General features: G+C 47.4%; 2 protein-coding genes across 3 annotated transcripts; both read right to left on the bottom strand.

The window, feature by feature from the left end:
• Positions 1-41,798: 41,798 nt before the first annotated feature.
• Positions 41,799-56,809, bottom strand: LOC120400106 (protein FAM71C-like). 2 transcript variants are annotated; one of them, XR_005595540.1, is made up of 8 exons: positions 56,609-56,809; positions 54,146-54,303; positions 52,364-52,542; positions 50,632-50,896; positions 50,060-50,328; positions 47,936-48,006; positions 45,264-45,436; positions 41,800-42,694 (listed from the first exon to the last, which is right to left on the bottom strand). XR_005595540.1 is itself a non-coding variant. In XM_039528482.1 (7 exons), the coding sequence occupies exons 2-7, from the start codon at positions 54,287-54,289 to the stop codon at positions 42,687-42,689; spliced, it is 936 nt and encodes a 311-aa protein (XP_039384416.1). In that variant the 5' UTR covers positions 54,290-54,303; positions 56,609-56,809; the 3' UTR covers positions 41,799-42,686. The 2 variants fall into 2 exon arrangements, 1 of the variants encoding a protein (XP_039384416.1); XM_039528482.1 differs by lacking the exon at positions 45,264-45,436 and having other exon boundaries at positions 41,799-42,694.
• A 21,298-nt stretch (positions 56,810-78,107) lies between these two features.
• On the bottom strand, positions 78,108-115,098 carry PNOC (prepronociceptin). Its single transcript, XM_039528484.1, has 3 exons — positions 115,061-115,098; positions 100,222-100,364; positions 78,108-79,045 (listed from the first exon to the last, which is right to left on the bottom strand). Exons 2-3 carry the CDS (start codon positions 100,345-100,347, stop codon positions 78,479-78,481), a joined length of 693 nt encoding a protein of 230 aa, XP_039384418.1. The 5' UTR covers positions 100,348-100,364; positions 115,061-115,098; the 3' UTR covers positions 78,108-78,478.
• Positions 115,099-121,498: the final 6,400 nt, after the last annotated feature.

Genomic DNA, 121,498 nt, shown 5'->3' with positions numbered 1-121,498 from the left:
TTACACTTCAGTCCCTCCACTGTGATTCTTACTCAGATGATCACCATAAAGAGCTAGCAGTTTGAGATCCACTGGCTTAGTCTAATGTGAGAAATGTGGATTATGAAAGCAGACAAGGTGCTGAACTGTTCTATACAGGTGACCTTTGAAGGAAAACTGCAGTGATTTGTCATAATAGGTGTTATTAAGCTCCATGGAGGTGTTATATTTGACTAAATACTGTAAAGGAATCACATTCCAAAAGAGATTTCAGACATTGTGGTTGCTCTGCCTCAAAAGTACCATTTAGAGAAAGGGGTTGATGATAGTCAGTTGGGGCTGCCATTTTCATGGTGAAGAATTGTGCTTCCCAGCAGCCAGAGTGCTACTTGAACCTTGACAGGACATAGTTCAAAATTGGGACGTTCTAAAATATATTCTATTTATTTTAAAATGTTTCAGTTGATTTAATGGTTGGTTTTAACCAACTTCTTGTATTAATCAAAAACAATGTAAAACCCCCACAAATCTTCGAAACAGTCTAATTTCCAGGTATTTTTACTTGACTTGAATTTGCTGAATCCTAACCTGCCAATGCACCTTTCGGTTTATTAATAATTGGTCTTTACTGTATTTCAAAAAGAGAACAGGAGTACTTGTGGCACCTTAGAGACTAACAAGTTTATTTCAGCATATGCTTTCGTGGGCTACAGCTCACTTCTTTGGATGCATAGAATGGAACACACAGACAGAAGACATTTATACATACTGCTCTTGCAGTGCTTGTGTGAGTACTCCCAGGGACCTCAGCACTGCAGTGGGACGACTCACATGAGAAAGGGCTGTGGAATTGGATACATAGCTCTTAATTACAGTGGTTAAACTATCGTTTGGGTTACATTGCAGTTTCCCCTTAAGGCTGACACCTGTGCCCATTGATAAAATTATGAAAGAAAACCTCTTGTCTCCCAGTTTGAACTCTTGATGTTGGATGCTGCTTACTTGCATGCAAGTGCTACTGTGTTTTTTGCACTCGAGTTATGGAAGGATAAAGTAAAACTGACTAGAACCATTGCCTGCAATTCAAATTGAAGTCTTTTTTTGAGGCCCAAAAAGTTCAGATTCTGATTTTATTAGTAGTTTTTCATTCCCAGTTCTGGAACCAGAGAAATGCCTCATCTCTTATTCCTGGCTCAGCTCTTTAAGGTTTTCATCCCTCATTACTGTAGTATCTGAGCACCTCATAATCTTTAATGTATTTTTTCTCACAACACCTCTGTGAGGTGGGGTAGTGCTAGTGTTCCTATTTTATAGGTAAGGAGTTGAGATACAGGAAGTGGAGAGGTCCAGAAATCTTATTAGAGAGCCTATTTTATGACCTTTTCAGAACAATTTGCAGACTTAAAATAAAGCCATCTTAGCAGTTTACTGATTGTAGTCTCCTCTCTCTCTCCAGCCCTGAGATTGGAGGAATAGGACACAACTCACCCTGCCCACCCTTCGCTCGCTTTCTCTGGGACTGTTGGGCCCTTCTCTTGCTTAGGACCCTGCAATTCATATGGTCAATCTGGGTCACTCAGGAAATTAAAATAAGCATCCAGCCTCATGGGTGCTGATCAAACCAATCCTATGAGCTTCTTTAAGGTTCACCCCTCAATAACTGGCATTGTAGCATTGAACAATCCGGAGTCCTCAACCCAAACATTTGTATGGGTTATATATATATATATATGTTTATTTCAAGGATAATTTTTTTTGCTGACAGAAGATTGGGTTTTAAAAAAAATAACATTTTGCTTTTGTTAAATGTGATTTTTAAAAAAAGTGTAAATGACTTTGGAATAAGCAGTCACCTACAGAAGCATATGGTATACAGTATACCCTCGCTAAGCGGCACAAACTCTTAGGACAGAGAGGAATGCAGAGTTTATCTGCTATTGCCATGGTATCACAGGCGTGTGTGGGATGGGAGGAAGGTAGGCAGGAGAGAAGTATTACACCACTAACACACACTGAATACTGTCCACTGGCTTTTTTCCCCTATCTTGCAGCACCTTTGTTTATCCACATAGCCATCTTGCAATGCCTGATTCCAAAATGAAGAGCACTTAATAATAATAAAAAGATCTTATATAGGAATATATTATATCAGTGTTTTTTAAAAGATTTGAAAGGGAATGAGGGATTCTTACACTTTATTTTGAGGGCTTTTGCGGTACAGATTTAACTGGACAAAATAGTTCTTAACAATATGGTGGTTGTTTTATATGTCGGTGTTTTTTTGTTGGAACAGCTGGTGCAGGTATTTTTTAATTTTATTTTTTACACTTTTTTAGTTTGTTGGCAGAAATGACACAGCAAGATTTTTAAAGGTTTTTGTTTTTTTTCTTCACTTTTCTCAGCCTAATTTTCTAACTTGCTTCCAACCACACTTAGTAGAATCTACTTTTCCTTCTGTCACTCTTGTATATGCATAGACTCCATGCTTCAGAGCCCTTCTAACCTTAAGCAAGTCCCCCTCAACCTCCAAACATTAGGTAGCCCTGACCTGTGAATTCAGCTAAGAAACACCTCCCATATGCCCCTGTTTGGTCTAATTGTCTTTTTGTGCATGTATATGTATGTACATAGGAACCTTTCTGCTAGGCATTAACTGGAGTGTGTCCAGCCTACACGTTGTGACCCTTCATTGTTGATGGGAGATTGGACCTCTAAAAGAAGCAAAGCAGTTGTGTTGTGTGAAGTTCAGCACCTGGTGACCCCCCCCCCCGTCACTCTACACCCCATTGGATTAAAGTAATGGGAAGTCTTCAGGTAGATACACCTTACCCTAGCTTTGTGTAATTTGGTTCTTTGTGGAGTTATGGGATATGAGAAAGTGTGGAAACGATGGGACATTTGTTGCCAATAGCTGCTCTTTGCCATGCTATTCAGCTTAACGGGGATATGCTGTATCAGTGAATTTCTGTCTCATTGGAGCTTTCTTCAGCTGTCTTCCAAGTATTATTTTTATTGTAATAAAATAAAAATGTGAAATGTAATTTTTACAGCAGCAATATAAAATATATTTTATAAGAAATAAAATGAAAAGTTGCCTGATATCAGACTGTGTCCTTTTTTCTTCCTTCTGTATGAGAACAGGTAAAGCAAGAGAACACTGCAGACTGGACGTGGGTAGCTATTACATGTTTCACTGTTTGGCCTGATGCTCATGCCCCAAAGCGCTGAAGGGAACATTTTTTTTCAGCGTGATTTATCCTAACTTGAGACCACTTTTGCTTGGCTAAAAAGTCTTGTTCTTTTATACATTGTATTAACCTAGTTTTTAAAGCAGACAAGAGAATGGAATGGCAGCTGCATTGCATCCATTACGTACAGCAGGGGTGGGGAACCTACGGCCTGTGGTAAGTCTTCGCGCCGTGGGCTGGAAGCCCCGAGCCTCAGCGCCTCTCTGCAGGGCTGGAGCCACGAGCGCCGTCTCACTCTGCTGCGGGGGGGGGGAAGCGAGGGTTGCCAGGCCTCACTCTGCTGCGGGGGGGGAGCGAGGGCTGCCAGGCTGTTAAAAGTCCAGTCGGCTCTGCACAAGTTCCAGAAGCAACCAGCAAGTCCCGGAAGCAGTCAGCACGTCTCTGCGGCCTGGGAAGCTCCGTGTGTTGCCCCCGCCTCCAGCGCCAGGTCCGCAGAGCTGCCTGGTCACGCCGGCCACTTCTGGGAGCAGTGTGGAGCCGGGGCAGGCAGGGAGCCTGCCTTAGCCCTGCTGTGCCGCTGCCCGGGGTCCACCTGAGGTAAGTGCCGCCTGGCCGGAGCCTGCACCCTGAGCTCCCTGCCCCAGGTGGGAACCACCTCCCACACTCTAACTCCCTTCCAGACCCCACACCCCCACCGGCACCCCAACCCCTCAGCCGTGAGCCCGCTCCCACATTCCAACCCTTCGACCCCAGCCCGGAGCCCGCTTCTGCACACCAAGCACCTCACCCCCAGCCCTGTCCCAGAGCCCACACCCCCAGCTGGAGTCCTCACCCCCTCCCGCACCCCAACACCCTGCCCTAGCCTGGAGTCTCCTCCCATACCCTGAACCCCTGATCTCTGGCCCCACCCCAGAATCCAGGGGAAGCCCCGAGCCTCTGTACCCCCCTGCGGGTCTGGAGCTGAGAGTGCCAGCTCACACCCCTGTGGGGGGAAGCCCTGAGCCTCTGCACTCTTCCCTCCCCCCCCCCCCCCGGGCTGTGTGGGGCTTGTGACTGATTTTTTTCTATGGGTCAATGGCCCCTGATAGAAAAAATGTTCCCCACCCCTGACGTACAGGTTCAAGGCAACTTTACAGTTTCCTTTGGAAAAAAATAGATCAGAGTGAACTTTCTACGTTGTAAACAACCCTAAGAACATAAGAGCAGCTGTACTGGGTCAGGCCAATGGTCCGACTAGCCCAGTATCACGTCTTCTGACAGTGGCCAATGCCAGGTGTTTCAGAGGGAATGTACAGAACAGGGAATCCTCAAGTGATCCATCCCCTGTCATCCATTCCCAGCTTCTGGCAAACAGGCTAGGGCCACCATCCCTGCCCATCAATAGCCATTGATGGACCCGATCTTCCATGAACGTACCTAGTTCTTTTTTGAACCTTGTTACAGTCTTGGCCTCAGGGCCATCCCTAGGAGGCTGCAGGGCCCGGGACATTAGAAACTCTGTGCCTATGTGGCAGGGGTGCTCCACCTGGCTCAGCCCAGGCCTTGCCCACACTCCACCCCTTCCCCCAAGGCCCTACCCTCACCCCGCCTCTTCCCGCCACTGCCCCACCCAGTTCCACCCTCTCCCCTGAGCACGCTGCGCCCTCGCTCCTCCCACCTCCCCGCCAGCACCTCCTGACACTGCGAAATGCCTGATCCACCGGAGGCGGTAGGTGCTGAGAGGGAGGGGGAGGCCCTGATGGGCGAGGCCCACCGGCAGGCAGGAGGCACTAGGATTAGGGGGCGGTTCTGGTAGGGGGGCTCCTCGACCCGCCTGCCATTCGCCTCACCCCATTTGTCCGCCCACCTCCTACGTCACCTCCCTGCCTGTGGGACCCCCCAAAGTGCGGGGCCTGAGGCAGTCACCCCGATTCACCGTACCCACGGGACGTCTCTGCTTGGCCTTCACAACATCCTTCAGCAAAGAGTTCCACAGAGGTTCAAGGCAACTTTACAGTTTCCTTTGGGGAAAAATTAGATCTGGCTGAACTTTCTACATTATAAACACACCCTCTGCTTTACCACCCATTTTTTTGCTTTGGTTCTGCTTGGTACCCATTTTGCCAGCTGGCTTGAATGGAATCACAAAAGCAGGTCAAGCAGTTTTTCTCAAAACCCTACACTGAGTGAGCAGCTCAGCCAGGAGTGAAGGATTCAGTCTTGCTAACTCCCCATTTTTATTTCTACCCCCCGTTGCCTTTCATGAGAAGCGGATCCTGTCAAAGCAGTGGGGGCACTAAAGTGGTCAGAATTTAATGGCAGAGACCATCTTTGTTATGTGTTAATACAGCACTTAGCAAAACAGGCTGCTGGGCACTACAATAACACCATTCATGATGATGAACCCATCTGTAATTTGGCTATTTCATCCTTATCTGCCCCCATCTCTTTTATGTGGATCCTGGCTTGAGTAATAGTTCATACTGAATAAAAACTGTGGGGGGTGGGAAGGGCTATTCTCCCTTCTGCAAGTGAAGAGAGGTGAGAGGCTCCACTGGGTCCAGGGGACATCATTGTGCTGTCTCTGCAACATACTCCTCCCCGCAGTCCCACAAAAGCCCTTTTCTGGGTACACTAAGGGCAATGGACTTCACACAAATCTGCATAAGGTAGGCAAGAGCAACAGGGCTGGCCTTACCATGAGGCGAACTGAGGCGGCCGCCTCAGGTGCCAGACTGGGGCGGCGGGGGGGTGCCACTAGGACTCAAAGTGTAGAAAATTGTCTGCTGCTGGTGCATATGTATTGTCTCTGCTCTAGATGCACAGAGATGGTGGGGTGCTGTCCTGGAGGAAGGAGGGCACAAGAGACACAACAGGCAGGCAGGAGAAATGGTGAGAGGGAATAACAGAAAGCAGCAGGAGCTGCAGGGAGAGAGAGGAGAAGGAGCCTCTTATGTACCTCTCCAGCACCCCTAGGAGCCTGGACTGATTAACACCAGCTCCTCAGGGAGCTTCCTGTTTCCTGGTGCTTCCCTGAACCCACTTGAGGGGAACAGGCAGTCAACTGAAGTAGTAGGAACCAATTAAGCCCTTAAGACGCTGATATCTTCCCTCACTCAGGCTCTGCTACCAGCCTGCTTATTTGTCGCCTTCAATTGAATGTTGAGAGCCACTATAGCTGGCACAGAACAGCAGTCATGAGTGAAAGAAGAAAACGCCCCTCTGGGGCAGCATTCAGAAGAAGAAAGAAAGCAAAGGAAGCTTTTCTATCTAAGCAGGAAGGAGCTCTCCTGAGATACATAGACACAAATGTCCACGGTGAAACTTCCGGCCCCAGTGAGGATGTGAGTGGTGAGGAGATGCCTGATCTTCTAGTTAGTCCGAGTGCAGGTGACCTGGCAGCTGCTGCAGCATCCATATCTCCATCTCAAATGGATGTAACCATGCACATTCCTGAAGAAAAGTGTAGATCAGAGAAGAGTGTGGTGGAGGCACAAGAAACAGCTGCTGCTGAGTCTAGGTCAGGCCTGCACAACATGCGGCCCACGTGGGCTCACTGTGTGGCCCGTGTGGGGTGAGTAGGCAAGCGGCGGGTGAGGGAGGGGGGCTGAGGAGGCGAGCAGGCAGGCAGAGGCGGAGGGTGAGTAGGTGAGCCGGGGGTGTGTGGGGGGCTGAGGAGGGGAGCAGGCAGGCAGTGGCGGGGGGCTGAGGAGGGGAGCGGGGGTGGGGGGGCTGAAGAGGTGAGCTGGCGGCGGGGAAGGGGGGGCTGCGGAGGCGAGCAGGAGTGAGTAGGAGAGCTGGGGTAGGGGGGGCTGAGAGGGGGCGGCTCTAGGGATTTTGCTGCCCCAAGCACGGCAGGCGGGCTGCCTCTGGCGGTTTGCCTGTGGCGGGTCCGCTGGTCCTGCGGCTTCGGCGGACCTCCCGCGGGCGAGCCACTGAAGGCAGCCTGCCTGCCGCCCTCACGGCGCCGGCAGACTGCCCCCTGCGGCTTGCCGCCCCAAGCACACGCTTGGCGTGCTGGGGCCTGGAGCCGCCCCGGGGCTGAGGAGGCGAGCGGGGGGGCAGGTGAGCCGGCGGTGGGGGAGGGGGGCTGAGGAGGCGAGCGGGCAGGTAGTGGCGGGGAGGGAGGGGGGCTGATGAGGCAAGTGGTGAGTTGGTGGCTGACCTGTTCTACTGATGTGGTCTGGCTCCCATCCCCTCTCCAAGGGTTGCAGCTGTCTGGAGATGCTGCCTTCCTCAGTCACACCTCATTCATTCAACAGGGAAATTGATTACAAAGTGGGAGGAAGATCTTATTCTACTTCTAGCAAAAAGACATTTTTTTTTACCTTATTTATACTACCTTAGGGGCCCGCTATAACATATTACCAAGGTTCAATGATGTTGGTCCATCGTTTTCGAAGAAGACCTTGACATCTAGCAGGTTGTAAGCTGTCCACAGTGCGTCCGCAGGTGGCTGGCAAGGCCAATACGGGCACGGAATGTTCTGCCACATGTCGGGCAGACATGCGTGGGCACCACTGTTACAGCATTTGCAGCTCTGGCTTTACGGAGTGCTCGCTTCTCTTGTGCTATGGTTATCCTTCTGGCTTCAGATGTCTGGCAGCCTTGGTGGATCAGCATACGCCATGTCAATCGATCTTGTGCCAGGGTTTCCCAGGAGGTGATGTCGATATCCAGGGACTTAAGAGAGGCTTTCAGCGTGTCTTTGTATCGCTTCTTTTGTCCCCCGTGCGATCGCTTTCCTTGAGACAGCTCACCATAGAAGAGCTGTTTGGGGATGCGGTAGTCTGGCATCCTTACAACATGGCCTGCCCAGCGTGTCTGGGCTTTCATGAGCAGAGTGTAAACTGACGGCAGGCCTGCTCTGGAGAGGACTTCTGTATCTGGCACCTTATCCTGCCACCGAATCCTCAGAAGTCTGCTGAGGCAAGTCATATGGAAGTGATTAGCCCAACACCAAGAGCCCACCATCACAGTGAAGGGACAAAAGCTGCAAGCAATGGACCAATTTACATACCTTGGCAGCACCCTTTCTCGCGCAGTGACAATTGACATCGAGGTCAATTGCAGAATCGCCAAGGCAAGTTCTGCATTTGGCAGACTGCTGACCAACATGTGGGACCGCCGTGGAATAAGCCTTGCTACAAAGCTTAAAGTCTACCGAGCAGTAGTGCTAACTACCCTGATGTATGCCAGTGAGACTTGGACTGTATACAGGAGGCACGCTAGGCAGCTGAACCAAGGTTCAATACTGCTGTTTCAGTGGGGTGGCCCTGGGGAAGGAGGGTTTGTTTCTGCAGGGTGGGCGGCACTGGGGGGGCGTTCCATGGGGCGGGCGGTGTTGGGAGGGTGTTGTGTTTGGGGGGGGCTGGGCAGTGCTGCAGGGGGGTTCGGCGGGGCTGGGAGGGGTTCGGCCCTCAGCAGTTTTCTTTGGAGTAATATGGCCCTCGCCGCTTTACGAGTTGTGCAGGCCTGGTCTAGATGATCCAGCACTGTGGACCCACTTGAGCAGTAGCCTGAGGGACTTCCTTGTACTGCCTGGGCCATAGCAAGTGAAAAACTTCATGCTCCCCAAAGACGATGAAAATAGAAGTTTCCATCCAACACATTCCTGGCGTGAAATCCCCAATGGTGACAAAGTGGAGAGGCCATGGCTTAGGTACTCAAAACCCCAGAATGCTGCACACTGTTTTTGTTGCAAACTCTTCCAGTCTAATGTTCCAGCCCTGCCGTTCATACCATCCCTGAGCCCCTTTTTGGCAAAACTGGTTATTTGTCCCGTTTGCTCTTGCCAGCTGATCATCAGATGACAAGAGCAAATGGGACCAGTTTGCCAAAAAAGTTGGGACATCTGGGGCAGCGCTTAAAAAGGGGGACTGTCCTGGCCAAAATGGGATGTATGGTCACCCTAGGCTGCAGTAAGATTCGCCCAGGGAGCCCAGGCGGCTGTGGATAGCCCCGGACCCTCCACCTGTCCTGAGCGGGGGCCAGGGGGCCTGAGAAGTAGATAATTTAAGAAGCAGATAATGGAAGATGGGAGGGTTGACCTTTCCATACTCAACTAGAGATGATAAGTAAGGTAGATACAGGTCATGAAGGACCTTGAAAGGAAGGACAAGTAGCTTACATTTTATATGATACATAAAGAGGGAGCCAGTGGAGGGATGCAAAGAGAGGTGTTGCATGACCAAAGTGATGGGCTAGGAAAGTCATCTTTACACAGCATTCTGAATGGATATGAGTGGACAAGATTGCATTTTAAAAGTCCAGAGAGAAGGTCATTGCAGTAATCGAGACATGAGGTGGATGAGAGTTTTAGCTGTGTGGATGGATAGGAAAGGCCATAGCTTCGAGATGCTATGCAGAAAGAATCTGTAATTCTTAAATATTGCCTAAAAGTAAGGACCTAGAGCAGTGGTTTTCAAACTTTTTGAGCTGAGGCCCTGCTTTGAGGTACTATTTTTGATTGCACCTCCCCAATAGCTGGCCCTCCCCCTTTGGGCTTTTACGGTGGGGGAAGGCCTGTGTAATGATCGGGGGGGTGGGTGGAGCCAACGCTGGGCATGGAGGCATTGACACTGACCCACATGCTGGATGGTTCACTTAGGTGAGTCAAGGGGTGGAGGTGGCGCTCCCTTCCCAAGCTCCACCATGCAGGGCTGAAGCCAAAGACCAAGCCCCGCTGCACAGGGCTGAAGCCTGAGCTGCCTGGTGTCGCTGCTCACCCCCACTCAAATGTTCTTTTGCCCCCCTAAGGGGGCACACCCAACAGTTTGAAAATCTCTGACCTAGAAAGAGAGGTCCGAGTCAAAGACGACACCCAGGTTACAGGTCTGAGTGACAAGTGCAGGATGGTGGTTTTGAGAAACGAAGTAGTGGGTAGGAGATTTAGAATGCCTGAAATAATCTGCTAATGACAAATATAATCCCTTTTTGTCTATAGCGTTATAGAGTTTAAGGCCAGAAGAGATCACCAGAACATCTAGCCTGCCTGAAAAAATGTGTACTATTGAGCAATCTTTCATACTTGATTTGACCATTCTAACCGGGGTTGAGGATCCATCTTTCTCCAGTGCCTGTGTGCTGACAAATCTTTCCCCCTGCACATGAAGCTATCCCAGAATTCAAAGAGTATCCAAGAGTTCAAACTTGTACTCCATCACATGGAAAAAAATCACAAGAGACCAGAATAAGTTTTGTGCAGGCTCAAAGTCTGCAAAACAGTGAGGCTTTTTAGTTATAGTCACTCTAATATTTAGCCATCTATTGAGCCAAGATTAGGGTTGCCAATTTTGGTTGGGTGTATTCCTGGAGAGATAATCACATGACATAATATTTAATTAAAGATTAATCTTTAATTCTTGGTGATTCCAGGCCAATCCTGGAGGTTTGGCAACCCTAGCATTTTACCAAGAGTTTGATACCCAAGGTATATTTTCTTCTAGAATTGTACAATATCTACATACATTGTATTAATAGAAGTGTTGTAAGCAAGACACGATAAATAATTCTTCCGCTCTACTCCATGCTGATTAGGCCTCAACTGGAGTATTGTGTCCAGTTCTGGGCACCATATTTCAGGAAAGATATGGACACATTGGAGAAAGTCCAGAGAAGAGCAACAAAAATGATTAAAGGTGTAGCAAACATGACCCATGAGGAAAGACTGAAAAAAATTGGGTTTGCTTAGGCTGGAGAAAAGAAGACTGAGAGGATAAGTTTTCAAGTACAAAAAAGGTTGTTACAAGGAGCAGGGAGAAAAATTGTTCTTCTTAACCTCTGAGGATAGGACAAGAAGCAATGGGCTTAAATTGCAGGAAGGGAGGTTTAGGTTGGACATTAGGAAAAACTTCCTAACTGTTAGGGTAGTTAAGCACTGGAATAAATTTCCTAGGAAGGTTGTGGAAGATTGGAGATTTTTAAGAGTGGGTTAGACAAGCTCCTGTCAGGGATGGTCTAGCTAATCCTTAGTCCTACATGAGTGCAGGGGACTGGACCAGATGATCTCTTGAGGTCCCTTCCTGTCCTATGATTGGAGCATAAATTGGTCATTATATTTCCCCCTCCTCAACCCACATTCTTTAGGAAAAATTAATAACCCAGTTCCCTATTCCTACACTTCATTGTACTAATGAGTGCTTTGTATAAGCAGCTCATTAATTCTGAACTCACTGACCAAAAATACAACAGATTCAAACATTAGCTCCCTTCTGCTCTGTGCTGTTTTAATAGCAGGTAGAGCAAGGGGGCTTTCTGTTTGAAAGTATTAAAAATATAGAAAGGAGTAAAAAGAAAACCTAGCAAATTCCTCTTCACAAGCATCTTTGCCAGGGGAATAAATTTCTTCTCAGAATATTGGGAGTAAAGGTGTGAATTACAAATTATAACCAACAGATCTGGGCAATGGGGAAAGTAAAATGGAAGACATGCTATATGAGTAAGAGAAGGCAAGCTAGTAGGAACTTTAAATTTGGCACAAACCATTTTCCAAGAAGATAGTGATTCATAGAGTTTAAGGCCAGAATGGAACATTAGATCATCCAGTCTGAACTCTTGTATATCACAGGCTACTAAATTTCACCTACTTATCCCTGTATTGAACCTAATAACGTGTGTTTAGCTACAGCATCTGGTCCAAAAAGCCTCCAGTCTTGATCTGAAGACATCAAGAGATGGCCAATCCATCACTTCCCTGGGTAGTTAGTTTCAATGGTTAATCACCCTCACTATTACAATCTTGTGCATAATTTCTAACTCGAAGTTGTATGACTTTAGCTTCTAGCCATTGGTTCTGTTTGCCTTTCTCCACTAGATTAGACAGCCCTTTAGTACCCAGTATCTTCTCCCAGTAAAGTTATTTCTCCATCATTTTGATAAGCTAAAGAGATCGAGCTCTTTAAGTCTCTCACTGTAAAACACTTTCTCCAGCCCTCGAATCATTTTTGTGGTTCTTTTCTGCACCCTGACCAATTTTCCTACACCCTTTAAAAAATGTAGACATTAGAACGCTTCACACACTTCCAGTCTTGGTCTCACCAATGCTGTATATGGCAATAAAATCACCTTATTACTTCCCTCTTTATACAGCCATGGATCATAGCATCATAGAATCACTCTTCTCGTCTGCAGACTAAATAACCCCAGTTCCCTCAGCGTCTCCTCATAAGTCATGTGCCCCAGCTCCCTGATCATTTTCGTTGCCCTCCACTGGACTCTCTCCAATTTGTCCACATGCCCTCTGTAGTGGGTGGGAACAAAACTGGACACAATACTCCAGGTGTGGCCTCACCAGTGTTGAATAGAGGGAAATAATCACTTCTCTTGATCTGCTGGCATGGCTCCTACTAATACAGCCCAATATGCCGTTGGCCACCTTGGCAACAAGGGCACACTGCTGACTCATATCCAGCTTCTTGTCCACTGTAATCCCCAGGTCCTTTTCTGCAGAACTGCTGCTTAGCCAGTCGGTCCCCAGCCTGTAGCGGTGCATGGGATTCTTCCTTCCTAAGTGCAGGACTCTGCACTTGTCTTTGTTGAACCTCATCAGATTTCATTTGGCCCAATCCTCAAATTTCTCTAGGTCACTCTGGACCCTCCAGAGTGACCTTCCCTACCCTCCAGCATATCAACTTCTCCCCCCCAGCTTAGTGTCCTCTGTGAACTTGCTGAGGGTGCAATTAATCCCATCATCGAGATCATTAATGAAGATGTTGAATAAAACTGGCCCCAGGACTGACCCCTGGGGCACTCCACTTCATACCGGCTGCCAACTTGACATCGAGCCATTGATCACTACCCATTGAGTCCGACAATCTAGACAGCTTTCTATCCACTTTATAGTCCATTTATCCAATCCGTACTTCTTTAACTTGGTTGTATAGTTAATAATGCCCTCTCTAAATGAACGAATGAGCCAGAATATGCAAAGCACTGGTGGTGACACTTTAACCTTCTAACATTACCAATCTCATTTAAGCCTCTATGTATTCTTACACTCTGAGTAGTTTTGCCATGACACCACTAGATAGTGCTATCCACCAAGGTTTTCATCTTTACTGCTTATTCATCATGCCCTTTTCAAACCACCAGAAGGCAGTGCCAGTTCTTCAAAGACACCTAGTAGAATCAAACGCAAACATAGCCGCCAAGTTTTGTTCAACTCCATGGGTCACACTGATTGCAAAAAATATTAGTGAACTTGCATATTTTCAAATAATTTACATGACTTGCAACTTGCAATAGAAGTTTATTGTCAAGACACCCTTTGACCCTTCCTCTAGTAGTGGTGAGTGTAGGACATGGAACTGTGCAAAATACAGGCTAGATGTCTAGGGATGCTGAGGTATCTGAATGGGGGAGTGCTGGTAGGAGTCTGGAATTGCCTGGTTAGATGAGTACTGGAGGTCTGGGATGCCTGAGTGCTGCCTAAGAGTAGCAGTGGTGTCTGGGTGGGTGCTGTCAGTGTAGGGGGGTTCTGGGATGTCTGGGAGTGCTGGGTTAGGTGGGTGAATGCTGCCTGGGAGGGGAGCTGAAATCTGTCTGTGGGCTGGTAGCTAGGGTGTCTCTGGAAGGCAGGGGAATGGGATGTGACAGGGCCTCTCTGGATGATTCCTGATGTCAGATTTGTGTCCATTTATTCTATTGTGTAGAGACTGTCCGGTTTGGCCAATGTACATGGCAGAGGGGCATTGCTGGCACACCATGGCATATATCACATTGGTAGATGTGCAGGTGAATGAGCCCCTGATGGTATGGCTGATGTGGTTAGGTCCTATGATGGTGTCCCTTGAATAGATAAGTGGACAGAGTTGGCAGCGGGGTTTGTTGCAGGGTTTGGTTCCTGGTTTGGTGTTTTTGTTGTGTGGTTGCGGGTGAGTATTTGCTCCAGATTGGGGGGCTGTCTGTAAGCAAGGACTGGCCTGTTCCTCAAGGTCTGTGAGAGTGAGGGATCATCCTTCAGGATAGGTTGTAGCAGGAGCGGCGCCAGAGTTTCTGGTGCCCTAGGCAGGATTCAGGGGGCGGCATTTTGTGCGCTCCTCACAGGGCGCGCGGGAGCTTCCGGTTCTGCTCCCATCGCGCCGCCGAAGAAGGACCCTCCGCCAAAATGCCACAGGCGACAGTAGCAGTCACTGAGCTGCTCAATTGCCTGCTGCTGTTTACTACGGCACGTCGGCAGAAGGTCCTTCTTCAGCGGCGTGACGGGAGCGGAACCAGAAGCTCTCGTGCGCCCCGTGGGGAGCGCACAAAATGCCGCCCCCCGAATGCTGGCCCCCTAAGCGACCGCCTAGGGTTGCCTAATGGAAGCGCCAGCCCTGGGTTGTAGATCCTTGGTGATGCCCTGGACAGGTTTTAGTTGGGGGCTGTAGGTGACAAATCTGATATCAGGAATCATAACATTCAAAAACCAGTAGGAGAACACTTCAGTCTCCCTGGTCACTCAACAACAGAGCTAAAAGTGGCAATTCAACAAAAAAACCCTCCAAAAACAGACTCCAACGTGAAACTGCAGAACTGGAATTAATTTGCAAACTGGACACCATCAGATTAGGCCTGAATAAAGACTAGGAGTGATTAAGTCATTACACAACCTAAACCTAATTTCCCCAATACTAGTTTCCCCCTACTATTACTCACACCTTCTCTTGTCAACTGTCTGAAATGGGCCACTCTCATTACCACTTCGAAAGTTATTTTTCCTCCCTTGGTATACTGCTGTCAATTGAATTGTCTCGTTAGACTAACCTCACACTTGCTAAGGCAAATCACATCTTTTCCTGTATTTATACCTGTTCCTGTATTTTCCACCCCATGCATCTGATGAAATGGGTTCTTGCCCACGAAAGCTTATGCCCAAATAAATGTGTTAGTCTCCAAGGTGCCACAAGGACTCCCCATTGTTTTTGCTGATACAGACTAACGCGTTTACCACTCTGAAACCTGTGTGGTAGAGGTATCCTTGGGAGCAGAGTGTTGGTCTGTCTGGGAGCAGGGGCACCATTTGGGATGGCAGAACTTCATACCTGCAGTCTGCTCACAGCCCACACCCTAGCCCCAGATGGAGCTCGTAACTGCAACACAGCTTGAGTGTGATATGTGATGAGTAAGGCTACTATTATGGCATGGAGATCATGGAAATCACACAATCCGTGACTTCCAGCGACCTCTGTGACATTTTATGCCCCGGTGCTGGAGCTGTCAGAAGGCAGCCCTGCAGCTCTCAGCCATAGCTCCTAGCTGCCGGGTAGCAGGGGAACCCTGGAGTCCCCAACACCTGTGGGTGGTGGGGGTCCTCCAGAGCTCTCACTTGCCACAGGTGGTGGGGCTCCCAGCAGCTGTCCAACTGTGGTGGGGCTCCCTGCAGCTGCCTTGCCGCAGCGGGTAGCGGGGGGGGGGGACCCCAGAGCTCCCAGCTGCTGTGGGGGAACAAGGTGACCCCAGAGCCCCGAGCTGCTGTTGGTGTTGGACCCTCCTCCCTCCCTATTTTGTCTGGGATATTTTTAGTAAAAATCAGACAGGTCACGGGCTTCCGTGAATTTTTGTTTATTGCCCATGACCTGTCTGATTTTTACTAAAAATATCCGTGACAAAATCTGCGCCTTAGTGATGAATCATAGAATCATAGAATATCAGGGTTGGAAGAGACCTCAGGAGGTATCTAGTCCAACCCCCTGCTCAAAGCAGGACCAACCCCACTAAATCAGACCAGCCAGGGCTTTGTCAAGCCTGGCCTTAAAACCCTCTAAGGATGGAGATTCCACCACCTCGCTACGTAACCCATTCCAGTGCTTCACCACCCTCCTACTGAAATAGTTTTTCCTAATATCCAACCTAGACCTCCCCCACTGCTACTTGAGACCATTGCTCCTTGTTCTGTTATCTGCCACCACTGAGAACAGCCGAGCTCCATCCTCTTTGGAACTCCCCTTCAGGTAGTTGAAGGCTGCTATCAAATCCCCCCTCAGTCTTCTCTTCTGCAGACTAAATAAGCCCAGTTCCCTCAGCCTCTCCTCGAAGCCACGTGCACCAACCCCCTAATCATTTTTATTGCCCTCCGCTGGACTCTCTGCAATTTGGCAACATCCTTTCTATAGTGGGGGGGCCCAAAACTGGATGCAATACTCCAGATGGGGAGACTGCAGAGGGTCGTATTGAAGGGGGAACTGTCAGGTTGGAGGGGGGTTACCAGTGGAGTTCCTCAAGGTTCGGTTTTGGGTCCGATTTTATTCAATCTATTTATTGCTGACCTGGGAACCAAGAGTAGGAGTGGGCTGATAAAGTTTGCGGATGACACCAAGTTGGGAGGTATTGCCAATTCGGAAAAGGATCGGGATATCCTCCAGGGAGATTTGGATGACCTTGTAAACTGGAGTATTATTAACAGGATGAAATTCAATAGTGAGAAGTGTAAGGTTATGCATTTAGGGATGACTAACAAGAATTTTAGTTATAAGCTGGGGACGCACCAGTTGGAAGTAACGGAGGAGGAGAAGGACCTAGGAGTCCTGGTTGATCGTAGGATGACTATGAGTAGGCAATGTGATGTGGCCGTTAAAAAAGCTAATGCGGTCTTGGGATGCATTAGGCGAGGTATTTCTAGTAGGGATAAGGAGGTGCTAGTCCCGTTATATAAGGCATTGGTAAGACCTCATTTGGAGTATTGTGTGCAGTTTTGGTCTCCCATGTTTAAGAAGGATGAAATCAAACTGGAACGGGTACAAAGAAGGGCCACTAGAATGATCCGAGGAATGGAAGGCCTGTCGTATGAAAGGAGACTTGAGGAGCTCGGTTTGTTTTCCTTAACCAAAAGAAGGATAAGAGGAGATATGATTGCACTCTTTAAATATATCAGAGGATAAATACCAGGAAGGAGAGGAATTATTTCAGCTCAGTGCTAATGTGGACACGAGGACAAACGGATATAAATTGTCAGTCAGGAAATTCAGGCTTGAAATTAGACGAAGGTTTCTAACCATCAGGGGAATGCAATACTGGAACAGCCTACCGAGGGAAACAGTGGGGGCGAAGGACCTCCATGACTTTAAGATTAAGCTAGATAAGTTTATGGAGGAGATGGTATGATAGGATAACGGGCTTAGTCAATAGGTCAATTAAGTGCCACACTGAAGTAAATAGTACAGTGGGTCAATGATGTGATATAACCTTTTTCAAGAGGGTATGGCTGGAGAGTCTTGCCCGCATGCTCGGGGTTCAGCTGACCGCCATATTTGGGGTCGGGAAGGAATTTTCCTCCAGGGAAGATTGGCAGTGGCCCTGGAGGTTTTTCGCCTTCCTCCGAAGCATGGGGCAGGGGTCGCTTGCTAAAGGAGGGGGGTGGAGCGGCTTATGTGGCCTGCATCTTGCAGGAGGTCAGACTAGATGATCATAATGGTCCCTTCTGATCTTGAATTCTATGATTCTATGATTCTATGAGATGTGGCCGAGTGCCGAGTTGTCATGAATAGTTAGTAAAGGGTTAAAGCATAGTACCTGGTGGGCACCTGACCTGAGGACCAATCAGGGAAGAGAATTTGAAACTCCTAGGAGGGAACTTTTCCCTCTGTTTGGGGGGGGTGTTGTCTTTGGCCGTTTGGAATTACAAGAGTCCAGATGTTTTAATCAAGTCTACCAGCTTCCACCTTTCTGAACTAATTTCTTCTAGTCAAGATAGTGAGTATTAGAAAGATACTTTGTGTCCTCACCTAATAATCCTATGCTTGCAATTCTGTGTGTTTGTTATTGATTATTCTTAATTCTACCTGTATCGTTGTACTGAGAAAGAGAGAGGATTCTCTCCAGAGATTGATAAGGTTATACCCTATGAGTGTCCAGCTTGGGCTCATAGAGATTCTGTATTTTCTTTTATTCTTTAATAAATTCTTTCTTTTCTTTGGACTTGGTTAATTCCTTCTCTTGTGGAAATTCAGGGGAAGGGGAGGGAGGAAGAGACAGTTCCTCCTGGGTTTGATTCAAGCAGTTTGAATCAGGTATCTCTTTCCAGGACTAGGGAAGGGGTGGGGGGAAGTGAGTCCCTCTTTGTGTTGAGTCAAGGATTTGACTTGGTGTATATCTCTCCAAAGTGGCTAGGAGAGAGAGAGAGAGGGGAAGTGGGCTGCTTCCCTGTGTGTAGAGATTCAAGGGGTTTGAATCTGGGTTCCCCAGGGGAAGCTTGGGGGATAGGCAGTGTGTCAGACACTTTAACCTGACTGGTGGCAGCGAAGGAGACCTACCCTAGGATTTTTAGGGTGGGGGAATACATGCTGGTCCTCACTTTGAAACCCCCCAGTTTCAAGTGAGGGTGCAGACCAGGACACGAGTAGAGGGGAATAATCACTTCCCTTGATTTGCTGGCAATGCTCCTACTAATGCAGCCTGATGAGTTCTGTGCTGTTCCCAGCTTCATCTGTGGGGCAGGGAGTTTGTTTATAAACAGAGGCAGGGTGATTAAGATAACAAAAGGCTTGTCATTAAATTAAATTAAGGATTGTTAGATGATCCTGAAAGCATTGTCAGGCACTCCAGTTAAAAGATAGGAAACAAAGGGTAGGAATAAATGATGAGAATGCAGAGAGGTAAACAGTGGTGTCCCCCCAGGGGTCTGTACTGGGACGAGTGATGTTCCACATATTCATAAATGATTTGGAAAAAGGGGTTAACAGTGAGGCGGCAAAATTTGCAGATGATGCAAAATTACTTAAAATAGTTAAGTCCAAAGCTGACTACCAAGAGATTTCACAAAACTGGGTGACTGGGCAACAAAATGGCAGATGGAATTCAGTGTTGATAAATACAAAGTAATGCACATGGAAAAATATAATCCCAACTATACATACAAAATGATGGGGTCTAAATTAGCTGTAACCTGCCAAGAAAGAGATCTTGGAGTCATTGTGGATAGTTCTCTGAAAACATCTGCTCAATGTGCGGTGGCAATCAAAAAAGCGAACAGAATGTTGGGACTCATTAGGAAAGGGATAGATGATAAGATTGAAAATAGCATATTGTCTCTATATAAATCCATGGTACACCCACATATTGAATACTGTGTGTAGATTTGGTCACCCCATCTCAAAAAAGATATATTGGATTTGGAAAAGATACAGAGAAGGGCAACAGAAATGATTAGGGGGATGGAACAGCTTCCGTATGAGGAGAGATTAAAAAGACTTTGTTTGCTAGAAGCTGGGAGTGGGCGATAGCGGATGAACGTATTAGAGCTGAGTGGGTCTAATATTTCTTTAATTTTATTTCTTTTATATAGGAATTGGATGCAATGCTCCTGTTAGCTATTGCTAAGTTATCTGCCAAAAAATTGAGCTTTCAAGTGCCTCAGTAGCCCCTGGAATCATGGTTAAAGTTGCCCCTGCCCTCCCCCTTTACCAAAATCTGAAATGGCACCCCTGGCTGGGAGGCAAGGATTCTTCCTGAGGGTTGGGAGTCAGTGTGGGGGCCTGCTGGGGGAGGCTGGGGCTAGTATTGAACTCCCTCAGTTCGTGTGCTGACAAGCCAACTGGCTGTTGCTACAGCCTCCTTCCCTTCTGAGCTGTAGCAGGAAAAGCAGCCAGAGGAGAGGTAATCTGACTGTTTGAAGCCAGGCTTGATGACCTCCAGCAGTCAAAGGGGTTTCTGCTCACAGCTCAGCTGGGTGTTGCAATTCAGACTGAGCTGCAGGCAGGTGCATGACACCTGAAAGCCCTGCCGCCTAATGGGAATTATTACCAGATGCATTGTCCATTGGTGTCTATCTCACATACTTGTACTGCAGCATTTAGTGGTGTAAATAAGGGAAGAAAAAGCAGGGAGGATACTTATGCTCTTGTTTTTGTTTCAGGGAATGCTGTGTGCCCACAGATTTTCCAGAGCTGGATACTGTGACTCTGCTGGTTGGGCAAGAATCACTCAGAAACTGGAAGTGCTCATTAGCTGTTTGAAGCTATTTAGGTGATTTCCATTGTGGGCATGTAGCCTGGCAGGACACACTCAGAGAGTCACTCTTTGAGAGTGGAACCAATGGGAGCGCAAGGGTTGGAGGAGGAGTTTATAAAGAGAGGGAGCCAGACTGACAGGAGGACTCAGCTGGGAAGCAGTGCAAGGACCACCAGGGTTTGCTGTAAGTGTTAAGACTGTGTTCAAGGACTTTGACAGTTTGGATTTGGACAGAAGATTCCCTCAGCCCACTGAGGAAGAAAGGGGACTAGAATTGCTGCAGGCTTAACTAATTGCAGGCTATAGTGGTAGAGACCCAAAAGGAGTGTGAAGGAGTTGGTGGAACTATCTCTTATTTCCCAATTTTAAGGAGCTGACACCATTCCACAGCGACTGAGAGAGGTAAGTCTGCCCAGAGAAGAGTCCTAGGGGGAGCATTGCATGTACACGCAGGTAATATTTTGGATTTGAACTTGTGACAGTAACAGGTACTACTGGGGGTGGGGGGCGCATGCTTTGTAGCTTGTGTCAGCTGAGCTCATTACACATACCACTGACTCCTTGCATTCCTCCATTCACCTGCACAAGCTCCCTGTGTGCCACCTCCCATCCCCCTCTATTTTAGGGAGTCCCTGAAATTCCTCCCAAAGCCCCCTGTCAGGTTTATGTGCACCTCCCATACTAGAGTCCCTATTCTCTCTCCCCAGCGGTTCTGTGTGCCCTAATTCCCACTTCCCCCCCATTCTCTCCATTTCCCTCTTTCCTCCGGTAGCAGGGTGCCCCCCATACCCTTTTTCTCAATGGTAGGGGCTCTGTGTGCCCCTCCTTCCCCCCATGGCAGGGTCCGCCAATCTGCCTTACCACGGGTTCTGTGTGCCCACTAGCGTGTCCTCTCATTGTCTACCCCATAGGTCAAGGGATCTGTGTGTCATTCTTCCCCTCTCCCCCCCACATCCCCACCTTTCTTCCCTCCAGATTGGAAGAGAGGAGTAGACATCTGGGGCCCTCTCCTCCCCATTTGGAGCAGGCTTTGAGGAGGTAGGGCATTAAGAAGGAATGAAAGACACTTCTTTCTTTTCTCCCTCTGGCTGTCCCTGCTGGCTGAATATCCACCCCATAGGGAGAGCAATGATTTCCCCTGTTGTTTAGGATTTGAACATGTTAAACTCTAGTGGGAGGATGTGCTGGGGTGGTGTTTGCTGCAAGGTGTTAGTAGGTGCCATCAATAGATGACAGTGGCTCCATGTGTACCCCCTTTTCCCTCTTTCAATGTTCTGATTGTCCCCAAAATCAATATGATTCTGTCCATTGATGCCAAGAACATTCCCTAAAATACTGAAATTGTTTGGATGCAGTGTTCAAAAGTTATCACATCACAAACAAAGAAATGCCGTTGAGTGTAAGGCCTTGAGAGCTCCACCAGAAGCTTGTGGGGAACCATTCTCTTTCAAGAGCTGTTATGACAATACTCATATTTGCTTCAAGGGTTACAAGTAAACTGTTATGTATTCATTCACCTAGAGATTAGTAAACAATTTCCATTAAGGATTTTGTCACACTGCTTCCATCAGAGATTTAACTGTATATTTTCTACCTTCCTCACTCAAGTCACGAAAAGACTAAGCTCTGATCTGTACTAAAGCAGAGTTTCAGAAATTGGAAAGAAATATTGACATTAGCAAATTGCCTTCCCCAATCTTCCACCACATCCCAAGCTCCCTGCGTGAGAGGAGACCCAAAGAGCTTGGCTTGTTAAGCTAACCAAAAGAAAGCTGAAGAGAGAGATGATTGCTCTCTGTAAATTCATCAAAGGGATAAATATAAGGGAAGGAGAGGAGTTATTTAAGTTAAGTGCCAATGTGGACACAAGAACAAATAGATGTAAACTAGCCCATCAACAAGTTTTTAGGCTTGAAATTAGAAGAAGGCTTCTAACCATCAAAGGAGTGAAACTGTGTAACAGCCTTCCAAGGAGAGCTGTGGGGGCAAAAAACGTAACTGGCTTCAAGACTGAGCTTGATAAGATTATGGAGGGGATGGGATGATGAGACTGCCTATATTATAGCCAATCTGCGACTGCTAGCCTCAAATATTTCCAGTGGCTGGTGATGAGACACTAGATGGGGATGGCTCGGAGTTATTACAGAGAATTCTTTCCCAGGTCCCTGGCTGGTGGGTCTTGCCCACATGCTCAAGGTCTAACTGATCACCCTATGTTGGTTTGGGAAGGAATTTTCCCCGGATCAAATTGGCAGAGACCCTAGTGTTTTTTGCCTTCCCCTGCAGCAAGGGGCATGGGTCACTGGCAGGTTTAAACTAGTGTAAATGGTGGATTCTCTGAAACCTGAACTATTTAAATCATGATTTGAGGACTTCAGTAACTCAGCCTGAAGTTAGGGGTCTATTACAGGAGTGGGTGAATTAGGTTCTATGGTCTCAATGTGCTGGAGGTCAGACTAGATGATCATGATGGTCCCTTCTGACCTTAAAGTCTATGAGATGGGCAAGAACTTCTTTAGCTCCCTACATGATACACTGGTAGGGAAGCATAATTATTTCTGGTAGTGTCAGGAGCAGTACCTTCAGTTCCATTATACTGTTATGCTGGAAGGGGTTAATGGCTGTCATCTTGTCTTTGATCTATGGGAAATAACAGACTGCCATCAAAGCAGATGGTCATGCTAGTTGCCTTTCATTCAGGCTAAATAGGAGAAACAATTAAACTCTGTTATGGAATAAGACAGCTGAAACAACAGAAGCCCCCGCCCAAGGGGCTGGGCCATATGGGAAGGCCTGAGCAAGAACTTGGAGGAAATAAGAAGGGTTTCCCTTCGGACTGATTGCAAACACAAGGTCTGAGACAGGAACTGAGTGATTGCAGCTGTGTTTGTCTGTGGGTGTCAGAGGCAGAAAGCACCTGGAAAGCCAGGAGGAAAGTAAACAGAAAGCCACAGAAGCAGTTGTGAATGTGGTTCTGAGAAGGAGCACAGATGGAGCTCCTTCGGGCACAGGACTGGCTGGAAAGGCAGGCTTGGAAATTGTGAGCAAGGAAACTGCCTGCTGTTTGTTCCCGCATGAGGAAGGAGGGCCTAGTGGTTAGGGCACTATCCTAGGACTTAAGAGACCTGTATTCAAATCCCTGTTCCTCCAGACACCCTCTGTGTGACTTTGGACATGTCATTTAGCTTCTCTCTGCCTCATTTCCCCATCTGTGAAATACGGATAACAACACTACCCTACCTCCAAGGGTATTGTGAGGATAAATAGATTAAAGATTGAGGTGCTCAGACAATGCAGTAAGGGGCACCATATGAGTATGATACTGTTCTAGGAAACAGGATTCTGTATGCATTCATTGTAAACAAATCGGATTGGATCAAAGAATCATATAATCAATTTCTTTGCCTATTGGAAACAATCCAGCAAGGCCTTGAATATTGATTAACTGCTCATTCCAAGGAGCAAAAATACTTTGTGGATGTGGTAAAGTATGGTGTTCCTAAAGAGTAAAAGTGACAAGTTCCTCAGGTATCACAGAGGTTCTCATGTGTGGTCAATGGGTATTTCCCATGCATTAGAATCCAAGTCCTCACAGCCATACGCCAGACCGTACCGGAGTCCTTAGTAGAAAGAGAGTCTCGGGCTGGTCTACACTAAGGGGAAAAATCGATATAAGATACGCAACTTCAGCTACGTGAATAACGTAGCTGAAGTCGAAGTATCTTATATCGATAACTTACCCGTCCTCACGGCGCGGGATCGATGTCCGGGGCTCTCCATATCGACGCCGCCACCGCCGTTCGGGGCGGTGGAGTTCCGGAATCGATAGAAGCGCGTTCGGGGATCGATATATCGCGTCTAGATGAGACGCGATATATCGATCCCTGAAAAATCGATCGCTACCCGCCGATACGGCGGGTAGTGTAGACGTAGCCACATAAGGCCTGGTATAAGGCCTAAGGTCTGCACTAAAGTCAGGTCCTGTTGAGATAAAGCAAAGTTAGCAAGAGTCAAGCTAAGAGCAAAAGCCAGGCCCTGTTACAAAGCAGATGCCTGCTTGCAGTTTCACTGTCCAATACATGAACTTGGCAAGACCAGGGCTGGCATTGCAAAGACACAAGCACTCCTAGGCACTAAATATTCACATAAAGACATTCCAGAAGGGTAGCACCACAACACCCGATACAAGGTTATGATGTAAACACACTCCCCAAAGATAACAGGGACACACTGACCCCTCTTAAAGATAAGGTGAGGATGACAGGGTGATGGATAGAGGACGTTTTGATCGAACCAACATGTACAAAGTAAAGGGTGGTAACTAACTATGTCAGAGGGGCAATAATTAACTTGTTTGTATTGGTGTATAAAGAGGAGTCTCAGAGGGGGTGTCTTTGTCCAGCCAAGGGGGGAATGAAAAGTCTCTCCAGTCACTGAGACAAGTCCATTGTCATCGGCATACACGTGCTGGTGTAACTGTCGACATTGATCCGGGAAGCTAGGACCGTGCTTCGTCGGCAATTAACCTGGCAGAATGCCATCACTACCGAACCGAGTCTGTGGCTTTTTGGGCAGTTCAATTGAAGCCTGCTGTATGGGCAATCTGGGCAGCGTTAGTGCAGCACACAGAGAGAACACACATGCAGCCAACATTGAACATTTCTGGAGAACTCTCCGTCCCACCTCCCACACCAGTCTAGATTTCCAACCTCATGTTGCTTCCCTGAAAGACTTGTCCACGACTGTTGAGTCTGTATCACCTAGTAAATCACACTTTCCATGTTTGGATATAAAAGCTGTCTCTAGATAAGAAAAGCTTGGTAAAAATCTCTGTCATTTATGGGAAGTGTGGAGAGTCCAATGAGGTTAAGGTGGGAGAGAGAAGAGTTGAAAGAGACTGAGGACAAGACACTGAGGGATGAAACCAGGTGAGAAAAGAGAAATGAAGAGGAAAGAAACCACAATGGAAAAGGGACTAAAAGTGTGAGACAGGAGAGCCCCTGGCCTCTAAATTGGGGGCAGGGGAGGGGAGGGCAGTGATCCCATGGATCTGTGCTCTGAAGCATGCAAGAGTGGTGGATTGGGATCCCTTTTCAAGTTCCCAGAGTCCTGCTCTGCAGCAAGGGACTGAGGATCTGCATCAAAGGGTATGTCTACAGTCTACACAGCAAAAGACGACCTACCGCAGTAAGTGTCAGAGCCTGGGTCAACTGATTTGGGCTCCCCCGTGCAGACATTCCCACTCGGGCTGGAGCCTGAGCTCTGAGCCTCCCCCTTCACTGTGTTTCAGAGCCTGAGCTCCAGCCTGAGCCTGAAAGTCTACACTGCTATTTTTAGCCCCACAGTGGAAACCCTGAGCCCAAGTCAGTTGACCCAGGCTCTGAGACTTGCTGCTGCATGTTTTTTTTTCTTTGTAAACGTACCCTTAGTGATTTAATTCTAAGCAAGCTGCATTAATCTAGAGGTATAAACTCTCCCTTAGGCTTTTTCTAAGGACTCCATCTCTGTGCTGCAGAAACATGAAATGATAGTAAAATTAAACGTAAGTGTTAATAAGAAGGTGCAAAATATGCCTTCTCTTTCCTGTACTGCAGGGAACTCTCCCTAATCCAGCATCAGGATGAAAACTAACATGCACTGGCAGATTTTCTGTCTTGCTCATGTGGGCGCCTGTGACGCACTAGCGGCCAGAAGTTGGTGTGGAGTTAATTAGCTAACATCAGCGAGGAAAGGATTTACTAGTGTGACCTTGGACAGCAAGGGAGTGTGGAGAATGAGTGGTGGAAAGAACGTTTTGAATGAAAAATCATGTGTTTAATTTACACCTCATGCCCACAAGCCCAATAACTGATTTTTACAAGCTACGTGGTGGTGATGCACATCAGCAAACTTGCTCTTAAAGGCATACCGATTGGTAAGGCTGGGTATGTTACACCAATGTCCAATGTCTGCCCCTTCCCAGTGCTGTGCTCTGAATGGCAGGGAGGACTGGGAGGAATGCACAGGCTCAAACGCTTGAGAAACTGGACACAGCAGTTTGACAGTGACAAGACTGCAACTCTTGTGGTCCATAACTGTTCCTGGTGCTTCCTTCCCTCGGTGGGGTTCTCCTTTCTGTGCAGAGCTCTTCCTGAACCCACTCTGGATCGGGCTGCTCTGACAGCCCAACAAAAGTGGGAGGGGCAGGGCCCACTGTGCCTTTGTTTTTTTCCTTCCTGGGCTGGCTCTCCTGTCCCCTACCCCACTCTCCTCCTTCCAAGCATGACAGATGGAGGCCCCGGTGAGCAGCTCCTCCTTCTGGCCCAGTCTGGAACTGCACCTTCCATTTTAACTTGCCTTTTGACCAAAACACTCGCTGCACCCTTGTGTCAGACCCACTTCTCCGATCAATGTGAATATCACTATGCTCTGCATGAGTAAACCCTAATACTAACCCTAATCCTGCCATAGCCCTACACCTACCTCCTGCTTGGATGGCTCCTGCTGCTGAGGCTGGGAGTGGAGGAGTGAGGAGAGGCAGATGCTGTTGATGGTTTCTATTACGGGGCACAGACAAATGCAGAATCTGCGAAATGCAGGTTTTTGTCCCAGAATGGTGGGAATCATTGATTGGCTCCAGTAATGGTGATACTGCACATTTGGTGGGCAGGCGTTGGGGGCTGAGGGCAGGGAATGAGACAGGAAGGGAAGAAGCAGTCTGGATGGAGAGGTAGAGGAAGTGGGGAAGGATACAAATGGCAGCTCCACCACCCCAAAGGTTAAAGGGTAAGTGGAGCCTCTATCAAAAACAGCTGGCATGGAGACTCACATTTTTGTGCATACACTTAATGTTGAATTTTGAACCTGAAAATGATCGCACACAAATTGGGAATGGAAAGCTTCCTCTTGAATCAGAAAGCAGGCAGCAAACTGTTATAATTGGTTAATCTTGTGATTCTGGGGTGCCTGGCTTCATTCATTTTGAATGCTTGGAGGCTGGAGTGCCCAAGGACTGCAGGATCGAATCACACAATAGTAGTCTCCTAGGCTGAGATCATCAAAAGTAATGGGAAAAATGGAAGTTTAAGAGGCTAAATACCCTGGAGGATCTGGACCCTAGATCACACATCAAAATTGCTTTTCTCTTGTGACTATAAAAACCTAGGACTTCAAACAAATTAAAGTAAATGTACCTTCAGCAGTGACCACTCTTCCTGGATACTCATCATTCTTGCAAAAGTAACGTTAACACAAATTGACAGCATATGCCATCTAGGTTTACAACTGAATTTTAAGTGTAGAATTTTCCCCAGAACTTGTCTAGTCTTTAGAGCTCAGCGAATAGTTATTTTTACACGTTTCTTTACTAGCACTTTGGCAAATGACACTAGCAAGTTAGTTTCACTTGCAGGGACTCGCTCGCTCGCTCTCTGAGACTATTCAGAGAGCTGCCCATTAATTCATATTTGTGAAAAGATGGAAAGGGAAAGAGGGAGTTTGCGGGGGCTGGCAGGAGACAGAGATGTTCTCCATTTTTTGACCAGTTGTCCATAGAATCCTCTAGGATTGACAGGCCCTGAATTTCTAATGTAAAGGCGGACAGAAATTTAAAAAATGATTTTCAAGCCATCTTTACACCCCCAAGAAGAAGGGAAAAAGGGCAGAGGCCAATTATTTTCTCGACTGAAGGTCACCTTTAAAACATGCATGGTAGGTCCCAAGCCTCCTATGCAGAGCCCTGGAAGTCAATCGAATGAGTCAGTACACACTTCACTTCACCTTGAAATACAGTTAGTGACTGTCGGAAGCGAATGATGGCATAAAATGAACACCCATGGATTCAATCCATGCACATGGCAGATTGTGTGTGGGAATAAACAGCAGATCCCTGAGACTCCCTGGCCAGAGCCCTCACACTCTCTGAATTAAATGAGTCAGACAAGGATCTGGCTGCATTCGTCACAAATGGAATATATAGACATGGTTACTTGGTGTCAATGTTTAAGAGAAAAGGAATGCAAAGTGTGCTAGATAATAGCTCATATATAGCGCCTCTGTCCCCTCTTGCCCATCTCTGCCTGGAATTTTTAAGTCCAGGGTTCATGTATGTAGCCAAAGAGAACACAAAGATCTAACATATTCTAAGATTTGCTAGATCTGCTCATTTCTTTCTAAATCTTTTCCCACCCTCTTCTTGCAAGTCAATTTACCAGTGATTTCTGCAGGCGCTGTTTCTATTTGTAAAGGTTAGGACAGTCAATCATAGCACTGTAACTATGTCATCTGATTCCAAAAACCCAACTGCAAACCGACTCCAGAACACTGAATTAATGCTTCTTGGAACCATTCGCAAAACCCTAGGAGTTAAAAAATGTGCACATGTGACGTTTGGTCTGTTATGAATGGATGATTTTGGGAGAATCCTCATTGGCACGTGGACAGCAGGGCCGGCTCCAGGCACCAGCCGAGCAAGCTCGTGCTTGGGGCGGCAGATTCTACGGCGCAGCATTCTGTCCAATCCTAGGGCGACACGGCCACTTTTTGTGTTTTGTTTTGTTTTGTTTGGCGCTCTGGCCGCCCTGTAGGGGGCGGCGGCGCGGAGGAGGGGGGCACCCCACGCGCTCTGTCTGCCCCAGCTGGTGCCAGGTCTGTAGCAAGCCTGGCAGGGCAGCCTGCATCCTTCCCTGCCCACTGACCGGAGCAGCGCGGAGCCCTCCCAGCAGGCGGCGTAGCGAGTGCCTTGCTGAAGCCCTGGCTGCCCCCCTTCTCTCTCCCCCTGCTCCCTCCTCCTCCCCCTTCTAGCCGGGGCACGTCTGCAGCACCGGGAGTCCCCGTGCACTCTGGCTCCGGCCGCGCCGCAGGTTGTTTTTTTTGCTTTCCATTCTGGCCGCCCCGATTTTTTTTTTTTTTCTTGGGGCAGCAAAAAAGCCAGAGCCAGCCCTGGTGGACAGCTCATGAACAGAAAACTAAGGGCCATTTCTGATGAATGGATTGTACATACTTAATCAGTAATTAATCATCCATCTCTGCTTTCTGTGGTGATGTTATGGCAGTGCACTACAACCCAGCCAACAGTTCAGGGAAAAGAAGTGAATAGGAATCATATTTGAAGTGAAACTGCAGAGGGAATTGTGCTTTAATTGAGGAAAGCAACCAGTTATTAGAGTTAACTAGGATTCTTTGTTCATCAAATGCACAAACATGTAAGCAGCCTCCACTGTGGGAGGAGTCTAGACCCCCCCAGGCTGTCTAGTGTCCGCAAGTGTGTATTGCATCTATGTACTTCTGCATTTGATACCGCTGGAATATAGAGAAGCAGAATGTAATTACCCTTAACTGATATTTAGCTTGCAGGCTAGGCTTGATTGATGATTGCAAATGGTTTACAGCTCCAATGCATGACAACCATACAGCCCCCTCTCACCATGATGGGGTATTGGTTCAGTGCTGACTCAGAAGGAACAATGCCACTAGAATAGTGCAAGAATGGAATTTTCCTTCCCATGGAAAAAAATTGAGATTTTGAAAAAATTCTTGTTCCAAAACAGAACCAGGGGAAAAAAATTGAAATTTTTTACAGAAACAAAAGGGGAGGAAAATTCTGTTTTGGCAGAGCTGAAATGGCACGTTTTGGCTTGCTAGACGCCCATCTAGGGGGTAGGCAGGTTCCCTGGCAACCCACTTGGAGGGTGGGTGAGCTGCCTGGTTCCTTCACAGGCCAGCTTCCTGGCTGCGTGACTGTTCCCCTGGGGAGAGCTGAGTAGTTGACTAAGAGCCCATGAACCCAACCAGCCTCCCTCCCAGGTGAGCTGCTGGGGAGCCTGGGGAGGTGGGTGGGCCAGGAAAGCAGGCAGAATGGCCAGCCTGCCTGCTTGGTTTGGGTCAAATGTTTTGACAGAGTCAGCAGGTTCCCGTGGAATGTTTCAGTGTTGCTGAATCAACGTTTTCTGGTGGGAAAAACGATTCCATTGTAAAACTTTTGACCTGCTTTAAATGCCACTGATTGAATCATCATCATCGCCACCTCTTCCTGTGGTGCATGAGTTTGCCTTCTAAATACCAACTCACAAACCTCCCTAACTTTGTGAGATCAGATAAGGTCATTGCTCAAGGTGATGTGGAAGTCCTGCAGCTCTTTTCTGAAGTGTGTCATAGCCAGTTGTACAAATAAAACTAACACCCTTTTAGAAAATGACTAACTTCAAAGTTGGCGGCTGTTGGCCTTTTCACCCCCTGAGTCTGTAAAACATAAATTACTCCAAACTGCTTAATTTTCATGTCTCTCTCTGTTGGGCTGGCTTTATGACAGTCACTCAACCTACCAAGTGTGACTAGGAATTGCAGTTTGACAAAAGGCTGGAACGTCATTCAAAACTAAATACTTCCAGGGCTTGTTTTATGAATGCTGATGACAAGAGTTGCTGCTGGTTATGCAAAATAAACTCGTTCTGAATCATTGAGCTCTTCATTATGTTGCCAACCTGCTTGTCGGCTGCTTTATTTCCTTTCTCATTTAGGCAATGGGAAACAATTCTTTTCTTAAGACTTGTGGATTAATTTCAACTTCAGGATGATAAAAATGCTGCAGTATTAGCAGAAACATCTGCCTAATACTGTAGGCAGCCAAGCTTCCTCCACACAGATCTGCCAATGCACTGGCGTCCTCATCAGAAGCACTCCTATTGCAGTCCTGGGGACACCTGCACAGCTCTGTCACCACACCTTAGTCCTGATCTGCAGCAGCTTCCTGTTATTTCAGCCTGGCCCTCCACCAGCACTGATCTGCCGTTGTACCTCAGGCTTGAGCTGCAGCATCTCTTCACTGTAATGTCCGAGAGCTTAGTAGGATTCCAAAAGGGATTGGACGTTTCTATGTCTAATGAGAACCTCCACAGTTACATTAGATAGTGTGTGTATATGTATGTATTTATGGAATGCTTGTCTATCATATGGATTCTTGTATGTTTCTCTGAAGCCTTTGATACCAGACTAGAGGGGCCACTGATCCAGCAAGGCAATTGCTGTGTTTCTGTGTGAATAGTGCTTCTGCTTACTGAGAATTGGTGGGCAAATGTTCAACTACTCCACCTCATTGTCTGAAGTGGATCCCTTGACTCAATCTATTTACATATCTGTCTAGTTCTCATGCCTGTCACTACCATGCGTGGGCACCTTCAGTTCTTTGGTTGTGGTCTGTTGGCGGCTGTTGGCCACCTGATAGAGCTGATGGAAGAAAAGATCCGAGGACTGGAGATGCAGGTGGAAACTCTGGTTGAGTTTAGAAGGGGGTTCGAGCAGATGATGGAGCAAAGACATGAGGAGGCTGAAGGGAAAGCTCAGACTTGCAGATGGAAGCAGGGCCAAAGAATTCTGAGGGGAGACTGCTGGGTGAGGAAAGTGGACGGTGGAAGCATGTGACTAAGAGAAGCAGGCAGAAGAAAAGACGAGCCAGTGAAGGAGCAATAGAGCTCAGGAACAGGTTTGCAGAGTTGGAAAATGAAGAAGGGGCACAGCAGGCGGTCACTGAAGGTGAGAGGGCAAGGAAAAAGAGAAGAGCAGCTAGTCCTACAGGAAGAGGGGAAGAGTCAATGAAGCAACACCAAACATGAGCCCCAGGAGGATACGGGATGGGTTGCAGAGGATTGCAAGGGTGAATAGGAATCCAGAGGACTTGCAGCCAGTGGGAGCAGGGGATAGACCAGAGAATCACACTGTCACTAGGAAAAGGCAAGTCTACGTGATTGGGGACTCCTTACTGAGAACAACAGACAGGCCTGTAACTAGAGCTGATCCGGAGAACAGAAGGGTGTGCTGTCTGCCGGGTGCTAAGATACAGGATGTGGACCTGAGGCTGAAAAGGATCCTAACGGGAACGGGAAAGAATCCGTTGATTGTCCTTCATGTGGGAACGAATGATACAGCTAGATTCTCGCTGGAACGTATCAAGGGAGACTATGCCAGGCTGGAGAAGACACTTAAGGAAATCGAGGCTCAGGTGATCTTCAGTGGGATTCTGCCTGTTCCTAGAGAAGAGCAACAAAGGTGTGACAAGATTATGGCTATCAACAGATGGCTCAGGCAGTGGTGCTATAAGGAGGGCTTTGGAATGTACGGCCACTGGAAAGCATTCATGGACAGAGGACTGTTCTCTTGGGATGGACTTCACCTGAGTAAGGAGGGAAATAGACTTCTAGGATGGAGGCTGGCACAACTGATTAAGAGAGCTTTAAACTAGTTATTTGGGGGAGATGGTTGGGAGATGTCCAGGTAATCTCCACGCCGGAATTTAACATTGATAGGGAAGAAAACAAAATAAGAGAGGATACAGCCTTGGGCAGAAGAATGGATATAAGGAGGAAGGCTAGTGTAGATACCAGTCTAATAGGTGATACTGGTGGTAGAATGTCTGTGCCTAACCGAGTAAAGAATGTCAGTGAAGCCAAACGGCAAAAATTAAGATGTCTGTACACTAATGCGAGGAGCCTAGGTAACAAAATGGAGGAACTAGAGCTACTTGTGCAGGAAGTGAAACCGGATATTATAGGGATAACAGAAACATGTTGGAATAGTAGTCATGGCTGGAGTACAGGTATGTGCTGTTTAGGAAAGACAGAAATAAAGGCAAAGGTGGTGGAGTAACATTGTATGTCAATGATGAGGTAGACTGTAAAGAAATAAGAAGGGATGGAATGGATAAGACAGAGTCTGTCTGGGCAAAAATCACATTGGGAAAGAAAGCTACTAGAGCCTCCCTTGAGATAGTGCTTGGGGTGTGCTACAGACCGCCGGGATCTGATTTGGATATGGATAGAGACCTCTTTAATGTTTTTAATGAAGTAAACACTAATGGGAATTGTGTGATCATGGGAGACTTTAACTTCCCAGATATAGACTGGAGGACAAGTGTTAGTAACAATAATAGGGCTCAGATTTTTCTGGATGCGATAGCTGATAGATTTCTTCACCAAGTAGTTGAAGAACCAACAAGAGGGGATGTCATTTTAGATTTGGTTTTGGTGAGTAGTGAGGACCTCATAGAAGAAATGGTTGTAGGGGACAACCTTGGTTTGAGTGATCATGAGCTAATTCAGTTCAAACTAGATGGAAGGATAAACAAAAATAGATCTGGGACTAGGGTTTTTTATTTCAAAAGGGCTAACTTTAAAGAATGAAGGAAATTAGTTAGGGAAGTGGATTGGACTGAAGAACTTGTGGATCTAAAAGTGGAGGAGGCCTGGAATTACTTCAAGTCAAAGTTGCAGAAACTATCAGAAGCCTGCATCCCAAGAAAGGGGAAAAAAATCATAGGCAGGAATTGTAGGCCAAGCTGGATGGGCAAGCATCTCAGGGAGGTGATTAGGAAAAAGCAGAAAGCCTACAAGGAGTGGAAGATGGGAAGGATTAGCAAGGAAAGCTACCTTATTGACGTCAGAACATGTAGGGATAAAGTGAGAAAGGCCAAAAGCCATGTAGAGTTGGACCTTGCAAAGGGAATTAAAACCAATAGTAAAAGGTTCTATAGCCATATAAATAAGAAGAAAACAAAGAAAGAAGAAGTGGGACCGCTAAACACTGAGGATGGAATGGAGGTTAAGGATAATCTAGGCATGGCCCAATATCTAAACAAATACTTTGCCTCAGTCTTTAATGAGGAGCTTAGGGATAATGATAGGATGACAAATGGCAATGAGGATATGGAGGTAGATATTACCACATCCGAGGTAGAAGCCAAACTCGAACAGCTTGATGGGACAAAATCGGAGGGCCCAGATAATCTTCATCCAAGAATATTAAAGGAACTGGCACATGAAGTTGCAAGCCCATTAGCAAGAATTTTTAATGAATCAGTAAACTCAGGGGTTGTACCATATGACTGGAAAATTGCTAACATAGTTCCTATTTTTAAGAAAGGGAAAAAAAGTGATCCGAGTAACTATAGGCCTGTTAATTTGACATCTGTAGTACGTAAGGTCTTGGAAAAATTTTTGAAGGAGAAAGTAGTTAAGGACATTGAGGTCAATGGTAATTGGGACAAAATACAACATGGTTTTACAAAAGGTAGATCGTGCCAAACCAACCTGATCTCCTTCTTTGAGAAGGTAACAGATTTTTTAGACAAAGGAAACGCAGTGGATCTAATTTACCTCGATTTCAGTAAGGCATTTGACACGGTTCCACATGGGGAATTATTAGTTAAATTGGAAAAGATGGGGATCAATATGAAAATTGAAAGGTGGATAAGGAACTGGTTAAAGGGGAGACTACGACGGGTTGTACTGAAAGGTGAACTGTCAGGCTGGAAGGAGGTTACTAGTGGAGTTCCTCAGGGATCAGTTTTGGGACCAATCTTATTTAACCTTTTTATTACTGACCTTGGCACAAAAAGCGGGAATGTGCTAATAAAGTTTGCGGATGACACAAAGCTGGGAGGTATTGCTAACACAGAGAAGGACCGGGATATCATACAGGAAGATCTGGATAACCTTGTAAACTGGAGTAATAGTAATAGGATGAAATTTAATAGTAAAAAGTGCAAGGTCATGAATTTAGGGATTAATAACAAGAATTTTAGTTATAAATTGGGGACACATCAGTTGGAAGTAACAGAGGAGGAGAAGGACCTCGGAGTATTGGTTGATCACAGGATGACTATGAGCCGCCAATGTGATATGGCCGTTAAAAAAGCAAATGCAGTTTTAGGATGCATCAGGCGAGGTATTTCCAGCAAGGATAAGGAGGTGTTAGTACCATTGTACAAGGCACTGGTGAGACTTCATCTGGAATACTGTGTGCAGTTCTGGTCTCCCATGTTTAAGAAGGATGAATTCAAACTGGAACAGGTTCAGAGACAGGCTACTAGGATGATCCAAGGAATGGAAAACCTGTCTTATGAAAGGAGACTCAAAGAGCTTGGCTTGTTTAGCCTAACCAAAAGAAGGTTGAGGGGGGATATGATGGCTCTTTATAAATATATCAGAGGGATTAATATCAGGGAGGGAGAGGAATTATTTAAGTTTAGTACCAATGTGGACACCAGAACAAATGGATATAAACTGGACACTAGGAAGTTTACACTTGAAATTAGATGAAGGTTTCTAACCATTAGAGGACTGATGTTCTGGAACAGCCTTCCAAGGGGAGTAGTGGGGGCAAAAGACATATCTGGCTTTAAGACTAAGCTTGATAAGTTTATGGAGGGGATGGTATGATGGGATAGCCTAATTTTGGCAATTAATTTAGCAATTGATCTTTGATTATCAGCAGGTAAGTATGCCCAGTGGTCTGTGATGGGATGTTAGATGGGTTGGGATCTGAGTTACTACAGAGAATTCTTTCCTGGGTGCTGGCTGGTGAGTCTTGCCCACATGCTCAGGGTTTAGCTGATCGCCATATTTGGGGTCGGGAAGGAATTTTCCTCCAGGGCAGATTGGCAGAGGCCCTGGAGGTTTTTTGCCTTTCTCTGCAGCATGGGGCACGGGTCACTTGCTGGAGGATTCTCTGCAGCTTGAGGTCTTCAAACCACAATCTGAGGACTTCAATAACTCAGACATAGGTTAGGGGTTTATTATAGAAGTGGATGGGTGAGATTCTGTGGCCTGCATTGTGCAGGAGGTCAGACTAGATGATCATAATGGTCCTTTCTGACCTTAAAGTCTGTGAGTCTATGAGTCTTCATATGTAATCCTTTCATGGAGAGCTTTGCCTCAGATAGTCACTTTCATAATGCATAGCTTGACTACAGCAGGTGGAAGTGAGCTCACACCATGTGGCATGGTGTTCTACAATTTTATTTTACTCTTGTAAAAATCCCACTGGATCTTTAAAGTCTCATCCAAAAGACTCCCAGAGCCATCCTCCTGGTTATCGCTTTACCTCAGGAAGACAAAAAGCTGAGCTGACCCTGCTGGGAGTTGAATATGTGATTCCAGCAGAGATGGACCCAAGCTGGCCTAAAGTGGGTGGGGGTCAGATCCATGGTATTTGTTCATCCTGCTGTAGGGAGGAAGAATTGCCCAATGGTTGGGGTGCTAGCCAAGGACTCGGGAGCCCTGATTTCTATTACTTGCTCTGCCACAGACTTGGACAAATCACTTAGGACCATATCTGAAAAGGTCTTTAGGCATGTACGTTCACAATTTAAGTGCCACTAACATTCTCAAAACAGCTGTACAGCAACTGCCTGAGTTCCCTAGACACCTAAGCTTCCACCAGTCAGCATTTACAAAGCCACCTGGTGCTGACAATGAGCTGCTCAGAGCCCTAGCTCGAGATGAAGTTGGATTCTCAAACTAGGCAGGGGAGTGCATATCTGGCCAGCGGGATCCAATCCTGTAGGTGTGCTTTGAGCGCACCTGATATCTGTCACGAAAGACAGCTGGTGTGAGCAGATCAGGAATTTTTCAACAAAACCTTTGGGTGAATAATTTTGAATAAGTAATTCACTAGACCAGACAGAGAGAGAGTCCAATTCTATAGCCCAGTGGTTACATCACTCACCTGGGATGTGCAGCTCAGGTTCAAGTCCCTGCTCCTTTGAATATTTAATTATTTATACACAATGGAATGGCTCCAGTAGGAGAAACTGAGAGAGGTCCACTTCAGAATAGCCAGTAGCCTGGGCGTTAGGGCAGTCACTAAGGATGTGGATTCAAGTCCTTTGTCCAAATCAGGCAGAGCAGGAACTTGAATTTGGGGCTCCTATGTTAGTGCCCTAATAATCAATCTGCTGTATAGGGGTGTCTCCTGGTTTTTCTTGAGGCAGGTCTTTGTTTCAGCCAGATGAGTTTTGGCTGCTAGAGTGTGAGCTACCTAAGTGGCTGACCTGGCTAAGGTGCCTAACTACAGGAGAGGAGTCATGGCTGAACATCCGAACCAGAGTGATGTGCCTATCTCTGGGCCCTCAGCCAGGCACTGAAGCCTCCTTTCATCTCCCAGCTCCTTTCCTCTGCATTTCACTCCAGATTAGGTTAAGTGGCTCCCTGCTCGCGTGCTGGCTTCTGAGAATCTCTTCCTTAGGCACCTAACTCTCCCCAGGGATTGTATGGAGAGTCTGGGTGCCTAACTCAGGACTGAGGATTGCACTGCAATATTGTGGATATGGCTTTTCAGTACCTCAGTTCTCTACCTGTATAATGGGAATAATAGTTCTGTATTATCTCATGGAGGTGTGGGGCGGATACATTAGCTGAGGTGCTCCCCTACTATTGTAATGGTACAAGTATCTGAGGTAGAAAGCCGACAACAAAGCTCAAAACCAAAGTTCCATCAACATCTGAATCTGGGATTATGGTTTGTGGCCCATGTCTAGATTCTAGGGAGTCAAACCCGGTGTTCCCTGTGATGGGGCATACAAACGCCACGAAAGGCAGGAGAGGGTCATTGGGCTATTGGATGCCCAATCAGCCCCCTCTGTGACACCTGTGGCAGGAGTTAGGCTTCCAAGGAGACGTTAAAAGGCCCTGCTCAGTTGGAGAGAGAGGGAGACAGGGAGAGCAGACACGCAGCTCTCACTATGGAGAAGAGGGCTGACTGGGGCAAGACTGATCAGGGCTTAGCGGGGGTGAGATGTTTATTTTTTGTATTTGTTATGGACTTTGAGTACCCCAAAGGGGTAGATCTGCAAGTGACTTAGCCACAGGCCTAATTCACTGCAACCTGGAAGATGTTGGAAGCTGGGCTCTGTGTGTGTGTGTGTGTGTGGGTGTGTGGAATCAACAGGGAAGCTGAGTCTGCACACTGCACAGTGCTGCAAGGGGGCGCTGTATTATGCCTCCCCATCCCAAAAGAGAAGGTGCATTGGGTAGCAAACAATGTAATGTGGCCAACAGTAAGACCTAAGAGAATGATGCTCCCTGCCAGTCTGGTCTTGTAGCAGTTGCTTTGGGTAGAAATATTAATTGGTGGAATTTCCCTCTGGACAAATTTATGGTGCTGATGCTGATCTTGCTAATGAAATATAGTTGTATCCAGCGGAGGTTTCTTCATATTTCTTTATGCTCAATGCACTAGAAAATGTAAATGGAGCTTTGTTTCTCTGAAATTAAACTGTGATTCTCTTAACTGACTTCATCATTCCTGAGGCTATAACAGAGCCAACTGGTTGCTGGGAGGTGAAACCTGTGCTAATCTGTGTTTTACGGGTACTGGAAATGAGAGGGGAGGAAGGAAAAATAGTTTAGTTAGTAGTGTGAATAGCAGAGAATCAAGAAAAAGCAGGAGTTTGGGTTTGAACTATCCCTCTGCAGAGTTCAGGGTGTGTGTGTTTGTGCCCAGGATTTTGTTCAGGCCCATCTTTAAAGTGTTACAAGAACTTTGTATAGATAGAGAATTGAGGGATATTTGACCCTCCACCCCTTCCCCCCCAACCAACACCACCCATAAGCGTTTTGGGTATATTTGAACTATAGCCACAAGACACTGTGGTTTCTATGGAAATGCTAAAAATAGCTCTAAAGTTCTCAGCCGCTATTTGTTTGTCTCCCCGAATCCTGAGTTAACACCCTCTTCAACGTCCTCCCCATCCCGGATGCATGCTGAGGTGCAGGAGATATTGATCATGATTCAGCTCTGTGGGAAGAGTTCATCCACAACAGCCTGATATTTTTTTTTAAAAGAAGACAGGGAACTTACTAAAATGAGTCACTGCTTTGAAATACAAAAGCCATCCCCTCTTCCTCTGTAATAGCAAGTAGTTTACAATGACAATTGCCATGATGAAGAGTATACTGCATTGACAGCCCTGTAGACTGCCATCCTCAGCGCCCCACGTCCCCTGCCCTGGAAGGACCCTCTAAAGGGGTGAGAGGCATTTAATCTCCATGGGTTATTAACCTCTTGGTTCCTCTGATATTATCAATGAGGAGACCCATTAGTGTTTTTAGTGATCCAGGCCCCTGCCTGCATGAAACTGGAGTGAGATCCACTCAGCTCATTTCAGACCAGGGCCATTAAATAGTTGTGAGATGGTGACCGTTTTATTGGCTACTGACATGGGGTAGATTTGAACTAGAGACCTAATATTAAAACTCTCCCTGAGCCACTCAATGACTTTGTAATGAAATGTTCTATGGGGTGTATTAATGAGGCTCTGTTTGTCCCAGACCTGATTTCCATGGCAAAAAGAGCGATTTCTTCCACTTTTTATTATAAAGTCTGCTCCTAACTCTCCTATTCCTGTGGTATCTGAGCACCAATCTCTACTCGCGAATGACACCCTGGTTTCCATCATTGCACCCAAATAAATCACTTAACTTCACACTCATTTTTACAGATGGCAGATCACAAACAATGCTAGGTTCCAATCTATCCCCACCCCCTATAATCCCAGCCCATTTAACCATGATATTAGTGTTACCAGTTGACATGTCCCTGCTCTAAAGTGTGCAAAGACTTCAGAAGGTAATTTTATCCTAGCTGTCCTTCAGTACTATCCTGAGTCTGTGTGACAAACCACCTTCAGATGTCTTTATTCGCTTGTTACTTGTTCTCCAGCCAGCTGTAAGTGTTCTGTAATATCTTGGGAGAGAGCTGCATGGGCATTTCCCAACTCAAGCACCAGTGTTTGAAGAGCCCCTGAGGATGACATTTAGGGTTTGACACTTTCATCATATTTTTCTCCCATAACATTTTGTGTGTCAGTTTAGTTCTCATGCTAATGTAATTCATAGGTTCTGAGGCCAGAAGGGACCATTGTGATCATCTAGTCTGAGCTCCTGTATAACAGGCTATAGGACTCTCCAAAGTAATTATTAGAGCAGATCTTTTTTAAAAAACATCCAATCTTGATTTAAAAATGGTCAGTCCTGGAGAATCCATCATGACCCTTGGTAAAGTGTTTCAATGGTTAATTACTCTCACTGTTAAAAATGTACACCTTGTCTCCCGCCTGAATTTGTTGCAACCATTGGACTGTATTATACCTTTCTCTGCTAGATTGAAGAATCCATTATTAAATCTTTGTTCCCTGTATAGATACTTATAAACTCAAGTCATCTCTTAACCTTCTCTTTGAAAAACTAAATAAACCGAGCTCCTTGAGTCTCACTATGTCATATTTTCTAATCATTTAATCATTTTTGTGGCTTTTCTGTGAACCTTCTCAAATTTATCAAATCCTTCTTGAATTCTGGGCACTAGAACTGGACAAAGAGGTCACACCAGTGCCAAATACAAAGGTAAAATAACCTCTCTACTCTTCCTCAAGATTCCCCTGTTTTAAAACAAAACAAAGTATTTTTTCACACAACACAGTCATCCTGTGGAACTTGTTGTGAAGGTGAAAAGTATAATTGGGTTAAAAAAAGAATTAGATAAGTTCATGGAGGATTGGTCCATCAGGGATGCAATCCCATGCTCTGGGTGTCTGTAAACCTTCAACTACCAGAAACTGGGACTGGACAACAGGGGATGGATCACTTGAAATTGCCCGGTTCTGTTTGAAGCATCTGGCCCTGGCCACTGTCAGAAGACAGGATACTGGGCTGGATGGGCCATTGGTCTGATCCAGTGTGGCTGTGCTTATGCTTCTAAGGATTGTACTAGCACTTTTGACCACACTGTTGCACTAGTGCTCATGGTCAGCTGATTATCCACCACAATCCCCAAGTCTTTTCATAGTTCCTGCTTCCCAGGATAGTGTCCCCTATCCTGTAAGTATGGCCTGCATTATTTGTTCCTAGATATATATATTTTTAATTTAACCCTATTTAAACACAGATTGTTTGAACTCAGCTACCAAGGAACCCAAATTGCTCTGTATCAGTGACCTGTCCTCTTCATTATTTACTACTCCTGCAAATTTTGTGTCATCTGCACACTTTATCAGTGATGATTTTATGTTTTCTTACAGGTCATTAACAAAAATGTTAAATTGCACGAGGCCAAAAACTGATCCCTACCAGACCCCACTAGAAACAGACCCATTTGATGATTCCTAGTTTAAAATTACATTTGAGACTTCCCAGTTAGCCAGCTTTAATCCATTTGTGTGCCATATTAATTTTGATTAATGAATCCCTCTGTCTAGAATCCAATATGTTATTTTATTATTTGTATTATCAAGCATCTAGGAGCCCTAGTCATGGACCAAGACCCTACTGTGCCAAGTAACCAGATGTCCCGATTTTATAGGGACAGTCCCTATTTTTAGGTCTTTTTCTTATATAGGCTCCTATTACCCCCCAACCCCATCCCGATTTTTCACATTTGCTGTCTGGTCACCCTAACTGTGCCAGGTGCTGTACGAACACAGAACTAAAAGATAGACTTTCTCCCAGAGAGCTTACAATCGAAGTATAAGAAAAAAGACAACAGATAGCTGCAGACACATGTGGGAATCCAAGTGTGATGGGGTGTACAAACCCCACACTGATCAACAAGGGCTTAAGGGCTCATTTTGGGCTCAGCCAGCCCCGCCCCGCCACACCTGCAGCAAATGCTCCATCTGCCGGAGGAATTAAAAGGCAGAGAATTAGCTCAGTTGGTGAGCAGTGCTGAAGGTGAGCAGACCTGCAGCCCACAGCTCCAGCTGACCAGACCAGACCAGACCAGACCAAAAGGCTCTGATGCAGCTGCCCAAAGGGGCTATCCATGAGGAAAGGGAGGCCTGGTTCACCAAACCATTTCAAATCCCTCCTAAAAATCTATCCTGCCTATGCCAGAGTAGGGCAGGCTGGGAACCCTCTCTAGGCTATAAAATAAGAGTTACCAGAGAAGAGTCATTCTGGACCAGGCAAAGGAAAGAGCAGCAGCCTGCCCTGCAGTGAAGAACCCCAGCTTGGCGGTATGCGTCACTTTTTTCTTTCTTTCTCTTGTGGCTGATAAACTGGGATTTAGCCTTTTATCCCTCAGTACCTTGGAGGTGTTAAGCTCTTGGCTCCAGTGGGTTATGTTTAAAATAACTAAACCCTTTCCAGTAACCCTTAGGCTGTTGAACATGTTGATTTGACCATAATGGATCCTTCTGATCTTAATCTATGAATCTGTGTGAATGTGCCATAACTGAGATGGACGTTATTGCTGTATGATTGCTTGTTCCTCCTTACTCTTTGTTGCTCTACTCATTGTGTCATATCTAATGTTCGATTGTAAATTCTGCAGAGCGGGAACTGTTTTCTTTACTTGTGGGGTGGTAAAAATAGCTTATAGAGCCCCTTATCTGATGCATTCGGCTCCAGTACATGCAGATAGTAACTGCTTCTTGGGATTAAACCAGAATTCCTTATTTGTTCCCCATTATGACCAACTCTGTGAGAGTTGACCATCAGGAGCATAGCACACAATAGAAAACTGTGAAAGATAATACAACAAAAATCTAGACAGAGGCTACAGTATTTAAAATGTGTCCCTTCTGACCCTCTTGCTGATGGCTGTAATTGTCTTGTAAATATAAATTGTAAATGTCCCAGAGCAGCCTTCTCTCTAGCCTGGATGCTGGCTTTTCCAGCACGGTGTTGCTGACTGATGTTTAGAAGAATGTTTAATTTTAAAGGGTTAAAATGCATGAGAAGGAAGGACTGGATAAGTCTTTTAGGTGGTAAACTTTTCTTCCCATTCTCCATCCATTTCTCTTCTGTTTCTTTCCCTTCATTCTTATATGGAAGCAGTTTTGGATCATTCCAGCTGGGCACTGCCCTTCTACTTCCCTGCAAACAAACCAGAAGAGAAAGAGGATCAGAAAGTGTGGCAGGATAACAAATCTCAATGAGGACCTGTCAAATGAGAACTAGCTAAATTCATGAAGGTTAAGTCCATTAATGGCTATTAGCCAGGATGGGTAAGGGTGTCCCTAGCCTCTGTTTGTCAGAGGGTGGAGATGGATGGCAGGAGAGAGATCACTTGATCATTGCCTGTTAGGTTCACTCCTTCTGGGGCACCTGGCATTGGCCACTGTCAGTAGACAGGATACTGGGCTGGTTGGACCTTTGGTCTAACCCGGTACAGCGGTTCTTATGTTATGTTCTGTAAATATTGGGTACCCTTGTGCGGAGCATTGTGTGCAGGCTGAGTCTCAGCTGTGGTGGACATGGAAAAGGCCCAGATAAGGGCAGTGAAGATAGCTAGATGGAGGGAGAAGCCCTGATGGGACCTTGCATATGAGAACAAATGGCAGGAAATGATTCCTTAGACTGGAAAAGGTGACCTATCAGAGGAGACTTTAGTCGGGCAGTTCTGATTATGACAGGTCTGGTAAAACCAATCAGTTCCTGTTGTATACACTTGCCCATAATGTAACTGCAAGGGACAGTAACATAAGAGGAGATGGTCAATTTTGCATGCTCAGTTAGAAGGAGGTAAACTTAAAAACAAGAGGGAGTCCTTCACACAGGTTGATTTGCCTTATGGAAGTCACAGCCTCAGAAAGACGGAGTCAAATACGGTGGCCAGCTCTAAGGAGTCTGGGTAATAGTCAGAGCTGTAGACTTGAGGTTCAAATCCAAACCATTGGCGCAATTTACCCAGGGATGTGGTGGGTTCTCCATCATTTGCAGTTTTTAAATTAAGTCTGGATGCCTTTTAAAAAAGATACACTCTAGCTCAACCAGAAGTCATGGGCTTGGTGCAAAAATTACAGGGTGAGGTTCTCTTGACTGTGTTAAGCAAGAGGTCAGACTACTTAATCATACTTAAGGCTAAGATTATACCATGGAAGTCATGGAATCTGTGACTTCCGTGACCTCTGTGACATTTTCTGCTTCAGCCCAGGGGCAGCAGGGCTGGAGCTGTCAGCCAGGAGGGGCTCCCACAGCTCCCCGGCACCACGGGCAGTAGCAGGTGCTGGACCCCCGACCTACTCCGCAGCAGGGCTCGGCTCAGCCCCATTTTATCATAGTTACTTTTAGTAAAAGTCAGGGAAAGGTCACGGGCTTCCGTGAATTTTTGTTTATTGCCCATGACGTGTCCCTGACTTTTACTAAAAATAACTGTGATGAAAATAACCTGAATCGTAATGGTCCTTTCTGGCCATAGAGTCTATGAATCCATAAAGCCAGTTCAGTATTGACCCTAGGCAGAGTTATGAATGAATTGGGCTTGATTTATGGGTTTTCACCAAAACTATGAGAGAGATGACTCACTGGGTTTCAACACACAACCCGGCAGCTCTCACTGAGCTTTCTTTGAGATTTTTGAACTTGTTCAAACAAAACAAATTTGGAGGTGCAAGTCCCAGGGAGGAACAAAAGTGATAGAGGTCAGCATGATTCCTGCACAGGGGCTCAGACAGGAGTCTCATAGCTCCTGTGAGGCTGTTTATAGTTATATCTGCTAAGATGAGGGAAATTAAATCTCATGATTCAGGGCCCCATAGCCTGCTAGGCTCAGGAGGGAATATCTCACTTCCTCAAATGGATCTTCTGAGGATTTTGCCTTCCTACAAGGTATTGGTCCTGATCCCTAGTAGAGACAGGGTACCTAAGGGACACCTCATCTGATCTGATGTAGCTCATCGTATATCGAACACTGTGTTTAACCTTATTTTGTCCCATTTCAGTTGTTAGGATGTTGTGGCTAATCGATTCATAGACTTTAAGGCCAGAAGAGAGCATTATGATTATCTTGTCTGACCTTCTGCATAGCACAGGCGATAGAATCTCTCCCAGTGATTCCTGCAGTGGAGGGATATTGCTGTGTCCAGCGCCGTTCACTCTGATTTCAGGCTCAGAGAATGACACATGCTAGCCAGCCCTTAGTACTCTACACAGCCATGGAGAGAGCCCAGATCGTCCCACACAGCGCTGGCAGTGTGGGGGAGTGTGTGCATGTAACACCGACAGACTCTGGTCATCAGTGGGCGGGATCGAACCTGGGACCTCTGGAACTTAGTGCATGAGCCTCTATTGCATGAGCTAAAAGCGATATGACTGTTAGCTAAGGCTGTAGAGCAGACTCGTTAATCTCTTTCTAAGTGGCCTTGGTGCCACTAGATGGGACAGGACACCACACCCAGGGTGTGGGTGGGTTACTCTGAGATGGCCACAGACTGTTCAGGCATGACTCCTTTGCCTTAAGGAGCTGTGCTCACAAGTTCTGATTTCATCTTATCTAGTGCTTTTCAGCAAGCTGGGAGCTGTGATGTATGCCTTGAAGGTGGTGGTGGGTGCATATGGGATTGAGGCCCTCAGGGTCTGGATGGGGACTAGGGAAGATTGCTGGCAATGCCCCATTTCTAGTGGCAATGAATGGCTTTGGCAGAAGCCTTCCCCTGTAAGTTACCTTCTCCTCCCAGGACTAGGGTCTCTGTTCTTTCCTCTGTGCTGATGGGTCTCAGTTTCTCCATCATCCATGGTCAGCTTCAGTCTTCTCTTCCTCACTCCCCTTTCTCAGAAGTGTTTTGGAAATGGCACTAAAGAGCGTCACAATCTTAAGGCTGCTGCATCTCCCCTTCACTGCAACCAAACAAAGAGGGTGATGACAGTGCTGCCAACTCTTTCTTGGGATATCTGGTGTGTTTCCCAAAGCCCCAGCTCCTGGGGGGGTGTGAGGTAAGAATCTCAGGCTTTTGTTAAAAAAAGTTTCACAATTGCATAGAAAAGCTTGAAAATGTGACTCAAGTGCACCCCCTAAGGCTTAAATGAGACGGTAAATGAGGGGGTAAATGACTTGTTTTAAAATGTTCATGACTTTTTTGGGTCTGACTCATGATTTTTAAATGCTTGGGCTTGGCAATACAGCAGGGAAAGGGGCAAGGGAGAGACCCATTGGCAATGGAAACCAGACAGATGGATACGGGACCATGACTCTCCAGGGAAGGGGAGAGAACATCACTGATCCAGCCACCCACAGGAGCTCACAGGTGGCCACCTGGACTCCTTCAAAGGCATACGGACAGACTGCCCCAAAGATAATCAAAGGTGGGATCTTTGAGAAGTGGGGGGCCTGGACAGAGAATGAGACAGAAATTCAGTTTCTGCCAGGAGGCTAGAAGCAGGGAGACCCAGAAGTGTATCGGAGTTGGGTGAAGGGAGAAGAGGAAGTGTATTTGGGGAAAAATCTTGGGTAGGGGGTGGGGCTGGTGGGTTTTGGAAAGAATGTTGGTGCCTGTGAGCTCGATTTAGTCTAAATCCACCTACAGAAGGTCTCGCCAGACAGCTGAACACAACAAGACAGAGTGGGAGGAGGGAGATGGACTGACTCATTCATCGGTTGGCAGGAATTGTTAAGAGTTTATTACTAGTACAAAGAGGGGAAGTTTTTGTACAACACACAGCATGGTCTCTAGCATGGTCCATGCTGTCTGAACCATGCTTGGTGCACTCCAACGCAACCAGGCCCACGATGTAGAGCAGGACAAGTGTCCTTGCTTGAATACACACTTGTAAGGCTTATTAGAGAGACAAGGGGGGGTGAGGTGATACCGTTTATTGGACCAACTTCAGTTGGTGAGGGAGACAAGCTTTTGAGCTACACATAAGAACATAAGAAAGGCCGTACCGGGTCAGACCAAAGGTCCATCTAGCCCAGTATCTGTCTACCGACAGTGGCCAATGCCAGGTGCCCCAGAGGGAGTGAACCTAACAGGCAATGATCAAGTGATCTCTCTCCTGCCATCCATCTCCATCCTCTGGCAAACAGAGGCTAGGGACACCATTCTTACCCATCCTGGCTAATAGCCATTTATGGACTTAGCCACCATGAATTTATCCAGTTCTCTTTTAAACACTGTTCTAGTCCTAGCCTTCACAACCTCCTCAGGTAAGGAGTTCCACAAGTTGACTGTGCGCTGCGTGAAGAAGAACTTCCTTTTATTTGTTTTAAACCTGCTGCCTATTAATTTCATTTGGTGACCCCTAGTTCTTGTATTATGGGAATAAGTAAATAACTTTTCCTTATCCACTTTCTCAACATCACTCATGATTTTATATACCTCTATCATGTCCCCCCTTAGTCTTCTCTTTTCCAAACTGAAGAGTCCTAGCCTCTTTAATCTTTCCTCGTATGGGACCCTCTCTAAACCCCTAATCATTTTAGTTGTCCTTTTCTGAACCTTTTCTAGTGCTAGAATATCTTTTTTGAGGTGAGGAGACCACATCTGTACACAGTATTCGAGATGTGGGCGTACCATGGATTTATATAAGGGCAATAATATATTCTCAGTCTTATTCTCTATCCCCTTTTTAATGATTCCTAACATCCTGTTTGCTTTTTTGACCGCCTCTGCACACTGTGTGGACGTCTTCAGAGAACTATCCACGATGACGCCAAGATCTTTTTCCTGACTCGTTGTAGCTAAATTAGCCCCCATCATGTTGTATGTATAGTTGGGGTTATTTTTTCCAATGTGCATTACTTTACATTTATCCACATTAAATTTCATTTGCCATTTTGTTGCCTTGATCTGCAGGGCTAGAAATTGCATTGTAGACACTCAGGCTGGAGCCCAGCCTCTGAGACCCTTTCCCCTCACGGGGTTTTGGAGCCCAGGCTCCTACTTGAGCCCAAACATCTCTACCCCTGAGCCAGCTGTGGCTGTCTGCAGGTCTCTTGCTGCAGTGTAGCTGTACCCAGGGTGTCACAGCTAAGTACAAGATGGAGCGGATTGTTTAGCATAAGTAGTTAACAGCTATTGTAAGAAACCATTACATGAGTTGGCCTCAAGCCCTGCAGCCTGAAATAAAAGGAATCTCACTGTCAGGAATAGCGAAGGAGCATCACCTATAGGGGATTCAATTCTAGTGTCTCCTTGCAGGGGATGAGTGCAGGAGCGCTGGCAGTGGGGGGACCCCAGCTGGAGGGTGTGGCAGGGGGTGGTGCAGGGTGTTAATTGTTGGGGAGTGCCTAGCTTCTTCAGTCTTGACCTCTTCTAGCCGGAGATGCTGCAGGGGGGGAACTGTTGCAGTAGTTAAAGGGGATGAATATGTAAAAATGTAACAGGATCTGTTTCATACCTGAAGCCTGTGACGATGTGTTTGAATCCTTAGCTGTTGTGTCTGACAGGACAGACACAGCTGTATTTTCCCTGGAAGCAAAGAGCCCAGATTAACACAGACACTCAATCAAAAATACTTACCAGTAGGCTCTGTACTGTCACACTCACCTGGACATCCTGGTGCAGATGTGATCAGCAGCAACAGTGCGACAAGGATATCCACCCCCTCGCTACACTGTGAACTCCTGTCACTCCTGTATCACACTTTTTGGGAGATAGGGCCCAGGTCTACTTGGGACTGGCAGAGCTGTGAACAGGACCCTGTGTTGATGGGACCCTAATAAATACAGCCAAGATACAATCCAGATGCTCCTTCCCTAGGGTGACCAGACAGCAAGTGTGAAAAATCGGGATGGGGGTAATAGGAGCCCATATAAGAAAAAGCTCCAAATATTGGGACTGTCCCTATAAAATCGTGACATCTGGTCACCCTATCCTTCCCTCTGGAAGTCTTTCCCAGCCCCTGTGCACTTCAGCGGAGTGAAAGAAGAGTTGCTATTTTATCCCCAAATGTCAGCATTTATCACTTTGGGTCCCGTTCATTTCATGGTCTGCACCACCAGTCCAGACTCCGGAGCAAGACCCCAATGGCAGAAAGTGCCACCAGGAGCAGAGGCTGCAGCAGAGTAAAGATACTGCGAGCTTCCATCCACAGAGCAAAGATACTGCGAGCTCACGTCCATTGAGATGGCTTATGCTACCCAGGAAAGGGGTGTGGCTAGCTCAGCTGGGGTGTCTGTGAACTGATTCCTTCCCCACAGCAGAACCTGTCTCAGGGATACAACCAAGTAAAAGAAGCAGTTAGAGGCAAAAAAGCATCTTTTAAAAAGTGGAAGTTAAATCCTATTGAGGAAAATAGAAAGGCGCTTAAACTCTGGCAAGTGAAGTGTTCTGACCCAGTATGGCCGTTTTTATGTTCTATGGAACTGAAAGCTGCATGAACTCCAGGGGAAGTGTTTTGTGGCCTCTCCTGGAGTTGGATATGTCCCTGGATGCCGCAGCTCTTACTGGCACAGTCAGGATCCATTTGTGGGACAAGGACAAAACTAGCTTTAGTTGTGTAGGCAAGTCTGGATCCCACATTTGCCTTGACCAATGGGCATGCCAGGTTCATTTGGGGCTGCCTAAGCTTTGCCCAGTCAAGGTCTGCAGTTTGATTTGTCAGGAGCCTGAGGGCTGCAGCCAATTGAGATGAAAGTAAGCAGACTGTAGCCACTCAGATCTTCAGAGTTGTGGCCCATGGAGACTACAGGTCCCAGCATGCATTGCTTCAGGTTGATCTGAGCAAACCCTTCACAATTTTACATAATCTCCCGCCACCTTCCCTGCACCTTACATTCTTATTGCTTTTCTTACCTTCATTCATATTTCCTCCTTAGCTTGAAACATTCCCACTCCCTTTTGGCTAAGCATCCTCTGTCCTTCAGATCCTTCCTCAAAACCCACTCTTCCCTTCTCCTTGTACCCAGGGCCGGCTCCAGGCACCAGCATTCCAAGCTGGTGCTTGGGGCGGCATTCTGCAAGGGGCAGCAGTCCCTGTTGTTTTGCCCCCAAGCAGCCTGCCGAATTGCCGCCGCGGGCCGGGGTGGGGGGCAGTCCGTGTGCCTTGAGGGCAGCAGGCGCATTTCCACGGTGGCGGCAATTCGTCGGCAGCTTCTATGTTTAGCTGTCCGCGGTGGCTTCAGCTAAGCATAGAAGCTGACACCGAATTGCCTCCACCGCGGAAACGCACCTGCCGCCCTAAGGGCACATGGACTGTCCCCGCCACCCGCGGCGGCAATTCGGCACGCTGCTTGGGGCGGCAAAAACTCTAGAGCCAGCCCTGCTTGTACCCTCACCTGTTGTCCCATTTCTTTTCTTTGCTGGCTTAAGTTGGAAGCTTTTCAGGGGAAGAACTGTGTCTCATTCAATGTCTGTAAGTTTACAACACTAGGAAAGGTTCTTAGTAGTGATTTCCTGTACCAGTCAATTCTGAATTAAGTGATCCCCAGCATCTCAGGTCTGTGCCATGTGCCATCCTCTGAGAATGGTGCATGCGAGGCCCCCGAGTCAGAACCACTATGCCCCTTTGCCACCTACATACCTGGCCTGATCTACTGCCGTGCTGGAGTGCAGTGAGCTGCTGTTGGCCCTTTCTCCCAGATCCCCTTCATGCCTCACCACGTCTGACTCTGTGAGGCTCTCGTGCTCATTGGACTCCGAGCTGAGCTCCGGCTTGGTCTCTGTGCTTGGCCCTTGGGCGAGACTCACTCTGCTGCTGCTCTCACCAAGAGGACTTGCAGCATTGTCCACCTGCTCCTGTCCCTTCTCTTCTGGATCTGCATCCTCCTGAGCCTTGTTCTGGCTTCCTGGCTTTAGGGAGTTAAGTACAGTAGCAAATCAGAGACTGCAACCCTACAGCAAGACACCTGCAGCAGGAGACTAAAGTTTATGGTGTGATGGTGAGGGGAGAAAGAGCTGCAGCGGTGCAGCGTATGAGGGGCCAGAGATAATGAAGAGGCTACAGCACTATAGATTTTAGTGCGAGAGAGACAGTGGAGAAGCCATATGGGAGGGGATGATCATGGGAGGCCACTGGGGATGCTGGGATGGACACTGCAGGCAGGTTGTATTTGCATATGCTGAAGGTAAGGCTTGTGCCCACTGTGGACTCACCACCACCACCTCCTCTTCCTCCTCGCTCGCTAGGATCTGCACACTGAGGTTGTCTCTGGGCATGCAGGAACTCGGGCGCAGGTACCAGTCCGGGGGGTGATGCAGCAGGTAGATGAGTGACAGCCAGCGATCAAAGAGAAGCTCCTGCTCCCCCGGGGAGGCATAAAGCTGCAGGTAGTAGGAGCGCCCATTGATCAGCTTGAGCTTGATGCGCTGCCTGTCGGGATCGTGAACGGAGATGCGCACAAACTTCAAGGGCAGGAGCCTACAAGGAAACCCCAGTGTGAGGCCAGAGGGTGCCTCTTCGCTGAGCGCCTGCACCCACCCCTGTGTGGAGGAACTCAGACTGCAGAGGGAAGAGCCTGAGTGGAAATGCATGGGGAGTATGCTGGGCCTGTGCTTTTGGCTTAGGAAAAGACTCCAGGAGCCATTTCTCAGCCCAGCATCCACCAGTATCTGTTGGGAACAAGCTGGGCCTTTCGCCCTTAATTCTGGGAACAAGCTTTTTGCCAGAGCTTTAAACAGCAGCAGCTCCAAACAGCCAGAGAAAGCTTAGCGTGGGGGGTGTATCATCTTCCCTAGGGATAGCCTAGCTTTTTGCAGCTTCTGCTTATAGGTGAGAGGAATCCTAGAACTCTATTCCCTAGGGAGATGCTCCAGTCTCAGACAGGCAATATAGCCCTGGGAGACTCTAAAAAAAGAAGCTGGGATAACTATAGGGGATCAATCCTACTTTGGAAATGTGCGTCTCAGGGTATCCGGTACACTGGGCAATGGACAGGGAGTTAAATCACGCCAAAGCACTTTGCGCAGCAGGGAGTCTGGTGCTGGGACCACCCAGGCTAGTGTAGCAGCTGTTCTGTGCACCTCAATTTTATAAAGAGACGAGGATGCTGGCCAGGACGCCTAGGTTAGATCCCTGCTGTGTCTGAGCAGAAACAGAGTAATCTTGGCCTTCCATCTGGCCAATCCCTAGAGCTGGGGAAGAGTTCAGCTGAGTTATCCCATCTGAAGGCTGAACAGCAGACCACTCCCAGCTTGGGTAGACATACATATGCTAGCTTTGGTCGAGGGTAGCACAATGAAAATAAGTGTAGCTGCAGCGGCACAGGCTAGCCACCTAAGTACTTAAGCTTCTGGACAGAATTATACTTGGGTGGCTAGCTCATTGCCGTTACCTGCACCATTCCAGCTACCTTGCTATTTTTGGTGTGCTAGCTCAATCAATGTTAGCACACGTGTATTTTCTAGCTTGGGCGGACACCCTCTAGCTGCAGTGTGGACGTACTCATCTGGGTGAAAGCCCTGTGGTGAGACTAATCTGCAGCCTTTAGTCCAGGGTATAACGCTGTTCTCTCCCTTTCCTTTATGAGTATGTCCGCATTGCAGCTGAGAGATGGGATTCCCAGTGCGGGTAGACAAAACGGAGCTAGCTCAGCTGAAGCTCGCGCACTAGCCAGAGCCGTGTGGCTGTTGTAGTGCAGGCAGCAGCTCAGGCCCAGGGCCTCAGGCAGGCTTGGACTCGGGAGGCTAACTCCAGCTGCTGGACGTGTGCTGCAACGTCCACCCTGCTATTTTTAGGGCGCTAGCTTGAGCTGAGCTAGTGTGTGCCTGTCTACTCGCTCTGGGAATCAAACCTCCCACCCCAGGAGGCTACAGGAGAGTGAGTAGAGATCATCACCCCTACCTCCCAAAGCCAGCGTGCAAAAGGGCAGGACCTTCGTGAACTCACCTGGTGAGCACCAGCTGCTCGGTGCGGCACCCTGAGGGGACCTGGCCGTTCTGCATGGGCACTGGGCGGGCGATGAGCATTATGTTGGGCAGTGGCAGTTTGTTGTCGGTGGAGATGATGCCGATGGTGGCCTCGGTCGGATGATTATGGATGTCCACGTTCTTGCCCCTCCTAGTAATCTGTGCAAAAAGGCTGAGATGATATGGCAATAGCCACATTGCAATGCAGGGGGAGTGGATACTGTCCAATAACTTGCTCACTTCACTGCTACTTCCCCCTCAAACCTCCATCTGATTTGTTTGCTTCGCCCACTTGCTGCTTCTCATCATAACCTAGACTGTGAGCTCTTTGTGACAGGAGCTGTCATTCTCCGGCATGTCTGTACAGGGTGTGGTGTGGTGGAGCCCTCATTGGCGGCCCTGTGTACGGCACCAGTATAAATACCAGCATGTTGCGAAAGGGATTTGCACCCAGGGAGCTCTTTCAGCTCTGGGATTGGGGGCAGTAGACAAACTCTTCAGCATTTATATTAACCTTTAGGGTATCTTCCCTTCCCATTCACGGGAGCAGAAGGAGAGTGTCTGAGGCCTTTCACGTGGACTAGCAGGGGACATATTCTGCTTTAGCAGAAGACTGATAAGATCTGAGCTTCTAGTGTGATCCAGGAGGGGGCATGGGTGCATGGGAATGAACCTCCTTGCACTATTCCACCTGGCCACTCCCTCCCTCTGTAACGCTGCAGACCTGTGTGGGTCGTCTGCAGTAGGGATCAAATCTGGGAACTCAGGGTCTTAACATATGAGCTGTACTGCCTGGGCCAAAAGACCCAACTCAGCTAGTTCGCACTGTAGCAGGCTCATCAGCCCCTACGTGTGACCCGGGCCCCCACCACTACACAGGGACAGGGCCGCCCAGCGTGAATTACAGCTGCGGGAGAGATGCCTAAAACTGCCAGGGAGATGCTTCTGCTCATCTCTGGTTCCAATAGCTGTTAAATCTCTGTGCCTCTTGAACAGGCATGATGGTAATATCCCCTTTCTGCCCCATCCCCATTTTGCAGATTGGTGGTATGATGTACCCAAGGTCGAGGGCAGGGGTGGTCAACCTGTGACTCTGGAACCACGTGCGGCTCTTCAGCAGTTAATATGCGGCTCCTTGTATAGGCACCGACTCCAGGGCTGGAGCTACAGGCGCCAACTTTCCAATGTGCGGGGGGGGGGGGGGGGTGTGCTCACAGCTCAGCCCCTGGCTCTGCCACAGGCCCTGCCTCCACTCCACCCCTTCCTGCTCCCTCCCCTCAGCCTGCCATGCCATCATTCCCCCCCACTCCCTCTTCCCACAGTCTCCTGCAAGCCAGGAAACAGCTGATTGGGAGGTGTCGGGAGGGAGGGGGAGATGCTGATCCATGAGGCTGCCAGTGAGCGGGAAGCGCTGGGAGCGGGGTGGGAGGAGGGAGCTGATTGGGGAGCTACTGATGTATTATTGTGGCTCTTTGGCAATGTACATGGGTAAATTCTGGCTCCTTCTCAGGCTCAGATTGGCCACCCCTGGTCTAGGGTGTCCAGACATCCAGTGTGAAAAATCAGGACGGGAGTATGGGGGTATTAGGAGCCTATATAAGACAAAGCCCTGAATATTGGGTCTGTCCCTATAAAATCGGGACATCTGGCCACCCTACCAAGGTCTCAAAGTCAGTGGTAAAGCCAGGTGCTGGAACTAAGTACGCAGGGCTCCCAGGTCTGTGATCTAACCCTCCCACTTCAATGTCCAGTCCCCAGTTACCTGGATAAAGTTGCTTTCAAACATTGCAACAGACCGAAAGGGAGGATATTCCCCTTCACGCAGGTATCTTTGAAGGTCTTCCCTGTAGGGGATCCAGGCCATGGAAGAGACCTCACTTTCTGACTCACTGATAGTGGAGTTCATCCACACTGCAATGTCTGCAAATAAAACCCTGCAGCTTCAAGACTGGTAGCAGAAACCCAGAGGCCATGATGAGAGAAGGCAGGGGGTCCAAGGGCTTTTCTAGCTCACTTTGTGGCAGGTTCTGACACTAGCTACATACCACGCCCCCAGACAGACAAGCATGCACACGAGCAAATATGCATGTGCAAACACCCATGCAAAGAATCAAACTTTCTAACTCATACATGGTATTCTCTCACAGTCACGTGAGGGCCCCATTTTACACTTACTGGGAACACTATCATGAATTTTCTAAACAAAAAGTTGTGATTTACATAGGGCCCTGCTAATCACAAAGGGGGATAGGGGTGTGTGTGTGTCTAGGGAAGGGAGAAAAGATCTGAGCCCAGGTCTTCCAGTCTGGCTAAGCTCTATGGAACAGAACACCCAGGGTGCAGGGGGAGTGAAAAGGCCATTTTGTGGCCCCTGATCTTCTTGCTGTAAACTGAATTGTCTGACAATTGTCCTGAGGAACTGTTCTTGCTGCTGAGGCTTGCAGGGGTATAGAAATGCCCCTCTTTCCCCAGACGTTCCGCCAGCTTGGCGGGTTAGGAGAGGGGTGGTATCGGAGAAACAGCTGTCTCATATTATCCATCTCTGTAAAGGATTTTGCAACATGGTCAGCATGAAAGAGAGTAGTTATTAATGGTTCCCAATCTTACTGGAAAGGTATAACAAGTGGGGTTCCACAGGGGTCTGTTTTGGGACCAGCTCTGTTCAATATCTTCATCAACGACTTGGATATTGGCATAGAAAGTTCGCTTATTAAGTTTGCAGATGATACCAAACTGGGAGGGATTGCAACTGCTTTGGAGGGCAGGGTCATAATTCAAAATGATCTGGACAAATTGGAGAAATGGTCTGAGGTAAACAGGATGAAGTTTAACAAAGACAAATGCAAAGTGTTCCACTTAGGAAGGAACAATCAGTTTCACACAGACAGAATGGGAAGAGACTGTCTAGGAAGGAATATGGCAGAAAGGGATCTAGGACATTAGGAAAAAGTTCCTAACTGTCAGGGTGGTTAAACATTGGAATAAACTGCCTAGGGAGGTTGTGGAATCTCCATCTCTGGAGATATTTAAGAATAGGTTAGATAAATGTCTATCAGGGATGGTCTAGACAGTATTTGGTCCTGCCATGAAGGCAGGGGACTGGACTCGATGACCTCTTGAGGTCCCTTCTGGTCCTAGAATCTATGAAACTGTACAGCATCTGGATGGCACCAGAGGATTCCTCTGCACTCCAGTGATCTTTTCTGGTAGCTGGATGTACCAGCTTTAAGGCAGTTTTGCCATAATTGTAGACTATTAGGGTTGGAAGGGACCTTAAGAGGTCATCTAGTCCAACCCCCTCTTCAAAGCAGGACCAATCCCTGCCTCAAGGATTGAGCTCACAACCCTGGGTTTAGCAGGCCAATGCTCAAACCACTGAGCTATCCCTCCCCACAATGAACAGGAGAATCTGGCCTAAGGCTTGAAGATGAGATTTGAAACTGGAGCGAGTCAGGTGGAGAAATACAGGTAAGCTCTTCTAGGTGGCAGGAGCTTTATAGAAGAGCACAGAGTGAAAAGACTAGATAATCAAAAAGGCCTGGCTCCTGCTGGATAAACAGAGGGAGCTGAGAAGAGAGCAGGCATTCCTCCGGGGGTCTGTCTACACTGCACATTAAGCCTGGGCTCTGACTCAGGTTTGAGCCCAAACCTTCCTTCCGTCCACAAGCAAATCGGTCTGATTCAGGTCAGCAAGCACTCAGTACCCAGGTGCTAGGACACCACTAGAGGGATGGGTCAGAGCCTGAATCCTGTTCTGACTTGGATCCAAGCCCTCTCATTTTGCAGTGTGGACGCAGCTCAAGCCTCAGACCTGAGTCAGAAGGTTTGCGCAGTGTAGTACAGAGGCGTTCGCACAGCTGTGAGACCTGGGTCCAGCAAATGGAAGTCCAGGTTTACAAAGCAGTGTGGATGCTCAAGTGTGGGCTTGGAAACACTGAGTCCACAAGCCTGGGTCCTGCAGACCCAGGTTCACAATGCAGCATAGACATACCTTGGCAGGCAGGAGAAGGTGCACGGAAAATTTCATCCCTTTGTGTTGAATTATCTAGCAGAATGTGGGACAATTTGATCAGGGAGAACTCTGATGCCTTTGTTACTGTAGGCAAAATTATCATGTTACAACAAACATAGAGTATGGTGTAACAATACAATGGGATGGGGTGGAGAAGATAAGTAGAGCTGAGTCATTTGATTTAATGCTGAGGCTTACAGGTGTGTCACTTACCTGGAGGCTACAGGTACAAGCTGATTCTCAGAGACCTTCTCTGGAAATCCCTTCTTTAGGATTCCCTCCCTATTGGCAAGACACTCTTTTTTTCCAAGCACCCTGTCCTACATTTGGTAGGTGAATAATGTCTGGATGGTATCCTCAGAAACACATCCTAAGCCAGCTGGGAAACAGGCTTGATGCCAGCTCCCTGTAACCATAGACATGATGCCTACATTATGATGTCATCGGAGGCTATCTGTGTTCATCCTGTGGCCGAATAAAGCCTTTCCAGAGGGTCTGCCCTCTGTTATGACCCCCTCCTGCCCTCTTCTGCAGGCTCAAGCCCCTTAAAGAAGAGTGGAGAATGATAGCATGCTGAAGGCAATGGGGTTTTGTAAAAACCTTGTATGTGTCTGATGATAAAGAAAGCCACAAAGCTACCCAGCTGTTATATGATTGAAAATGAAAATAGTGTTCTAGATTTTTCTTTGGAGGGGAGGGAGATTTCATTTATTTAATTTTTAAAAACTATTTATTTGGGAAGTTTTTAACATGTTTACAAATCCTTGCCATGCAAATATCAGAAACAAAACAATCCATTACAATGGTTATCTTTTGTTTAGAGACGTGATACAGGAATATAGTCACTGGATCTTTCTATTTAACAGGGTGCTACCATATTACAGAGTGAGCATCATTACAACACATATGTTTCTAGTGATTTTATTAAATTGAGTGAAAATCTTTATATACACATTTAACAGATAAGGTATGTCTATCAAATGTAAATATTAAAAATAATTGGACAGGTGTGCTGGGGTTTTTGCAGGTGACTGTACTTTGTCTGAGTACTGAATAAAAGGTAATTAAAATATCTTAGTATCTATCTGTCCTCTGTCTATTTTGCCAAGTACGTAATTGGTGTGTGAATTCTTCCATAATCACAACCTCCTATATATTTTTTAACTATCCTCCATGGTTGGGCTATTTTTCTTTTTCCAGGGAGAAGCTACCAATAGTCGATGAGAGATTAAGTCTTCATTTCCTTTTGTGTGACCCTTTCCGACTGGAAGACCCAGGAGGATAACCAAAAGATAATTTGGGTCATTTACATTGTCTTGTATCAGAGGAGTAGCCGTGTTAGTCTGGATCTGTAAAAGCAGCAAGGTGTCCTGTGGCACCTTATAGACTAACAGACGTATTGGAGCATGAGCTTTCGTGAGTGAATACCCACTTCGTCGGAAAGCTCATGCTCCAAAACGTCTTTTAGTCTATAAGGTGCCACAGGACTCTTTGCTGCCTTTACATTGTCTTGACGCACCTAAGTACATATCTTATTACAGAATTACCAATACTAAGCAACATATTGTATATTGACCATATATAGTTATAGCATCCCCTCCCCCAATTATTTAAAGACAACCTTGACATGCTATAGCATTCATATTAACTTCTTTAGGGGGAGGAGAAAGCAGAATGTTTCCTGGTTGGGGAAGTATCTCAGGGGAATAGAAAGAAAGGAAAGCTAAAGATGGAAGAGAGATGTAATTCAGTTGTTATCCTCTGTGTGTATCCTTCTTGACTATCCTAGCAGAATAGGAATACCATGTCTGTATCAAAGCAGCTTGATTTCAGTATTTCTATTGTACTGTTTTCCTGGGCAAGGTATACTATTACTTCTAATCATTTTGTTGTGAATTTGTCTGGCACTGTTCTCACAAAATTTGTCAGGTCTTCCAGTATAAGATACTCTATTGGTATTATGGATGGTTGAGGAACAATAGCAGCTCTTATTTTATTTAAGGGCACTGATACATCTGCAGGGCTAAGGCGAGCTGGGTATAGTAACGCCTCACTTAAAGTTGTCCTGGTTAATGTTGTTTCGTTGTTACATTGCTGATCAATTAGGGAACATGCTCGTTTAAAGTCGTGCAATGCTCCCTTATAACGTTGTTTGGCAGCCGCCTGCTTTGTCCACTGCTTGCAGAAAGAGCAGCCCGTTGCAGCTGGCTGGTGGGGGCTTGGAATCGGGGTGGACTAGCAGCCCCCGAATCTGCTTCCCGCTCCCCTAAGTTCCCTGTGCAGCAGCTGCCTAGCAGGCTATCAACTGCCAGCAGTTCAGTTGTCCCTCCCCCCAGTGCCATGTGCTGCTCCTGCCCTCTGCCTTGGAGCTGCTCCTGCTTGCTGTGCGGTGGTGGTGGGGAATAGGGGGGCTAATGTCAAGGTGTCCCCCCCTGCCCCTGCTCCCCGCTTACCCCATCTCCATAGAGCAGGTGGGGACACAACAGGGCTCAGGACAGAGGGAGCTTGCTAGCAGCAGCTGCTGTCTCAACTTGCTGATTTACTTAAAAAGGCAGTGTACTTAGAGTGGGGTCAGCGTACTTAAAGGGGCAGTGCGCATCTCTCTCTCTCTCTCACACACACACACACACACACACACACACACACACACACACACACACACACACACACACACACACACACACACACACACACACACACACAGTATGTCTCTGTCTTCCATGCTGTCTCCCCTCCCTCCATTTGTTCTGCCTCGTAGAGTGTGAGGCTACGTTAACAACAATGGGTTAACCCTTGAGGGCTCAGCTGAGTGCTAGTTCATCATTGAGCACTAAGGCATTCCCTGGGAAATATCCCACCCTCTGACTCCACCACCTCAACCAAGCTTCACAATCATCATAGCTGTGTACAGTATTAAATTGTTTGTGTAAAACTTATACTGTGTGTGTGTGTGTGTGTAAATGAGGGGTTTAGGTTCCAGGGAATTTTTTTTCACCAGATAAGACTGATATCTATCTATCTATATATAGATATATAGATATATATAGATATATATTAGTCTTTTATCTGGTGAAAAAAATTTCCCTGGAACCTAAACCCCTCATTTACATTAATTCTTATGGGGAAATTGGATTTGCTTAACATCGTTTCACTTAGTCGCATTTTTCAGGAACATAACTACGACGTTAAGGGAAGAGTTACTGTATAACTTTATCTCTGCATTTCCTGGGTATCTAATGCTTGAGAGTGTTTTAACGCCTACATTCAAGGAAAGTAATAAGCTCTCCAACCACTGATATGTGCCTGCAGCCTTAACTTCATTTTAACAACACTTTGTTGGTGTAGACGTTTCCTTAGTTTTTAAAACAGACATGACGTGGTACTGGTGAATGATGGAAGTTTTCGGGTTGGGGACTTCCCCTCCATTTCTCCTAGCTTCCCGAAGTTGGCAGTGTGAAAGCCACACTAATGCACATCTCCTATGGCCTCTAGGAGGGGAGCCCATTTTCTGCTGACCATAGGGCAATGGTCCCCAACATGGCGCCTGTGGGCGCCATGGTGCCCGCCGGGGCATTTATGTGCGCCCGCCTAGTGCTCAGCAGGGGAAAGAGGCCGCGGCCCTGCGGTTGCCGGGGATAGAGAACTCCAGGGCTGCGGGCGCCAGTGCTCTCTGTCTCTGGCAGGCGCGGGGCCGCGGCTTAACCAGAGAGAAGCCGTGGCCCCCTGCCTGCCAAGGACAGAGAACTCCAGGGCTGCGGGTGCTGGTGCTCTCTGTCCCCGGCAGGCGTGGGGCTGCAGCTTCTCTCTGGCTTCAAGAAGAGAAGCCGCGGCTCCCTGCCTGCCGGGCACAGAGAACTCCAGGGCTGCAGGCGCCGGTGTTCTCTGTCCCTGGCAGGCGTGGCGCCCGCCTAGTGCCCAGCAGAGGAGAGATGGCAGGGCCCCCCGCCTGCTGAGGACAGAGTACTCCAGGGTTGCAGGCTGCGCAGCTTCTCTCAGGCGTCTCTCTGCACTGTCCAGAACTGCCGCCAAAAAAACCACCAACAACAAAAAACGCTCCGCCTCTGCAGAATGGACAGAATGCTGCCCCGTAGCATGTGCTGACACAGGCACCTGCTTGCTCCACTGGTGCCTGGAGCCGGCCCTGTGTGTGAGTATTCTTCCTGCACTGATACTGCTGTTTTCTTGTGCTTTGCAATTTATTATTTTTTTTAACATTTTGCTCCAAAATGAGTGGTTCAAATAAGAGACAACGTACGTAGTATTTCAACCCAGAGTGGGGAGAATATTAAATGTTTTTCATATTATTTAATGTACAAATACAAAATAAGCCTTGAAAAATTGTTGATGCCCGCCACACTCTTCTGAAAACATGAATGTGCTACTGGCTGCAAAAAGGTTGGGGACCATAGGAATAGAGCTGTTCTCAGACAGTTGTATCACTTGCTTGGCAAAGCTAATGAAACTTGCCAGGGTCCCACAATCTCTGTGAGCTTTAGGAGGGCATGGGTGCTTCCAAACTCTCATTCCAGAAGCCCTATTCCTATGGACCGATCATATGCACTGAGAACTTGGGGGAACAGGCTTTTGTTGAGAGAGCTGCAGGGATTATTGAGGGCTGGTAAGGAAGCTAAGGAGCAGCTCAGCATGAGAAGAGGATGGGGAGAGAAACACTAGTATTCCCCTTGTTTCTGCAGCTGGTGAACCTCTTGGCTTGTAGCAACAATATCCCAGTGAAGCAGAGAGATATGATCCGTATTTTACAGATGGGGAAGCTAAGTCACAGAGGTGGTGACTTTCCCAAAGTCGCTAAGGAAATTCTTGGCAGTAGAGCTGGGATCTGGGTCTTTAATCACATGACCAGCATTCCTTCTCCTTCAGGAAAAAACAAGGATGCAAGTATGCAACATTTCCAGGGAAATGAATCCCCTGGGAAGAGAGCTGATTGCTGTGGGCCATTAACTGACAAGAAATCCTGTAAGTCAAGACCATTATTACTGTTCGACTAGAATATGGTTTTATTAGCTAGTATCTTTCATATTCTAGGCACTTAACAAAGCAATGAGCTCTATACTTCCTGTGCTGTGACTGCTGCAGGTAAATGCGTCAGCCCTCCTGCACTCGGCAATAGCTCACGTGTAGCTGTGGATGTTAGCAGCTGTTTTACTGAGAGAGTAAAGGTCAGCGGGGACAAGGTCACTCCCTACCCTGATTGAACAGGGCCGTGGCATCTATAACTTGCGCCTGAACAGAGACTAGGAACGGGCCTAGGGGAACTTGCTTTGACATCTCAGGTTCCTCAAACACAATGGTAAAAATCCCATTCCCCTGCCTGGATCATTGTGTTGTGTATATTGATGGCTCTCAGTCTGTCTCTTGAAAGAGTAAATGGTTGAACAAGGGGTTGCACTTTGACTTTGAAAGACCATTTTGACAATCAGCTACAGTAATGTGCTGTGCCTGACCGTGCTCTGGCCCTAACGGTTTGTTAGAAATGTTGTAGTGCTTGGTGTATGTTTATGCGTATAACCCCGTGTCTTATAATGAACCTAGGAATTATCCTGTTTTGCTGACACACTTTCACTGAAACAATGAGTTAAGCAGTGCTTGCTGTACGTTACACATGAATGGGTGGTTTCTTGAATGTACAAGTACTGTGGTGCTGCATACTTAAAGTACTGGGTGCTTTGAGTCCTACTATGCATTCTGCAGTATGTGCCGTGAGCTAGTGAAGATATATTTTTAAAAAATGGAATTTTATTGGCTGACAGAAGCAGTGGAAAAAATGTACAAGAGGACAATACAATGCAAACATAAATTAATCAAATGGAACGTTAAATATAGAAAGGCAGAAAACAGCTCTGTCCATTACAGTGCAGAAATACAATCCAGTTTGGCTACACATACACCAACCATGCCTCTCATAGGTCAGTGTATGTGAAGCTGTGGTTGTTCTTACTGTCCCCCAGCATGCAGTGGTAGGGATGTGTGACCCATGGTGCCAGCTGGATTGTTGGAGGGGTGTAGGGAGCTACCATCGTGGAGTTCTCCAGAATTGCAAAGGGTAGGGAGTCCATGATTGTTGGACATGTAGGTCAGCCTAGAGTCTGCAGTATTTGTGTTTGCTGCCTGAGAATCCCCATTGTGTCCTGGTGCACCTCCCTCTCTTTTTCCTGATCTGGATACAATTTAATGTTGATACATGCAAAGTAATGCACATTGGAAAGCATAATCCCAACGATACATATAAAATGATGGGGTCTAAATTAGCTGTTACCACTCAAGAAAGAGATCAATATCTGGCTTTAAGACTAAGCTTGATAAATTTATGGAGGGGATGGTATGATGGGATAGCCTAATTTTGGCAATTAATTTGGCAATTGATCTTTGATTATTAGCAGGTAAATAGGCCCAGTGGTCTGTGATGGGATGTTAGATGGGTTGGGATCTGAGTTACTACAGAGAATTCTTTCCTGGGTGCTGGCTGGTGAGTCTTGCCCACATGCTCAGGGTTTAACTGATCGCCATATTTGGGGTCGGGAAGGAATTTTCCTCCAGGGCAGACTGGCAGAGGCCCTGGAGGTTTTTCGCCTTTCTCTGCAGCATGGGGCACGGGTCACTTTCTGGAGGATTCTCTGCAGCTTGAGGTCTTCAAACCACAATTTGGGGACTTCGATAATTCAGACATAGGCTAGGGGTTTGTTATAGAAGTGGATGGGTGGGATTCTGTGGCCTGCATTGTGCAGGGGGTCAGACTAGATGATCATAATGGTCCCTTCTGACCTTAAAGTCTATGAGTCTATGAATCTTGGAGTCATTATGGCTAGTTCTCTGAAAACATCCACACAATGTGCAGCGGCAGTCAAAAAAGCGAACAGAATGCTGGGAATCATTAAGAAAGGGATAGAAAATAGGACAGAAAATATCATGTTGCCTCTATATAAATCCACGGTACGCCCACATCTTGAATACTGTTTGCAGATGTGGTTGCCCCATCCCAAAAAAGATATGTTGGAATTGAAAAGGGTTCAGAATAGGGCAACAAAAATGATTAGGGGTATGGAACGGCTTCCTTATGAGGAGAAATTAATAAGACTGGGACTTTTCAGCTTGGAAAAGAAACGGCTAAGGGGAGATATGATTGAGGTCTATAAAATCATGACTGGTGTAGAGAAAATAGATAAGGAAGTGTTATTTACTACTTCTCATAACACAAGATCTAGGGGTCACCAAATGAAATGAATAGGCAGCAGGTTTAAAACAAATAAAAGGAAGTATTTCTTCACACAACGCACAGTCAACCTGTGGAACTCCTTGCCAGAGAATGTTGTGAAGGCCAAGACCATAACAGGGTTCCAAATAGAACTAGATAAATTCATGGAGGACAGGTCCATCAGTGGCTGTTAGCCAGGATGGGCAGAAATGGTGTCCCTAGCCTCTGTTTGCCAGAAGCTGGGAATGAGTGACAGGGGATGGATCACTTGATTACCTGTTTTGTTCTTTCCCTCTGGGGCACCTGGCACTGGCCACTGTTGGAAGACAAGATACTGGGCTAGATGGACCCTTGGTCTGACCCTGTAGGGCCATTCTTATGTTCTTATTGATTCTTGGCTCTTTCTCCATTTTCTCCTGTCCTCGCTATCTCTCTCCATGCTGTCTGCCATGTTGGCCTGCCAGGCCCTTTGTTCACAGTTCGATGCAGAACTGGCTTGCAGCATCTTGCTGCACATATTCTCCCTAATCCTCTTATTTCTCCTCTGCATCAGGGTCAGGCATTCTGTGGGTGTGGGGAAGATTCCCCTGAAGGCCACAATGGCAGCAGCTATAGATAAAACAGACAAATGTATTTTCTTTACCCTCACAATGGAAAGTGAAGGATATGTTTCAAAACTCTTTTCCTTCGTTCCCATTAATGTTTTTAATAGAGCACGTCTTATTGACACTTCTGCTGTGGAGTGCCTCTGCACAGCACTGCTTTCCAGCCCCAGTTATGATGAGTATCACCCATGAGGGACTGGGACGGGGGCAAGGAGAATGACATTAACATTTTCAGTTGCATGAAACAATTTGGTCCCAATATCCATGGGTACAAGCATAGGACAATGGCACTGAAAATTGGCTCTAATTTCCACAGGCGGCAGTGATTTTAGCTGATATCTCACTCCTGAGGGTGACAAAGGCACAGAGAACACAGCTGCTGCTGGGATCCAAAAGCCAATTGGGCCCGTATGCCGCTAGCCTGTTTACTGCAATGGTGCCAGCCGAACTCTGTGAAGAGTGGTGTGGGAATGCATCCTACTGTGAAGGGAGAAATAAGGCTGCCATCCCTAGAATCCTTCAGGAGAGGGCTACAGAGTATCTCCATGAAAGTTTCATTGAGATCTCCCAGGAGGGATATGAGAGACCTCAACAAACTGCTCTGCATGTGCCCACCCACTCCTTGCCTAATCTTACGGGGAATGAACAGCAGATAATAACTCTACCTCTGTTGCACCACTACCTCTTCTTGTATGAGTAAAACAATGAAAAATTGATACATGTTATGGTTCAGGGCAACTGTACCGCCAAACTGGTAACTACAAAGAAACCCCTAGAGTTGGGTGAAGGATTTCTCCTGCCAGAATCTGTTAGGGTTGGAGTTAATTCTGGTGAGCTTATTAGCATGTATCTGAAAAAGTGGGTTTTTTACCCACGAAAGCTTATGCCCAAATAAATCTGTTAGTGTTTAAGGTGCCACTGGATTCCTCATTGTTTTTGGGGATACAGACTAACACAGCTACCCCCTGATATTAGCATGTGCTTAGGTTCTTTTATCATTTTTAATATGTTTTCTCTGTAATGTGTCTTACCTGAAGAATAAAACAGGTTTGCAGAGAAAGAACTGTGTGGTACTGATAACTGTAGCAATTACACCTGTTAACCATCCCTGAAGAGAGAGCCAGCAGGTGTGCTTGGGCACCCTGTCTGCACTGGGAAAGACAGTGCAGGTGGGGAACTGTGCATCCTGGAAATACCCGGGACAAAAGGGAGAGGGACGTGTCTCTACTCCACCCAAGAGAGGCAAGAGCTGGGAGCCTAAGAGTGGGTACCCCTGATGGGCCGCCTCTTCTTGTATGAGTAAAACAACCAAAAGTTGATACATGTTATGGTTCAGGGCAACTGTACCTGTATTTCCCCTCCTGGCCTAGGCTGGGGATACTGGCTCCCTAGGGGTGGGGTAGCAGGGGGTAGGGGGACGTGGGCCTGCCCAACTCCATCGCATCCCAGCCCAGGGCCCAAACGGTGGTGGTGATGTCTGCCATTGGGTCAGCCGGAACACGCTGCCCTAGAGTCAGTCAGCATCTTAGCCGGACAGTCATCGGCTGCCCCTGAGCTACTGCCTACCTCCCCGGGGTTTGGTAGCTCTGTAATCCGCAGGTCCTCTCAGTACGCAGCTGATGGCAGTCCCGGCAACTCCTCTGCAGGGTCGGTCTCCACTGTGGGCAGGGCGCTGCAGAGCACAGATTCAGCTCCAAAGTGCCACAGCAAAGTGGAGGCGTCCATCTCCTTCCCTGGCTTCCGCTCAACTGCGCTGCAGCGCCCTCCCTTTATACTTCCTGCAAGGTACTTCCAGCGAGGAAGGGGGGCAGGTTTGACTCTGCCCACCATGGGGAGTGTAGGGATCCCTCGCTCTGCCTCACGACACCAAGCATTATTATTTTATCAACTAAAATTGATTAATAACCTAGTAAAAGCATCCTGATTGGTTAATAATTAAATCACAGTGTTTTAATATCGTGTGATGCAAAGAGCTACAGAAGACATTCAAGCCACTTGCGGCTCCTGAGCCTCAGTCTGAGTAGCACTGCTGCAATGTTAAAGGTGATAGTCACAATGACCTAGATGGTTAAATTCCTGAGAAGCCTATGTATCTAATCCAAGCTTTACATTCAAACATGAATGTCCATGGCTTGGACGGGGCCAGAGCGGATATTGGTATCCTTAGGGAGGTTAAAAATTTCCTGTAGCTAGTGAAAGAAAATTACCATGAGTTCAGGGAATGCTCAGAGGCAGGATGGGAGTCAGTCGCACAATTGGTTCTGCTCCTTATTATTATCCCAATACTCCGCCTGGAGGAGGCAATTTCTAATAAACACTGCAGATGAGTTCTGATGGCATCAACTACTTTTTTAATCATTACTTTAATTTTGTTTTGCGCTGCCTGCCTTTCGCAGCAGAGAGATTTCTCAGGAGCCAAGTGTGTATCCTCTCTGGGCTCAAAAGAATAAAGGGGAAATCTGTGTGGGTGTGAGAGAGAGAGAGAGAGAGAGAGAGAGCTCAGCATGGAGCGGGAGTGGAGACTCACAAGTCTGGGTAAGGTATTTCTAGTGCTTGTGCAGTTCTAGCTTTGCTCTCTCCGTGACATTCTGAGTAGCCGTGGCCTGCAGCACAGTTGCTGCTGTGAAGTCCTAGCTGGCTGCAAACCAGTTGTATTATTGTCCCATCCAAACAGTTTGCATGGTGGGAGTTCGTTTAAAATATCTCTTCTGGTGAATTTGAAGCTGACTAAAGGCATTGAGTTGATGGCACTGGAAGGTGGAAGCCCCCTATTTAGCCACGGGGCAGGCATAAGGAGGGCACTGGGTAGTACAGATGAAACACACTGGCAAAGTGTATGTAGTGTCCTGGGCTGAAGGGAAATAGCTGACTGCCGCTACCATCTAATCAAATTAATCCTGTACCTCAAGGGTTAGAGGTCTGTGTTGTGGTGCTGAAGGTCCTCCCTTAGTATGTGTAAGCAGAGTCAGGATGAGCTCTACCCTGATATCTGGTGGTAGATTATGGGAAGTGCAGAGTGGAAGTTTCAAGTATTCGTATTAGCATTTCAGTTATTTGCATGGGCACTCCCACCCCACTTAGCATACCGCAAAGCAGCATGGGATGGTTATTTTCACAGCTGTGGGAGCCCCAATTTCTTCGTTGTTGGGGCAGGAGGAATGAAATGTTGTCACCCTGATTGGGTAAATGGGGAACTACAAAATTGTCTTGTGATGGGGGGTTTCATTGTCAGCTGGATAGCGCTTGCTAGATGGGGCACATGGGTTCCAAAAACCATTGAAGGAGAGAGGCTGTGGACAGATATCTGTACTGGGTGGTGCAGGCTTCTTGTGTGAGCCAGAAGCACCAGTTCCACCTGTCTCTCTCTCCACTGTGGAATGTCAGAGTTTTGATTCCCTTGAGAATCTAGATACAGGTTACATGAGCTGAACTCACTGGCACTGGGGCTCCCCTTTAGACTGTTTGCTGGGAAGCCAGTGGTTCTCTGTGTTGGATCTTCGGAGTGGATACTACTAGATCCCTCTGGGTGAAGAAGATAAGGAGAAGACAGCCTTCATCTGCCCATTAGGGTTTTATCAGTTCGAACGCATGCCCCAAGGGATTTCTGGAGCACCTGCCACATTTCAACATCTTATGGAGAAAGTTGTGGGAGACATGAATTTACTGCAAGTGTTAGTTTATTTAGATGACTTGATTGTGTTTGGAAGAACTTTGGAAGAGCATGAAGAAAGACTTCTTAAAGTGCTTGATAGGTTGGAGGAGTATGGTTTGAAGCTTTCCATTGACAAATGCCAGTTCTGCAGGACCTCGGTGAAGTATGTGGGCCACATCGTGTCCCAAGAGGGTGTGAGTACTGATCCTGATAAAATAGAAGCACTCACTACATGGCCCCGTCCAAGCAACTACAGAGAACTCAAGACTTTCCTTGGGTTTAGTGGCTACTACCGCAGATTCGTGAAAAACTATGCTACAGTTGTAAAACCCCTCAATGATCTTACCAGGGGATATCAATCCAGCAAGAACAAATCTAAGACCAAGAATAAAAGGCCTTCCATGCAGAGACACTATGGCCCCTTCGAACCCTTTGGGCCACGGTGGAATGAGAGATGTGAAAGGGCTTTTCGAGAAATCATTACTTGCCTAACTCATGCCCCTGTCCTAGTCTTTGCTGACCCAAGCAAGCCATTTATCCTGCATACTGATGCCAGTTTGGAGGGTCTGGGAGCAGTACTGTACCAGGAGGTGGAAGGCAAGCGTAAGCCTGTAGCCTTTGCCAGCCGAGGACTGTCTGATAGTGAAACCCGCTATCCCACCCACAAGCTGGAGTTCTTGGCCTTGAAATGGGCCATCACTGAGAAATTTCGAGACTACTTGTATGGTGCTCAGTTCCAGGTGTGGACAGACAACAACCCACTGACTTATGTGTTAACAAGTGCTAAACTGGATGCTACAGGGCAAAGATGGGTGGCCGCTTTGGCTAGCTATGACTTCAGCATTCAATACCGATCAGGGAGAAGCAATGTAGATGCAGATGCATTGTCCAGGCGTCCACAAGCACCAGGAGTTGCTGTGATACCCACGGATGGAGTGAGAGCTATTTGCAGTGTGAGTCGCTGAGAGGCGGAGACCCATGAGAGCCTTCATGGATGCGTTGCTGAAGCTTTGGGCCTGCCCCCTGAATGCGTGCCTTCGGCTTCAGTGAACTATATTGCTTTGGACCAATCTCCCCTGCCCGTGCTTAATGCGGCTGACTGGCAGGAAGCCCAGCTGCAAGATATTTCCATTCGTGATACGTTACTTGCCAAAAGGGAGGGGCGAGGCCCAGCTGCGGTTGTTCCACCTACCCCAGAGGGCAAACTACTGATGAGAGAATGGACCAAGCTAAAACTGATTCAGGGAGTGCTACACCGTGTGACCACAGACCCTCTACAAAGGCAACGGAACCAACTAGTGCTGCCGAAAGAGTACAGAGGCCTGGCCATGAGGGCCCTGCATGATGACTTTGGACATTTAGGGATGGAGAGGACCCTGGAACTTATCCACAGTAGGTTCTATTGGCCCCGGATGGCTGAAGATGTTCGCAGGAAATGTGAGACCTGCGCTCGATGTGTCCAAAGGAAAACTCTGCCCACGAGGGCTGCATATCTGAAGAACATCACCAGCAACAAACCTCTGGAGCTGGTTTGCATTGATTTCTTGTCTTTAGAAGTGGACAAGAGGAATATTGGGAACATTCTAGTAGTGACCGACCATTATACGCGATATGCGCAGGCATATCCCACACGTGATCAGAGGGCCACCACTGTCGCTCGAGTACTGTGGGAAAAATATTTCTCAGTTTATGGATTCCCAGCCCGGATACACTCGGATCAGGGACGAGACTTTGAGAGTCACCTTCTAAAGGAGGTGCTAAGGATAGCAGGAATTAAAAAGTCGAGGACAACGCCGTATCACCCGCAGGGTGACCCTCAGCCAGAGAGGTTCAACCAAACTCTGTTAGATATGTTAGGTACTTTGCGGCCAGAGCAGAAGGCAACCTGGAGCCAACATGTTGCATTTCTGGTGCACGCCTACAACGCCACCAAGAACGACGCTACGGGAGTCACCCCATATTTCTTGATGTTTGGGCGAGAACCAAGATTACCCATAGACCTGTGCTTTGGTGTATCCGAGGATGGAGATAGCTATGAAACTCATCAGCAATATGTATCCCGACTACGAGAAAAGCTGCGGGATGCTTCACTTAGCTGCATCTGCAGCTCAGAAGAACGCAGACCGCAACAAACATCGATATGATGCTAGGGTATGTCTGCAAGAGCTCCAGCCAGGGAACAGAGTCCTGCTGCGAAATTTGGGTATTGCTGGCAAACACAAGATAGCTGACAGATGGAAGGCAATACCTTACTTGGTGATGGAAAAGCTAGGAGATCTGCCGGTCTACAAGATCAAACCTGAAGAGGGTCCAGGGCAGACAAAGACCGTGCATAGAAACCTTTTGCTCCCTGTGGGGGAATTGGTGGGCACCCCTTATGAGATGGGCCACAACAGGGCAAGTGGGCAGAATGAAGGTGCTGTACCAAAGCCGCCTTCCAACGTGGACAGCCGGCCCCCTGCAGCTAACTTACCCCTACTCAGCACATCTGAGAGTGAGTCTGAGGAGGAAGACACAACCAGGGTGTATCCTGGGATGAAGACAAGATTTCAGTCTCGATCAGCTGAATCAAAAGAGAGCACCTCCTCTTCCACCCTAAACCCCATGGCAGAAGTATTTAGGCCTATTCCTGATACCCCTGAGCCACTGGTGGGACCCCCATGTGATGTCATGCACAGGTTATTGAACAGTGGAGACATACAGGTGGAGGATGTCCTGAGCACCATCGACCCTCCACTGTTAGACCTAGAAATGCAGGGGCCTATGGCAGTATCCGAGGGGACCTCACAGGAAACCTCTCCATCCGTCACTCAAGAGGATGTCCCCCCTGCCACAGCAACAGAGATTCTCAATAGGCGAGACAGGGTAATAAGACCAGTGAAACGGTTAACTTATGATGCACCTGGGGTGACTAGTGAGGAGCCAATACATTTAGCACACAGGTTTGTGAAAGCTGAAGTGGGCTATCTGAGGCCGTTTGAAGGGGACCAGTAAGTTGGTACAGTAGGGAATGTGATTTGTCGGGACGAGAAATTCTCGGCTGTGGGGAGGATGTAAGCAGAGTCAAGATGAGCCCCACCCTGACATCTGGTGGTAGATTATGGGGAGTGCAGAGTGGAAGTTTCAAGTATTCGTATTAGCATTTCAGTTATTTGCATGGGCACTCCCACCCCACTTAGCATACCGCAAAGCAGCATGGGATGGTTATTTTCACAGCTGTGGGAGCCCCAATTTCGTTGTTATTGGGGCAGGAGGAATGAAATGTTGTCACCCTGATTGGGTAAATGGGGAACTACAAAATTGTCTTGTGATGGGGGGGGTTTCATTGTCAGCTGGATAGCGCTTGCTAGATGGGGCACATGGGTTCCAAAACCCATTGAAGGAGAGAGGCTGTGGACAGATATCTGTACTGGGTGGTGCAGGCTTCTTGTGTGAGCCAGAAGCACCAGTTCCACCTGTGTCTCTCTCCACTGTGGAATATCAGAGTTAATTTTTGATTCCCTTGAGAATCTAGATACAGGTTACATGAGCTGAACTCACTGGCACTGGGGCTCCCCTACTATGAGCTGGAATCACTAAGAGCTGAAATCACTGAAGAGCTGGACTTGCTGAGCTGAGAGCACTGAGTACTGTGCTAATGAGTGGGGGAGCCTGAAGCAATACTGTGGAGCAGAGCAGCTGGCAGAACGGAGTGGAGCAGTTTGTGCAGCCACTGGGTGAGTGGAGCCAAGCAGCTCGCAAGGACGGCTGGAGTGGCTCACAGGACAGCTGGTGGACCAGAGCAGCTGGCAGAGCGGAGCAGCCCACAGAGCAAGTGGAGCTGAGCTGTTTGCGGGGACGACTAGTGGAAGCAGAACCCCACGAAGAGGCAGGGCAGTTGGCCCCGAAACCACGTAAGGTGCCCCTTTCTACCCAGGCTGGGGAGGGGGACCTCTGCAGAGAGACTCTTGAACTCTGGGGCTGCACTGACCCAGGACAGAGACTTTTGGATTGTGGGACTTTTGGGACTGTGGGTGATTTGGGGGTTGCTGGACTCAAGGGCCCCGAGAGAAGGACATGGCCCAATTTGCTGGGGTGGGTCTTTGCTCACGGTTTGACCTATGAACTCTAGCTGAAGTATTTTCCCAATTTAATGCTTGTTGTTTATCATGTATTAAACCTTTTCTGCTACACCAAGACTCTGTGCTTGCGAGAGGGGAAGTATTGCCTCCTCGAGGCGCCCAGGGGTGTGTGTAAGATTTTCCCAGGTCACTGGGTGGGGGCTCGAGCTGGTTTTGCACTATGTTGTGGGGAAGGGACCCCTATGTATTGAACCCGGCCCTTGCTGCTATCGTTTCGGCCCGGCAGAAGGGTTACATATGCAAATAGAATGAAGGGTACAAGCTGATGGAGGGGTCATTACATAGGTATCTCCTCTCTAATCTAGGGTGAGACAGCCATTCAGTAATCATATCCATCAGACTTGGCCTGGTTTCCAGTAAGGATACAGACTGGTCTGAGATGTGGACACTGGGATCTAGACTGAGACAACCCCTCCTCCCACCCCGGTGATCTCATCATTGGAGTAGCTTGGCTTTGCTGCTCTAGATGAATTTCCCTCCCCACCCCCCATGCTATGCACAAAGACTTTGTTTTGTTTTCTTGCCTAAATAAAAAAAGGATCACTCAGAAGAACGTGTATGGATGTATCCGCAAACTGAGAGCGTGCCAGCTAGTTCATTTGTATAAACAGGTTTGGAGTTTTTATCCGTGAATGTTGATTTCACCGTGTCCGTACAAACCAATAAAAATATATTTCCATTGATAATTGAAATGTCGAGCTAGGCAAAGTAAGAACAATGCGGCTTTAGAACTTACTAGAGTTTGATTGAAGGATATTTACTTTGTGTATTTTGACACGATCTTACAATTTATGCTTTAAGGGTTATAAAGCTTTGGCTACAGTGTTTTAATCTCAATGTCTACTATCATTAAATAATGATTATCTCATCCGCCTATTGCAATGGTCCCTACACTGTAGGGTGCGCCCCCCCTAAGGGGTTGTGGAGGAACATTTGGGGGGGCAGAGTGGGGCCTGGGCCAGCCCTCATGGGGGGGGTGAGGAGTGAGCACCACCCTGCACCACTCTTCCCCCAGCTGTGCTCCAGCCCTGGCTCCCATTGCAGCCCCGTCCCCAGTTGCAGCTCCTGGCTGCGACCTCGGTCCTTGGCTCCCGGCCGTGGCCCCCGACTCCCGGCCACAGCCCTGCCCCAGCTCCACCCCTGACATTGGTCCCTGGCTCCTGACTGCGGCCCTGGCTGTGGCTCTGCTCCCGGCCCATCCTCCCAGGGCATGCAGGCAAATTACATTAGGGATGAGGAGGTGACTTAAAAAAATTGGGGACCGCTGCCCTGTTGTGTGACACCCCCATAAATTTGTGCAGCTATGAACATTTAAATAGATAAAAATCTAAACAAATCAAAATAAACATCAATATTATCTGTTAAAATTATAAAAAATAATTGAATTCTGCCAAGCCTATGTTTACATTAGCTCCACTTGCAAGCTGCACATCAGCCGGCTACAGTTACATCCTTCATGGTCCTAAAGGTGTAAGTGACTAGACAAAGAAATGGATGTGGATGGTAGGGCACTGGATAAGATCCTGCAGCATAGGCGCCGACTCTGGGGCTGGGTGGAGTGGGGGTGGGGCCTGGGCAGAGTCAGGGCTCGAGCACCCCCTGGCACTTTGGAAAGTTGGCGCCTGTGTCCAGGAGAGCTGGATGCAGGCATGGCACGGGGCACAATGATTTCTTGGAATTCCACAGTTCTGTGAAGACTTGGCCTTGTCTCTCCTTGTGGGTGTGAGACTAGTGGGAGGTGATGCTCATTGCCTGACAATCCTCTGACTCTCATCCAGAGGCAGGATCAGAGTGTGGTCCACAAGTCGGTTCCCTCCCTATCACCTCCCCAGAAGTGAGACCAGAGTGGGAAGGAACTGGTCTCTTCCTCCTTCCATACCTAAGGGAAGCCAGCTTTCCTCCATGCAGGGTTGGCACCTCTCACAAGTTTGTCATGAGTCTAGCAGTATTTTTCATAATGCCCCCATACCTGGATCACATGATGATGTGAGACTCTCAGCCTTCATTTACCAAAAAAAAAAGAAGAAGCAAACTTCTACCCTTGTGGCAGTAGAGAAAAGTTTCAAAACCTGAATCCAAGTGCACTCTAAAGGCGCTGAGGCAAATAACCCCGAATGCTTTATTTTATTAAAAAATTTCATGATTTTTAAACCAATCTCATAATTATGTTGAAGTCTGATTGGTGATTTTTTAACAGTTTGGGGTTGGTTATATTGTCAATGTCAGGGCTTAGCAGCAGAGGTGGTATTATGTGGAGGTTTGTGGGTGGGGTGCTCAGGAAGCCAGATCCAGTGATTGTGTCGATCACAATGATACAGTAGAAATAGTAAACTAATTTATTAATCATTTTTTGCTATGTACAAGTTTAATGGAGAAATATTTGTATGAAACAATTAAAAAGAACTGGTTCTTTTTACAAACAGTAACGGCAGTGACGCAGGTAAGACCCAGGCTTGTTGTTTATTGGTCATGCTTTCGTCTGCGAGTTAGGCAGAATAGGGCCGAGTGGCAGGCACGGCTCCATTTGTCATCCTGGGAGTTACAAAAATACACCCTCTAATGTGACAGCACTGAGACAGCAGCTAGGACAAGATACATGCCATGGGAAAGAGACATAATGAAAACACAGACACCGCTGTATTGCTGAGCAAAGAAGTCAACCCCAGAGTGATTATAAAACCTCAAGGAATGCTGACCAGGAAACCTTGTTTTCCTGCTGCTTCCTGTACCAGCCTTTAACTGACAGGCTGGTGCTGACTCTGACAACCCTTGTATACCTTACTGGAATTGAACTGTAAACAGATCCCTGTGTTCACGGCAGGAAACAGTTCAACTCTTAACTGGGATGGAAGGAGAAGTACTTGGTCACTAAAGAAGGGGACTAGGAGTTGGGATATCTGGGCTCTGTTCCCAGCATTCCTCTGGGCTGACTGGATCACCTTGGTCAAGTCATGTGACTTCCCTGTGCCTTGGTTTCTCTATCTGTAAAATGAGCTATAACAATCCAAGAATGATGTGAGGCTTAATGCGATCAAAATTTGTTAAATGTTTTGTGGCCCCTGGGGGAAGATGCTAGAGAAGTGCAATGCATTAAAATAGTTACAGTAGGATGAAATTCTGATGCCCTTATTCATACAGAGTAGCAGTGTACTCCATATGTGTGTCTACTCATGCAGTAAGGCATTATTTAACATTATTTCCGTAGTTTCTAATAGCAATATTGATCTCCTAGCCAGACGTGTCCTGGCAATTCATGACCAGCTGGGTAAAGGACTTGGGGGGGTGGGGAGAAGGGGAAGGGCATGGATCAGCATTCTCATCGCACTCTCCGTCAGTACCTGGCCCAAGCCAGGGACGCTCATGATCCAACCAGCGGGCCAAATTAGGTGATGAATCCTGGTCACGTGCCACCTTAGGGATGTTGCGCATATGCTAAGAAGGAGGAGGACTCAGGACCTCACCTGCCAGTACTCAGACAGGGAGATGACAGCGCTTTGCATTGCAATAGCACTTGTTTTGTAATGAACTCAGTGGACTCTCCAGAGTAGTAAGGGGGTAAGTATGATCATTGCTCCCATTATACAGAGGGGGAAACTGAGGCATAAAGAGGGGTCGCAATTGCCCGTGGTCTCGCAGCGAGTCAGTAGTGGAGCTGAAAATAGAACCAGCAGGTATTCGAGACACAGAGGCCATAACAGGAGTATCATTTTAAATATCCTTACATAGTATCACCACTTGGAATGGCTTCTTGCTATTATAAAATAGCTTGGGTTGTTTTTTTTTACAGGGGAATGAAAACAAAATTCTGTTGAAATTCCAGACCCCCAGATCTAATTTGGGATTTTCAGTGACCAATCAAATGTTAACTCTTTTTTGTAAAATGTGGTTCCTCCACCTGTTGTACTACCCATAGTCCTTTGCTCTAATAAATTCACAATCCAGTTGCAGATGGATGCAGCCGCCATTACATCCTGTTTTTAACAGTTAGTGTGCTGTTAAACTGTAATGTTACACAGCTTTCATGCCCCACCACAGAGGTAACTGCATTGCGGTAGTGGGTAAAGTGATTTCCTGAATAAGTCCTGAATAAGAGTCTGAAGTGCTTTGGGATCCACCAGCATGAGTTGGATGCTTTATAGATGTATATGAGATATTTTATCCAAAGGATTTTTCTAAGGACAAACTGAAGCAATATTCTTACGAATGAGTCTGTATTTACACACAGTGAAGGGGACCATTAAGCTGCTTTGTTAATTTTTTTTTAAAAGGGCAATGAATTTGGTGCTGGATCAGCAGATCCTGGAGACTGTCGTCCTCTTTAACCACAGAGCAGGTGCGGTACAGGCAGTGGCAATGCCCACTCTCTTTGATCATATATTACCCACTCCCAGAGTGCCTCAATTCTGTCCTGGAGTGGTAGATTGGGAATCTAGTGGTAAGCTCATTTCCCATGGCCCAAACACCCCTTGGTCTCTGCTGAGGCTGCCAGCTAGTGGCTCTCCTGTTCCCGGTGTGTCTGTGAGCTCTCGTTTGTTTCATGAGAGCTGAGTATTTTGGAATCTCTAATCGTGTACAGTTCCCTCCCTCTGTCCTACCATGGCTCTTTCACCTCCAGCTCTGAAGAAGCCCCCTTTTTACGTTGAAACCCTGCGCTGTAATTGTGCAGCTGTTGTGTAGATATGCCCTAACTCTCCTCCAGGTGGTGCAGGTGCACAATCAATCCTCTGACCCCAGAATAATCCTCCTAGCCCACAAAACTGATTCTGGTTCTCTTTCCTCTCCAGCGGTGAGCATGGGGGTTCATCTTGTAAGTGACCCTGCAGTGTCTGGATAAAGTCAAAGGCTAAGGGGGGTTGCCAGCTTGATCGAGGAAGGAGGGCAGGAGCAAGGTGAACTCATGCAGAGAGGAAAGGTTTTCTCTGGATTCCTGATGGAACAGAGGAGTCTACTTGGGGGGCTGTGGTTACAACACAGATAAAAATTGTAGTAACCATATCCCTGTCACTGGGATAAACCCTTGATCAGTCCAAGGTGTTAACCTGGTGTGGGGACACAAATAGGTCCCATCTACACTGCAGCTTTACCCATGTTGAAACTGGGCTATGGGATGACCATGTTCTAACCCTGTCCTCTGCCAAGGTTACAGCTGGAGTGTACCTGGAGCTTTCTGGGGTGGGTTAAGTCTCAGAAGAGAGCTCAGGGAATGAATGGGCATTGGGAATCAACTCCCTCTCTGCCCCCAGGGCAGGGTTCAGGCATGGTGGGGCGGCAGTGTGTAGTGGAGTTTCTGTAACCACTGGGGAATGTATATTACAGGTCCCTGTTTATGCCTGGGCTGCAGACAGAGTATTGCAGCCAGAGCTACAGAGCCTGGCTCTTTAGCTCGAGCTGTAGCAGCTCATGCTTTCACGCTCAGGAGGTCCCTGATTCAGTTCGTGGTGTGGCGGCCATCAGACTTGCACTCCTGCTGGCCCATGGCATACTTGTTTTGTAGTTGATTAGCCTCCAGGGATGTTAATCCAGCACATTTACCCTGAAGAAAATGCATTTAAAATAAAGAAACAAAGCTCCCCATGTGGAGCAGGGAGAGCAGCACGGGTGTTAGGTTTGGAAGGGCTACATTTTAAAAAGCAAAAGCCCAAGTTGAAGAAGGAAAGCGTGACATGACTCCACCTTGTTGGGCTAGACATGGTGTGCCCCAGGGCATGCTGGTCCCAGGTGGAGAGGGATGGCCATGGGATTTCCCTTGGCTGCTCTGGAGGGTGACTACCTTGGTGGTAATGGGTCACGGGCCCCAGAGGTTTATGGACTGTGTAGTTAGTGGAGCTTTGAGTTGCTCATGTAGCCCTGTGAGACGTAGGGTACATCTACGCTGCAATTAAAAACCGGCTGCTGGCCTGTGCCAGCTGACTCAGGCTCGCGGGGCTCAGGCTAACGGGCAGTTTAATTGCAGTGTAGGCGTTCGACTCGGGCTTTAGGACTCTGCAAGGTGGGAGGGTCCCAGCGCTCAAGCTGCAGCCCGAGCCCATGCAATCAAACAACTCCGTAGCCTGAGCCCCACGAGCCTGAGTCAGCAGGCACAGGCCAGCCACGAGTGTCTAATTGCAGCGTAGACGTATCCTAAGGGACCAAAACACTTGGAAATCCATTTTGAAAGTGAAAAGAGACACCTGACTGATTCTCTCTCTCGTTCCTCATAAGTAAATTCCCGTTCTAGTAAACCTAGACTGTAAGCTCAGGGCAGGGACAGTTGTCTTGTATTTGCCTTCAAAAGTGCCATGAAAATGTAGAAGAATTAATAAATACATTGGATGATTCAGAAACCACCACCACGCGGCTTCCCCCCCTTGACTCTGAGCAGCAATGAATCCGGTTGTGCCTGGTGAACCATTCCTAACACAGGCTCTTTGGGATCAGGGAAGGGGTTGACTTCTTTGGCCATGGCAGACTTAAACCGATTCACTATGTGTCAGTGACATGAAACAGAGTTTCCGGTTAGATCTCGTTCTGTTCATTCAGGTCATTGGTGAAGCTATCGTACTCGCTGGAGCGCGGTGACATGCCCAGGTACTGCTTCAAGAACTCGCTAAACCTCTTCTGGTTGTTCCACTTCCGGGCCGACTTTCTGACCCCGATGAAGCCCCCGTACCGCTTCTGCAGCCCTTGCACGGTGGGCTCCAGCACCTGCCTGTAACTGTACTTTCCTTTGAGGAAGCCACCGAGCCGCTTGGAAATATCCTTGGGCTGCTCTTGGAAGTCACCCAGCGGGGTCTCACTCCCATTGCTGACACCCTCGTCCACCTCCCGCTGGCGGATCAGGCTGCTCACCTTGGAAACTCTCTTCTCACCTTCCATTTTGCTAAGATCCACCACTTTGGTGAGGTCATTGAAGTGCTTCCGGCTGCCTCTGAACAGGCCACTATCGTCCATCTCTAAGGGCTGGTAGGAATCTTCTTCCAGGCTGTCAGCGCTCACCTGTATGGACGACTTCCCAGCCACTTTGGTGCAAAGCTCCCAGGTGGTACTCGAAAAGGCCTTCCCTTCGCACTCCATGATGCAGATCTGCAGAGAGGAACAAAACAAGGCGGCTTTCAATCGGCCATTGAGCCTTTTCTCCAGCGAGTGGAAGTAACTTCCTGCAGAACACTAGTACAAGGTCTCTGCTCTGCTTCAAGCCCTACTTAAGCCCTCAGTGACAATTGCTCACCAATGTGAGCTTGTGTAACCTTCTGGGTGTGGTGTTCTGTCCCATATAGTGGCACAGAGACCACTTAGAAAAAGAGAGAGAGATTAATGAGCCTGCTAACAGCCGTATGGCTTTTAGCTCATGCAGTAGAAGCCTGTGCATTCAGCTCCAGAGGTCCCAGGTTCAATCCCAGCGGCCACCAACCAGGGTCTGTCAGTGTTACACTTGGTTTCCCAACCTGGCTGTTTGTTAGCCAGCAATTAATAGCTGTAGACCATTGTACAGATCTGGCAAAGGCAGCACAGAGTCTTTCCAGGATTCTGCCTAAACTGCTAGGGAACCAATAATCCCAAGATGTTTGAAAAGGGCCGCACAGAATAAGGATTAATTGAAGCAGGTAATTATGCTAATTCCCTGTCCTGCAGGCAGAGCTATCTTTGGTACGCATGGAGTTCTGCACGTCAGAGGAATGGCCTGACTTTGTCCTAGCTGGGCAGGCCCATGACATAGTATTGCTTCTTGTTTGACCTGAGCAACTAGTTACATTTTGGGGCCATAATAGGGTGACCAGCTATCCCGATTTTATAGGGACAGTCCTGATATTTGGGGGTTTGTCTTGTATAGGCACCTGTTATTCCCCAGCCTCCGTCTTTCACACTTGCTCTCTAGTCACCCTAAGTCATGGGGATGTTCTAGCTGGAAGCAGAAATGGATGGAGGCTGGTATTTAGCTTTGATGCAATCTTGTTTATTTACAAGGAACGTACAAGGTCCTGCTTCCCCAAACGCAGTAGGAACCATGGAAAAAAGGAGCTGTGCACACTCTAGCTTTTCCCAGGGTTACACTTTGCTCACCGACTACTGCTGGGCTTTTTCTTTGTTCTGTCTGTTCTCAGGGCCGCCCAGAGGATTCAGGGGGCCTGGCGTCTTCGGTGGCAGGGGGCCCCCCGCCACTGAATTGCCGCTGAAGACCCGGCACTTCGGCGGTGGGTCCCGGAGTGGAAGGACCCCCCACCGCGGGTCTTCAGGGCACTTCGACGGCGGGTCCCGGAGTGGAAGGACCCCCCACCGCCAAACTGCCGCCGAAGACCCAGAGTGGAAGCCGGCCCTGCTGTTCTCAGTTTCTGTGTGTTCTGCCTACACATGAACACCCCCCACCCCCAACCACAACCAAGACTCAGCAAAACCCTTCCTCCCACTCAGTCAAGGAACTCCTGGGTGGGCTCTCTTAGGCTTTAGTTAAGGGGCCACACCCGAAATGCTTCACAGCTATTTTAAACGAAGGGTGAATTCGCGCATCAGTTTCAATGAGGTTTTAATTTTACCCATCACAAGGTTTAATCCAGTTCATTTCAGCAGCATTTAAAATACAGAGTGTGTGCATTAAATGCACTCTTCTGCTGGGAGGACATTTTGAAAGAAATTTTTTGTTTCAGCCTCCTGGCAAAATACATTCCTGTCAGCTACAGCTGTAAAAGGTTGCACACACACACACACACTGAGGGGGCTAGATCCCATTCATGCTCATCCCAACTGTCAGATTACAGCAGCCTGTAAACTGCCTGCAGCTGTGTAATACTGAGGTTATAATACTGCACAACAGCCTCTCTGACCTGCAGAATGGCATTTAATTAGCCTTGTGTAACTGGCTAAAAGATCTGAGGGGAAAGCATAGTGCTCACAATGGGGCTGTCTAGCCAGCCCTGTAATCCTGTCTCTGAAGCATGTTTGGAAATTGTATAGTTAACACCCTTCAGGTTTCTCCTTCCTTTCTCTGGTTTGGCTGCTTGGCAGCACTGAACTGGCTGTGTAGAGTAGAGGATTCACAGACAACATTCAAACCTGACATGGGAATTATCGTACTGCACCCGTCGGGGTAATCGTATCTGGGCACAGACACAGAGCTAGATTTTCTTCTCAGTTATGCTGGTACAAAGCCAGAGTAACTCCACTGACTTGCATTGGGTGAACTAGCCCACCCAAAATCAGAACTAACTCAAACCTGAACTGATCCTTTTCTGAGCGTTGGAACTGCTCCCTCCCCCTTAGCTTTCATTTGTTTAAAGACCTTCTGGTCTCTGGTTCTAGCATCCCCACTATTAAAGATGCTGAAATACACACGTGGGATATCTGACCTAACATTGCTGGTTATTTTTATGAGTCTGACCCTGAGATGCTTCCATCCCAAATTTAGTTGATCTGAGAGATTCCAATAGGTCAAAAGCATCTGAACTTATGGGTTCTCAGACACTGTCTCACTGTGTGACCTTGGGCAAGTTACTTTGCCATGTCTCCGTTTGCTCATCCATCAGCTCAGAATGATACTTGCCTATCCGGGGGCAGTTAATGCTTGTAAAGCTCTATGGATTCCCCTGGATTGAAAAGAGGCACAGAAATGCAATGCCTTCTAGAAATGCACAATGTATTAATTATCCAAACTGATCCTCAAGACTGTTCACTTCACCCCCCTTTCGCAAGGACTTATCTGTGGATCCTCTGTGTGACTATTGAGGAAGCAGACAGCAACTGCATCAAAAAACAATATCCACTCATCGGTGAAAATGATTCACGTTTCCCTTTGAAGTTTGTGTTTCTGTTCCACTCTCCCTCTGCTTATTACGGCTCTGTCCTTAATCCAGGCATCATCCGCATCCTTCCTCCTTTTATCAGACCTAGTTCTCCCCAGGCTAGGATGCGGATCAAACGACAGGTCATGTGGCCACAGCTTTTGCTGTTAGTCATGGTTAGCAAGCCTCGTGCTGATGACTAAAACCAGCCAACGGGGAAAACTGGTCCAGGGGAAAATAGTATTTTTTTGTTATCTTCAGAGAGAAACCGCTGTGGTCCTCACCAAAGTTGTTTGTATGACGCAGGCTGGGCCAAAATGACGCACTTGTTGCAACAACAGATCGGATCAAACTAAACAATGTGTGTAGACTCTGCCAGTTTGGGGGTTCCAGAGATGTAGCTCGCACAGGGAGCAGGGCCGCACAGATACTATCTTCCTGGGCTGGAGAGTGGACACACCAGAAGTGTGATTGGCAACTTGGGTTTCCCCTGGGAGGTACTGTCCAAGGGACTGCATGACCAGAGCAAGAGAGACCCAGAGGAGAATGTGGGGGTGATTCTTAACCTCCACCGCCGCATGGAGAGGGAGCCGTTTTCTGACTGTCCCAGTCAGAGGGCCTGAGTCTACCTCAGAGAGCCCATAGGCCACTCTCTGCTCTGGAAGCCAGGAGTCAGCCAGGGCTTGAATCAACTGGGACATCAACCAGCTGCATGCGGAACCTGCCTGCAGTTCAGACAGTGATAGCTACCTGCCCCTCAAATAGCTCTCTTGATCTGGCTGGGGGTGGCCTTTGGGGGAGGCGGGGGTTCTCTTCTAATACCGCTGGGAATCATTAAGAAAGGGACAGATAATAGGACAAAACATATCACGTTGCCTCTATTTAAAGCCCATATCTTGAATACTGTGTGCAGATGTGGTTGCCCCGTCTCAAAAAAGATGTATTGGAACTGGAAGAGGTTCAGAAAAGGGCAACAAAAATGATTAGGGGTATGAAACAGCTTCCGTACGAGGAGAGATTAATAAGACTGGGACTTTTCAGCTTGGAAAAGAGACGGCTAAAGGGAGATATGATTGAGATCTATAAAATCATGACTGGTGTGGAGAAAGTAGATAAGGAAGTGTTGTTTACTACTTCTCGTAACACAAGATCTAGGGGTTGCCAAATGAAATGAATAGGCAGCAGGTTTAAAACAAATAAAAGGCAGTATTTCTTCACACAACGCAGTCAACCTGTGGAACTCCTTGCCAGAGAATGTTGTGAAGGCCAAGACCATAACAGGGTTCAAAACAGAACTAGATAAGTTCATGGAGGACAGGTCCATCAATGGCTATTAGCCAGGATGGGCAGGGATGGTGTCCCTAGCCTCTGTTTGCCAGAAGCTGGGAATAAGCGACAGAGGATGGATCACTTGATGATTACCTGTTCCATTCTTTCCCTCTGGGGCACCTGGCACTGGCCACTGTTGGTAGACAGGATACTGGGCGCTAGATGGACCTTTGGTCTGACCCGGTAGGGCCATTCTTATTTTCTTATGTACTGGTATCGTGATATTGCTTGCAGCTTTTAGTCATCTTCCCTAGCTCTGTCTCCTGTTCCTTTCTCCTCCCTTAATGACCCCCTTTCCTGTTCCAGGGTGTAAACTGTTGTTGTTTTGATGTGGTTTAGATTTGCTGTATTAGTTTTATCTAAGAGGTCATGGGGTATTAGCCCTGTGTACACCTGCCTTTAGGTGAGGGCACCCATCACCTGGACTCAGAGCCCCTTGGTCCTAAGGGGAAGGGAGAGGGTCTGAGAGTAACCAAGGGGGGCGGAATCAGGGACTACACCTCCTTTCCAGACTGGGGCATGGTAGGAGGGGACTACCCTTAGAAACCATAGGTGTAGTTTGACTTCTATATTTGGGGGAGCAGCTGCAGTCAGGCCAGTGGGGCTGCGTTTGGGGAGACAAATTCTGTGCCTGCCAGTGCCCTGCCAAACCACACCCATATTAGAAACCTGTAGGTTTATTAAAGATATAGCTCATGGGCCTGTCTTCCCAAAGTCCAGGGGTGTCTGGACCTGGAGTCTTGGTTGTGACCACCTCTTTTGTATATCTCACAATGGGGAGAAAACCTTACATTAAAACAGAGGGCCCTGGGAGTATGGAATGCTATTCTCCGCACTCCTGGTAAGATCTATCCTGAGCTGTGAACGCTCTCTTCAGAGGAAAGTATAGACCTGTTGGTGAACTTTATGCCACTTGAGGGAGCTCTTTCACTGTGACTCCTGTGTGGTGGTGCAGTTTTACTCTGGTCAGTGTTCAGAGTGGTAGCCGTGTTAGTCAGGCATTTCTATAGCATCTTGCTTCTGGGGAACCCAAAGTGCTTTACAAACACAGGAAAGGCCCACCCTTGTTATATGGGTATTATGAAAAGGGAGCAGCCTGTCCATACAGTAGTTAGTTGCAACCAGCTTCTGTTATAAAATCCTATTTTTAACATCCTACAGCTTTGGAAAATTCCTTTGAACTAAAAAGTGCCATATTTAGTCTGAAACAAAGGAGGACTGTTCCTGCAAAGTTTGAAGAAAATCAGTCAAACTGACTTACTGGGCAATAAATACCTAGATTTGAAAAGAAAAGAAAAAAGTCTAACATTCCTTTGTCTCCCTCTAGTGCAGACCGGTTATTACTACACTATCCCGTCAAACTTTCTATAGTCACCTCTCCTTGCAAGCCCATGCACTAGCTGTGTTTGAAGAAAATAGATCATTAATAAGTTTGCTTGCTTACAGTGTGTTTGTGAGGGATAGTGTAGGGCTCAGTCCTCTGGCAAAAAATGCCCATTACATGAATGCCAACTGACTTCATTGGTAGTAGGATTTGGAACCATGGCCCACACTTCTGAAAGCACTGAGCTCCTATTGTGATGCTTAGGGCCAGACTTTCAGAGGAGTGCAACATCTAACATACTTGGCTCTACAGTAATTCTGGCCTATTATTTCGATGCCTGACAGGAGCTGAGCAGTCTGGAAAATCTGGCCCCAATTATGGGTGCTGAATTCTTTTGAAAATCTGGCCCCCAAGTTTTGGTGCATCTTGCTGTCTATTGGCTAGCTGGAGCTTGGGAAGAATATAAAGGTCTTTCTGGAGCTAATGGATCCTTTCCTTTAGCTCAAATGGCAGAGATCAGTGTCTTTTGAAGCTGTAGGTCTGGGGCTTTTGCAGGGAGATTTGCTTTAAACCTGATCATGCCTCGCGCGCACTGAGGACAGCACGTAGAGCATCACTTCCCCACAAAGATCATGCTAACGCTCATTTTAGCAAATCAGCTAAAAGACACTATCAACTGTGCCTCCCCATAATGTGCCGCAGCTTCACTTCCAAGCCAGTGAGCAGAAATAGAGGCCCTGAATGCTATTGATTGAGCTGATGGGTGCGGGGAGCGGGAATGATATCTGTGTCTCCTTCCCCCACCCTGCTGCCCCCAGACTCTTCTCTGTCAGAATGAGAGCAGGTGCCATTTTTAACGCTTCATTTCCAATAAAAGATAATGAAACTCCTTTGTTGCCACTCAAGCGTACTTGCAAGTGGGTTTCCACTTGCTCTTTAGGCACTGATCTGTGTCCACATTAGGAACAGTACATGCTACACATGGCTTCCTCAGGAGGGTTCAATGGAGCTCTATTGGAGTGAGAGGCCCTTGTCAGGGTTCTCTTGTCTCTGTCCCTCTCTTTAACTTGTTCTTGGTGCTGCCTTCCAGGGCACACAGGCACCTACTGATTAGGGCTGACACAGTGACACTGCCAGGGTTGGAATGGGGGTGGGAGATAGGGGTTGAGACTGTCCCAATGAATGCCAGATCCACTCCCCTACTCCCAGTTTCTAACACCCCTTTGTTTTTAATTTCCCAGAGCCATAATGGTAGATCCTTAGCTGTGAATTGGTTTACACCAGGTGTGGATCTGGCTCAGAGTGAGCCAGACTGAACAGCTCATCTATATTTGCCAGCTAGACTTGCTCCACAGAGTTTCTCTTCCCAGCCCTTTCCACCTCACCCCAAATTCCTGCCTCACACTGACAGCAAGTTGATATTATGATGAAGGGCTTGAGGTCATGCCCATAACTTTGGGGGATCTGAAGCTGGCTATGACATCATTAAGAAGTCTTAACCAGCCAGCCAATTAGGTCACAACACTGAAAAACTACTCCTAAGTTTTCAAAATGTTGTGTGGGGCTTCACCTGCCCATGAGACTGAATGAGAATTAGTTGGCTGATGCTTAGAAAATATAGGGATCCAGAATAAAGTTATCGCTGTCAAAACCAAATCTTCTTTCTAAGTCTACCATGCCTATCACTGTGGTATCTGAGCCTTCTGATTCAAGTCATCCTCTGCTATTGTCTGTGTCACACACTGGCCCACCACCAAACAGTCATCTCCCTTCCTGAAGCAATTATTTCCAATGCCACTAGCAGGGGCGGCTCTACCGTTTTGGCCGCCCCAAGCAGTCATGCGCGGGAGGCGCCCTGGAGCCGCGGGAGCAGCGTACCTCCCGCGGGCATGACTGCTGGTCCCGCGTGGCTCGGCTGGACCTCGCGGCTGCGGACGGTTCGCGGATCCCGCGGCTCCGCTTGAACTGCCGCAGTCATGCCTGTGGGAGGTCCAGCCGAGCCGCGGGACGAGCGCCCCCTCCGCAGTGATGCCTGCGGCAGGTCCGGTCGTCCCGGGGCTCGGTGGACCTCCCGCAGGCATGACTGCGGCACGTCCGCCGGCCCAGCCTGCTGCCTCCCCCCCCCGGCCGCACGGGACGCCCCCTAAACTTTGCCGCCCTAGGCACCAGCTTGTTTTGCTGGTGCCTAGAGCCGCCCCGGCCACTAGTCACCAACATTTTACTGGTCATGGTTGCCAGTGGCTGCCTGCCAGCTATCACTCATATCCATCCTGCCATGCTCTCAAGTGGAACAAGAAACTTAGCTCCTTGCCGGGCAAATCAAGTCTGTCATAATGTAAAAGGCTCTTCTTCAGTGCTCAGCTTGCATCTGGCTTGAGACAAAATGTGAGACTGTACCGGATACCACCCAGTGTCCCAGAATCACGAGCCAGCAGGAAGTCTGAGCTCTTGCCTACGTCTCACTTTCCTTGATCTTGCCTGGAAATATTCCCAACATGGACAACTATCGGTACTCAACGGGCATAAGATCTAACTACCTGTCATCCTTGATATTAAACTCTGTCTCTTTAGGGCAACCATGTACCAACCTTCTTGGCCTTTAAGGCTAAGGAGACAGTCCTCACTACTATTGCACCAGCAAAAAGTATAGCTGAGAGACTGGACAGAACCAGATCCTCTCCAAAACAGAACTTGTCTGTATTCCTCAGGGAAAAGCCTGACCTTGCTTACACCGGATGACTCCTTTGACTTCAGTAGTTAAGTCCAAGTGTGACTGAGATCTGAATCTGATCTAGTCACGCTACAGAACAGGTAGCCTGGATCAGTTTCCCCAATTCCTATAAAAGGGAGCTCCAACTACACGCTCGGTGCTGCACGAGACCCAGCAATAAGAGGAGCTGCCCTGACGAGCTTATGGATAAGCTGCTTACTGACACAGAGAAGACCTGATAGGCCTGGGAAAGCAGAGACGGGAATAACTGAGCATGGTTCAAGTTTCAGCCTTTTGAGGTAGTTCTGTGAAAAAATGGTGGCGTGGGGGCGAGAACCAGCTATAGGAAAATAATTTTTCACAATAAAAAAAGGGACTGGAGAGACTTTGCTCTAACATTAAAAGGGAAAAAAAATACATCTTTTGAGTCTTGACTCTTAGCCTGAGCTGGGAACTTGTCAGAAATCTGAGCATATGGAAATGGGGGTTTATAGGAGCTGATTTGCAAAATATTGCTGTTAATACAGAACGGGAGAGCAACCTCCTGGGCAGACTGTGGTCCTGATCCTGGTCCCCTTGAAGTCATTGGTCCTATATTAGTTACCATGATAAGTGAGCTACAGGATCATAGGAACAGACTTTCTTTATCACCTTCTAGTTCTTATTTACTTCCCCATCCATTCCATTCTTTTACTCATTTGCCACCCTCCCTCCTGCTCCAAATACCCATTAGTTTAGCTGCCTGCCAGGGGCCACTCGCGACGCCAGCTGCTAATGCGGATTCTTCCAGTGCATGTATTCATTCATCTTCCCTAGTGATTGCCTGGGCTACTGAGCCAGAAAGTGACCATCTGCACAATCCCTCGCTGCGAGGCCATCACGGCGCTGCTCCCGAGCACAGCAGCAGCGACGAGCTCACGGAAGCCGTCTCCCTTCTGCAGTGCTCTCGAAGGGCTGTTGAAGGTGCAGCATGTTACGGCAGGGATTAGTCATAGTGCTGAAGCGCAGAGACCGCCGGAGAGCGCAGCATGAGATAGTGATGGGTGTTCAAATCTAACGGTAATGATGCATCAGCTGTGTTCACTGTCTGTTCTCCTTTATAGGGAAATTGGAGGTGGGGAGTCGAGAGCTGTAGAGGTTCCAAAGGCTCCTCTCGGAGACCAAGTCAGCCAGCAGGAGCGTCTTCATTAAAGTGCTACAGCGGTGCCGATGCAGCATTTTAAATGTAGACTTGCCCTCAGAACAAATCAAGGGCTTGGTGTAGAACAGGGGTGGGCAAACTTTTTGGCCTGAGGGCCACCTCGGGGTTGCAAAACTGTATGGAGTGCCAGGTCGGGAAGGCTGTGCCTCCCCAGACAGCCTGGCCCCTGCCCTCTATCTGCCCCCTCCCACTTCCCGCCCTCTGCCCCCTTCAGACCTCCCGACCCATCCAACCCCCCCTGCTCCTTGTCCCCTGACTGCCCCCTCCTGGGACCCCTGCCCCTAACCGCCCCCGGGACCCCACTCCCGATCCAACCCCCCTGCTTGTCTCTTGACTGTCCCCTCCCGGGACCCCACCCCCTATCAACCCGCCCCCGCTCCCCATCCCCTGACTGCCCCCGAGAACCTCCACCCCATCCAACCACTCCCTGTCCCCTAACTGCCCCCCATGACCTCCTGCCCCCACCCCCTTACCATGCCACTCAGGGTAGCAGAAGCTCGCAGCCCTGCTGCCCGTGCGGCGGCGTTGCTGCGGGGGGACGGGACAGCAGGGAAGGGCGCGAGAGCTAACCTCCCTGGATGGGCGCTCAGGGGCTGGGCAGGATGGTCCCATGGGCCAGATGTGGCCCGAGGGCCGTAGTTTGCCCACCTCCGGTGTAGAATATAAACCTTCCTGGGACTGAGTCATTTGCAGTGCATGTCCTGTGCATGGTTACAGGGTAGAACGTGCAGGAGGAGGTACCTGTAACTGGGGGACTGTTGTGCTCTAGGTTCTCAACTGGGGGACATCAAACTTTAGGGGAGTGCAGTGAACCCCGTCAGATTTGAGTTAGTGGTGTTGAGACCTGGCATAGAATTCAGGCTGCATTTCTCAAACGAGGCACTCTAATGACTTCAGCTCTACCCCTGCAGCTGTGCCCTGAGTGTAGGGAACTCAGACCACCTTCTCCAGCCACAACAAAGAGTTTCATTTGTCAGTGAAAAAAACAATCCTAATCACACAGTGGCTAAGGCACTTCACAACCTTCCTTAAAGTCATACATTGCACGCGCCAAAGCAGTTTACAAATTGTTACTTAGACACAGAAGGCAGTCATTCCCCACACCTTATTAAGAGCCTAATCCTTCAAGGTGCTGAGGATACTCAGTACAAATACATTAGAAGCAAGAGAAAGACCAAGGACAGGGTAGGCCCGTTACTCAATGAGGCGGGGAAACAATAACAGAAAATATGGAAATGGCAGAAGTGCTAACTGACTTTTTTGTTTCAGTTTTCACCAAAAAGGTTAATAACGATTGGACGTCTAACATAGTGAATGCCAATGAAAATGAGGTAGGATCCGAGACTAAAATAGGGAAAGAACAAGTTAAAAATTACTTAGAGAAGTTAGATGTCTTCAAGTCACCAGGGCCTGATGAAATACATCCTAGAATACTCAAGGAGCTGACTGAGGAGATATCTGAGCCATTAGCAATTATCTTTAAAAAGCCATGGAAGATGAGTGAGATTCCAGAGGACTGGAAAAGGGAAAATATAGTGCCCATCTATAAGAAGGGGAATAAGGACAACCTGGGGAATTACAGACGAGTCATCTTAACTTCAGAACCTGGATAGATAATGGAGCAAATAATTAAGTAATCAATTTGCAAATATAAGAACAGCCATACTGGGTCAGACCAAAGGTCCATCTAGCCCAGTATCCTGTCTTCTGACAGTGGCCAATGACAGGTGCTTCAGAGGGAATGAACAGAACAGATAATCATCAAGTGATCCATCCCCTGTCACCCATTCCCACCTTCTGGCAAACAGAGGCTAGGGACACCATCCTGGACCATTATGGCTAATAGCCAATATCCTCCATGAATTTATCTAGTTCTTTTTTGAACTCTGTTATCGTCTTGGCCTTCACAACATCCTCTGGCAAGGAGTTCCACAGGTTGACTGTGCATTGTGTGAAGAAATACTTCCTTTTGTTTATTTTAAACCGGCTGCCTATTAATTTCATTTAGTGACCTAGTTCTTGTGTTATGAGGAGGAGTAAATAACACTTCCTTATTTACTTTCTCCACATCAGTCCACACCTAGAAGATAATAAGGTGATAGGTAACAGTCAGCATGGATTTGTCAAGAACAAATCATGTTAAACCAACCTAATAGCTTTCTTTGTCAGAGTAACAAGTCTTGTGGATGGGGCGGGGGGGGAGCAGTAGATGTGTATATCTTGACTTTAGTAAGGCTTTTTATATTGTCTAGCGTCAATATAAATAGCGTTTATGATCGTCTCATAAACAAACTAGGGAAATATAAGCTATATGGAGCTACTATAAGATGGGTGCATAACTGGTTGGAAAACCGTTCCCTGAGAGTAGTTATCAGTGGTTCACAATCAAGCTGGAAGGGCCTATCAAGTGGGGGTCTCACAAGAATCAGTGGTGGGTCTGGTTCTGTTCAATATCTTCATCAATGATTTAGATAATGGCATAGCGCTAGGGTTCTCAAACTGGGGGTCATGACCCCTCAGGAGGTCACAAGGTGGTTCACGAGCTGTCAACTCCTTGGGACTGACAGTTCCCAGCCCCCATTAAATTAAATTACCCCTCCCATTTTTAATGGATCGGGGGAAGTCACACTGAGATGCTTGCTGTGTGAAAGGGGTCACCAATACAAAAAGTTTGAAAACCACTGGCATAGAGAGGACACTTATAAAGTGTGTGGACAAAACCAAGCTGGGAGGAGCTGCAAGTGCTTTGGAGAGTAGGATTAAAATTCAAAATGATCTGAACAAACTGGAGAAATGGTCTGACATCAGTAAGATGAAATTCAATAAGGACGAACGCAAAGTACTCAACTTACGAAGGAACAATCATTTGCACACATACAAAATGAGAAATGACTGCCTAGGAAGCAGTACTGCGGAAAGGGATCTGGGGGTCATAGTGGATCACTGCTGCAAAAAAAGCAAACATCGTGCTGGGATGTATTAGCAGGTGATCAAGACGTGAGAAGTAATTATTCCACTCTACTTAGCATTGATTAGGCCTCAATGGGAGAATTGTGTCGAGTTCTGGGTGCCACATTTCAGGAGAGATGTGGACAAATTGGAGAAAGTCCAGAGAAGAGCAACAAAAATGATTAAAGGTCTAGAAAATATGACCTTTGAGGGAAGTTTGAAAAAATTGGGTTTGTTTAGTCTGGAGAAGAGAAGACTGAGGGGGGACATAAAAGTTTAAAACTACATAAAAGGTTGTTACAAGGAGGGAGGAAAGTTCTCATTGACCTCTGAGGATAGGACAAGAAGCAATGGGCTTAAGGTGCAGCAAGGGTGGTTTAGGTTGGACATTAGGAAAAACTTCCTAACTGTCAAGATAACTAAGCACTGGAATAAATTGCTGAGGGAGGTTGTGCAATCTCCACCATTGGAGATTTTTAAGAGCAGGTTAGACAAACACCTGTTAGGGATGGTTTAGATAATACTTTAGTCCCATCATGAGCGCAGGGGACTGGACTAAATGACCTCTCAAGCTCCCTTCCAGTCCTATGATTCAGCTGGTGCTCGGCATAACCTGCTGAATCAGGTGGCCAGCTCTCCAAGTGTCATTAGACACATGGCTGATATGTCTCTGTATGCAAACTTTATTTGGTCAGATCATGAAGGTAGAGCACTTGTATGAAAAAGGAAACGGTTGCCGTGGTGCCAAAGCAGCACATTGACTACCAGAGCTATATATGAGAAGTTTTAAAGCTAATATCCTGCAATACACAATTTCAAGACTCGGCATGTGAATAAGATAGGCTGGCATCTCTGGGGGTAGTTAGGGTAGTTTGGGTGCCTTGTCTGAGGAGTACATGGTAATGTAGCGGTATCATTTTTGCTGTTGTAAAAAGGGATGGGGCTCTAAGTTTAAAAAAAAAATTCTGTGGTGGGGTGTGATTCAGAAAAGATTAAGGACCCCTGCTTTAGTACAGCGGTTCTCGAACTATGGGACGGACCGCCCAAGGGAGGCGCAGGAATGTGTCAAGGGAAGCACGAGCTGTGTCCTTTTTTTTTTTAAAGAGCTCCAGCTTTCAGTACACCTGGGTTCTCCTCTCCCCTGTAATTCCTCACTGGGAGGTAGCCCAGCCTCAGGATCTCCTCACTCCCAATCCCTCACCTGGTCAGCTCCAGGTGGCAGCAGCAGTGCAGAAGTAAGGGTGGCAACGGGGCGCTAAGTCTGCTGTGAAAAGTGATATTGACAAATTTAACTTTTCACATTGCCACCCTTTTGTGCTGCTGCTGGCACAGTGCTGCTTTCAGAGCTGGGCACCCAGCCAGCAGCTCCTGCTCTCAGCTCTGCCTTCAGAGCTGGGTGGTGATAGATGTTCTTGGGGAGGGGACATTAATGACTACAGACACAAAGAAGGGGGCCTGATCAAATAAGTTTGCGAACCATTGCAGTCTAGTAGATTGAGTGATAGGATTAGTAACAACAAGTGAAGAGCTACAAATGTAATTAAGTCAAATTCTCATTACACTCGTGACAAACTAGAGTGACTCCATTGACATCAGTGGGTCATTTGGATTTACACTGTGTGACTGAGAATATATTATTGCCCTTATATAAATCCATGGTACGCCCACATCTCGAATACTGTGTACAGATGTGGTCTCCTCACCTCAAAAAAGATATTCTAGCACTAGAGAAGGTTCAGAAAAGAGCAACTAAAATGATTAGGGGTTTAGAGAGGGTCCCATATGAGGAAAGATTAAAGAGGCTAGGACTCTTCAGCTTGGAAAAGAGAAGACTAAGGGGGGACATGATAGAGGTATATAAAATCATGAGTGATGTTGAGAAAGTGGATAAGGAAAAGTTATTTACTTATTCCCATAATACAAGAACTAGGGGTCACCAAATGAAATTAATAGGCAGCAGGTTTAAAACAAATAAAAGGAAGTTCTTCTTCACGCAGCGCACAGTCAACTTGTGGAACTCCTTACCTGAGGAGGTTGTGAAGGCTAGGACTATAACAATGTTTAAAAGGGGGCTGGATAAATTCATGGTGGCTAAGTCCATAAATGGCTATTAGCCAGGATGGGTAAGAATGGTGTCCCTAGCCTCTGTTCGTCAGAGGATGGAGATGGATGGCAGGAGAGAGATCACTTGATCATTGCCTGTTAGGTTCACTCCCTCAGGGGCACCTGGCATTGGCCACTGTCGGTAGACAGATACTGGGCTAGATGGACCTTTGGTCTGACCCGGTACGGCCTTTCTTATGTTCTTATGTTCTTATGACTTAGGAGAGGGATCAATTACCAGTACGGGACTGAGTACCTCTGAGCATGTCCTGTGTGAACTTGATGTCTCCAGAAGTCTGAGCAGGTTCAGACTGAGCTGAATGCTTATGTAGTTGATCCAAGAGCTGTGCCTGACTCCTGCATACTAAGTTTTATTCTACTGCCGGTTACACTGTTCTGTCTATCTAGGTTTTTATACCACACTCATCCCTGAGAGCGGTTGAGCTGTATGAGGTATTAAATAACCTGTTGCTGCTCTCCAGGTCTAAAAGAGTGCAGACTGAAAAAGTCAACCGTCATTCCATGCTTTTTTAAGCGGGAGAATAGAGAGGAAGACTGGTTTTGTGGTGAAGGCCTTGGGAGAGAGCTTGGGAATTATGGGGTGAGACATTTGTTCTGACATAGAATCTTTGTGGCTTTGGGCAAGTTACTTCACCTCTGTTCCTTATCTATAGAATGGGGACAAAGATGCTTCCTTTGTCTGTATCTGTTTGGGTTGTAAACTCTTTGGGATAGACCCTGCTCTGAAGAACTCACTATCTAACTCGACAGGCACCTGTGCAGTAGGCCCTGATCTTCGCTGTGGCCTCCTGGTGCTACTGGAATGCATTGCACACAATAATTCTCTCATTAGAGAGCTGTAAAATCCACACATGTTAAAAGACAATCCATGTGCACTTTATGATGAGTCTTCTCTTGGCAAACAGAGCCAGCCAGCTCAGAGGGTATGTCTACACTGCAAAGAAAAACCCACGGTACCAAGTTTCAGAGCCCAGGTCAAGTGACTGGGGCTTGTGGGGATCGCACTATGGGGCTAAAAATACTAGTGTAGATGCTCCCATTTGGGCTGGAACCCGGGCTTCGAGTCCCTCCCCACGGGGTGGATTTCAGAGCCTAGAATCCAGCTAAAGTGGGAACATCTATGCTGTTATTTTTAGCCCTGAAGCACGAGCCTGAGTCGATTGACTTGGGCTCTGAGACTCACTGCCATGGGTTTTTCTTTACAGTGTAGGTATACCCAGGGTAGTGCAGTGCATTCCCCACCATCCCAACCATCTCTACCCATCCCTCCCCGGGCCTTTCCAGGTCGGCACTGGCCAGAATCACACTTACAAAACATAAACCTAATGCAAAGATTTGAAAGGTTTGGAAGATGGGTGATGTGGGGGCACCATGATCAGCTGATGTCTTGGTTGGCTATAGCTTGGCAATTACACTGTGCCCATCACCATAGTATCTGGTAATCATCTAAGCATTATTATTCCCATTCTACAATTGGGGAAACATGGGCACTGAGAATGATTTGTCCAAGGTCACTTGGCAAGTTAATGGCAGAGCCAGGATGGGAATGCAAGACCTAGGGTAGTGCCCTACCCATTGGGCCATACTGCTTCCCACTCCTGCAGCTAACGGGTGCACTAAGGGTCCCTAGAAAGACCCCCCACAATAGGAATTAACTTCTGCAGAACATTTATAGGAGGTTTGTTGATGCAGAAGGTCAAATCTGGCCCATCTGCTGCAGGGTGATGGATCCTGCAGGGCATTCAGTGCAGAAAATGCATCCTGTGAAATGTACCCAAGTGACTCAGGACTTGTCACCATGACAAACGCAAGTAAAACACTGCAGTGATATATTGGCTTGGGCTTGTTAAGAAATAGAAAGGGGAGGGGAAATCAATATATACCAAGTAGAAAAGAACAATAGGGAAAGAAAGTCACCTACCAAGGCTGTCACAGAGGATCAATAGAGAGGAAAAGAAAGCGTTATGAACTGTGAAAAAGTACTGGCCAGAGTCTCTAATGGCTTTCATGCCTGTGTGCTCTTTAATCAAGTGCTGAAGGCAAGTCTCATTTTCCTGCACAACAGGCTAGAAAGATCGGAGCAGTGATAACCAAGGAATGAGAAGATACTGATCTAGAGACGCAAACTTCCCTAGGGAAGCTAGGGCCTGATCCGGAGAGTGGTAAGCAAATGCAGATCCTACTGACTTCCAGGGCAGATGCAGCTACTCATCACCTCTCAGGATCAGGCCCTTCATTTCCATCATAGGATAGGGAGGATAGAAAAGTCCTTTTTCCTATCCTTCCAGTCCTGCTCTGCCCCTCTCCACATGTATGATCTGCATCAGGAGATGCTCAGAACTAAGTAGTGCTCATTAATCAGTGTATATGTCGAATCAGATCAGAACGTTGCCATGTATCGGCACAGTGAGCCTCGCTGGTCTTGACAAAGACAGTTTTCATGTGTACGTGTAAGGCTGAGTCCTGAGGGACAAACAGCTGGCAACAGGGATGAGTTGTTGAGACAAGTTAGATTGGGTGTGACTCAGGAGACTAGCAAAGCTTAGCACTGTTTCTGAAAATGTGTCTAAAGACTAGATTATAAAGTTACGCGCCAGCTCCCAAGCCTCATGTCTGTTGGGGTCGGGGAGTCGAGTCTGACATGCAGATTCATTCCTTTCCAATTAAAAGTTTCCATTTGGAATGCACTCACTGCTAGCTTGACAGCCCTGGAGTCTGAAGTCCTCTAGTTATCCCCAGAACATTTACAACAGGAGGAGTGATCGTGCCAGCTGCCTCCATCGCCATGCCTCAACCTTGCCCAGGAGGAGAGACCATTTCTAGGAGTCAGATGACCATGCACCCTCCCTGGTCCAGGTAGTTGTTGGTCTCTGTGTTGAGAATGCTGAGAAAGGGGACCAGCTATTGTCCATTATGTTGGGGATATCTGGGCACTGGAAAGGGGGGGTAAAGACACCGAGGATGTTTCACAGAGGCCACCAAACAGGCAGCAGCTGCTTTAGATCATTACCAACCCAGGCTGGATTCAGCCAAAGGAGAGGGGTGGGTGGGTGTGTGTGTGTGTGTGTGTGTGTGTGTGTGTGTGTCTTCAACGCACTATTTTACATGCAAAAGAGAGGATGTGACTTAATATACTTCAGAGTAATATTCATGCATGAAATCGTAACGTGGCCAATGCCTTTATTCCAAGCTGTGGGTTGCAATAGCAGTGGCTGAGCTTCCGAAAGGGGACAGAGGTTCAGATGAGCAGCCAGAAGTTTGGCTGACACTACGGAGACTGTAAGCTCTTTGGGGCAGGGACTGTCTCTTTATGCTAGGTTTGTACAGGTCCTTGCCCAAGGGTCCTGGTTTATGACTGGGGCTTCTAGCCCTCCCAGTCATCCAAATAATGAAGAATGATCTAGATCTTTTGGATTTACACAGCTGAGCCTGGACATCACACAAGAACTGCTTCTCTCTGGGTATTTAGCACTTCTAGCGGCAGAGCGCAGGGTTGTATGAAAGAGGCAGAATAAGGATGGGAAACCCAACTAGAGCTGAGATGGACCTGTGGGGAGTTCTGCTCCCTTAACCCTCGGCTTTTAGCTGTGTATCCCCACACCTCCCTTACTGTAACCCTTGTCCAGCCCTAGCCTGGAGTGGGAAGGCAGATTGCACTCTAAAATCAATATGAATAACTGGCTCTTCAGAGCGGTCCCTGTTAAGCTGAGCAGGCTTCCTGCACGACCCCTTACAGCCACTGACACAGGTAGCAGGAGACTAAACAGTTGTACAGATAAGAGCACTAACCACTAGATACCTGGGGTGGCCAATATACATTCAGCAATAGGATTCATTGGGCCTAATCTGCCATCGTCATGTGGCCAGATTAGTGTGATCAACTTTGCAAATCCTTTTCCTGACACTTCAATCAGTTGACACCAGGAGGCATCTAAAGCCAGCCCTGAACATGAGTGTTTGTGGATCAGGACTCGCAGTGCAGCAGATTTGCTAGCAGACTGTGTCAGTCTGAAGTCAGAGACATGGTAAAGCTGGTGCATTAGATCTCCCAGCTCTGCCACCTAAACCCTGTGATGGGGTGGGGGTTGATTTCAGGCCTTTTATCCACCTCTTCCAGTGTAAATACAAATCCTTGGAAATTCTTCCTCTGCACAGGACACCAAGGAGTAGAAGCTGCTACTGAGGGAGAGCTCAGTGGTTTGAGCATTGGCCTGCTAAACCCAGGCTTATGAGTTCAATCCTTGAGGGGTCCTGTTGGGGATTGGTCCTGCTTTGAGCAGGGGGTTGGACTAAATAACCTCCTGAGGTCCCTTTCAACCCTGATAGTCTGTGACCCATACAGATTGGCGTTCTATCAGCCACTTCCCATTGACTATTAATATGCACCACACATGAATCAAATCCTGACTCTCCTTGAACCCAGCTGTAACTCCCTAGGCAAACTGCAGGAGCCCTTCTCCTGGGTGCGGTTACTGAGACTGTTTTTTTATGAGCTGGGATTTTCCGTTCCTTTGCCCAGTGCATTCCGTGGTACCTCTCGTGAGTCATAAACTTCAACAGAAATGTGTAGAGCCAGACAAGGCCTTTCAAACACATTGTTGCCAATAAAACTGGTCAGGACTCATTGCCTAACACTGTGCTAGAGAGAGAGACGGGGAAGCGAAGAAGAAGAAAAGCAGGACCATTCTTCTGTTTGGGCTTAAAGCTGCAGTAGAATAGGGGGACAGCAGTGAAATGTTTGGTTCAAGCCAGCTGTGATCCAGGTGCTATCACTCCCAACAGTCTTGTCTCTGTCTGGGCTGACTCGAGGGTTGACACTTCGAAAAACTCTTTTGCCCTCAGGACAAAGTCACATCAGGAAATGGCTCAGATTGTATCTATGAGCAGCTTGGGCCTAGAGGTTGTTTTGGGGTAGGGTGGTCAACTTTCTCATTTGTGAAAACCGGAAGCACTGGAACCTCTCCCGCCCCCCTGCTCTGCCTCTTCCCCCGAGGCCCTGCCCCTAACTCCACCTCTTTCCCTCGAGGCCCCACCCCTGCTCCTCTTCCTCCCGCCCCCATCACTCACTGCTCTCTCCACCACCATCCCACTGCCACCTGAGCAGGGCTCTAGAGGTGACTGGGGCAGGACACTGGAGAGAGAGCTGGGCTCCAGGGGTGAGTAACTGGGGCAAGATGGGGGAGGGAGAGCCGGGCTCTGGGGGTTGGGGTGGGGGTAAGTGGGGCAGGCAGAGCCGCGCTCGGGGCAGGACGCGGGAGCCTCCAGTACCTCCCTCCACCTGAGCCTTTCCTGAGTGCTCCTCCAGGCTCCAGCAGCAGCTGCTGCTCTTCCTGCCCCCTGGTGGCAGAGGCCAGTTACTGTAGGCAGCCAAACTTTTAGTGGCTGGCCAGGTTCCCTTTTCGACTGGACTCTGCGGTTGAAAACCAGACACCTGGCAACCCTAGTTTGGGGAGCGGGAAGCTGACACCACCAAGATCTCAGCTTTCTGATTATCATGGGGGCCCTCAACATATCAGACTGAAACTGCCCACTGGTGTGTCCACAGCCCCAGCAAGCCTGTCTTTCTGCGTTATGTGTAATGCACCCATTGCATTAATTCTAGGATCGTTGCTGGAAATAAGACCTCTCAGTGTCTAATTGACCTGCACACAGGTGACAGCTGGGTGAGAACTTGTGACCTGCTGCTCCTAAAATGGAGGCCTTGACCCTTGCTAGCCATGCATATAATACAATAGCTGCACATGGTGCTATGTAATAGGTATGTTGTGCCAAACCTACGGGTCCCACAGAGGATCCCAGCTTTGAGGTGCCTCCCAGGGCTCCTAACAAATTCAGAGACGGGGAGGGTGGACCTGATTCACTACTGTGGTATTCTAGTTTTACGCTGGTGTAACTCCATTAACTTCAATAGGATTACTCCTGATTTACACCAGGGCAAGCTAGCTCAGAATCAGGTCCCTTGTTTCTATGCTTTGTATTTACTTGACTGTCCCTCTAGCCCAGGGGTGGCCAACCTGAGCCTGAGAAGGAGCCAGAATTTACCAATGTGCATTGCCAAAGAGCCACAGTGATATGTCAGCATCCGCCCCATCAGCTCCCCTGCTCCCAGCACCTCCCACCCACCGGCAGCCCCGCCAATCAGCACCTCCCCCATCAGCTGTTTCGTGGCATGCAAGAGGCTCTGTGGGAAGGGGAGGGAAGGGGTGGAGTGGGGGCAGAGCCAGGGGCTGAGCAGTGAGCACCCCCCCGGCACATTGGAAAGTTGGCGCCTGTAGCTCCAGCCCCGGAGTCGGTGCCTATACAAGGAGCCGCATGTGGCTCCGGAGCCACAGGTTGGCCACCCCTGCACTAGCCATTGATCATGTTAATCTGCAGCCATAAAAATATAGCTGGATGTCTGACACATTCGTAGATAATATAGCTTCCTGCAAAGCAGCCCCCAGGTCTGTCACTGGAAGCCCTCGGTGATGGACAGATCTGATCCCTCCCCCCTTACTTCCAAATGTTCCCGAGAATCCTTTGCATGGGGCTGCTCTGGCTGCTAATGCAAAGGAATAAAGGATTCTGGAGTGGTTGGGTGCAGGTGGGGATCTCACTATGGGGTACAAAATGACCCTGGTATATTTCAAACAAAGAAAGAAAGAGGGGTAGAAGGGCGCATTTAGTCCAGTGAAGCACTTAACCAATTCTACTGCCCACCCCACCTCCTGATGTGGCTCTAGGTGATTGCCTGTGTTATCTATTCCTAATGCCGGTGACATCGGGACAGGGCAGCCTTCCTGATGCACCTGGGACAGCTGCATGTCAATCGCTGGAGAGTGAGTGAGGCTATGGCCTTGACGGACTTACGAGAACATTGAAGTTGTCCTGTTGGTTGTACAAGTGTCTGTTGCAGCTCAGGCAGTCCCTCTGACAGTCGCCGAGCACGTGGGCAAACAAGCAGAGCAGCAAGAGATCCCACAGCAGAGCCCCCATGGTGGCAGTTGCAAGACCTAGAGAACAGAGAAACAAAGACAAGTAGCTCATTGAAGAGATCACTCCCGGTCTGTTAGAAAGAGAAATTCTCCCATTGCTGAGGCACCAGAGCAGCAAAATCTCTTAAGCAACCAGATTATTTTCCTGGTACACTAACAAGGTGCATGTGGTCTGACTGGTCAGTAACTGCCAGGATCATGCTTTCATTTTTGGAAACAGATGCTGCATTTGCTTTTGCCCTAATCAGTTGGTGCTTCCCCAAACTGTCCATGGTTTAACAAAACTAGTGGTCAGGACTCCATTGTTCCATTACCAACTCTCTCACTGATTCCCTGTGTGACCTTGGGTGAATCATTTCACTTCTTCAGATCAGTTACCCATCATTAAATTGCAGGTCACTTCGCTCCACAGAGGCAGTGTGAGATTTAATTGTTCGTAAGGCACTTTAAGATCATGGAACAAAAGGTGCGAATAGTCAAAGTAAACTGTTGATGAAGAGCCTCTGGTCTGAAAATGTATCTGTCGAAACTGTTCAGCAAATGTGAGTAATGAATACAGTCATAGGCAACCAAATTTGGTTTCCAAACAATTTGCTAATTTAAAAAGCAGCTAAATCCATAGCAAACAGTATTACTCATAATACTCCATCAGGTCTTAGTGACACATGTAAGGGAGATATTGTTGAACATATGGGACCAAATTCTGCGGTCAGACACATTCATACAATGCACATTGTCTTCAGTGATAGATGTGCTGGTCTGGTACATTAATTCTGTATTTGAGATGGTGCTGGAGGAAAACTCCATCTCAGTAAGCTAAAGTGGGCCAAGTTGTACTGTCATTCCTACCTTAAAATCAATGGTTGCAACTCTGCCCTTCTTTGAGGCACTCTTCGAACCCAAAGCGAGCTCAGTTAAGCTTCAGTTAGCAGGAAACAGGTTTTAAAAGTTAATTCTGTATCGATGGAGGATTGGCAGCCGGAGATGGAATTTGTCTAGACAACAGAGGTATCCAGAAGTGAAGTTTACCTCAACCCTGGAGTGATCACACCTGGGCGGTGAGGGGGAAGTTTTTGAGACCCATCATAGTTTCTGAGCTGAGGCTGCCAGCCAAGGCAGCTGATTTAAAGCCAGTTAGGGAGGTGGTTGTGGGATGTGATCCTGGTTGCTAGGAGCTGGGCAGAGACCACCTCCTGTCTGAGCTAGTAATCTAGAAATGAAGGTGTTTGCATCTCATTCCCAGTCCTTGGAGACATCCTCTTCTCCAACTTCAGCTTGTTTGTATTCACTTCACTTCTGTCTGCCTCTCTCTTATCGCCAACACAACTAGAATACAAGTTACTCTTCTATCTTAGCCCTTGTCATTGACAATATGACAACCCAAGACTTCTCCCCAGGTCTGGTTGGCTCTAAGGCTCTACCTGAAGGACCTTTTTACCTCAGATCCTAATTTCCCATCCCACTTTCACCTCCACAGGCGCCAAAACCAGTTAGCAGGAATCAGTCAGCAGCTGCTGAGAATGTGAACATAAGAATGGCCATACAGAGTCAGACCAATGGTTCATCTAGCCCAGTATCCTGTCTTCCAACAGTGGCCAATGCCAGGTGCTTCAGAGGGAATGAACAGAACAGGTAACCATCAAGTGATCCACCCCCTGTCGCCCATTCCCAGCTTCTGGCAAACAGAGGCAAGGGACACCATCCATGCCCATCCTGGCTAATAGCCATTGATGGACCTATCCTCCATGAATAGGTTGACTGTGCACTGTGTGAAGAAATACTTCCTTTTGTTTGTTTTAAATCTGCTGCCACATCTGCATGTAGTATTCAAGATGTGGGCGTACCATGGGTTTATATAGAGGCAATATAATATTTTCTGTCTTATTATCGATCCCTTTCCTAAGGATTCCCAACATCCGGTTGGCTTCTTTGACTGCCACTGCACATTGAGTGGATGTTTTCAGAGAGCTATCCGCAATGACTCCAAGATCTCTTTCTTGAGTGGTAACATCTACTTTAGACTCCATCATTTTATATGTATAGTTGGGATTATGTTTTCCAATGTGCATTACTTTGCATGTATCAACATTGGATTTCATCTGCCATTTTGTTGCCTGGTCACCCACTTTTGTGAGAAAGGGATCTTTGCAGTCTGCTTGGGACTTCACTACCTTGATTAGTTTTGTATCATCTGCAAATTTTGCCACTTCACTAGTGTTTACCCCGTTTTCCAGATCATTTATGAACATGTTGAAAAGTACTGTTCCCAGTTCAGACTCCTAGGGGACACCACTATTTACATCCCTCCATTCTGAAAACTTATAATTTATTCCTACCTTTTGTTTCCTGTCTTTTAACTGGTTACTGATCCATGAGAGGACCTTCCTTCTTATCCCATGACAACTTACTTTGCTTAAGAGCCTTTGGTGAAGGACCTTATCAAAGGCTTTCTGAAAATCTAAGTACACTATGTCCACTGGATCACCCTTGTCCACATGCTTGTTGACCCCCCCTCAAAGAATTCTAGTAGATTGGTGAGGCATGATTTCCCTTTACACAAATCATGTTGACTCTTCCCCCAACAAATCGTGTTCATCTATGTGTCTGATAATTCTGTTCTTTACTATAGTTTCAACAAATTTGGTACTGAAATTAGGCTTCTCAGCCTGTAATTGCAAGGATTGCCTCTGGAGCCTTTTAAAAAAATTGGCATCACATTAGCTATCCTCCAGTCATCTCGTACAGAAGCTGATTTAAATGATAGGTTACAAACCACAGTTAGTAGTTCTGCAATTTCACATTTGAGTTCCTTCAGAACTCGGGTGAATACCATCTCGCCATGTTGACTTATTGCTGTTTAATATATCAATTTTCTCCCAAACCTCCTCTAATGGCACCTCAATCTGGGACAGTACCTCAGATTTGTCACCTAAAAAGAATGGCTCAAGTTTGTCTCCCTCACATCCTCTACCATGAAGACTGTTGCAAAGAATTCATTTAGTTTCTCTGCAATGGCCTTATTCATTTAGTTTACTTTACTTTAGTTTAGTTTCTCTGCAATGGCCTTATTCTCCTTGAGTGCTCTTTTAGCATCTCGATTGTCTAGTGGCCCAACTGGTTGTTTAGCAGGCTTCCTGCTTCTGATGTACTTAAAAAAATTTTTGCTGTTGCTTTTTGAATCTTTGGCTAGCTGTTCTTTAATTTCTTTTTTTGGCTCTCCTAATTATGTTTTTTTTACACTTCACTTGCCAGAGTTTATGCTCCTTTCTATTTTCCTCACTAGGATTTAACTTCCACTTTTTACTCTGTTGGTTAGCCATGGTGGCACCTTTTTTGGTCCTCTTACTATGTTTTTTAATTTGGGGTACACATTTAAATTGAGCTTTGATTATGGTGTCTTTAAAAAGTTTCCACGCAGCTTGCAGGGACTTCACTTTTGGCACTGTACTTTTTAACTTCTATTTAACAGACTTCCTCATTTTTTGTGTAGTTCCTCTCTCTGAAATTAAATGCTACTGGGGTGGGCTGCATTGGTGTTCCCTCCCCAGAGGGTTGTTACATTTATTATGTTATGGTCACTATTACTAAATGGTTCAACTATATTCACCTCTTGGTCCAGAACCTGTACTCCACTTAGGACTAAATCAGAATTGCCTCTCCTCTTGTGAGTTCCAGGACTAGCTGATCCAAGAAGTAATCATTTAAAGGGTCAAGAAACTTTATCTCTGCATCCCATCCTGAGATGACATGTACCCAGTCAATATGGGGATAGTTGAAATGGGCTAACAGAAGACTATGCTACTTTGTTTCAAGCACCTTTCATCTGAAGAGCTGAAAACACTTTATAGCCATGAATGAAGACTCACACTTCTGTGAGACTGGGGTTGTTTATTGCTGTGTTATAGATGGGGAAACTGAAGCACATAGCAGTGAAATGACTCAATCAAGGTGCAGCAGTGAATCAGAGCTGAAGAAGTGGTACCCAGGACTCCTGCCAGTGGCTTGTCTTTTTAACCATCCTTCCTCCCCTTGTTAAGGAGACTTAGTACATCTCAAATTAAGATATCATCTTAAACAAAGGAGAATAGAGCAGATGGCCCACGGTCTTTTCCCTTAATCCCCCAAAGTTCTCACCGCTAAAATTCCAGCACTGGATCTATTATTGTTTATTGTTTGTACTATAACAGCATCCAGGCGCCCCGGTCATGGGTCTGAGAGTCACTGGGTTAGGTGCAGTGCAAGTACATATAGGTTGTCTGACCTAGCTGAAAGTTCCCTCTTCAGCTGTTGTATTTAATCAGCAGGGCTGGGAGAAGGGGAACAAGGACTTGGGTCCTGGCACACAGAAGAAGCAGGTTTTCTTATTTGCATGACAGTGAGAGAGGAGACATGACACGCCATTACTCATGAACAGAGTCCAGGAGCAGCGCTGCATTGCAGGCAGGGTGCCTGTCACCAGGGTGATTTATGCTGAACACAGTGGGGATGCCAGTCTCTCTGCTTCCTGTGAAATTTCTGATCTGCATTTCCCCTGCATGGGGCAATGACTCCCACAAAGCGCGGTGGTGTGACAGATGTTCTGCATTATGTCTCCTGTCTAGCAGGATGTTCTGTTTGTGATTCGCATTCCTGTCCTCAGCGTCAAGCAATCTCTGCACGTGCGGCACGAAGCTGGCAGGCTTCGGAAGGCCCCCTCCCTGCAGTGTGACTTTCATTTCCTCCCTTGACACTATAAGATTCTGCTCCGAGGTGACAATCCATGAATGGGGATCCGCCCTATGAACTGGACATGAGCTGGGACAGCATGGGGCATTGCTTTCTCTGGCACTGTTCTCCCTGAGCAATACACGGAGGACCAGGAGCTCCTGCTGATCAGAGACCAAGGCCTGGATCCAGAGACGATGTGTAGAGCAGCACAAATTCTACTCACTCACACATCCGTGGATGTGGATGAACAGAAGAACAGTGGGATTCAATCCTGAGCCCCGCTCTCATCCTGTTGGGCATTGGTCCTGGTGCGAAGAAGTTAGAAAGCAGCCAGATCTCCCCAGCTGGGGAATCCCCCCGCATGGAGGAGTTCTCCACTGGCATAGGGTCAGGCTAACTGACTCCTACACCACCACCTTCTGCAGCCCGTAGTGTAGGGGGCATGGCAGGTCATTCTTTGGGGCAGAGGGGGAGATGGCATAGCCAGACCATGCTGTGCTCCGGCAAGTAGATGGCAGATGGTTCCTTGGGATCATAGCCATATGGGCATAGTTTAGACTAGCCAGGGCTTCCCTGAACTGGCCCCAGCCTACTGAAGGAGTGGACAGCCACAACAGGTCTGAGATGTGCCTGTAGCCTTTAAAGAAGCTGCTTATCTCATTCCTCACTTTTGTAACCTGCGCCTTAAGACTACTGTTTTTTGCCACTGTGAATAAACTTAGCTTAGAAGAGGCAGATGTGAATCTTATTCCAGAGGCTCATTTGCCAATCTTACTCCTCTAGCTGAACAGCTTGAGCAAGGTCTTTAACCTTAGTGCACGTCGCTATTTAAAAATAAAAATAATGAATTGTTTTATGTAAGGAAAGGTAATTCCCTCCTCACCGGTCTTATCTGTCACAGTGTCGTTCTGCACAGTGGGGATAACAGCTTTTATTCACATCATTAGCCGCTCAGAGCTGAAATTCCCATTCACCTGTATAATCAAATACATGGTGAATTGGTTTGATTAGGGTGTTTCTGATGACAATAGTAGGGGATAAACAAATTCTAAGATGAAACTGTCTAATTGGGATGATTTGGGAGGCTACAAGGTTAACTAAGCACTTGGGTGAGCTTTTTACCAACTCCTTGTTGCAATAAACAATCAGGCATAATGCTTGTGAGTGCAACATTTATTGCTCTGTCTGCGAGCCAGCTTGGAATTGCCTTTGGACAAATACAAAAATGAGATGTTTGATACAGACCTAATAAACGACGGCCAAATCCTGATGCAGTTGAAGTCAGTGGCACAACGCCAGTTGGACCTGACTCTGGCCTCGCTCACGCCAGTGTAAATTGAGAGTAACCTGGTCAAGTCAGTGGAGTTCAGCGGGTGTTAAACTGCTGTGAGAGCAGAGCTGGGCCTGTTGACTTCAGCAATACCAGGATTCGGAGCACAACATTTCTTTTTGCTTCTGCTTGTGGTTGGTGGGTTGAGCTAGGGTGACCAGACAGCAAGTGTGAAAAATCGGGACAGGGGTTGGGGGTAATAGGAGCCGCTGCCTATGTAAGAAAAAGACCCCAAAATTGGGACTGTCCCTATAAAATCAGGACGTCTGGTCACCCTAATGTTGAGCTGTGTGTAAAACAGGAACTAGTGGAACCCCTAAAAGTCTTTGGGGGAAAGAGAGAGAGAGAGAGGGGAGATGGGAAAACAGAGAAGGCTGGAAGAGAAGATACTTTGACACTTAGGGCCAGATCCTTGTTCTGTTTCCTTTGTGCCAGCTGTCTCATTCCAGACAGGGACGAGAATCCAGGCCCCTAGCTCGTGCCAAGAGGATGGGCATACCTCCCTCATGTATAGAGTTTGCATGCAGTGCTCTCTTGACTTCAGTGAAAAGGGTGTACAGGACTGGGCCCAGGGTGCCTCACTGGAAGAGATTTAAAAGGGGCTTTGTTACAGGGAGATGAGATGAGTCCACCTGCAGAACTGAAAGATTGCATATTACACTGTGAATCCTCTTTAAAATCATCCCCCTGGGTACAGTTTACTGCAGCGATATGGTCAGTGAGTTGGAATGTGGTCATAGGAGAATGTTATTTAACTACCTGCTGCTGCAGCATCAATTTACCGAAAATGAGTGATCGGATCCCTGTTAGAGTTGCCTCATGTAGCACAGATCTGAGGTTGGGATGGTGCCCACAGCAGGTGCTGTCCCATTCACCTGACTTGGCACCTTTGCAGTGTATAGCTAACGCAGGGACATATGCATGTAGACTGGGGGAAAATCTCCCAAAGGGAAAACTAGACTGGACAATGAACTGGAGTATATATAGGGAAGCACCTTGTACTGGCATCTGAGGGATGGACTAGATCAGTGGTTCTCAACCTCTAGGGGTACACAGAGGTCTTTCGGGGGTACATCAACTCATCTAGATATTTGCCTAGTTTTACAACAGGCTACATAAAAAGCACTTGCCAAGTCAGTACAAACTAAAATTTCATGCAGAGAATGACTTGTCTATACTGCTCTACATACTATGCACTGAAATGTAAGTACAATATTTATATTCCAATTGATTAATTTTTACCATATAATTCTAAAATCAGAAAGTCAGCAATTTTTCAATCATAGTGCGCTGTGACACTTGTATTTAAATGTCTGATATTGTCAACAAATAGAATTTAAGGGAGCTGAAACTTGGGGTATGCAAGACAAGTCAGACTCCTGAAAGGGGAAAAGCAACAAAGAATCCTGTGGCACCTTATAGACTAACAGACGTTTTGCAGCATGAGCTTTCGTGGGTGAATACCCACTTCTTCGGATGCAAGAAGTGGGTATTCACCCACGAAAGCTCATGCTGCAAAACGTCTGTTAGTCTATAAGGTGCCACAGGATTCTTTGTTGCTTTTACAGATCCAGACTAACACGGCTACCCCTCTGATTCCTGAAAGGGGTACAGTCGTCTGGAAAGGTTGAGAGCCAGTGGACTAGATTAACTGCCTAAAAGGGAGAAACAGACCAGTGTCTTGTGGTGAAGGTAAGAGACCTGGGATCATTTCCCAGCTCTGCCACTGTACGGTCTTGGGCAAGTCACTTCATCCTCAGAGGGATGTCAGGGAGTGAAATCCATTAGGGCCCAAGCGTGCCTGATAAGCGCTGCCCTGAGCTGGGGTCTCGGTGCTACCTGAGAGGGAGCTGCGGAAGGGATTATGGCTCCTTGGGCCTCTGCTGCACCTTAGGATGGTACAGCATGGCTGGCCCCGGTGTCTCCAGCTGGCTCTGCTGGCTGGTGTTGGGACCCTGGTGTGTTTTCCCAGAAGTTCGAGGAGGAAACAGGTAGAGTCAATGTGCAGGGTATGAATATGCCATCTCATGTACAAGCAGGGGCGGCTCTAGCAATTTCACCGCCCCAAGCACGGCGGCACGCCACGGGGGGCGCTCTGCCGGTCGCTGGTCCCGCGGCTCCGGTGGACCTCCTGCAGACGTGCCTGCGGAGGGTCCGCTGGTCCCACGGCTCCGGTGGACCTCCCACAGGCATGACTGCGGATGCTCTACCGAAGCTGCGGGACCAGCGGACCCTCTGCAGGCACGCCTGCTGCCCTCCCGGCGACCGGCAGAGCGCCCCCCGCGGCATGCCGCCCCAAGCACGCGCTTGGTGTGCTGGGGCCTGGAGCCGCCCCTGTGTACAAGACCAGGCAAAGTAACCAGAGCAATTCTGAGATTTGGAGCTAACATGTAGTTTGTTTATCTTAGGGGTTTCTACTACCCCCATCACCCTGGCATCTGAGCGCACCCCTGTGTATGTCACTGCTGAGCTTGGCCCAGAGATATCTATGGATGTTGCACCTGCTTGTTGCAGGTTGCCTTGTTGAATGTGGTCCCGTGACTCTAGTCCTACTGGAAAATGCTCATTTCATTGGTTGATCAGAATCCAATGGGTGAGAAAAAGGATTTGGGTAGAGGGAAGCAAGCTGAGTGTAAATAGATTGAAGCGGAGGGATCGAACAGGCATAGGAGTGAACATCCGTCCATTAGTGGAGAATCAAGGTTGCAGTGCCATGAAAAACCTAGTATGTCTAAAGCTCTGACACCTCAGAACAAAGACTCAGTTTGAGCCCGGGTCAGCTCTAACTTGGGCAAACATTTGAGCTGGTTCCAATCTGATGTGGTCTGACCTAGTTAACTTCTCTGGGGCTTGTGACAGTGGCAAATGTAGAGAGGAAAAGGCTGCCTTCGGGATCCTCAAACCATACTTCTTTTTCCAGGCTGAGTAGAGGGAACACATAAGGCAGTAAAGAGATGAAAGCTGGGCTGCTTCTTTCTGCTTGGCAGTGATGCTATGAAGGGATGGTTCATACAAAGTTTCCTTAATTCCGTGTTACCAGCAGAGTGGAAGTGTTACGCAGATTCCCATAAAGTCTGGAGTATCAGATTCATAGCACTTTGGTACCAGGGTCACACACAGTTTCTCTCTGGCTGGAGTAGCATATGCTGAAGGCATGGAAGGGTTAATCCCAGTAGCTTGCTTGTTGTTTGCCGACTGTACAAGGGAGAGCGCTGATAAGGTTTGGAATTACTTTAATCTTTGCTGAGTCTCATTAAAGCTGGATGGCAGAATGAGTCAGAGGATTGGCAAAAGCTTCCAGAAGAGGGGCTGGGAATGGCAATCATCCTTTCAACTCACCCCTAAAAGTCATTCGGATTAATCTCCTCTCTCATGATGCACAGAGGCAGAGTTTAGTGGTCCAAGCAGTGCTGTGTTCTAACCCAGGGGTGCCACTGATTCCCTGGGTGTCCTTGTGCACGTTGTGTCACCTCTTTGTGCCTCGGTTTCCCCATGTGTAAAATGGGGGGTACTAGTCCTGGATGATCTGTCTCACAGTGTTATGAGGGCTAATTACTGAAATGAACAGAATATCATGGAGATGGGAAAAGCTCTACCGACATGCTAACTGTTACTATCCATGGTATCTCTCTGTCTGTGGCATCTCCTGCTTCTTTATCTGGTCACTACAAGGCTCTGATTTTAAAGCCTGTTCTCATTTTTCAACTCTTACATTTGGGCAGCACCTCAGAGCCGTGAATGAAAAGTGATCTAGCAGTAGGGAATGCTGTCAAGCACTTACACTGGCCATTCAGGCCAGGCTAGATGATCTTAATGGCCCTTCTGACTGTGAAATCTATTAATCAATCTAGAAAGCACAGTGGTGATCTTAGAATTAAGACTCGGATAAAGAAACAACGCCTACCAGTACTTAGTCATTTATGACCCTTTTATTGGAGTCTGCTGTTTAAGACCTCTTCTTTCCTTTGAGTTTATTAATTATTATTTCAGCCCAGAATGGCTGGCACCCCACTCACTGACGTCCGTGAGAGTGTGTGGCTTCCATCCTGCTCCCATGCAAGTCAGTGGTTCATTGCTTCTCATGGAGGGGAAGAGGCAGGTGTTGGCTGTAATTAATATAAATGGGATTTTTTTTGTGGCAGCTGCTGGACGAGACCTAGTAGTTCTCTCTACTTCCCAGACTAACTAGACAGAGGCTGTGCTCTCCCCGTACTACAAAGGCCAAAACTCCAATGGGCCTGATTCTGACCTCACTCACACAGTGTAACCCATGTAACCGCAACAGAGTTACTCCTAATTCATACCAAAGTAATTGGGATCAGGATCAGGCCCTCCAGGCAGCTTACCGCACCCCTTTTGTCCCCCAAAGAGGTTTCAAGTTCACTGTGCCCTAGAAAGGCAGGTTGCAACTGGCTGTCACAAAGTGGCTGAGGGAGACACACAGACAACCATTGAGTCTTTTCTTTCCTGCTAATTGAAAGATCTTATCGGCCGGGTCTCTCCAGGCACTAGCAATCATCACCCAGTGAATGAAATGCACCACAGAGAATTGGCTGGGACAGACATGTTCTGGTGAGAGAGATAAGCACAGCGGCTGATTTGTACTGCCGTGCAATGTGAAATCCTGGCTTGACGCACAATTGCTTGTGGCTCTTCAGGGATCAACTGTGCGGTGGGGTCAGAGCAGCAGCTATGAACCTTCCTGCTGTCGTAAACCTCCCAAAATCAACCCAGTCAGAAAGTGAGGGGATGGGGGTCCCAGGGACAGGGCTGCCCAGAGGATTCAGGGGGCCTGGGGCAAAGCAATTTTGGGGGCCCCTTCCATAAACACAGGTGCAATACTATAGAATACTATATTCTCGTGGGGGCCCCTGCGGGGCCTGGGGCAAATTGCCCCACTTGCCGCCACCTCTGGGCAGCCCAGGGATGGAGGGCAGAGATCTGAGCAAGGGCACAGAGGGCTGAGATATGGTCAAGAAGCAGCCACAGCTCCCCAGCTAGTGAATGTAGAGCCAGCATAACCAGTTCCTACCCAGGCTTCACCAACCCCACCTCTGGCAATCCTTGGTTGGTGGACAGCGTTCAGAGCCCAGAGCCAGCCAGGGGTAGTTCAGAGCAGCCCCTAGGTTGACTTAAGTTACACGAGGGCTGGTGGGACTTGCTACCAGCCCCAGGATTGGGAAGCCACCCCCACCCACACCCTTCTGCTGGTCATAGATGAGGCTCTGGTCCATAGACTTGCAATAAAATTCAAATTCCAAATTTTGTGGTGTTAAGCGTAGCCAAAAATATGCCAGTCTAAGTCTAGCGGTGAGCAGGGTCAGAACTATGAGGCTTTATAAACTGCAGGGAGCATGGGAGGGAGAATGAATTGGGAAGTGTGAGGGCAGGGAATTCAAAGAGATGCTGATAGCTTCTGTGAGAGGTACCCAGTCACGCAAATGGTGGCGTAAGACACTCGAGTGTACTATCCTATAGTCATCACATCTCCACCCACAGGGTGTCAAGAGGAGAATGTATCCTTGTTCACATCATTAGCAGAAGTATAGATGAAACTGTAAAGATTTTCTTCCCAGAACAAATACATGCTCAGCAGAAATCTCTGCCTGGAACAGGGATATTGATGTAGCTTCCGGGTGGGGGGAAGGGTGTAGAGTGAACAGACAATAAGTGTGAAAAATCGGGACAGGCGGTGTGGGGTAATAGGTGCCTCTATAAGACAAAGCCTATAAAATCAGGACATCCGGTCACCCGGGGGAGGGTGACAGGACAAGGCATCCCCCTTCCAACCTGACAGGGAAGGGCGGGGGTGTGCAGATTCATTCATTATTTTGTAAAGTGTTTGGGATCCCTGGATGGAATGTGCTAGGGAAGCATAAAATATTGGTGGTTATTATCACTCAATGTACCTTAATTGTGCTCAATTTCTATTGTGAAGTAGCCAAGCTGTAAAGCACTACGGAAGTCCAGCCTACCAATTCAGATATTAGGAGTCTGGCTATTGGAGGGTATCTGTGGTTCCAGACAGGAGCATGTTGGTGGTATATAAAATTGTGAATAATATTGAGGCCACTTGTACTGAGCACAGCTCATTAGATCAGTCGAGCACGTCCATTAATAATCCTTCCCCATATAACACAAGTGAAAAGGGAGGCATAAAAGAATATGCTATTTTTAAACAGCGGCATATGATTAACCTGTGGAACTTGCTGCTGCAGGATGTTGTTGAGTTGAATAGGTTAGTAAGATTCAAAAATGGATTAAACATTTACTAAGAATAGTCCCGGCCAGTTAGAATAAAAAACTACACGGCCCATCAGTCCTCATGCATCAGGGCACAAACTGATCAGTATCAGGATACTAGGAAGAAATTCCCCATCGGATAACACGGCAGAAAGCACCTTGTTGGTGAAAACATGTTGCCATTTGGTAGTACTGCTGTGAAACAACCTGAGAAGTCAAGACTGAACCGGTTCCTGTGACCTACTGTATCCAAGCCAGTCAGGAATTCTTCAGCTCAGAGCTAGTCTTACTTCACGCGGCAGATAAGCCTAATGCTGGAGCCTGGCAGTACTAAAGACAGAATAAATCCTCTCATAGGCATTTTCTATTGCACTTTATCCAGGCAGAGAACCAGTGCCAGGATCTTTTCCCTCTTGTTGTGTCTTTGGGAAAATTAATTTAAAAGGCACTGGTGCTTTTATACTGAGCGTTTGTGCAAGCAGGCTCAGAACCATTAATTCCCCCTTCCCCCCACTGGCTGCTCAGCCATCTCCTAAGGGACGTGGCAGAAGCCCCATTGCTTGGGACATGAGTCTGGACACAATGTCTGGGTGGGAACCATCCCACAGGGGGAGTTGGGATGGGCTGGATGGTCTAGTTTTCCTTCTGCAGACTCAATAGCCATAAAAGTTAGAATCGGCGACAATATGCTCAGTTTTCTATAGCTTTGTTGGTGTGTGTGGAGCTGTTGCTCTGTGGGGGAAGCGGTACTGAATCAGTCATGCTCTCATTGAGCTAACAGACAAGGAAAAGGGTGATTTCCATACCAGGGAGTGACAGAGGATTGTACCCTGCAGTCTCTAAAATTTACCTTTATACAGTTAATCCAGCCATAACATGCTTCCATTCATTCATGCACACGTACCAAAGTAGGGCCTGAGCAAAAGCCCATTTGGAAAGACTCCCATTGTCTCAAATGATCTTTGGATCAGGCCCTTGGTCTGAACACGCTGTGGCTAGCAGATGTCAGCTTCTGGTAGTCACAGTGAGTGTGTTCAACTGATTTCAGCAAATAGCCACAACATTGTCCAATAGTGACCCCCACTGGCAACAATTAAAACACGGGCAGTTTTGCTCTCTGAAGCTCTCTTCCAAATCATAGGTATAAAGCATAGGTATAATTGCCTGTAAGCAAGGAAGAATCTGATTCCTAAAACAGAAAATGCTGTTTTAAAAGATGTATGTGTACAAAATAATAAGACTATTTAACATTTTTAGAGTGTCTCAAAGCAGTTCACAAACATTATTGAAATCACGCTCCTTTGCGAGAATGGGTCGATAAGAAGAAAATTACATTTCTGGTTTTTGTGAGATTTCAGCGAGGGTTTTTATTGGCCACAGATTCCTCTAGTTTATATGATGCTTGCAGAAAAGCAAGTGTATACTCTTGTTAATTCACTAAATTGTGCAATTGGTCATAATTGGCCAAATTATAAAATGCAGTAAATCTGTAGATTCAGAAATGCAATTTAGAGGCAGAGCATTGTTGGGGAAAGGTTTCTCCTTCCAGTATAACCCAGTTGAATCTCAGTCATTCCTACACCTCCTTGCCCTGCACGGGTGACTGCGAGAATATTCTGTTTACCTTTTTGTGTGTTTTCAAAAAGAACAAGGCACCGCTCCTAATTCAGATGTCTTTGAGAACACTCTCCAGTCAAGTTCCAAAGTTAGTGATCTATTTTGTTCTTGCTTTAAATTAGATGAGCTAGAAATACTGAATGGGGAAAATAATGGTGCCATGACTGAGGGAATTCTGAGCCTGGGTCAAAGAAATTATCCTGGGAATAACTGCACAAAGCTCATAGCAATTCATTTTTTAAAGCTAGCAAACAAAAATCCCCCATTCTGTTCAACTGAGGATCAGGCACCTGCAAAATATTCATGTCTGGAATGAGCAGCTATGTAAATGATACCTGTCTGATAAATATCAATAGAAATAACAGGGAGGGTAGAAATCAATAGACACATTACTAAGAAGATGATGTGGTTTTTCCATCGGGTTAGTAGATTTTGATACACTGAGAAATTCCTTCTCCAGTTGCATTTGGTCTTTCGTGTAATTAGGTCCAAGAAAGATTTTCTAGGGAACTGGATTGTGAAGGCAAAACTTTTTTTTTCTGAACCATTCACCCAAACTAGCATCTTAAGCAGGGTCTGATCTTTCAGTCCCTTTCAGCCAGAGAAACTCCTTAAAGAGAATATATTCATTGTAACCCTGTAAATGGGGGGAAAAATCTCAGCAAAACCCAAAGCCTCTCCCATTGTCTTTATATTAAAAGGATGTCCTGATCTGAAGAAGCACCTGCATGCAGAGAGCAAGAGAGAGCCCTGGTGGTCCTCTGTTCCCCACTGACACAAAGAGAAGCAGTGCTGGTATTATCAAGCAATTGCCTACCTGAGGGTGTGTTGTCGGTAGCAAGGCTTCCTCTGATATGTGACTCTTCCACAGTGTCTCTGTCACAGTGGTGTGTATATATATATACAGGACACACACACACACACACATCCACGCATCTCCCGCCCCAGCCTACCACCACGTGCATCTGTGAGCCCACCCCCAGGATGCTGGCTGGCTGACACGCTAACTAACAGCTGGGGAGCAGCACTGTGCCCTTAGCATCCCCCCCCCCCCCGAAACCTTTCCAGAAACAGTGTCACTTTGTGATCTCTTTACCGGAACCCTTTAACGTACATGCCGTGACACCAGCCTGCTGCGGACAAGCAGTACCTCACGGTATTACTCATTCTTAGGAGGTGCAGCAGTAACTGACGCTCAGACCTCCCGGTGCCAGCGAACTGCAGCACAGAACCCCAAAGCAGCTCAGTCAGAGCCTCAGCATCCCGGACAAAAGCCAAGGGAATCCTGGGTTTCCAGTCAGGCCTGAGCTTCCCAATCCCCTGGCCTGCACCTCACTCACAAAGCACTTCAATTGGATCCAGAAGGATGAGGTGTGAACATTTAGCACTGCTTGTTCTCCTCCCAGGGCTTGTATCATTGCACATGAAAAAATGCTGACAGGGAGATTGTGTGGTGATGTGCAGAGAGCCCTGGATTGGGAGACAGGGGTTCTGTTCCAGTCACTTTAATTGATTTGTGCCTCAGTTTCCCTTTCTGCAAACGGGGCTTACTGAAAGCACCATGAGATCTAAGGATGAACAGTGCTAGATAAACGCTTTGTGATTTTTTTGGTACCCTTTGGAGAGTTTGAGAGTATTATTAATAATTCTTTGCTTTATATAAAGTTACTGGCAGCTTTCATCCAACAAGCTCAAAGTGCTTTACAAATGTATTAAGCTTCACAAGACCCCTGTGAGGTAGGAAAAAGATCGAGAGGGATCACTCCACCCACCACTGAAATACAGGCAGTGCTGGAATGGAATTCAGCAGCTGTTTAGAAGCACATGTGAACCTACCCAACAGTATAAGCAATTGTGCTAAGGAGAATTCTGCATCCCACTGAAACTGCAAGGGGGAATTTTAGGAAGACAATAGCTAGAATTTTGCCAGAACATTGGGATTAAGTGGCATTTTTATGTGAAAAGTACCAGGAGATCAAAGATGCCAAATGAACAGGTCCTGGGTTTCCCACCTCTCCTGAAAGATGGTGCCTCGCACAACACAGCACCCTCCCCAGCCTGCACCTTGCTGGGGTGTTGGCTCAATACTAACTCAGGAAGGAGTGCCAGCTACAGAATTGCCAGCACTACTTCCTGCATCTCCTAGGTGCTCTCTGGAGAACTCCCATCCCACCCTATTCTACGATCCAAGCACCACCCCCCTTAGCCCACCCTCCAACCCTGCTACAACAGCATGTAATATCTATAACAGGCCATTCATGCAGCTTTCTCACAATATAGAGCAGTGACAGCAGCGGAAACACTACGCTCGAGGGCAGGAGGGAGAATGTGGGTGGGGACGTCAGGCAAAGAGGGAGTAATAGTGCGGTGCAAGGGTCTGGCCAACAGCCCACTTGCTACAGGCAGCGGAGAAGCATTAGGGGTCAGGGCTGTGTCATACAAGGGTTGGGAGTCAGGTTCCCCATTTCATCCTGCTGCAACAGCAGCAGGCAGAGGATCAGCCTCTGCTAGTGGGGGAGGAGGAGGGAGTGGGATTGCATAGGAGGGGCTGTAGCCATGTATAGAATTGCAATGGGAGTTCAGAGCACCTGGGAGGCGGTGGAGATCTTTGGGGTTTGATGTGGTTGTGTCCATGTGGACAGGGGAGCGTGATGCAGCACGCTGAACGGTGCAGACCTCCTGGGAGAGCAAATGAATGGGCCTTGCTAGCCAGATGTAGGCGAGTGCTCAGTACAAGTTAATCCTGCATCTGCAGAGCACCAGCCCCACCTCCAATTTGCTCTATAGGGTAATGCGGCCATCACATGCCTCTCCCACGGCCTTGCCCCTCGTCTGAGGCCCACTGGGTGCCAAGCTGCTAAACAAGAAGCCTCTGAGCAGTTACCTGGTTGTCTTATTTATCTGGCTGACTTTGATTAGGGCCTGCAGTATCCAGCAAAAAATCCCTGCATGGGATTATTTAATCAAGCAATGATCACCATGGATTGTGAACAGCCAGCCACTAATTCCTGTGCAAAAGCAGCGAATGGATCTGAGCCTCAAAATTTAGACCCTGAAGAGCAGCACAAGGTAAGACAAATCCTTTTCTGCCCTAAGAAGCTACAAAGGCAGCTGATCACTGATATGAGAGACACCCGCGAACATCCTCTCCAGACAGGGCGTTTGGAAAGTATGTCACCCTGCCTGGTGAATCGGCGTATGCTAAACAACAACTGAAAGCCAGAGAGCAAAGGGATCAGCATGAGTCACTGGCCACTCAAGCTGAAACACTCGGAGTGATGGTGCTGGAAACAAACTGATAGAGCCGCAAGAGCTGGACAAAGAACGGCAATCTGGTGTGTCAGAGACAAGAACCTAACCACTCCTGATCAGCAAAGGCCCTGTATGTAGAAGTGATCTCCAGAGCAGGCGAGTTAGTCCTATTTCCCTGCTGAATTCCAGCTCCAGCAGTTACATTCTGCTTTCTCCGATCCCCCACTCTGCCGTCTCAGTTGGAAATAAGATTTTTCTCTGGTTCCTGTATTAACTGGTGTTGCTGTTTGTTGTGAAACAACTGCCACATACCACCACGCTGGAGGTGGCTGCATCAGAGGCTGATGAAGTGACCTAGGAACTGTATTTGTGGGAAGCTGGGAAAGCACTTTGAGCTCCTTTGGGATGAAAGATGCTATAAATATGAGCTATTATGCTTTAAATAGGTACTTACTGAACCTCAAACTAGAGGGGGATCACACACTATCTGGGTAGAGAGTCACCATCAAATAGCTTCATCCCCAACTTTGACCTTCTTAAAATAGTTCATAATCTTATGGGGAAGATTATCTAGATTCTCAGTCCATTTATTTCAGATCCATTCTGGAGGCATTTGCTGTAGCTCCTTACACACGGAGCTCAACATCTTTTATTCTTAGGTATGTATCTGGCCTCCATTCCTGTAGTATCTGAGCTTCTCTCATTCTTTAATGTGTGTGTTCTCACTGCACTCTGGGCAAGGCTATTAACCCCTGCTACAGCAGGGGAACTGATGCAGAGAGAGACTAAGTGACTTGCCCAAGGTCACACAGGGAGTTTGTAGCAAAGCACTGAACTGGCCCTAGTTCTCCTGAGTCCTAGGCAAGTTCCCTATCCGTGGTGCCATCCTTATTCTGTGTTAACACACTAAATCTCACAGCATCCTGTGACGCTTCCTGCGGGGTAGCTAGGGTTGTGAGCAGGGTTCCCTCTAATTTTTCCCACTGCGTGGGGCTTAATAGGCAGCTGCGTGGCCACACGGCTGTGCAGCTTAGAGGGAACTTAGGTTGTGAGGCACCTCGCTCCCACCTGCCCTTCGCGTGAGGGAGCCTGTGCATTGGCTCCCTAGTTCCACTGGCCACAGGCAACGCAAACACTCCCCTCTAGGCCTATGTAGGCCCTGCTATTCCCTGTGATAGGCACAGTCCAACCCCCCAGGCCTCTGAGCGTCCCCCCCCCTCGGAGTGTCTGGCCCCTGCTCCACTGGGCACTCATAGTATTTACAGATTTGCTGTTTCCAAATAAACAGTGCGCCCCAGCTTACCTGTTCCACCTCACCTCATTGCTCCGCTTGACACACGGCGCTGAGATACGTCTATAATGAAATCAAGGATAAATGTATTTAACAAAGCCTGGAGATTCAATAGCATGTAGACGTATTAGAAACAAATGGTTACATATAAAATAAAATCACAACATGCATTCTAGAGCCTAGACGTAATTAACAGGATATTCATGTGTAGTAAAGTATTTCTCAGCCCAAAACTCTGCAGAGCTCTACTGCCACATTGTCAGTTTCCCTCCTTGGTAAAGGATTCAGTGCGTCTCCTGGCACTCCAAGATACACACTCCCAATTCTTTGTGTCTATTCAAAAGCAGGACACCCCCCTGCTCTTTGTTTCTTCCTGTAGATTTCCTCTCTTGCAGATTTCACAACCCCTTATTTAGCCCGTGGCTCAGTGTACAAATAGGCCTACAGTGTGAGGCGTACAATACCCGATACACAACTGGCCAGACAAGGAGATAGGTGTCTGTTACCTCCTGTGCGAAAGGAACATCTCCGAGGTATGTGATCTCCAGGTGACCTGTCTTAACTTCCAGACCGAAAGAGCATAATTTTCAGTACAGATACATAACTCCTTAAATATTATCTGCACATACATTTTGCAATGATTATGACAAGCAGTGGGCTACTGGCTGGCAGTAGAGACCTTACATGCCACACATTGATGATTGGTTATGCAGATATCCAGCCCTGGGGATCCCTGCAAAACCGTATGCACCCCCTGTGCCCTCTGCCAGTTGGTACCAACCGGTCCCTGGGTCACACACCCACTGTGAGGAAGGTCAGTGTCACCAGTTTACAGATGGGGAGCTGAGGCACAGAGATTTGCCCAAGGCTATATGGTGAGTCAGTGGCATGGCCAGGATTAGGAGCCAGGAGTATCAGGGGCCCAGCCCCCTGTTCAGTCCACTCATTGCACTGGCTGTCTCCTGGCTGAGAGGAGGGAAGCTGAGGATGGTCCATCCCCCGGATTGCCATCATTTGCTTCTCAGGGGGATAGGATCAGCATCATCTCCTCTTCAGAGCTGAGGAATCAATTAGTCAGTGCCCGAGAGAGGAGGATCCTCTTTTTAATTATGGTGGAAGGGTTAATGGCACCAAGGGAGGGAGGTGGCTGCTGGAGCATATCGCAAACAAAGGGCAGTGAAACCCTAGGCGCTCTGGCGGGGCTGCGTGTCTGCAGGCGCTGTGCAGCCCTCCGTGCAGATGGTCAGGCTGGGGTTTCTATAAGAATAGCTCGGACGCAGGGGCGCAGGTTGGGCCAGAGTAACAGACTGAAACTGAGAAGAGGGAATGTAGAGTGAATCTCACCACTAAGCAAATGCTGCATTGCTCCATTGCCAGATGCCTATAGTCTTAGTCAGACTGGTACAGGGGGTCCCCCTTAAAGTCATCCACTGGATCTAGCCTTTGTGAGCATAAGTACTGTGGCCCCTTACTTACAGCAATAGCATTTGTGTAATAATATTTCTTAGCTAACCCCCACAACACTCCTGTGGGGTAGGAAAGTATTAATCCCATTCTTCAGTGTTGCCCATAGAGCCTGATCTTGGGACAAGTACCTGTCAAACCACAAGGTGATAACTGGAACTCTTAAGCAATCAATATAATTAATACACAATCCATAGAACAGGCAACAGGCAGGGAAACTGAGGCACAAAGATCAAGTGACTTGAACAAGTCATACAGCTAAACCAGTGGCAGAGTCAAGAATAAAATATAGGAATGTGGACCTGCTCTAGCCACCAGACACATTCCCGCCCACAGCCAGGAAAAAAACCCAGGAGTACTGATGCTCAACCCCTGTGCTACCCACCAGACCACTCTCTCCATGTTCAGAGTTTCTGATAGCTCTGGGTTGGGGGTGGAGGGGGCAGGTCCTTCTGAATTCATCTTTTCAAGCAACCCAACACCAACAAAGGATTCTCCTGAAGACTAAACAAACTGGTCTGGAAGGGTCAAACTCTTGTTTCTCCTGAAATCAATGGCAAAACTGCAGGTAACTCAAGTGGAACCATGTTCTGGCCTAAATTGAGTAGCAGAGAGATGAGAAAAAGCTTCCTCGGCTCAGTGTTTTAAACTAGACAACAAAAGGCTCGGTGGTGGTGAGATTTTATCTGTGTAATTTCTTGTAACAACACTCTAGCAAGGTCTGAACATCAGTCAGAGAGAAGCATTTGTATTTGTGTGTTAAGCCTTTTTGTTTCCGCATTGTTTTTGGTGTTACATGACTGGATTTTATGTCTTACATCTCACAATTAAATCTTTTTTTTAAGATGTAACAAATATACCTGCAGCACAAGTGCATGTGCAGAGAGGGAGGATGGGGTGCCCAGGACTGGATAGCGGGGGTGGGGAGCTGTGAGTTAAGATTGAGGTGCACTGGCAGGGCTGGGGAGGGGGCCAGGACTGGAATAGCAGGGGTGTGTGTGTTAGGATTGAGGTACATTGACATTGGTGTGTGTAGGAAGCTTGCACACACCTCACCTGCAGTTTGCCTGCCTCTAGCCAGTCCTCTCAGCACCTCTTTTTCCCAGAGGTTTGCTGCTACCCCAAGTCTTTCGCTGAGTCTGGCAGATCTTAGCATTTTGCCTCTTCCTCCTCCCCCTCTCCTTCAAAGGCCCCATGCTGTGACTTTCCTTCCAGGAAAGAGGAGCCAAAACGTCTGAGTCACTTATT

The sequence above is a fragment of the Mauremys reevesii genome, linkage group 3 (genome assembly GCF_016161935.1).
Source record: "Mauremys reevesii isolate NIE-2019 linkage group 3, ASM1616193v1, whole genome shotgun sequence".
Taxonomy (NCBI): Eukaryota; Metazoa; Chordata; order Testudines; family Geoemydidae; genus Mauremys; species Mauremys reevesii.
This window is presented reverse-complemented; position numbering and strand designations above follow the sequence as displayed.

Coding starts and splice junctions, on each gene's coding strand:
- LOC120400106 (XM_039528482.1), bottom strand. CDS start 54,289: ATGAACTCCACTATCAGTGAGTCAGAAAGTGAGGTCTCTTCCATGGCC. Junction 52,543..54,145: donor TTGAAAGCAACTTTATCCAG/GTAACTGGGGAC, acceptor CTTTTTGCACAG/ATTACTAGGAGGGGCAAGAA. Junction 50,329..50,631: donor AGGAAGAGGAGGTGGTGGTG/GTGAGTCCACAG, acceptor AACTCCCTAAAG/CCAGGAAGCCAGAACAAGGC.
- PNOC (XM_039528484.1), bottom strand. CDS start 100,347: ATGGGGGCTCTGCTGTGGGATCTCTTGCTGCTCTGCTTGTTTGCCCAC. Junction 79,046..100,221: donor AGGACAACTTCAATGTTCTC/GTAAGTCCGTCA, acceptor TCCTCTCTGCAG/ATCTGCATCATGGAGTGCGA.